Genomic DNA, 123,079 nt, shown 5'->3' on the forward strand with positions numbered 1-123,079 from the left:
TCTCCCCAAACCTGAAGCTGTCAAAAGTTTAAAGGGAGTTTGCTCCTTGGGCCCCAATGCGGGTCCCCTAGGCACTGAGGCTAGTCTCCCAAGGTTTGTTAAAGGACCATGGACCCATCTGGTGCAGCCATTCACTCCATCTCCTCTGGACCAGCCTCTCACTCCAGCCATCCTGGCTTTTAAGAGCCTGCCCATAGTCCCCGTGGCCTCTGCTAGCCAGCCTCTACCTATTCTGAACTCTAAGAGCCAGCCTGTAGTTTCCTCGGCCTCTACGAGCCAGCCCCCTGCAGTTACTCTTGCCTCTGTGAGCCAGCCTGCTGCCCCCTTGGCCTCTACTAGCCAGCCTCTACCTATTCTGACTTCTAAGAGCCAGCCTGTAGCTTCCTTAACTTCTACTACTCAGCCTCCGGTCCTGTTTGCCTCTAACAGCCTGCCTTCTGTCCCTTTGTGCTCTACAAGTCAGCCTCTGACCATCCTTACCTCTCAGAGCCAACCCCTGGTACCTGTGGCCTCTCAGAGCCACCCCTGGGTACCTGTGGCCTCTCAGAACCACCCCCGGGTACCTGTGGCCTCTCAGAGCCACCTCCTGGTGCCTGTGGCTTCACAGAGCCAGCTCCAGAATCTTGCTCAGGCCTGTCAAACTCAGCCACCACCTCTTCAGGCTTCCCAATCCCAGGGTCTGGCCACCCAGGTCTCTCTGCTCCAGCTTCTGCCCACCCAGTCTTTTCAGACCCAACCTGTGGACCCTCAGGTGGCCCAGGCTATCCAGGACTTTCAGGCCATGTATCACACCCAACAGACCTCCCAGAGCAGCTCTTTAGTCCAGAGGATTGGACCAAGCCAGTCTCCATCTGCCCAGGAGTTTCACAAAGAGCCAGTTGCTTTCGAGACCCCACCACCAGCGGGCCAGGAGCTAAGTCAGAACGCCCCTGACACTGCATCCCTGCTCCCTGAGTCCCCAGCTCCAGCTGCTCAAGCCCAGCAGTCAGTGCCCCCCGGCAGGGCGCCCACCCCCGTCCCGGAGAGGAGGAGTTGCTCTCTCTAGCACAGAACCAGACCCCAGCCCTCCGAGTGGCCCTAAGGCCTCCACCAAGTAAGTGACTTTGGAGGAATACCTGCAGTATTCCTTAACTGTTTCCGGGTCCATGTTCTGGTGGTTTCCTCAACCCCCTCTCTTCAAAAACGTTAAGTTACTGGAGGTGAAGTGGCCTCTTCCTTCAGGGATTAGATCATTTGAACTTTGGTAGATTTTTGAAACTTAGTGCTCTGAGTGGATGAGTTGCTGTTAAGGTTTTATGGCTCTCCCAGCCTGATATTTTATTTCGACTTCGTGGGGAGACGGTGTTAATTACCTTCCTTCAGGGCCTCTAAGGTGGGGGGACTCTGCAGTGTTTCTGAAACAAGATGATTTTAGGTGGTACAGGGACACAGCACAAATAGCAGTGAGCCTTCCAGTGGGAAAGTTATTCCCTTTTCAATCTTTCTGATTATATCAAGGAGAATGTCCTTAGTTTGGGGTTAGTGATCTCTAACACCTCTGTAACGCTTTGGTAGGCAACACCTGCACCCCGCTAGGATTTAATACCATTTGTGTTAACAAAGTTATTTCAGTGGGTAACTTCTATTCATGCCCAGTAATACTGGTTTCTCTATTTATTGATACAATTGTGATGGTTCCTTTTTGAAATCCACTTATTTAAGTAAAAAATACTTTACATGAGTCAACGTAAAGGTAAAAATTAATTGTAGAGTGAAACTTGGAAAGATTCTGAGATTTGGAAAACATTTGGTTATTTGTACTAAATCGTATGCGCTTTCTATTAAACCCCAAGACCCTTTATTCTGACCTATTGGATGAATTTTGTGGTTAAGGTTATTGAGGAGGAAGTTCACTTAACTCCCAAACCCTTGTCAATTGGAATGGTAGAAAAGATCATGTGAAGGTCAAAATTGGTGACCCTGCTTCTCAGGGGGTTAAGTGCTGAGTGTCAATATCCTGGTCTTTCTCTCTAATCCTGTTGATAAGTTACTTGGGGGGCAGGGAGGAAGAGTATGGGGGGCAGAGCAATACTTTGAAATTATGTTAATGCTCCTTGTTTAAATGCTACCAACATATTCCAGAAGGTGTTCATCCTTATTTCATATTGGTTGGTTTCATTTCCAGCGTGAGATACAACTGAATATTAGGTGTAAGTCAAACTCTTAATTTCCTTATGATTTTCTCCAATTCGCCTTTAAGAGAATGTGTAACACTCTCTAGGTATATAAACACATGTATATTCTATAGATAATCATAGGGGCAAAGCATTTTAGCTCTTTTGATTTTGTACAACTTGGACACGTGGATTCTAAAATGAAATACATTCAGTGATTTATGTTTATCTCTATAAAAAATTTTTTTAAGAGCAAAACACTGACAAACCATAATAATTCCAGAAGTTAAGGGTTTAGTATTATTGAAAAAGATCATTTTTTCCCATTAATTCTTTCGAGTAATTCATATGATCGAAATAATTCTCCATGTAATTCTTGAAGGAGCACTTACTAAGTGCCAGGAATAATGGTAAACGCATATAAACATGAAAGGATGCAGACCTTGCCATCAGAAAGCTTAGAGACCCTGTTCTCTAAAGAGAAAATTTTCGACAAGGAAGGAGAAGGGGTAGGCTGGTGTCTACCTGATAATTTTTAGTGGAATAATTATTTTTGACAGGAAGAGCCATGCAGTGCCTTTCAAATAATTAATTCACTGACCCGGCATTTACTGAATTTCTAGCAAGTGCCAGGCATTCCATTAGGCATTGGGGATTCAGAGAGAAGGTGCCCCTGCTCTCCAAGTGCTCACTGTTGATCAGGGCAGACAGATCTAGGAATGACTAACACAGTGTGCTGTAACACGAGTCTGCTCACAGTCTTCCAGAATACAGGGTGAAGAATTTTTGAATTGGATCCTAAAGTAGGTGTCTGTTGATTGAGGAAGATGAGAAGAACATTCCATGCATGGGGGAAAATCATCAACAGAAAGGCTCAGAGGTTTAACAGTCAGTCCATGGCTTGCTGGCGACACATTTGGGAAAGGATAATCCGATGCTGGAGTCAAGAGTGCTTGGGGTTGGGTGTGAGGAAGTGGGAAACCTTTGAAGGCTTTTTAAGACGGGTACTTGTGTTCATAATTCTACCTGTGGGCTCTGTTCTGAAGTAATGGCAGGAGGCCAATAATTAGAGAATAATTGCCAAATTCTCTCCCAGTTAGTTCTAAGGGGAAAACAGTCCTCTTAGATGTTAGTAACAGTTTCTAATTAAAGTGTAGGGGACTTCCCTGGTGACGCAGTGGTTAAGAATCTGCCTGCCAATGCAGGGGACACGGGTTCGAGCCCTGGCCCGGGAAGATCCCACATGCCACAGAGCAACTAAGCCCGTGCGCCACAGAGCAACTAAGCCCGTGCGCCACAACTACTGAGCCTGCGCTCTAGAGCCCATGAGCCACAACTACTGAGCCCGTGTGCCACAACTACTGAAGCCTGCATGCCACAACTACTGAAGCCCACACACCTAGAGCCTGTGCTCCACAAGAGAAGCCACCGCAGTGAGAAGCCCGTGCACCGCAACAAAGAGTAAACCCCGCTCGCAAGTAGAGAAAGCCCGCATTAAGCAACGAAGACCCAGCACAGCCATAAATTAATTAATTAATTAATTAAAAAATAAAGTGTAGGCTCCATGGGTATTCATCCTGGAAAACACTGTCAGGTGTTTATTTACTTGTACATAACATTTTTTTGCTACAAAGATTGTTGCCAGGCCCTTTCCCGATTCTTGGATGGCACTACCATAGAAATGATATTGTTTCCACAAGACCCTTAGTCAAGCAGAGCTTTTTATTCAAAGAGGTAGTGTGTACACAAGGGAGAGGGCGGAAAACTACAACAACAACAAGAAAACAAAGCAAAACAAAACTTCCAGCTTCTAGAGTAGAAGGGGCGAGTTGCTTTTATAACAAAAGGGAGGGTTTGTCTCATGGATCACTGATAGTTTCCAGAACTTGTCAAACGTCTTTGATCATCAGCAGGTGGCTCCACGATGGCTATCAGGAATAGGGAGTTGCTTCTGTGAGGGGGAAGAAATGCATGAGAATTTTCTGCAAAAATGCACGGGAACAGATAAGGTTAATCTCTGGGACTCAGACCCCCGGGGCCTTTGTTCTTTAGCCTACAAGGCCTGTTTTGCCCAAGGCCGTTACCCTGGTCCTTTTCTGAAACGGCTGTGCTCTTGTCTTCCTGTCTCAAGATGACGTCAGGTAGAATGACACCATTTCGATGCATTTCTCTGTACTGATGGTAGGATAAGTACCTATCTAAAATAGAGGTTGACAAATTTTTTTCTATAAAGGCCCAGATGGTAAATATTTTAGGCTCTGTGGGCTAAAAGGCAAAATCCAGACTATTACGTGGCTGCTTATATAACAAGAGAGTAACTACTCCCGCCCCACCCCACCCCCTTTTGCTGGGGGGGTGGGCTGTACAGCGGCTTTGACTCCAGTTGCGTGGCTGGAGTCATCCACCTGACCAAGAGCAACTGGCCCGAGGCAGAGGGAGACCAGCCTGGCTGGCCAGGTTCGCAACCAGCACAGTGTATTTCACTCTGCCCCAGTGACATCCAGGTCCGAGGCCGTCATTCTCTCCTCTCAGGGAACCTGGCCGTCTCATCTTTGTCTGCTGGCCTGAGGAGAGCTGATTTGCCCTGTCCCTGACCCCCAGGTTGAGATTCCACTGTTGGGTGCCTGCCATCTGCCGTAATGTTCAGGCCCTGAGGAGACGGCTGGCCAGGCAGGCAGGCACAGGGAGCTCTGGGGAGAGCAGGAGTGGAAACCGACCCCCGGGGTTTGGTCTTGGAGGCTCCCAGCCATAGACCACAGCGATGTAAAAGCGCAGAGTGGGGAGAGGTGCTGCTGGCATCTAGTGGGTGGAGGCCAGAGGGGCTGCCAAACACCCTATAGTGCTCAGGCCAGCCCCTCACAGCACAGAATTATCTCGCCCCAAACATCGTCAGTGTGAGGCTGAGAAACCCTGATCTAGACTAATAAAAATTTGTGCTATAGTTCACTAGGCACTTAAAAAAAAAAACACCTTATTTTGATCCTCAGATGACGCATTACCTCTTAAATAGTAATGGTATCTTCTCCACTAGACCATGAGGATCTCATTCACCTTTGTTTTGTTCAGCTTTGTGTTCCCATTTTGTATAATTCTGAATCAACACACACATATGGGACATTTATTAATAATAATAGCTAACATTTATTGGGTGTTCATAATACACTACCCACTGTGCTAAGTAACTTACAGGCTTTATCTCATTCGTCACAACCATCAGAGATAAGGCACCATTATTATCTCCACTTCAAGGAAGGGAGATTTGATATTGGAAGGTTATGTAATTCTTTCAATGTCACATAAATGGAGGAGCTGGAATTGATGTGTAATTGATGTATAATTTGTTATAAGGTGTCTATTATAAGCTTTCCTTCCAAGCGATAGTTATTAAAGAGCCTTTTTCTTAAGCCTATTAGTCATAACTTGGGCTGTAATACCCCAGATCAGTCTAGGGTTATTTCTCTATTGAAAGCTTTATTTCCAGAGAGAGAATGCAAATCAACAACTCTTTCAGTTTTTGGTTCCTCTCTATGTTTATAAGTCTCATCTCAAATAAAATTGCTTTTTTCTTTCCAGAACTCACCAATGTTCCTACAGATTTAAGTGCAAGTTTATAAAAGCACAAATACTTACCTTAATCTCGATTTGGAAACCTCCATCTGGAGCCCTGGCCTGTCTCAGCCCGGCAGACTTGACCAGCTGCCTCCGCCAAGTCTGTGCTGCAGAGTGGGGAGAATTTTCCAGCCCCAGACAGTAAAGATGTTTATTGCCAGAATTTGAAGCCATAATAAACTATGCTGTTCCAAATGAACTTCATTTTAAAAGAAGTTGGTTTTTAAAATAGACTCCTCTTGTGAAAGCATTCCAGCATTCTAAGCGGAAAATCATGTCTCACATACTCTGGGTGAATGTGTCAGTACAAATCCCACAGAAATGGACATTGAAAATTGCAGCTCCTTGTATTTAAGGATGCTTTGTGACCTCATTAAGCTATCAGAAAGGTTAATACAATCAGGGTATTATAACATGTTACAGTTTATTTGTATGTTCGTTTGATTTAAGCAATATGAGTTTCCCTTCTTCCCAAGGATTTAAAACCTGCTGATTTGATTGCATATTTTAATGATAATCAAATAAAATTCATTTGGGACTGCTCTCCTCTTATGTTCTTTCTTTGTATCAGTGGATTGTTTATGCAAGAATGGTCTAATATAGGGATAGTTTGCTTTTAAAATTTCCAATTATAGGCAAAAGTACATTTTTAGGTGGTACGGTACTTTGGATCAAAACTTCCAAAAATTTAGTTGCTTTTATATTTCTTCCCCTTTTCTGCCCTATGCTTCAGTATTTCTATGTTTATAATTTTAAAAAATTAACTCAAGTTGGAAGACTTAATGCATTGCAGATACTCGGAAAAAAGAATAAGGGAAGGACATTATGCGAAGTGAAATAAGCCAGTTTCAACAAGATATATACTGTATGAGTCCACCTATATGAGATTTCTCATATCAGAGAACCAAATTCAAAGAGACAGAAAGTAGAATGGTGGTTGCCAGAGGATGGGGAGAGTGGGGAACCGGGAGTTGTTTAATGGGTACAGAGTTTCAGATGAAAAGAGTTCTGGAGATTGGCTGTACAACAATGTCAATGTACTTAACACTACTGAACTGTACACTTAAAAATTGTTAAGATGGTAAATTTTATGTGTATTTTACCACAATTTTTAAAAAAGAATAATTGGATTAAACCAGCAATTTATAAACCATATAACATTTATCAATTTATTTTTAAGTAATAATATATGCAACAGTTGAGCTTCTGTATATAAAATGAACCAGGTAAGCACAGTTGTTTTAATAACACAAGAACTATAGTTAGGAACTCAGAGAAAAATCAACTTTAACGTAGTACAGAACAAGGGACCAGGGAAGTGCAAAGGACATTGTTGGGGGGTGTGCCCACACACACGTTTCAGGAACCTACAGAAGAGCCTTTTATCTTGCAGTGGCTAATCAATATTCGTATGGTTGGATTTTATCTTGGGTAAATAGAGGTGGTTCTCAAGAACTGTGATTAGTGAACCTCAGGTGCTACCACAGTGCCAGGAAGCAGATAGTGACCTTGAAAGAAAGATAGAAACAACTTTAATATAAACATATTTAAAATATAAATATTTATAAAGATATAAACAACTTTTTTTTTTTAAACAAGGCTTGTCAACTTAGCCTATTTTTTTTTAATTAATTAATTTATTTATTTTTGGCTGTGTTGGGTCTTCGTTTCTGTGCGAGGGCTTTCTTTAGTTGCGGCAAGTGGGGGCCACTCTTCATCGCAGTGCACGGGCCTCTCACTATCGCGGCCTCTCTTGTTGTGGAGCACAGGCTCCAGACGCGCAGGCTCAGCAATTGTGGCTCACGGGCCTAGTTGCTCCGCGGCACGTGGGATCTTCCCAGACCAGGGCTCGAACCCGTGTCCCCTGCATTGGCAGGCAGATTCTCAACCACTGCGCCACCAGGGAAGCCCCAGAAACATCTTTAAATGCCTTGTCACACCAACAGCAAAGTGCACAGAGTGAGGAGAACAGGAGAGCCTTTTCATTTTTAAAATGTTTGGAAACATGTACAACTTTGATACAGTTTCTGGGTGCTCCAGACACCCATGGCCACTTCATGTAAATCACTGACAATTGCTAGAGCACTCTGAGAGACTATGATATGATCATGATCCAATTGGGTAATTCAACCTAATGAGGGCAACAGACACGTCTTGGGCGAGAGGTGTGTCAATCACGGCGCTCCCTACTCTAAGGTATTCACAAGGAGACAGATCAACAGTTTTTTTTATTCATCCTCCTCCTCCTCTTCTTCATCCTCGTCTTCTTCATCTTCCTCTTCCACCTTTTTCCGGGCAACTTTAGAAGGACCCTTGGCGCCATCAAACTTCCCTTTAGACTTACAGTGTGCGACATCCTTCTCGTATTTCTCCTTCAGCTTCGCTGCCTTGTTGATGTATAGCTGCTTCTCGCTGTCACTAAAGTTATTCCACATCTCGCCTAGCTTCTTTGCCACATCTCCAATAGAGATGCCAGGGTTTGTAGATTTGATCTTGGGGCGGAATTCAGAACAGAACAGGAAAAAATCCAGACGGTGGCCTCTTGGGGGCATTCGGGTCCTTCTTCTTGCCTCCCTTAGCTGGTCTGTAATCCTTCATTTCCCAATCATAGCGCACTTTATCTGCCTTTGCCATTTCATGAAATTTAGACTTCTCTTTCCCAGACATTGTCTTCCACCTCTCAGAGCACTTCTTGGAAAATTCTGCAAAATTGACAGGGACCTCAGGGTTTTTCTTCTTATGGTCCTCTCTGCACGTCTGCACAAAGAAGGCATAAGCAGACATCTTGCCCTTTGGTTTCTTGGGATCACCTTTAGCCATCCTGACTGTATTGTTCGCTAGCCTGGGCAGCTGCAGGGCAGGACGCGCGGCTCAGCGCTCCACAGCCTCGCGCTAGCTGCCTCCACGAGAGCCGCCTCGAAGCACAGAGTCTTAACCACTGGACCGCCAGGGAACTCCCTCTAGTTTTTATTCACATACTGTTCAATACCTTGCTTTTTTCACTTAATGTATATTTTGGAGAGCTTTCCATTTGGGGCGTTAAAGAGCTTTCTAATTCTTTTTTATGAACACAGAGTATTCCATTGAGTGGATGTATCATAATCTTTTTTTTTTTTTTGCGGTGCTGCACGGCTCATAGGGTCTCAGTTCCCCCACCAGGGATCGAACCAAGGCCATGGCAGTGAAAGCACTGAGTCCTAACCACTGGACTGCCAGGGAAGTCCCTATCATAATCAATTTAACTTGTTTCCTTTTTTTAAAAATTCAGTGTTTTCTCTTATTTATTTATTTATGGCCACACCCCAGGGCATGAGGAACTTCCCCAACCAGGGACTGAACTCGTGCCTCCTGCATTGGAGGCACAGTCTTTTTTTTTTGTCTTTTTTTTTGGGGGGGGGATAAATATTTATTTGTTTTTGGCTGCATCGGGTCTTAGTTGCAGTGCACTGGCTTCTCTCTACTTGTGGCTCGCAGGCTCATTAGTTGTGGTGTGTGGGCTCAGTAGTTGAGGTGTGCAGGCTTAGTTGCCCCGCAGAATGTGGGATCTTAGTTCCCTGACCAGGGATTGAACCCATGTCCCCTGCATTGGAAGGTGGATTCTTAACCACTGGACCACCAGGGAAGCCCTGACTTGTTTCCTATTGATGGACATTTTGGTTGTTTCTATTATAATAAATGTTTTTAAGCAATAATAAATTTGGACCTAATAAATAGATATGGACCAATCGGCTGCTAATGATTGACCACTAACTTTAAGAATCCCAAAGGCCATTTAGTCTAGTCCCTCCACCCCAAACAAACAAATAAAAATCATAAGTACCTTGCCTAAGATCTTATAGCTAGTTAGTGGCAGAGGCTAGACTAAAATCTGATAGCCCTGAGTCCTCTTTTCAGCAAATCAGTATAACTATCATTTCATTGCATTGTAAATAGTTTCCTTAAAAAACATATCATCTTAGAGATTTGAATTTGAGCTGAGAAAGGATAATATAACATTTTACTTTCCCCTCACCACCGGAACATTTTAATCTTTTTTAAGAAGTAGTACATGAACATGGTTAACAAAGAAAAAGTGAAATAGTACTAAAGGCTATACAGTGAAAAGTAAGTCTTCCTCCAACCCATGACCCCCCAGTCTTTGATGGCCCTTTCCCAGAAACAATCATTGTTATCAGTGTCTGGAATACTTATCCAGAGAGTCTGTGCAAAACCCAGCATATTTATTTATATGAGTGTGTGTGCATGTGTGTGTGTGTGTGTGTATGTGTGTGTTTTAAGTAAATGGTAGGAAACTACACATCTTGTTCTGTACCTTCCCTTTTTCGGCCCACCCCCCCCCCTTTTTTTTAACATCTTTATTGGAGTATAATTGCTTTAAAATAGTGTGTTAGTTTCTGCTTTATAACAAAGTGAATCAGCTATACATATACATATATCCCCATATCTCCTCCCTCTTGCACCTCCCTCCCACCCTCCCTATCCCACCCCTCTAGGTGGTCACAAAGCACCGAGCTGATCTCCCTGTGCTATGTGGCTGCTTCCCACTAGCTATCTATTTTACATTGGTAGTGTATATATGTCCATGCCACTCTCTCACTTCGTCCCAGCTTACCCTTCCCCCTCCCCATGTTCTCAAGTCCATTCTCTATGTCTGTGTCTTTATTCCTGTCCTACCCGTAGTTTCTTCAGAACCATCTTTTTTTGATTCCATATGTATATGTTAGCATATGGTGTTTGTTTTTCTCTTTCTGACTTACTTCACTCTGTATGACAGTCTCTAGGTCCATCCACCTCACTACAAATAACTCAGTTTAGTTTCTCTTTATGGCTGAGTAGTATTCCATTGTATATATGTGCCACATCTTTTTTACCCATTCATCTGTCGATGGACATTTAGGTTGCTTCCATGTCCTGGCTATTGTAAATAGAGCTGCAGTGAACATTGTGGTACATGACTCTTTTTGAATTATGGTTTTCTCTGGGTATATGCCCAGTAGTGGGATTGCTGGGTTGTATGGTAGTTCTATTTTTAGTTTTTTAAGGAACCTCCATACTGTTCTCCTTAGTGGCTGTATCAATTTACATTCCCACCAACAGTGCAAGATGGTTCCCTTTTCTCCACACCCTCTTCAGCATTTATTGTTTGTAGATTTTTTGATGATGGCCATTCTGACTGGTGTGAGGTGATACTTCATTGTAGTGTTGATTTGCATTTCTCTAATGATTAGTGATGTTGAGCATCCTTTCATGTGTTTGTTAGCAATCTGTATATCTTCTTGGGAGAAATGTCTATTTAGATCTTCTGCCCATATTTGGATTGGGTTGTTGGTTTTTTGATATTGAGCTGCATGAGCTGCTTGTAAATTTTGGAGATTAATCCTTTGTCAGTTGCTTCATTTGCAAATATTTTCTCCCATTCTGAGGGTTGTCTTTTCATCTTGTTTATGTTTTCCTTTGCTGTGCAAAAGCTTTTTAGTTTCATTAGGTCTCATTTGTTTATTTTTGTTTTTATTTCCATTTCTCTAGGAGGTGGGTCAAAAAGGATCTTGCTGTGATTTATGTCATAGAGTGATTGATCTATGTTTTCCTCTAAGAGTTTTATAGTGTCTGGCCTTACATTTAGGTCTTTAATCTATTTTGAGTTTATTTTTGTGTATGGTGTTAAGGAGTGTTCTAATTTCATTCTTTTACATGTAGCTGCCCAGTTTTCCCAGCACCACTTATTGAAGAGGCTGTCTTTTCTCCATTGTATATTCTTGCCTCCTTTATCAAAAATAAGATTGACCATATGTGTGGGTTTATCTCTGGGCTTTCTATCCTGTTCCATTTATCTATATTTCTGTTCTTGTGCCAGTACCATACTGTCTTGATTACTGTAGCTTTGTAGTGTAGTCTGAAGTCCGGGAGCCTGATTCCTCCAGCTGCGTTTTTCTTTCTCAAGATTGCTTTGGCTATTCGGGGTCTTTTGTGTTTCCATACAAATTGTGAAATTATTTGTTCTAGTTCTGTGAAAAATGCCACTGGTAGTTTGATAGGGATTGCACTGAATCTGTAGATTGCTTTGGATAGTATAGTCATTTTCACAATGTTGAGTCTTCCAATCCAAGAACATGGTATATCTCTCCATCTGTTTGTATCATCTTTAATTTCTTTCATCAGTGTCTTATAGTTTTCTGCATACAGGTCTTTTGTCTCCTTAGGTAGGTTTATTCCTAGGTATTTTATTCTTTTTGTTGCAATGGTAAATGGGAGTGTTTCCTTAATTTCTCTTTCAGATTTTTCATCATTAGTGTATAGGAATGCAAGAGATTTCTGTGCATTAATTTTGTATCCTGCTACTTTACCAGATTCATTGATTAGCTCTAGCAGTTTTCTGGTAGCATCTTTAGGATTCTCTATGTATAGTATCATGTCATCTGCAAACAGGGACAGCTTTACTTCTTCTTTTCCAATTTGGATTCCATTTATTTCTTTTTCTTCTCTGATTGTTGTGGCTAAAACTTCCAAAACTATGTTGAATAATAGTGGTGAGAGTGGACAACCTTGTCTTGTTCCTGATCTTAGAGGAAATGGTTTCAGTTTTTCACCATTGAGGACGTTGTAGGCTGTGGGTTTGTCATATATGGCCTGTATTATGTTGAGGTAAGTTCCCTCTGTGCCCACTTTCTGGAGTATTTTTATCATAAATGGGTGTTGAATTTTGTCAGAAGTTTCTTCTGCATCTATTGAGATGATCATATGGTTTTTCTCCTTCAGTTTGTTAATATGGTTTATCACATTGATTGAATTGCATATATTGAAGTTTCCTTGCATTCCTGGGATAAACCCCACTTGATCATGGTGTATAATCCTTTTAATGTGCTGTTGGATTCTGTTTGCTAGTATTTTGTTGAGGATTTTTGCATCTATGTTCATCAGTGATATTGGCCTGTAGTTTTCTTTCCTTGTGACATCTTTGTCTGGTTTTGGTATCAGGGTGATGGTGGCCTCGTAGAATGAGTTTGGGAGTGTTCCTCCCTCTGCTATATTTTGGAAGAGTTTGAGAAGGATAGGTGTTAACTCTTCTCTAAATGTTTGATAAAATTCACCTGTGAAGCCATCTGGTCCTGGGGTTTTATTTGTTGGAAGATTTTTTTTATTTTTTTTATTTTTTATTTTTTTATTTTTGTCTGTGTTGGGTCTTCGTTTCTGTGCGAGGGCTTTCTCTAGTTGTGGCAACCGGGGGTCACTCTTCATCGCGGTGCGCGGGCCTCTCACTATCGCGGCCTCTCTTGTTGCGGAGCACAGGCTCTAGGCGCGAGGGCTTCAGTAGCTGTGGCTCGAAGACTCCAGAGCGCAGGCTCAGTAGTTGTGGCTCACAGGCCTAGCTGCTCCGTGGCACGTGGGATCTTCCCAGACCAGGGCCCGAACCTGTGTCCCCTGCATTAGCAGGCAGATTCTCAACCACTGCGCCACCAGGGAAGCCCTGTTGGAAGATTTTTAATCACAATCTCAATTTCAGTGCTTGTGATTGGTCTGTTTATATTTTCTATTTCTTCCTGGTTCAGTCTCGGAAGGTTGTGCTTTTCTAAGAATGTGTCCATTTCTTCCAGGTTGTCCATTTTATTGGCATATAGTTGCTTGTAGTAATCGCTCATGATTCTTTGTATTTCTGCAGTGTCAGTTGTTACTTCTTCTTTTTCATTTCTAATTCTGTTGATTTGAGTCTTCTCCCTTTTTTTCTTGATGAGTCTGGCTAATAGATTATCAATTTTGTTTATCTTCTCAAAGAACCAGCTTTTAGTTTTATTGATCTTTGCTACTGTTTCCTTCATTTCTTTTTCATTTATTTCTGATCTGATATTTATGATTTCTCTCCTTCTGCTAACTTTGGGGGATTTTTTGTTCTTCTTTCTCTAATTGTTTTAGGTGTAAGGTTGGGTTGTTTATTTGAGATATTTCTTGTTTCTTGAGGTAGGATTGTATTGCTATAAACTTCCCTCTTAGAACTGCTTTTGCTGCCTCCCACTGGTTTTGGGTCGTCGTGTTTTCATTGTCATTTGTCCCCCTCCCCCTTTTAAAGTTTCTCTAAAGTTGTTAATATACAAGTTAAATCTGACTTTACAGGTTTGTAAACTCCTTGATGGCTAAAATCATCTCTCTCTTTTGTTTCTCCCACAGGTCATATAATATACACTGAAGTATTTTGGACTTTTAGTTTTATTCTTCGAATAATTAAGGTCATACTTGACATCATCTTGAAAAAGAATCAGTGTGTGTTCTATTCAACACCATTCTAAGCATTTCATTAAATGTCTCTGGCATAGTCAAAACTCAGTTGTGAGAAGGCTAGAGATAGTGACAGTGAAAAACAAAATAGCATTGTTCAAAGAGTCTTATTTTTACCTTTGGTCTTACCCAAGACTTCTAAAACTGGAGTTACTAAAAAGTGATTAAATTGACTTATTTTTTATTTAGTACATACTAAGTGCCAGATACTACATGAGGCACAAGGATGATTCAGTCTCTGCAGAAGTCATTTCCTTTCTCTCTGTTTTCACTGTTGTACAGCAAGAAATTAAGGGCTGAGTAATCTCTAAGTAGATAATCAAGCCCGAAATAATCAGGCATTGGCTGCAGTTTTTTTTTTTTTTTAGTAAACATGCATGTACATTACTTTATTTATTTATTTATTTATTTATTTATTTATTTATTTATTTATGGCTGTGTTGGGTCTTCGTCTCTGTGCGAGGGCTTTCTCTAGTTGCGGCAGGTGGGGGCCACTCCTCATCGCGTTGCGCGGGCCTCTCACTATCGCGGCCTCTCTTGTTGCGGAGCACAGGCTCCAGACGCGCAGGCTCAGCAATTGTGGCTCACGGGCCCAGTCGCTCCGCGGCATGTGGGATCCTCCCGGACCAGGGCTCGAACCCGTGTCCCCTGCATTGGCAGGCAGATTCTCAACCACTGCGCCACCAGGGAAGCCCCTGCAGTTTTTAAAATAAGTTTAAAAAGCCATAGGAAACAAACTATAAGTAATAAGATGCAAAATATTCAAGGTGTTACTGCTGGGCAATTTATGAATTATTTTCTTCTTTTCTACAATAAATCCATCTCTGCATCTCACAGGTCAGTTTTCACCTGACTGCAACTACATTTCTTACATTTACACGAAAATAAATGGGCAAATACTACTGTCATTTAATTAAAACCCACTCTGTAGTGCTCACTGTGCCATACTCTGTGGTTTGTGCTTTATGCGCTCTAATCTAATCCTTACAATAGCCCTAAAATAGCTCAAAAAATTTTTATCCCCATTTTATAGATAAGGTAACTGAAGTTCTGAGAACATATAGGCAGTTGCCCAAAGTAATAGAGTAAATGACAAATCTGGGGTTTGATTCCTATTCTTTGTGACTCAGCTCTAAAGGGTGAAACTCCATCAGTAAAACCCATGAAACATTTTATTAAAAATATTGTTAATGTGATTATTTAGCTGTCCCCCATGTTCTGTGAGTTAATATACTTCATTAACTTAAATAAGCACGGAAGACTACATGCCTTTTAGTCACCTGCACAAAAATAAGGAAAGAAAACTGCATTTTGACAAGTGCCAAATATCATAAATTGTATCAGAGTATAATTATAGACTGTATGTAGTATAATGCTTCCAATATTACAGTCCCAAAACTAACGTGAATTCCCCACCATGTTAAGATCTCTCATAGCTTGACTCTGCTAGACAAAATGGCAAAAGCGTCATTACTTATGATTAACAAAGTGATGCAGAACTTTTGGAAAAGTCGAAAGGGGCTGTAATTAGGAGATTAACTCATTATTTCTGCAGTAGTCTGTTTTGATCAGCCTGAGAAAGGGTACTTTTCTAGTTCTTGTTTCTGAAAGGAGTGAGCTGAAAGTTTAACCCTGTGAGCTAGGTCAAGGTGTACAGCTCTAGAACCTGATGCTCTTTCTGCGGTACCACTCTTTCTGCTCAACGTGCTTTTATATCACACAGTATGTATTTACCACACTATTTTAATAAATGGGGAATGGATCATACAGCAAAATATAGTTCTAAGGCTTTCTTTATCCTCTGTTATATAAGTAAATTTTTAGTTAAGTGATATAGTGTAACTGAGCAGGACCCTGTGGAACCTTCCCGGGACAGACGACCCCCACCCCCGCAACCCTCATCCTCCACCTGCCTCTTGTTTGTAGAAAAACTTTAGCCTCCTAGGCCTTCCCTCAGTTCCAAAGAATAAATTTAATCAGAGAAATGAGAAAATGCAGAGGAAAATAGGCAAGCAAGACAAAATAATAGTTTAGCTCTTAAACAAAGTCAAGGACATTTAGTACCTCCTCAAGGACTATAGATAATATTCTGAGCCATATCCTTTGAGCTGTTTTGCAGATACTGGCACCCCCACAAGGTAGAAGAAGTTAACTGTATGCTGCCCCCAAGACCCCAGGCCAGTTGGAACCAGAAGGCCTAGCTGACCAAAGATTTATGGCTCAGATAGTGTTCCAACCACAAGTGAGACATGATGGCTACTTTTGTGTGATCAAGACAATCTCTCTGAAGATAGAAGATTGCACCCTCCCCAGAATGTAGCCCTTTCCTCTTTTCCCTGTATAATCGCCAAGCAAAACCTGGGGAGTAGGGATTTGGTTCTTTGGGACATGAGTCCACCTTCTCCCCAGGATTGCTGGCTTCCTCAATAAAGCCATCTTTCCTCTTCACCCAACACTTGCCTCTCGGTACTGGATTCCTGAGCGACGAGCAGGTGAACCTAAGTTCAGTAACATTAGTATGGAGAAAATTTTCCAGTACCATTATCAGATTATATCATGGTGAATTGCTGTTAAATAATATATCACTTCTTCTGAAATTTAACATCCACTTAGCTTAGATTTCTGTACTTTGTGTCTTGCTTTGCAAAAGGCTAATATAGAGTAATTTGAATATAAAGAAGGAAAAGGAATGAGTATTTGCATTACAAAAGGATCCCTGGACAATTATTCATTTATTTCAGTATTCCAATTTTGGCAGTTTTCTCAGTGGATTCTCTTCTTCTCACCCACCACCACCCTCCTCCAAATGACTTACCTCAACCCTGGACTGACTAAAATCCTAAATGATATCCCACTTTCTACTTTTGCCATGGGGTCTTGCACACACTTTTCTTCCTGCCTTCAAAGCACTGTCCCCTCACAGTCTCCTGACCCCTTCACCCTTAGTGATTTTTTTTTTTTTGGCCACGCCACATGCGGGATCTTAGTTCCCCAACGGGGGATTGAATCCGTGCCCCCTGCAGTGGAAGCGTGAAGTCTTAACCACTGGACCATCAGGAAGACCCCCTTAGTGCTTTTTAAATTTCAACTCAATAATCACTTTCTCAAGGAAACTTCCCAGAACTCCCTAAAGATATAAATTATGCACATTATAGAGCCCCACAGCACTATGTATTCTCCTGTAAAGGAATTAATAGATTTGTAAGTGTGATCAATGATACATTTGATCAATGTCTGTTTCTCTCACTAGATGGCAAACTCCATGAGGCAAGGACCATTACTGTTGTTGTTGTTGTTAGCTGACCACATACTTCCAGTGCCTAGCACAGGGCCTGGTACCTAGGTGTTCAATAAATATTTGTTGAATAGATGAATATAGATATTAACCACTATTAGGCTGAAAGTCTGTAGGCAAAGATAAAGTTGAGGTTTGGTTGCTCCTACCAACCAAAGATCAATTAGAAAGACAGATAAAACAAAGTTCTGAAATTATGCCAATAAAACAATAGAAAATATGCTATTGATTCATAACTTAAGTCAGATGCAGTTGCCTTCTAAGGAATTTAGGGAAGAAATTAAGGTACTTTTCTCTGTAGCATCCTTCTGGTAAAAATCTGAAAAACATTCCAAATAGGCATTAAATAGAACGAGGCTCTTGTGCATTACCACCATTTCCCAACAGAATAAAATGGTAATATTTTTTAATATCCTCCAAGAATATTAAAGGCAAAAATGAAAATTTTATGACTGCTTACAATATAATTTTGTATACTGTTTTACCTTTTTTTCTCTAGTTGTTTCTTATATATTTTGTGTCTTCAATTGGACTAAAAGTTCACTAAGGCCCTGCTTTATACCAGTGGTTCTTAATTTTGGCAATATTGTCTCCCAGGGGCATTTGACATGTCTGGAGACTTTTGCTTTTCATAATGGGGAGGAGGGGAATGCTACTATCACCTAGTGGGTGGAGACCAGAGATACTGCTAAACATCCTACAATGTGCAGGAGTCTCCTCCCCTCATAAAAGCATTATCTGGACCAAAATATCAATAGTGCCAAGGTTGAGAAACTTTGCTTTATACTTCTCTGGGAAAAGGAAGGCTCTAAATTAATGGTCTTGGGATATATTTATACTATTATTTAATAATATATTAAGTACATTAATTATATTGTATATAACTATTATAATTAGATAGCAATACAATTTGTATGTATTTTTATTATATATAATTACATATACTGTGTGTAAATATGATACTTTAATTAGTAAACATATATACGTTATTAATTAATATACATTAACTGTATGTATTAAAGATACACAGGGACTTCCCTGGTGGTCCAGTGGCAAAGAATCCACCTTACAATGCAGGGGACGTGGGTTCGATCCCTGGTCAGGGAACTAAGATCCCACATGCTGCAGGGCAACTAAGCCCATGCGCCACAACTACTGAGCTCACGTGCCTTAACTAGAGAGCCCGCTTGCTGCAAACTACAGAGCCCATGTGCCTTGGAGCCCGCACCACAACTAGAGAAGAGAAACCCCACATGCCACAACTAGAGAGTAGCCCACACACTGCATCAAAAGATCTCTCATGCCTCAACAAAGATCCTGCGTGCTGCAACTAAGACCCGACACAGCCAAAATAAATAAAATAAATAAATAAACAATAAAGATATATAGGTGAGATCTTGCATTAAGGAATGGCGTTTTTGTAAAGATAAGTGACTCATAAAATCATTGTTGACTCTTTTTGGAAAGGGGAAAGGGACAAATGGGATATCTATTATTGGCTTTGCTATTTAGAAATTTGTTCATTTGAATCATCCCTGCCATATAGTCATTTGAAAAACATTTCTGGAGCATTAATAGTGACACTTTCATCTACAGCAAAGGTACAATATGACCTCACCTCTCAAGATTGGGTTAGAGGAGGGCGCCTGACTCAAATTTGGCCAGTGAAAAATTATTTTCCGGTACTTTAAGATATCCTGTATCCTTAGAACAAATTCTCCTTTTCCTTTTAAAATAGCTTGAGATAGTTTCTGTTACTTTCAAGCCAAGAGGCTTTAACCAAGAGAACCACTCTAGGGATGACTGTAAAATTCATCTCTAGGGGAAGACTGCTCTTTTGAAAAACAGTTTAATGGGTCTTCTGGGTATAGAAAGTAAAATTTCATTCTGGAGTGAAGAAGCTCAGAACAATTATGAACAACTGTAATGCACAGTAATGTAAAGGGATGACTTCTTTGTGAGCAAGGCTGCATCTTTGCAGGAGCATGCTAATTCTTGTTTGCTTGTTGTTGTTGGAGAAGGAGAGGTCTTTATTATTTATTTATTTTTTATTAGAGTTGGAGACAAAAAGAGATCAGAGTCTGGGAAAGGCAAGATTGGATAAAGGAGGCTTTTCCCTGGCCAGCTGAGTTGGCCCATGGAACAGAGTGAGAAGAGGATCCGCAATGAAGAAACATGACCAAGGAACTCCAATAGTAGATTATGCTATTTAGTTTTAGGATTTTTCTTGCATTGTACTCAGGTTTCACTGAAAAAACATTTTAACTTAGAAGTCTTGTCTTAACTGTGCTTTGTGAGAATAAGGAAGGAGTTGTGCTCAAGCTTCAGGACAAGGTGTTGCTGGCAGTGTGTAGTGGCACAGCCACTTTGGAAAGCTCTTTTTTTCTTTTCTTTATTTTTTACTGAAGTATACTTGATTTACAACGTTGTGTTACTGCTGTACAGCAAAGTGACTCAGTCATATTGATACATATATACATATATATACATTCTTTTTTTAAAGAGTATTTTAAAAAAATATTTATTTATTTATTATTTATTTATTTTGGCTGTGCCGGGTCTTAGTTGCGGCATGCGGGATCTTTAGTTGGGGCATGCGGGCTTCTTTGTTGCAGCATGTGGACTCTTAGATGTGGCATGCATGCAGGATCTAGTTCCCCGACCCGGAGTCAAACCCGGGCCCCCTGCATTGGGAGCGCCGAGTCCTACCCACTGGACCACCAGAGAAGTCCCTATATACGTTCTCTTTCATATTCTTTTCCATTATTATTATTTTAAAATTTATTTATTTTTGGCTGCACTGGGTCTTCGCTGCTGCACGTGGGCTTTCTCTAGTTGCGGCGAGCGGGGGCTACTCTTCGTTGCAGTGCATGGGTTTCTCATTGCGGTGGCTTCTCTTGTTGCAGAGCACCAGCTCTAGGTAAGTGGGCTCAGTAGTTGTGGCTCTGGGGCTCTAGAGCGCAGGCTCAGTAGTTGTGGCACATGGGCTTAGTTGCTCCGCATCATGTGGGATCTTCGCAGACCAGGGCTTGAACCTGTGTCCCCTGCATTGGCAGGCGGATTCTTAACCACTGCGCCACCAGGGAAGCCCTCCATTATGTTTTATCAGAGGATACTGTATACAGTTCCCTGTGCTATAAAGTAGGACCTTGTTGTTTATCCATTCTATATATACCAGTTTGCATCTGCTAATCTCAAACTCCCATGGAAAGCTCTTTGACTGTGTCTTGTATACCCCCCAAGCCAGCAACTCTACCCTAGAAAAATTCTTGCACATATGAATTAAGAGACTATTATAAGAATATTCATAGCAATATACATAACAGTGGGAGGGAGTGCGGAAAGGAAAAAATCTAAATGTTGGCGATAAGAAAATGGATTTATAAATCATGGTATGTTCATATAATGGAACACTACATAGCAGGGAAAACACAATTACATACAACAGGGATGGATTCTAGAAGCATAATGTTGATTGAAAAGAAGCAGCAGCATAATACAGCATGGAAGTAATTTTATCATTGAAAGACAAGTGAAAATAAACAGTATATTGTCTGGGAATATATATGGTAATTGCATAAAGAAAAGTTGAAATGATTTTTTAAAAATCGGGATAGTGATTACCTTGAGAGGAAGTAGGGAGGTGGGATATGGAAGGAGCACACAGGAAGAATCAATAATACAGGTTGTTTCGTAAGTTGGGTGTACATTCACAGGTGTTCACTTTACTATGCTTTATAACTTACATTAATATATATTCTTTTGTACATATCAGACTTTTTAAAAATGAAAGAATAAAGTAATTGTCAAATTGCTTGACAGTACAGAGTTAAACTTCTACTGGCTGAGAGTGCAAAGAATTGTGTTTTTTTTTAAGCTCTGGGGGTGGAGGGGTAAAGATTCCCACTTAAACAGCTGTCTTGAACATCTTTGTGAGCTAGGGCGTAATTTCCTCTGTTTTGGGGACATGAATGATTTCTGCCCAGCATTCCGCAGGAACTCTAAAGCAGTGAGCGAAGAAATGGTGCGACCATATGGAGACAGCAGAAGGACAGTTACATTGTTGCAAAAACAGAACAGTGCTTTATATTCAACAAGTTGCTGTAGCTGGTTTAAGTCCTTTTTATATAGCTCTATACAGTTTCCAAAGGTTGCAACATTTTCCCTTCTTAGAAACTGAGGGGAGGGACACTCCCTCTTTCCCTCTGCCTCCTTCCCACCCACCCTGCCTTGGCACCTGTTGTTCCCTATGCTTGGAAGACCCTTCCCTGCTTTGTTGGTCGGCCGACTCGGTACCTCCTTTAAAATTTTAAGTTTAAGGGCTAATGCCTTTTGGAAACTGTTTTCTCTCACTCTCTCATTTCTCATCCCAGCATCGTCACAGCTCTGAGATTTCTAGGTAACTCTCTTCGTCAAGCCTGCTTCCGGGAGGGTAAGATTAGCTTGGGTGTCTGTGAGGATAGCGCAGTGGGGACGGAGAAGCGGGTTCCTGGGTCAAGCCGACTTGTTCAAACCCCGACCCACCCTATCTCTCTGCGGGTTTGGATTAATCACAGGGCTTCGGGTTCTTCAGTTTGATTGAGGAAGGCTTTGACTCCAAAAAGTTAATACTCGACATACCCAGCCACCGCTTAGCACCTCCCGGTGTCCTCGCCCTTTCTCCGGGAGCCTCAGGGCTGGACTGAATCGTCCTACGAACGTCTCCAATACTAATACTGGAGGCGCCCTCATCGCCGCACCTCGCTGGGCGGAGAAAGTCCTCCAAGCGGAAGGAGGGGCCTGATGCAGGGCGCCGAAGAGACCGCCTTGGCGGCACTCTAGCCCGCCGAGGTCACTCAGCTCTCCCCACGTGGGGTTCTTGATTGGCTGAAGGCCGTCGCTCGCACACTCGTTTTCCGGGATGGAGGCGGTCCTAGAAGGAGCACGACTTCCGGCGTAAGGTGTAGTCGTCGCGTGTGTCTGGTCAGATGGCGGCACCGTTGCTTCACACGCGGTTGCCCGGAGATGCCGCCGCTGCGGCAGCTGCAGTCAAGACGCTGGGCGCGTCGAGGACCGGGTAAGAACCCAGGACGCTTCCTTCTGCGAGTCTGGGACCAAAGCCCAGGACCGGGATTAGGGGAGCGGAGCTGAAGGGTCTGGGACAGAGCTAACGGAGTGGGGTGGGAGCAGAGGGAAGAGGATCACTTCAGGTCCTCAAGAGTGAGTCCATGCCCCTTAGATGGGTAATAAAAGTGGGAGAGGGGATGGAAAAATGAACCTATTCTCTGTTCCATAGTCCCCCCCTTTCTCCCCATTGGGTTCCCTTATAGCATCCCAGGCCTGGGTACTACATTCTGCTCCTTTATTCTTCCCTCCTGCTTCTTCGACTAGCTTTGGAAAGAGGTCCCTGGGTTATCTGGATTATTAGCCAGATGCTGCCACTGACGGAAAATTGCGTCTTACGTTTTGTTTGTTTGTTTGTTTGTTTGAAATTTGTTTTGACACACGTTTGTTTAACAGTGTTTATATCTAGCTCAGCTTTTAAAGCCCCTAACCCCCGTAAAACACTTCGGGGTTTAACTTTGACAGTCCTTAGCAGGATGTTATGTTTTTTCACTAATCTGCTTTGTTTAAAAGAAGCAAACTTGGCGGAACACTTGGCATAATATCATTCATAATATATTTTCTTAAGTACCTACTTTTGGCGTTAAGCATGGGGGACAGTATATCAAAAGAGACAATGTCCCTGCTCTCAACAGACCTTCAGTCTAAGGAGGGAAAGACAGTAGATAAGTAAACGATGATTTCAGATAGCGGTAACTGCTGTGAAGAAATAAAACAGTGTGATGGTAGGGGAGAGGGAGAGGATGGGTACTTTCGATTTCTGATGGGGAAGGTCTCTGACATTTGAGCTTCAACTTAAATGAAGACAAGGGTCCAACCACGTACCCATCTGGAGAGTGAGTGTTTCTGACAGAGGGAATAGTAAGTAAAATGGGAATCTGCTTGGCAGGTTTGAAGAACAGAAAGGACCCTGGCTGCGGTACGGTAAGTGGTTAGAGATGAGGTCAGAGAGGTAGGCAGGGGCCAGATTAATGTAGGACCTTGAAGACGATAAAGAGTAGGAAACCTTTGGAGAATTTAAGCAAGAGAGTAGAGTAGCATGATCTGTCTTAAGTTTTTGAAAGATCATTAGATCACTGAATGAAGAATGGATTGCTGGGGGACTCAAGTGGAAGGAGGGAGGCCCGTTAGGAGGCTATAGCAGTAGTCCCACTGAATGATGTTGGTTCAATAAGTGTTGGCTATTATAGCTTTTATTTTTCCCTGTCATGCACTTAATGGCTTAATAATCTTGGTTCCATAGGCTTTCAGATATGCTTGCATTAGAAAATGATTTCTTCAATTCTCCCCCAAGAAAAACTGTTCGGTTCGGTGGAACTGTGACAGAAGTGTTGCTGAAGTACAGAAAGGTAAGAGATGATAATGTGAAGTTTGGTGGGGTTTTTTCCCAGCTTTATTGAAATATAATTGATATATTGAGGTTTGATTTTTGCTGGTCGGAATACAGTTATAGCTGTCATACTAAAAATCAGTAGACAAATAAAATGGATTTTAGATATCAATATTGAAATCAAATAAATTTAACAACAGCACAGTGCTGTCAGTTCAAAATTAGAGTAGTAACCCCTTTGCTGAGGTTTCACATCTTCAAGTGCTTTATTTACCTAGTGTTTTTTAAAATCTTCAGCAAATAGTAGAATAAAAAACCATTAGCTCGAAGCATTTTCTTTTTTTTTTTAATAAATTTATTTATTTTATTTATTTTTGGCTGTGTCGGGTCTTTGTTGCTGTGCATGGGTTTTCTCTAGTTGCGGCGAGCGGGGGCTACTCTTCGTTGCAGTACGCAGGCTTCTCATTGTGGTGGCTTCTCTTGTTGCGGAGCACGGCTCTAGGTGTGCGGGCTTCAGTAGTTGTGGCACGTGGGCTCTAGAGCGCAGGCTCAGAAGTTGTGGCGCACAACTATGTTGTGGCTTAGTTGCTCCTCTGCATGTGGGATCTTCCCGGACCAGGGATTGAACCTGTGTCCCCTGCATTGACAGGCGGATACCTAACCACTGCGCCACCAGGGAAGTCCCGCATTTTATTTCTTAAGGAGTTACCAAAGCATTGCTTTGGGACAATAAACCAGCTCTATTAATGGGGATTTTTTTTTTTTTTTTTTGGCTTTGTTTTTGTGTTAGTTTAGAAGTGATTCTGCTGTATCTCAGCAATGGTGGGAAAATATGCATTACTGTCTATTTTTATATGTAACCTGCATTTATATCCATATATATGATTGGATAGTATCATGGAATATTGACTATCATATTCAAATGTAAGTACACAAGTATAGCTAAATATGAATGGCCTGTTGTCATTTTCTTTTTTCCAAGCCCCCTAGCTACACTAACATGAGTTTTAAAATTTTTGTAGTCAGGATTTTATAATCTGCAACTGATATGTGTATGTTACAATGTTCTTTTTGTATAAGTTCAAAATCCTGCTGTTGGTCTTTAACTGGAAACCCAAGCAAGGAAAAATTCATTTTTTTTCCCCCCTTCTCATTAAGGGGGAAACAAATGACTTTGAGTTGTTGAAGAACCAGCTGTCAGATCCAGAGATAAAGGTAATTAATTTTGTGTTTGATTATTAGCAAAGTTGTTGCCACTTTGTAGAGACATTGGTTTGCACTTTTGGTCCTATTCCATTCTCTAGAACTTGCTCAATGATCCTTCTTTAATGGTTCTCAACCAGGGGCACTTTTGCCCCCGAGGTGATTTGGTGATGAACTGGAGACAATTTTTTTTTTTTTTTTTTTTCACACACACACACTGTATTTTATTTTTACAAGAGATAAATAGACTGACACCAAGCATTGTACATGGATGACCACAACAAAAGCAACAATGATTGCAATTACCAAACATGAAACACACTCATACTATGTCATAATATTGACATTCAGTCCAGCAATCCGAACTGGAGACATTTTTGATTGCCACAACTGGGAGAAGGGAAGAGTGCTACTGGCATCTAGTGAGTGGATGATAGGGATGCCGCTAAACATCCTACAGTACACGTGGCAGCCCTTCACAACAATGAATGATCTGGCCCCAAATGCCAGTAGTCCTGAGGTTGAGAAACCCTGCTTTAATTTTTCCTTTTTAGAACCTTTCTTCTATGCTGCATGCAACTCTCATGTCTCTCCAGTGCTAAAACAACAAAACAAAACAAAAAAACAACAAAAAATGACTTTTCTTTCAAACTACTACTCTTTCAGTGTTTTTGGAAATGGTACAAGGTATATGCCTGTCATGTAGTAACAACTCAGTAAGTGTTATTTCCCTTTTCTTCCTTTATTGCCCAATTTTGGAAAGAATAGTCTATTACTGTGGGCATTGGTAGTCAGATTGCCTGGCATTAAAATCCCAACTCCATTGTTTCCCAGTGTGTGATATTGGGCATGTTGTTTAACCTCTTTGCCTCTGTTTTCCTCCTTATAAAACCAGAGAAATAAGAGAAGTACTTTAAATGTAGCTGTTTTAAGAGGATCCAATGAGTTAATATACAAGAAGCATTTAGAACAGCCTCTGACTCAGAGGACTTTGTAATTGTTAGTTGTTGTTCCTGTTGACAGTCTGCATTTTCTCATTTCTCATTCATGTTTAAATCCACTGTTAAGTCCACTGCTGTATTTACTATGACAGAAGTTACCAGTGATTTCTTACGTGTTGATTTCAATGGACTTTCTTTTTTTTTTTAAAGCCCCATAGTAATTCCTTGTAGCAGTTTATACAGTTGACTACCCATTTCTTAAAACCTTTCCTTCAGGACTTCCCTGGCGGTCCAGTGGTTAAGACTTAATGCTTCCACTGCGGAGGGTGCAGGTTTCATCCCTGGTTGGGGAACTAAGATCCCGCATGCTGCGTGGCGCGGCCAAAAAATAAAATAAAATGAAAAAACAAAACAAAAAACTCCTTTCCTTCGGTTTCTTTGATCTTCCTGTCTTCTTATCACTTATCTCTAATCATTCTCTTGACAGGTTCTTCTTAAATTTGGCATTGATTGGATTTCCAAACTTAACCCTTTCCTCACTTTACAGATTCTTCCTGTGTGTTTTCCTTATGCCCTCATGGCTTTGAAATTTATCTGTGTCCTGATAACTTCCAGATTTGCATCTATAGCTCAGATTGCTCTTGTGGGCTCCAGACCTGTTTGTTTCTTTCTTCCGTTCTTTTTTTAAAATCTTAAAATTTTAATTTAATTTATTTTTTATCGAAGTATAGTTGAATTACAATGCTGTACAGATGTCTAAACTGCCAGCCCACAGGTGTTAACAAGTGCCCTGAGCTTAGCATTCTCTCTCTCCCAAACCCACTTCTGGAGCTTTCTTCATGTGCTTAAATGATTTATTGCTTATCTCTGTCTCAGCCTAAGTCATCTCTAAAGCACATTCTAAACATGTCATTGCCCTACTTCATGCCCACTGAAGAATAAAGGACCAGCTTCTTAGCATGGTCTGCAACAAATTTTCAGTGTTCAGTCCCACTAGATACTTTATTTCTTAAATTTGCCATTTCTGTTCATCTTCAGGGCTTTGCATGTGCCTTTTTTTTTCTGGCTGTAAGAGGTCCTCTGTATCTACTTTGTTTGCTACCTATTTGAGCATGGGCTCTGGTTACATAGTCTCCCTCCCTTACTGGCTTTGTGACTGAGGGCAAGTTACTGCATTTCAGTGCCTCAGTGTCCCCAGCTATAAAATGGGAACCTATCTCATGGAGCGGTTGTAAGGATTAAACGAGTTAATATATGTAAGTCTTAGAATAATGCCTTGCACATAGTTAGTCTTATATTAGTGTTTACTATTATTATTATTACTGTAATTATAAAACTCCTACTCTTTGAGATCCAACTGCAATATCATCTTCACCAATGAACTTTCTCAGGTTCTGTCTAAGCATATGGTTGTTCATTCAGTCCATACCCTACACTGCCAGCAGATCTTTCTAATTGTAAATTTGGCTTACAAGGACTTCACTGATTTGTCTGGCCCCTCTTTGCTCCCCAGATTTATCTGTTGGCTTGCTTGCTCACGATATAGTCCAGCCATACTGAACTACTTTTGGTTTTCTGAAGACATGCTTTTACCTCTGTAAGGTATAGAGCCCCCAAGAATACTCACTCTGTTTAAAGACAATGGAAGCATCACTTCTTCTTTAAAGCTTTCTTTAAAGACCTGTGCATTCTTCCACAGGTATGAAGAACCACATTCTTTGTGTTCTGCTGTATTTTATATCAGCATGTCTCCTTGGGATTTTGACAGACCAAGAGTCACATCATTTGTGTCCACATTAGTTCAGAGGAGTGTTAAAATAATTTGTTTCTAATAATAGTTCAGTACTAAAGCACCAAAGTCTCTGACTGGTTTACTTTAAAAAGTGGAGCAGTTTAAATGTTGTCCTTATAATTTTGTTGCACTTGTTTTAGTGGAAAAGTGACAGGATAGAGCTAACTTATTTTTATTTGTGTGTAACTTAGCTTGTCTTCTCTGTTTCAGGCCTTGTTATCCTTAATGACTGTGGACATTATGAAGTTACTGTAGTGCAAATGAGTTGCGACTTACTTTATTTTATTGCCAGGTTACTTAGGGTTCATCAGTAAATAGTCAGTGTCATTGAGCTTTGTCACATAGATAATGCATAGGAAGCACTCACTGGTGAACCGGTGGGGAAAAGGTGGGGAGCTCCTTCATGTGGAGCAAGGCATTGTGGGAAAGTGGGCAGAGCGTTGATCTAGGCCGACAGGTTTTTTTTTAACATCTTTATTGGAGTATATTTGCTTTACAATGGTGTGTTAGTTTCTGCTTTGTAACGAAGTGAATCATCTATACATATATCCCTATATCTCCTCCCTCTTGCGTCTCCCTCCCCCCCTCCCTATCTCACTCCTCTAGGTGATCACAAAGCACTGAGCTGATCTCCCTGTGCTATGCGGCTGCTTCCCACTAGCTATCTGTTTTATATTTGATAGTGTATATGTGTCCATGCCACTCTCTCACTTCATCCCAGCTTACCCTTCCCCCTCCCCGTGTCCTCAAGTCCATTCTCTACGTCTGTGTCTTTATTCCTGTAGGCAGTCAGGTTTGAACCTAGTTTTTTACTGGTTTGGTTGGGCAAATTGCTTATTAATCTTTCTTAGGCTCAGTTTCCTCAACTGTAAAATGGGAATAACAGTAATCCATTTGCAGCATTGTTAGGATTCGGAAAAGGTATATATGTACGGTGTTGAGCACCATGCCTGGCACATGGTGTGTTCTCACTAAATGACACTCCCTATAAGTAGTCTATTGCTGTAGGTCCAGCCCTGTCTGCTAATAGTTCATCACTGCAGGTTCAACACTGTCTGTTTGTAGTCTGTTGCTAAAGGTACAACACCATGTGTCTCTTTCCCCTACTGAGTCTTAATCAGCATTAACCATTTTCTTTCAAAAATTAGGGCCTTTTTTTTTTTTCTTTTTTGGCTGTGCTGCCCAGCTTGCGGGATCTTAGTTCCCCAACCAGGGATTGAACCCGCACCCTCAGCAGTGAAAGCCACTGGACCACCAGGAAATTCCCCAAAATTAGGGGCTTTAATTTTTTTTCTTGTGTATGCTGTATATATGCATGAATACAAACAGTATCTTTATTAAATATAACTGATATCTTATTCTCTACATGACTTCTTTTTTGTATTGCTATTTAGGTTTTCCCATGTCACTAAAAGTATTATGAATAGTAATTTTATTGTCTGAAAAATATTTAATGGAGTAGTGGAACCATCATTTATATAGAACACATTTTAATTCATTTAAACCCATTTGAAGGTTGGGTTAAGAAAAAGTTACATTTATTGATGACTCTAGTTAATCAGCTTAGATGAATGTTGTCAACATGCTTGCAGGTCAGCATGAGTATAGAGGAAGTAGAGGTACCTGTTGGTCCTTGTGGTCTTAGAATATTTGAATCTGTTACAATTCTTTAGTTTAAAGAAGTCCCAGGTGTCAACATTTGAGGTGTTCTTACTTTTTTAGGGCAAACAGAAGTGATTAGAATTAAGTATTGCATTTGATTCTTTTTCCTGTATATCAGTTATTATATACTTTAAAAAAAAGGAAAATTTATTGTAACATCTTTTTCCATTTTGATACAAACTAAGAAATTTTCATCCCAACTTTGGCTTAAGTCCAAGTTTGTGACATTTTTTTCCCGCAATTTAAATTTTTTTTTTTTGATGTGGGCCGTGTTTTTTTAAGTCTTTATTGAATTTGTTACAATGTTGCTTCTGTTTTATGTTTTGGTTTTTTGGCCACGAGCCATGTGGGATCTTAGCTCCCTGACTAGGGATGGAACCCACACCCCCTGCATCATAAGGTGAAGTCTTAACTACTGGACCACCAGGGAAGTCCCTAAATATTGTTGATAGATGATCAATGCCAGATAAATATCATTTCTCTGTTATTTGAGAGAATTTGTGATTTTGAAAGTACTTTTCTTTGTTTAACTTAAGGATGACCAGATCATTAACTGGCTACTGGAATTCCGTTCCTCCATCATGTACTTGACAAAAGACTTTGAGCAGCTTATTAATATTCTGTTGGTAAGTTCACCATTTATTTCATCAACTATTATATGTAATTCAGTACTTCGAAAATAGTATATATTGTATCAGTAAAATGTTCCTTTTGTCTTTCTGTCCCTCCCACCTCTAGAGGTTGCAGTGGTTAAATAGAAGTCAGACAGTGGTGGAGGAGTATTTAGCTTTCCTTGGTAATCTTGTATCAGCACAGACTGTCTTCCTTAGACCATGTCTCAGCATGATTGCTTCTCATTTTGTACCTCGTAAGTGGCTGCTCTTTGCTTGCTTTGATTCTTATTTTTTTAAATATCTCTATTAAAAAGTTACCTTCCCACTATATTTTGGAGATTATGCCACCATGGAAGATTCCAGGATGCTTACTGGCAGCAGTTCTGGTACATGTCTGTCCCCTATAATGACCTCTGTGGAAGTGTCTAGATTCATTTGTTGCTATGATTTTTATGGATTGTAATTTGCTTTATTGAGCTTCTGACGAAGTCTTGGAACTCAGGGATTTTTAGCTATTTAAACCTCCTGCCCCCATTGTAAATTTTATTGTATTAAGTTTGGACAATGGAAAAATCGCTTTTTTATGTAGCTGTTGATTGTTTAGATCAATATTAGAAGAATAACATATTTCCTTTTTTCCTCAAAAGCCCGAGTGGTCACTAAGGAAGGTGACATAGATGTTTCGGATTCTGATGACGAAGATGATAGTAAGTATAAAGAGGATTAAAGCAAAGACTGCCTCCTGTGTCTTAGTGAATGCATGCTGAATGCTAAAGTATCCTGGCACCTCCAGGACTTAATCTAATATGTAGACTGCAACAAAAGGCAACCTTGATGGAATCGTTTTGTTATATTTAATGTTAACGTGCAATCAATTGCCCTTAATGGCATTATTTATAGTCTTCATTGATAGTCGGTCATGGAGAAAACTCTTGAAATTATTATTTTGCTGACAAATGATTCAGTTTTGGTTAGCAGGCATTTTTAGACTTAGGTAGATAATTGTTCAGTTTTCAGTTTTATCTTGATGCTCATACTCTCCCTTTTCACCTTGTAGATCTTCCTGCAAATTTTGACACATGTCACAGAGCCTTACAAATAATAGCAAGATATGTCCCATCGTGAGTATACTTTGGTTACTTATTTTGAATTGTGGTGTTTAAGTCTCAAGAAAATTATGATCGGTTAGTAGAAAATTGTAAAATGTTCATAGCATCAAAACTGAAGTTATATGCTGCATATTTTTTGTATCCTGTTGATATCACATCACATTCTACAAAAAATGGCATTTCAGATCTCTATTCATTGCCTTTAACTATTCTTCAAAACTTGTATGCAAATTCTCCCCTCCAGCTTTTTATGGTGGTTGGAATTTTGCTTTTATCTTCGACAGACACGATATCCAAAACTTTCAGTGAGAAACCCCTGCGTTTGTGTCATGCCATATGAATAAAAATTAGTTCTAAGAAAATCTTTTAAGGTGTGTAGGTTTCTTTTAGAGGGGTGAACTTCAAATTCCCCCAGTAAGTTTAGCAAATAAGCTAACTTTAAAAAGTCCAAGTTGATAATTTTTTCTCCTTTTTAAAATAATATATATGTGCAGTGGGAAGTGTTTAGATTTTAAACTGAAGCTGTTCATTAAACTTTTGTGGAAAAAAGGAACCCCCTTTAATTTGCTGTTGATATCAAACTTAATAGAAGCTTATTTTTCCCTGAGTTGTTACAGATTTTCTCTGAAGCCATGCATTTATTTTCAGTTCCAATTGCTTGAAGTAAGAGTTACCGTTTGCCTCCTGTATCTATATTTGCTCTTAGAATGGAAATGTTAACCTTCCAAGAAAGTCCGGTTAACATGGATTGGTTGCATGTTTTTTCTTTTTAAAATAGAACACCATGGTTTCTTATGCCGATACTGGTGGAAAAATTTCCGTTTGTTCGAAAATCAGAGAGAACGTTGGTAAGAAATCTTTTCATGGGGGAAACTAATGGAAAAGTTGTTTTTTGTGATTTAGTTTTAAGTGAGTTTAGGTCTTTTTCTTAAAAGTTGTTTTGTCTGCTGAATTTTAAACTCAAGACTAAGAATTTGACTCAGATTCCTTTCTTAGCAAGCGACTGACTGAGGGTTCTCAGTGCCTTTTCTCTTATTCCTACGTGCAAGTCAAAGGCAGAGTCCATTTCAGAAATATCTAAATAGGCTTAATGCTTACACAGATGGGAATTACTAGAAAATAATAGTTCATTTACTACCAATTATAAACATGCTTTATTTGAACATGAAGGCAGAGCCTTCTATAGATGAAGTCTTAAGTTTTTTGTGTAATATTTAGATCATCTGTGTAACTTTCAATAGTGGTTCCCTTTTAAGCATAGATTATTTTTTCCTAAATGTATTACAGGTATTAAATAAGGAGTTAATAACTTTTGCTGCTATTTGTGATGGTGTGCTTCAAGTGGTGTGTTACAAATTGTATCTCTTATGAACGTAGTTGCAAAAATTCTCAACAAAATACTAGAAAATTGAACCTAACAACATATAAAAGGAATTATGCACCATGATCAAATGAAATTTATCCTAGGAATGCAAGGTTGATTTAATACCCCAAAACCAATTAGTATACTGTATCAGAATAAATGATAAATACCACATGGTCATCTCAATAGATGGAAAAACGCCAAAACCCTTTTATGACAAAAATAGAAGGGAACTAAAAAAAAAAAAAAAAATAGAGGGGAACTTTCTCAACCTGATAAAAGGCATCTATGAAAAATTCACAACTAACTTATATGGAATGTCTATACTAGGCAAATTCATAGAGAAAGAAAGTAGACCAGTGGTTACCTAGGGCTGGGAGGAGGTACATTATTAGAAGATACAAGGTATTTTTTTAGGGTGATGAAAATGTTCTAAAATTGATTATGGTGATGGTTACACAACTCTGTGAATATACTAAAAACTATTGAATTGTACACTTTATAAATAGGTGAATTTTATATGAATTATATCTCAACAAACCTGTTTTAAAAACATTGTAGAAGTATACAAATCACAAACTTAATTTACTGGGGGTAATTAAATTATACTAATATTGTGTGTATAAACAGTGTCGTTTCTATGTTGCTTGATAGTCTTTTCTGTTTGAATAGTTGAAACTAAAGATTGTGTAATTGATGTTTTGCTTGCATAATTATGAAACATTTATTCTCTGTCGAAATGTTCATCTTTTTATGTTTTAGGAATGTTATGTTCATAACTTACTAAGGATTAGTGTGTATTTTCCGACCTTGAGACATGAAATTCTGGAGCTCGTTATTGAAAAGCTGCTCAAGTTGGACGTAAGTATTGGGTAATCTGTTTTTCTCTTTGATTTTTATTTATTAAATAATGTTATAGTATTTGTTATAATCATAATATTTGAAACAGTAGTAGCAACAGTGGAAAAAAATCCACAGTTCCACCTTTGATTCATTTCTTTGAACATTTCTTGAACATTTCTTTGAGTATTGATGTGCTGGTGTTTATAGACAGTCCCATCTCTCATGGTTGGGGAACAAGGCATTAATTAAATAGTCACGTAAATGGAAAAGTACAGTTGTGGTAAATGCTGTGAATGGAACACATGCGTTATGAGCTAGAAAACCTGATGTAGTCAGAAGAAGTTGGGAATGCATACCTAAGGAAGTTATTGGGGGATTCTTTATACTTTTCTTAAAGAGGCTTGCAATAAGCTGCAATGGGAATGAGAAAGTGATGGATTCTGGTGACACGGGGAGGAAAGGTCCTTGAGACTGGATTGGAAGTAGGGGAGTAGAAGGTAAGGGAAAGGAACCCTTCAAAGGTAGCTCCCTGTGGAATGAAAGTTTGGTGTTGCGGTAACAGTAATAAGAAACGTCAGGAGGAAGTTGCAGGATGATGGGTTCCATTTTGGATGGATTGAGGTGCAGGTGGGGAGCTAGATGGAGAATATTCACCAAGCAGTTGTAGCTGCAGGTAGGGGACTGAGAATGAGGCCAACAGGAGAGAGGAAGTGAGATCGGAAATGAGAGGAAAACCAAGAGTCTGGACACCCAGGGAGGATCTGGAGGGAGGAAGGCTTTAGTAGGCAGCATGAGATGTTGCTGACCTTTTTTTTTTTTTTTTTAATATTTTATTTATTTATTTATCATTATTTATTTATTTATTTTTGCCTGCGTCACGTCTTAGTTGGCAGCATGCAGGATCTTTGTTGCGGCATGCGGGATCTTTTGTTGCAACGCGCAGATTTCTCTCTAGTTGTGGTGTGCGGGTTTTCTCTCTCTCGTGGTGTACGGGTGTTCTCTATATAGTTGTGGCGCGTGGTTCCAGAGTGCGTGGGCTCTGTAGTTTGCAGAATGCGGGCTCTCTAGTTGAGGTGCACAGGCTCAGTAGTGTGGCATGCGGGCTTAGTTGCCCCGTGGCATGTGGGATCTTAGTTCCCTGACCAGGGATCGAACCCACGTCCCCTGCATTGGAAGGCGGATTCTTTACCATTGGACCACCAGGGAAGTCCCCTATTGCTGCGCTTTTTAAGGAGGATGAGAAAAGCAAAGTCCTTGGGTTTGGTGTTTAGGAGGTAGTCTGTTGCTGGAGAGAGCATGGATGGATAGGAAGTGGGGCTGCTAGAGACCTGGTGAGGGTTTGTGGTATAAAGAGGGGATGAGGCGGGGTGAGAGACATGTTTCAGGGTTGGGGAGACTTGAGGTTTGTGGACTAAGGAAATAGGAGTTGATGGGAAGGACATTGATTCTGTAGGAGGTCTAGGAAGGGCTGGAGGTTGGGTGGGCTGGCACGTTGCTCACTTGGAGTTAAACCTCTCTGGTCAACTGCATACATATATGCTTATGGAACATTTTAGAGTATATTTAGGAAGAAGGTCATTTATAGACAGTTGAAAAGGCATGATATGAGTGGTATGTTAAATAAGATATCTGAAGGGTTATATAGCCAAATAAATATTCATTAATTCAAAATTGATTGCATTTAATAATTTTCTCCTCAGTTGATTGATGATATGCTTCTTATACACCATGCGTGTGTCTTGTGCATAGTAAGAGTTGGAATAAACGTTGAGTTTGTTGAAGCTACCTTTTTTAGACCAACATAGCACAGTTCATATTAATTTTATGTACATATGTAATACAGGGAGCTTAATTTATAATCTTGTAAATTTCTCCATGACCCAGACCCATTTATAGGTTTGCATTGTGATTGTTTATTGAGTTACAGTGCTATATAGGGTGCTAATATGGACATCTTTAAAGCATGTGTATCAGATGAATTTCAAGTCCCTGAATAATGTAGTTATATTTTAAAAGCTTTTATTCTTTTTTTTTTTCTTTGTTGTAATGTAGGTGAATGCATCCCGGCAGGATATTGAAGATGCTGAGGAAACAGCAACTCAGACTAGTAGTGGAACAGATGCCACAGAAGGGCTCTTTAATATGGTCAGCATTTATTAATGAAATCAGACATACGCAGTTCACAGTCCCAGAGGGTGGGAAGAAACAGCTAATGGCTTCTCACCTTTTTCAAGGCTTTGAATTAAAACAGTAGTTCAGCAAACTTGAAAATGAGTTCTTAAATGAGTAGTTTGCTTTTTTGTTGCTTATTGACTAGTAGAGCTTATTTCCAAGGCTTTGAATTTGGGTTTGGTGAAGTATGTTTCATTTTTATTCTTCTGTTTGTTCTTTGTTTTTGTAAACCACATATTGCTTGTGAAAGAGTGATAAATGGAAAAGCATACCAATGTAACTTCTGTGTTTTACAAATTGTATACCTTAATGCAGTGCTTCTCTACCTGGGGCAGTGTCTTCAGTTGGGTTCACCGGGAGGAGAGCCTGAGATGGGGATTCAGGTGCCCTTGGGACAAAGGGTGTGAGGAAGCTGGAAAAGGCAGGGGAAGGAACTAAGTGAGAGTTCGGTCTCAGTTGGAAAGCAGCTACAGCCTGATCCCCCGCAGAAGCTCTGGAGCATGAGTTGCAGGATAGAGTTAGTCCTGCCTTGAGACCAGAGAGATGGCCTCCTGTGACCTCGTGTCAGTCAGTTCTGATGGGGAGGGAATGGGAGCAGCAAGGGCATTTCTCTGGAGAAGGGGGAGAAGCTGTGAGCTGTCGGCAGCCAATACTCATAGCAGCTTGGGGATGGGTGCCCTGTCCTGGGAAAGGAAACTGGCACCAACAGTGGGTGCCAGGAGCTGGGGGAAATCTGTGATGTTTGCGTGGCCACACTGTAAATGGGTGTCTAAATGAGAATCAGAGGCTGAATCTGTGCTTTCATTTTGAATTCCACGGGTGGTTCTGATTCACACCTCTGGTTGAGAGCCCCTGCCTGGAAAGGTCTTTGTGTATTTTCTTTTATCTTTTAAAGGAAACGATTACCTCAGAATTTTCTCACTAAACTACTTTTACCGAGGCTTTTAATGTTAGTTTTTACTTTACTTTCAAAGGACGAAGATGAAGAAACTGACCATGAAACAAAGGCTGATCCGGGAATGCTTGATCAGATGGTCCATCCTGTAGCTGAACGCCTGGACATCCTGCTGTCTTTACTTTTGTCCTACATTAAGGATGTCTGCTATGTAGATGGTAACAACCTGTAGTAGTCACAGTAACCGCTGCTTTGTTGAACACCTACAATGCACTGTGCTGGGTATTTTTCATACTTTAGTACTGATAGAAATCCTGTCAAAAAATCACTGTTTTGAATATGAGGAAGAGAAGGTTTAGAGAGATTGTTACTTGCCAACATGACATAGCTTGAGAATAGTGGGACCGGGATTCAGGCTTAGTTATGTTTGTCTTCAAAGCCCTTGATGATATTTTCACTGATTACTGTATTGAAAGCTTATATATGGAGCTTGGACAGTTTTAGGCAGACCTCAAGTTCAAGACATTTAAGAAATGGTATAGTAGACGTTGATACATGGTACTTGGTGTTCCGTATTGAATTTAGAGAGTCTAGGTAACTTTGGTTTTGCCAGGTGTTGGTGCTGTAGTGAACAAATTGATATGCTTCTTGTCCTTACAGAATTTTTAGTCTAGAGGCTTTGCCATGCCTCTCAGTTCTATTATTAGGGCTTGAATCTGAATTAATATGTTACTACTTTAACTTTTTTGCTGTTATAAAAATAATACATATTGATTAGAGAAAATTTGGAGAATACAGGAAAGGATTTACAAAGTTTATACAGCCACATTCTTACTATTTGGAGAACCATTATTAGCTTTTTTTTTTTCTTTTCTGTTTGCATGGGTATATGTGTTTTTCTCAGTGGATTTGGGGATCACACTATATGTAGTATTTTATAATCTTCCCTTTTCACCTCTTGTGAAGATTTTCTCATACCATTCACTGTTCTTCTAAAATAGTTATATGGATTTAACTGGTTTCTTATTTTTTTTCTCCCCCTGCTTTTTTTGCCATTATAAATAACAGTACAATGAACATCCTTGTATATATATTGTCAATTATTTGCTTGTGATAAATTTCTAGCAGTAGCATTACTGGATCAGAGGGCTTCTGCTTCTAAATGGCAGTTTTACAGTGTGTGGCGTCACAGTAGTGTGTATGAGATGAGAGCCTGCTTCCTTGCCAGTGCTGGGTTATTGTAATGAAAAAGGAAACTCTGTACAAAATAAAGATGGCATTCCCCCCCACCCCCCCCCGTAGCTTAATAGATGATGTATGTCTTAATGGTATTGTTTGCTTTTTACAAATTTGGTAAATGAAACTGGTAGCTTGAAAATAATGTCTTTATAAAACTGAAATGCCAAATTTTCTTCGTAGGTAAGATTGATAACAACAAAACAAAGGATTTATATCGAGATCTCATAACCATCTTTGACAAACTCCTGTTGCCCACGCATGCCTCTTGCCATGTGCAGTTTTTCATGTTTTACCTCTGTAGCTTTAAATTGGTGAGTATGTCATTCACATTATTGTAGCTTATTTTATTCTTGCCCAGAATTTTCCCTTAAAAAATGGGGGGTGGAGGGAGGTGTGGAAGAGAGACCGTGAGGTATTTCTTTGTCTTGAGCTCATTTTAGTTAGTGCCCCTGATGAAATAACAAGCCCTTTTCAACCCACGGAAGGAGCAGAGGGCATTGCTGCTGCCTGTCAGCTTAAGCTGAGTGCTCTGAAAATGTCATCCTGCATTTGGTCCACTAGGTGGTGCCCTTCCCTTTAATTCAAGCCTTTATTAAAATCTCATAAGGCATACTTAACTGTTTATTTTCTTTATTCTCTTTCAGTTGATCTTAACTAGCCCAAACTAAATTTTTAATCTAGGGTTTTAAAACTTCAGACTTTGTTTTTCTATTTTGAGAACAAAGCAAAACAAAAGAACACAGGACTCTTCTTTGCAACTATTTTGTAGCTTCCTAGAATTGTCCAGGAGAGTATTGGTCATGGATAGGAAGGTTAAACTCAATCTGCCCCAAAGCATGTGTTAGTAGCTTTTGAAAAGAGCTATTTGGGAGAAGTTGGAGGTTGCATCCTTTGTTGAAAAGAGGCGAATTGGTCTGTTTTTTTCCTACAATTAGCATAATTAGTCAAATGCCAACTATACTTTATTTATTTATTTAAAAATATTTATTTATTTATTTTGGCTACACCGGGTCTTCGTTGCAGCATGCAGGATCTTTTAGTTGCGGCATGCGGTCTTTGGGGCATGTGTGCGGGATATAGTTCCCTGACCAGGGATCGAACACGGGCCCCCTGCATTGGGAGCTCAGGGTCTTACCCACTGGACCACCAGGGAAGTCCCACCGACTATACTTTAGTCTCTATTTCTGGTTAAGTTTGATATGTGCAGTCTGAAAGGTACTGCAGAAGGAGTTCCCATGTGAGCGTGGTTAATCACTGGTTTCCAGTTACGGCTTAATATCAGAATCACTTACATAGCTTTATTTATTTATTTTTTTGGCTGCGCCACTTAGCTTTTGGGATCTTAGCTCCCTGACCAGGGATAGAACCCAGGCCCCGGCAGTGAGAGCACCGAATCCTAACTACTGGACCACCAGAGAATTTCTGCTAACAGAGCTTTAAAAATTGGTGGATCCCAAAGCCCTGTCACAAATTTGTAGGGTTCCAAAGCCCTGAATCTGTAGGGTTGATTTTGATGCTCATCTAGTTTTGGGATCCATTGAATTATTTGATGCTGTGGAACACCTTTTGTTTTTAATAGCATTATCTCAAGGTGTTTTAAAAATAAGAACCATGATAACGTATCCATTATTTATCTAGCAGTATAACTGAGATACTAGAACTTTCCCATATTGGTGAGTTAAAAATCTTAGGATTCTGATCGCCAGAATATCTTAAGCATTAAAAAAAGATGAGACCAACACCTTCTCTTTTTATAGGGATTTGCAGAAGCATTTTTGGAACATCTGTGGAAAAAATTGCAGGATCCAAATAATCCTGCTATCATCAGGCAAGCTGCTGCAAATTATATTGGAAGCTTTTTGGCAAGAGCTAAATTTGTTCCTCTTATGTAAGTACCTAATTTTCCAAGTGCTTTTCATATCATGCTTTAGAAAGTATAGTATTGTCTCAAGTCAGAGAAATATCTGCCTTATTTTTTTGGTCTGTCTTTAAAGTGAAAAAATCTGTTCCCCCACTCTATTCAAGATGTTTATATTTCTGAGAGGCAATTTCAGAATAAAATATCTCCTTTTCAAAATGTAAAACCTCACATGAAAAGCTTTTGTAATTTGTTCTGTATGGTTGCACTTGAATATGAAGATCCATTTGTCTTCATGGATGGTGTACAGTGTTGTATACTGTTTTGATTCTTTTTATAGGTTTGTCATTTTTCATTTGCATTCCGAATCAATTGTATCTGTTAAAGCTGAAGAAAAAAATCCTTTTAAAGGTAATAGATCTATTTAGGAGGCCAGCTCTGGGCCTGTTTCTTCTAGTTATCCATGAAGATATCTTTGGACAAGGATGCTATTAAAAACCCTTTCCTGACAGCTAAAAGCTATCTGGCTGTTCTGTCCTAAATTGTTGACCATGGGATTTCATCAGAACCCCTTAGGGAATGGTGAGGTCAACCAGACTGTCTTTCTCTTGTAGGATGTGGGTAAACATGCCCTGCTCTTTGGCCATATTCCCCCAAGAGGGCTGGGAGGCCATCGGAGAAGCCCTTATGAGTTTATAAGGAGAAACTGTTCTCCAGCTCTTGGGACTTCAGCATTCTTAGGGGCCTGCCTGTTGTTCCTAGGAGGTCAATGTGCTTGAGCTTGTAACTGGAAGGCTGTCTTTCCACCTGCCTACCATTTTCTTTCCTTTCTTTGCTTCTCCTCTGTGCCCATGGGTGATAGATACAGAAGCCAATGGACAGACTTTTCTTAGTTTGTAAGGAGAGGCAATTGTGTGTTCTTATGTCATTCTAGTTTTTTATGAAGCAAGTGAAGTTGACTTGAATTTTTCTTTTCTCTAGTACTGTAAAATCATGCCTAGATCTTTTGGTTAAGTGGCTGCACGTATACCTTAATAACCAGGATTCAGGAACAAAGGCATTTTGTGACGTTGCTCTCCACGGACCATTTTATTCAGCCTGCCAAGCTGTGTTCTACACTTTTGTTTTTAGACACAGGCAGCTTTTAAGTGGAAACCTGAAGGAAGGTCAGTGATGTGGGGTTGATGGATATGAACTGGATTTTCCTTTTAAGCCCCACTTCTAAAAAGATGTGGGGTTTAAAAATAGTTGTATGAACTCTAGTAGGACAAGGTTTTATCACAATGTAAGTAAAATCGCTTTTTTTTTGGTATAAATAAATGGTAAGCGTCTTGGTTAAAGAGTATCTCTTTCTTGTAAGCCATTACATTATGCCATTTTTAGTAATTTTTATCAAAATATACATCAAAGAATCTCCTAACAAAAGACACTTAGGCACAAGTTGGTTTGCTTGCCTCTTAGAATAAGTGTGGTGTCTTTAACATAGGAGAGAAGTATATTTATCGGTTCCAAGACACTAGTATCTACCTAATTTTTCCTTCTACCTCCATAGTTTTTTGTAAACAAACAAACAAAAAAACCCCTGAAATACAAACAACTAATGCGCACTTGAAAAACATGCTCAACTTTACTGATAACTTAAGACATGTAAGTCTCTCTTGGTTTTGTTGGCTGTCAGATTGACAGATTGTGTGTGTGTGTGTGTGTGTGTGTGTACATATGGAATTCAAGAAGGAGAAATTCCATATTGTACAATCATTACCTCTAAGGAATGGAGAATCACTGTGTTGCCTCAGCTTCTTAATGATGCCATGATTGTTAGCAGAAATCATCACACAGTCGTTTCCCTCTGTACGCTCAGCATGTGCTGAGGTTGCTTATATCTGAGTTCCAAATTGTCATGTAAGGTTATTGCCCACTGGGAATGTATGTTTACTTCCTGAATATTTAAAAGAATAAACTCTTTTCTTTAGAAAAGTTGGTTTGGTCATAAATACATATGGTTAAGCCTAGTGATATTCTTTGGGCTCTACACTGTGTGACTGTCTACATGGACCTTTAAAGCATTTGTGCAAATACCTTTTTTAAATTTGTTTTTTTTACTGTATAAAATAATAAGTGCTGCTTAGACTGTTGTGTTTGTACCTTTTAAAAAAAAATCTTTTGTTTTTTAATCAAAGGTTTGAGGTACCTTCAAAGTCTAAATTTTGAACGGATAGTGATGAGTCAGCTAAATCCTCTGAAGATTTGCCTGCCCTCGGTAGTTAACTTTTTTGCTGCAATCACAAAGTAAGTGATTTATGCTTTATTTGTGGAAGTTATTTCAAAGTGAATTTATGTTAGTATTAGTATTGTAAAATTCCGTTAAATTTCTGTGAAATTATTTAACACAGTTAATAGCAAAATCATTTAAAAACCAGTAACCCAGTACTTGTGGAAAACACTGCATTGAAGGTATTGTTTTTATACTTTGGTTGCACTGGAAATTGCTACTACTTTTTAATCTAAGGAGGATAATTCAGCAGAAGCTTAGGCACTTTGAAATAAGTAAGGCAGCTAGCAAGCTGAGAGTTACAAACCACAGATATTTATTAGAGTGACTCTCATAATGGTAATAAAAATAGACTGGACATGAGATGAACATCCAACAATAGGAAATTGGTTCATTGAGGGCCTTGTGGCTACAGCTGATGTGCGTAGCATTTATTGTGTGCCCAGCACAGTTCTGATAAGCACTCTGCATAGAACTCACTTAATCCTCATACAATCCTATGACTGTATTATTAATCCCTATTTATAAATGGCGAGATGGGGGGCACAGAGAGATTGAATGACTTGGGTGGAGTCATGGCTAGACTGTGGCAGAGCTAAGGTTTGAATGCCGGCAGGCCGGCTCCTTCGTAAGCATTCAGTGAATTATTTTGCTTCACGTAGAAAGTGAATTGGAGACCTTGGGTATCTTATCATGATATTGAGGGCAGGATCATAGCTTAAAATCTTTAACAGATTGAGCTATTAGAAGATAAGAATAATTTCTGCATCCCTCAGTCCCCTTTAAACACCTTGTTGCTCTCATTCAGCAGGCTTATTTTTCCTTTGCTGGCCATCTAGTTCAAGGTATTCTCTCTCCCTCAGATCTCAAAAATGGTAGTAAAGAATTAAGATAAGAACCCAACAAGCAACAGTGTCCATTGGGTGGACGTTTCCAGCACATCGCGGGAAGATAGGAAGCAGCTGGGAGAGTAGGACGGATGGAGCAAAGCAGAGGCAGCTGCCCGTAGAATATTCATGGGGTGGGAGTAGAGGGCCGCAGCTGAGGAGCAGACTGGTCAGAGAGGCTCTAGACCTGGGGTTGGGATTAGCACGGAGGTTAGTAAGACGTGAGGCGAGAGTGAGAGGTCGAAATAAAGGTCTGTGTCAAGGAATTTATGTATCATTCTGTAGCTACTGCTTCTGCTTACGTAATGGTTATTGAGTTAACCATATTGACTCATATAGCTGTATTTTGATTTTGACTGCTGCGTAATGTTCTCATAATTTTAAAACATCGATTCTTTGTTGGGATTTAAGCTGTCTTCCTTTTTCAGTGTGGGTGCATGGTTGTGTGTGTGTCCTGGTACACAGGCACATACTTCCTGTCACCCAGAAGTGCAGTTGCTGGGTTGTAGGAGGTGCACATCTTCACTTTTACCGGATATTGCGAAGTACTCCAGTGTGGTTTGGCCATTTAACACCAAGAGTCAAATGTGATCCTTGGCTAATGGAACAGAAATGAACATATGGTGCTTAAAATAGCAGTAGTGACCTGAGAGCCTGAGAACAGATACCTGAATGAGTACCGTGGGAGGGAGGGTGGGAGGGGGAGAGTTGGCAAAGGTGAGCTAAATCCTCCTCTCAAAGAAGTGGCCCAGTGAATGATTTTTGAAGTTCCTAAGTCATAACCACCAGGGAGATTGACAACATAATGGTCCTGTTGGGCTTTGTTTTTTTTTAAATTAATTAATTAATTAATTTTTGGCTGCATTGGGTCTTCGTTGCTGCGCACGGGCTTTCTCTAGTTGCGGTGAGCAAGGGCTACTCTTTGTTGCAGTGGGAGGGCTTGTCATTCGGGTGGCTTCTCCTGTTGTGGAGCATGGGCTCTAGGCATGCGGGCTTCAGTAGTTGTGGCTCTCGGGCTCTAGAGCGCAGGCTCAGTAGTTGTGGCGCACAGGCTTAGTTGCTCCGTGGCATGTGGGATCTTCCCGGACCAGGGCTCGAACCCATGTCCCCTGCATTGGTAGGTGGATTCTTAACCACTGCACCACCAGGGAAGTCCTGGTCCTATTGGTTTTTATCGCAAGTTTGTCTGTCCATTTAACTGTTTTCACTCACTATGCCTTTTCTTTTCTTTACCGTTTTCTGAGGTCGTGATTCAGTAAACCCCATGGCTCTCCCTTAGTACCCTCCTTAATTTCTTCAACAGCCAAGTGTCTCCACCAACAACCCATATCCCCTCTCAGTGAATCCTGAATCCCTTTTTCACCAACCCACTAATTCTTACAAACAGTAAAAAATAAGTAAAGACAGCTACATAATTCTGTAAACTGAAAGAATTACCGTGAATGCATTAATTTTTAGTGAGTTGTGCCTAATTAGTAATCTAAGCCCACTCTCATATTCTATAAAGTGATAGCGCATTTTCTTTCTCCTTAGCTAACTTGTAAATAGTAGGCCCAGAGGACTGTACCCTAAAAGCATTACTTTCTACTTTATGTTATTTTTTTTCTTGTAGTTGTTATGTTCAATAAGATCTATATAGTCGGGGTAGTTGTCACACACGAACAGGCGTCTCCATGCAGAGTAATTCCAGCACATTAATGCCTCTGTCTGTGTTGGTTTTATTCCACAGCAAATACCAGCTTGTCTTCTGCTACACCCTCATTGAGAGGAACAACCGCCAGATGCTGCCAGTTATCAGAAACACTGCTGGGGGGGACTCAGTGCAAACCTGCACGAACCCACTTGACACTTTCTTCCCCTTCGATCCTTGTGTACTGAAGAGGTAGGTACACTTAGACAGTCGACCTTTCGATGGTGAATTTAAGTGCAGTGTGTATGTGCCTTTACCAGGATCGGGATTTGGGGCTTCTTTGTGGTGAGTGGCCCTTCTGGCCGTTGATAGGGTCTCGTGGTCTCCTTGCGTGTTTTCCAGGCCCAGCGTGGAGAAGCCTGTTAAAGGCTGCTGAGGGTCGTGGCACACGAGGGCTTGCAGGTCCCTCCCTCAGTGGGAGCCCAGGTTGACACCAGGAGGTTTTTGTTTTTCTTGAAACCTGTTGGTTTAAAAATACAAGAGGCTGGGGATAGAGGTACCTGGATAGGGAGGATGCTGCCTTTTCTTGGCTCATAAATTTCTGCCAAATGACTTGTTCCTTCTTCTAGAGACCACATCCTATACTGTTGCACAGGATAAGCAAATGCCAAGTGATTTATCTGGATGGGTAGTTCTGGAAAACCTCCAGGCCAGTCTTAACTTCAAATGTATATAAGGAAGCAGGAATGTATGTATAAGGAATAATGTATAAGGAAGCCGGATTTCTGCTTCTGACAGTTTGTAACTAACAACACGATTTGGGATTATCTGGTCCCCCAAGTCTTGGTTGACTGAAACCAGATTGGTCTTTTTTCCCAGATTTATTTTTAGTAAATGACTGTAAGAATATTAAAAAGGAATTTCCAGAATAATATTATTTCATCTTCATTTGGACATATTATAACTCACTGTTAATCTTTGCAAAGTTGAGAAGTAATTTCACTTGAAAATGAAAAGTTGAGAAACAGTAGGTGTAATACTCCATCTTCGTGAGTGGATGAACTCTTACAAAGAAGGAGCCCCGTTAGTTACAGAACCTACATAGGATATTTTTGGACACTATTATTATTTGAGCGATAGTTTTTACTTCTTCATTTTGGGTAATGGGTCTTGTGAGAACAGAGTTATATATGTGGTGACCTTTGCTGTAGTATTTAATTTGATTTTGAAACCTGATCTTCTTGACAGGTCAAAGAAATTCATTGATCCTCTTTATCAGGTGTGGGAAGACATGAGTGCAGAAGAGCTTCAGGAGTTTAAGAAACCCATTAAAAAGGTAAATTTGTGATTCAACATACTTTCTGGGAATCTCCTATGTGGAGATTGACAGAGCACAGTCAAATAGTTAATAGCAATGTTACACTTGAAAAATAACTACATTTGTTCTTTCTGCCTTTACAGAATTCCAAGCCCAGGTTATGTTCTTACGAGAATAGTGTTTGTTTTTTAATGAATTGTTCAAACCAGACACTTCACATGCTGACTTTGGGAAGTGAAGGGTAATTAAAAATCAGCCTAACACATTTAGATCTCTACCACTTGATCGTTACCACCAAGTAACAGTCTCAGATTTACTTACTGTTGAAATGTTCTCAGAAGTTAACATTAATTTTGTAGGTTTTCATGAACAGGTGGTGAAGATGCAGGTCTGCAGCATGTCCTCCAGTGCGTGGCCATGGAGCTGAGGCAGCTGTTGCCAAAGGAGAAAATTAGAATCCAATAATAAAAAATGTCACCATTTGTTTCTTTGTGGCGCATTCATTTCTATATTAAAAGTCAGCTTTAATGTGCCTGTCTTCTTTTTCATAAGTAATCATTGGAAAGCTCTTTTTAGTTTTATTCTTTTTTTAAATTTTGCGTTTGAGGAGGATGGTCATTCATTCATTCATTCACATTATGTTAGATTGAGCAAGAATGACATATCATGTTACCTGCCCTCCTTGAGCTTAAAATCTGTTTAAAAAAAAAAATCAGACTTTAAACAAACACTCACAGCATGTGATGAGCCGTCGTGCGGATGGTTCGTAATAAAGAAGTGTGCGTTGGGAAGCTCTCGAAATTAAGATTCTTTTTCTTCACCTTTGTCTTTCCAGAAGTAGCACGTTCCTGAGGAAAGGGATTCTTGAAAGCATTTCAAACTGCCACTTGTGATCTTGTGGATAATCTCTGTTCTTTGTGCAGGAGGTGGTGGAAGATGAAGAAGATGATTTTTTGAAAGGTGAAGTTGGGATTACACCGAGCTCCTTTGATGTGCATTTCCGCAGTCCTTCAAGCAGTGTGGGCTCCCCACCTGTCTTATACCTGCCAGATCAGTCCCCCATGATCACAAGGATTTGTGATTGAGACTGACATTCCTTCTGTTGTGCCCTTCACTACCAAGGTTCATACTGTTTGAGCATCGTGTTGAACTAGAGCGAGTACATGCTTCAGGCATCTCACTTTCAAGTTAGACTTACTCTAATGTCTGAACAGACATGGTTGGGTTATTTGTTTTGTTTTTGTTTTTTCTGTTTTGCTCCTGTACAGACAAAAGGAAAAGACAGAATATCATGTGCAATATTTTATGGTGGAGTTGATGATAAGTGTTGAAAGCTTGGCTCGTTTGTTTAATGTATGCATTTTTTTGTTACAGCTTTTTGACATAATTATTGTGAAATTTCTAATATCACCAACAGCCTATTTTAACAGATTGCATTTTTAACGAGGTTTTTGTCAGAGCCATACTTACAGGACTTTGTTGATATGATATCTTTTCATTGAAAAATCCTCAAGGACACTCTTTGAAGTCTTCAGAATGAGTTTCTTTTGGATACGCTGTTTCCCCTCTGCTGTAACTGTATTTGTGTTCTGGGGTTTCAGTGGGGTGCAGAGAGGATAGCAGGAAAGTGTGGGGAGGTGGCCAGGGCTGGTCCTGGATGCTGCAAGTTGGAGCTGGCACTGAAGGAGATCTCCAGGGACTTCAGAAACCAATAAAAGCCTAGAGGGACGAGAGAGGATTTCGAGAAACAGAATCAGACACATCATACATTTGTGAGTGTAAAAATGGGTTTAAAAGAAAAAAGGAGTTCCGGGTAAATGTAATTCACATTGACTGAAGTGGGGTTGGACTTCTATAAAACACAGCTCACAGTGTTGTACCCTGACACTCCCAGAAGTGCTGTCAGAACTGGAACTACTTATAGTGGAATGTAATATTGGTCATTGAGAATTTCTTTGTCCAAAAGTAGGGGAAGAGAGGGGATTTTAGGTTATTGGTGGAATGGTTTTGCTAGCAACAATAGGTCAGGGTTACAGCTACACTCCCTGTCTACTGGCTGTTCGTACCATGGATTCCAGCTCAGTGAAATCCTCCTCTGGCGAGGCTCTTTTTGTATTTTTATAACTAAACACTGAGAGAGAGGAGTCTAAACAACCTCGCTGTATAATAAATTTGTGCAAGCGCTGCTAGTCATTTTGAAGCTCCTGCATATTTTAGCTTCATTCCTTATTTGTGTGCTTGTTATTTGTGAAAATGGACACTTTTAAATATATTTATTTTTCTGTCACTTTCCTATTCTTTATTTAAAGGCAAGTGATATTTTCTTGATCACAAATATTTTGTAATGAAATAATTTCTCTTTCCTAGGGCTTTGTATGCTCTCATATATTTACATTGATGGCAATGTAGAGTTTGAATTTCAGTCTGAAAATATGTTTTTAGAAAATAGAAATTTTTATTGTTTTAAAAAGTTTTGGGTATTGGTGATTTTCTTTTGGTGACTTGGTGGAAAGTCGTTTGAGAGCCTTTAGGTTCTCTGTTTTTTTAACTGCTGACAAAAAGGTGGGATTTTTGTATAGTGGATAAAATGAGTAATTGAAAATGTGTCCATAGAAATTAACAGTAAGTGGGGTCTTTGTGAGTTGAGAAGTAGTTTTAATGTAGAAGTATTTCAACAAATAAGTCTAAAATTTCAAAGGAGTTTGAGAAAAAAAAATACTGTGAAAATAAAACAATGACGTGGTTAATCTGGAACTTTTGTTCTTATGCCAATAAAGGGAGGTACCCCAGTAAAGAAGCTTCTCATGTAAATGTTCTTTGACTCCTGTGTTTTTTTTATTTTATATTTATTGATCTACTGTATTAAAGCACCGTTTTGCAATAGAAAACTGCAACTGAGACTGTACTTAATTGATACTTTATTAGAGGCAAAAGTATTGCCAGTGTGATTGCAAGTACTCAAAAATAATTGCATACTGGTGATGAGAATGGCTTCCAGGTGCATCTGAAGTGTCTGTGACTTTCCTTGCTCACACCCAACTGGTCCAAGGAAAACAAACACTTCCAAAAATTTACATGCTTTTAAGGAACATCTGTGCAAAAAAAATAGTTGTTTAATCTCCTTGGGAATTATATATGAAAACAGGATTTTCCTATCCCTCTTACTCAAAAGCAGGTTTTCAACTGGGATAGGAGTTCCAGGGTCCATCATTTTGTTTGTCTGCTATGGGCAGGTCTTCTTTAATGAGAAGTGGCTAATTCATACAAGTGTGAAAGGACCAGTGTCATGGGTGTCAGACCTGTCTTCTCTTTCTAATCGGCTGTGTGACCTTGAGCAAGTTACCTAGCCTCTCTCTGAGCTCCACTTTGAAAATAAGTGGAAATTACTAATACCTACTTTATAGTTGTGAGGATTTGATGAAAATGCACGTAAAGTCAGCTGTTTGGTTATCTTGTGAGAAAGTCTAGTTAAGCTGGAAGCACTTTCATGGGAAGGTCTTTTCAAGGCAAAGGTAACTTCCGTTTCACTTGTATTACCTACTTGGTACCAACTTAAACAATCTCAACTGGAGAGGAAGGGCCAGAGGGCCCCACCTGCCAGGCAGTGCTTATTACAGCATCCTATAGACATTCTAATAGGTTTTGCTCTGTGTGAAGTGGGGCCTCTTTTTCGTCTCACCAGTCTTTTGTAAAATTATTTTTGTTAATGTGGAGTTGGATCTATTTGGGTAATATTTCCAAGTTTTAGAATAGCTAAAACTATTCTAAACTCAGCTAAGGTGAGAAGTCTCACGCCAGGGTACCTGTCCTCAGTAGGGTCTGTAAGGTATCTTGCTGATCTTTACTCCCAGGGTTCTTAGCCCACCTGTGAGTGCCTACTGAATGTCAAGCACCAAGTGTTATTAATGATTTCTGAATGTGTGGGGCTAGCAAACTTTAGGCTCCATTTTCCCAGTTTAAGACAGGTTGTGTTTACTATTAAATACAATCCTATGGAGCAGCACGGCAGGTTGGCAAACTCGGAAAACTTGCTCAAGGTCACTATGGGAAGTGGTACAGCCGTGATATGAAACTAGGCAGGCGGCGACCCCAGAGCCCGCACTCAGGCCAGGTTGGCTGAAATGTGAGCCTGGCCCTGAGGGCAAGGGCCCTCGCGATGAGCGCAGCTCTTCCTCCCTCACGCTTTCAGAACTACATTTCCCAGCGCCCATAGCGGAGGCGGGCCGCTCCCTCCTGTTTGGACTACGTTTCCCATGGAGCCATGCGCCCCCTTCCGCCCCCGTAGATTTCCTCAGCCTCTTGGGGCTGCACCGCTTCCGTCGGACTCCACTTCCCGGTGGCACCCGCGGCTGGGCGCGGCGGCGGGGCGGCCCGAGAGAGAGGGAGAGGGCGAGGGCGAAGGCGAGGGTGAGGGCGGGGGCAGGGGCGGCGGGCGGCCCGCGGCTGAGGAGGCCGCCGCCTCCCTGGGCCTGCCGGGGCGGCCGCCTCCGCGATGCCGCTACTCGTGGAGGGGCGGCGAGTGAGGCTGCCGCAGTCCGCTGGGGACCTCGTCCGAGCCCACCCGCTTCTGGAGGTGAGCAGGGCCCGGGCGGGGGGCTTCGAGGCGGGCCCGAGGGAATCCGCAGGCGGTCCAGAGCCCTCCTCACCCCGCCGCCACCACCCGCTCTCCCCGAATCAGGCTCGAAACTTAGCGCAGCGGAGGTGCTATCGGCACATCCGGAGCCCAGGCCGCCGGCAGCAGAGTTTCTGCCCTCGCTTGAGGCATCTGTGGAGCTTTTACCTTCTTTGGACCTTAGAGGGCATCTGCTGAAGCCCCTCTTTTTCGAAGGGACGGAACGGGGGCCCAGAGAGGTTAGGTGACTTGTCCAGGGTCGCCCAGCACCGCGGCTTGAGGACACCCCGGGACCCCCTTTTTCCAGACAGGGCGGTCCCAACCTCCAATCCGGACTTGGCCCGTTTAGGCAAATCTGGGCAGCGCCCTTGCTCGCTCCCTCGCCGGGGATCCCCACCCGTGGTGAGCGCGGCATCGTCCTTGGGTCCTCAGGAAGCAGGAGGTTTTCTGGGGTGGGCAGGGGCATCCTGGCGGGTCGCCTAGTCTTCTAGACCCGGGGCCTGGGGCTCCCGGTTAGTTTCAGTCGGAAGAAAGGGCCCTATTTTCCCCCAGCTGGGCCGTGTTGAGGAACCACACCCTATGGAAGGGTTTTTTGGTTTGTTTCCTGCTTTTGTCCTTAGATGGACCTCTGAACCCTTAGTCCAGGCTTATGCAGAGACTGTTTGGAAAAGGGTTCTTACTGTAAAAAAAAAATCCGAACCCAACCTCCCACTTGCCCCAGATCCAGCTAAGGGGAAATCAACCATTTCATTGATTTAAGAGATTCATGTTGAGCCTCTAATGTACGTTGCCTATGGTGTTTGCCTCTTTCCCCACAATCAGGACATTTACAGGGTGGGGATGGTTTTTAATCACAGGGTGGCTCAAATACCATGACTGTTAATTAAGTGCCATAAAGGGGGAAAAAATGCCCCTTTTCACCCTGCAAAGTGAAGCCGGGGAACCTGATTGAGTCTGTAGGCTTAGGGAAGGTATTTTTGGGTTTTCTTCTGTAACAGTTGCAGGGTGATTTTGTCTGCATGCTTGTTTTGTTTACTTTCCTTTGGTCTCTCCCCCAGAATGTAAGCTTCCTGAAGGCAGACAGTGTGTCTTCGTATCCTCAGAGCCTAGGGCAGGCCCTGTCAGTGAATCTGTGCTTTGTAAATATTTGTTACACAAATGTCTGAGCAGAATGACCCCTGAAAATGACCCAAAAGATGAGGCGGGGGGGTGTTACTGACGGGGAAAAGAGGACAACTCTGTGTGATTCTCAACTTGCATTTCAAGAAAACAATAGTGATATTAACCAACACATACTGGGCACCTAGCAGACACTAGGTTAAGTGTTAAGCACTTTCCTTGTACTGTGTCACTGCCACACCATGAACTGGTGCAGTTGGGAGTACGACTCACCAAGGGAGAAAAAGTGCAGCTGCCTAAAGAATATAGGTGGCACCCTATTTTTATGTCTGCTTGAAATTTTCTATGATAAAAAGTTAGATCAGTGTCCAAGGCAGCCCCCTAAGTGTGGAGACAGGGGGAATGAGATGAGATACCAGGGCGGCTGGCCCCCTAGAAGGGAGGTTTGGCCTCTTTGGGGAGACGTGGCCTAGAAGTGCTGTGTGGTGGGGACCAGTTTGCCTTACAGGAACGGGGAGGCGGGGGTGGGGGCACTTCCATCTCAGCAGCCTAAGGGAAGAGGGGGAGGGCATTCTAGCTGAGCAAGCTGGACTGTGCCCCGTAGCCCCTGGGCGGGAGGGGAAGGGCCCCGAAGGCGGGTGGACTGGCCCGTTTCCCTGGCAGAGAGGGCAGGAGGGGCAGAGTGGAAGATAAGCCGGGAGAGGTAGGTCGTATCTAGGTGGCAGGGGTTTAGATGGATCTTTCAGCTGACGTGCAGTGTGGAGAAATGAAAGGTTTAATTATTTTTTTTAATAACAAGTAGTGTCCCCTTGGTAAGAAAATAGAAATTATAAATCTCAAAAAGAAGAAAAAAGAACCATGCTTCACATTTTGCTATACTTTTTTACATGATAGCATACTGTATATTCTGTTCTATAATGTGTCTTTTTCATGTGACAGTAGGTTGTGAGTATGCAGTAGCAGCACTTACAAGCCTGTCCGTAGCTATGCTTAGCATAGGATAGTAGTAACAACAGCAACAATGATAGCAACGCCGTGGAACTTGCTGAGCATCCCAGCCCTAGGAAGCAGGTACTGCTGCTGTTCCCATTTTACAGATGGGGACTCTGAGGCACAGAGGGTGGAGTCAGTTGCCCAAGATCCCACATCCTGTGAGTGGTGAAGCCTGGATCGCAACCCAGGCGGTCTGCCTTTGCCTCTAGAGCAGCAGTGCTCAATACGTTAGCCACTGGCCGCATGTGGCGATTTACATTTAAGTTAATTAAAATTTAAAAATCAGCTCCTCAGTCAGACTAGCCACGTTTCAAGTGCTCGACAGCCACGTGTGGCCAGTGGCTGCTGTATGAGACAGGGCAGGTACAGATCCTTGCCATCGCTGCAGAAAGCGCCTTTGGGCGGTGCTGTCTAGAGCCTTTGTTCTTAACCAGTCACTGGACGCTCAGGAACTGGTCCTGCGGCCTCTTGAGAAACAGTCCCATGGAATTCCACGTAACTTAGTTCCTGCCTTTAAGCATGCGCAATATTTATGCTCTTTTCCCATTAGGAACATTCACGGAGCTAAATCTTTTTTTTTATTATTATTAATTTATTTATTTATGGCTGTGTTAGGTCTTCATTTCTGTGCGAGGGCTTTCTCTAGTTGTGGCAAGCGGGGGCCACTCTTCATCGCGGTGCGCGGGCCTCTCACTATCGTGGCCTCTCGTTGCGGAGCACAGGCTCCAGACGCGCAGGCTCAGCAATTGCGGCTCACGGGCCCAGCTGCTCCGTGGCATGTGGGATCTTCCCAGACCAGGGCTCGAACCCGTGTCCCCTGCATTGGCAGGCAGACTCTCAACCACTGCGCCACCAGGGAAGCCCCTCACGGAGCTAAATCTTTATAAACCCCTGTAATTATTCCTCAGAAGGGTTTTTTTGAGCAGAAAAGCGGGGTGGGGGACCAGAGGTGGGGAATGGTGACAGCCACCCCCTGCAGACCTGCTGTCAGTTAATCCTCCCACAGCCGAAGGAGTGGCCGTCATCAGCCCCATTTCCCAGAGGAGGGGACGAAGCACCGAAGCTCAGCCTAATGCCCAGGTCACTGGCTCAGGGAGAGGCCCCCCCAGCACCACCATGCTCTGTGTCTTCCCCCGGGCACTATATTGCAGGAATTTAGGTGTAAGGGAAGAAAGGACTGAGATAAGGTAGCGCCCGAGGGGTGGGAAGAAGGCTCAGTTCTGAGGGCTGCGCCTGGTGGCGCTCTCATACTTGCTCTCCCGTTTTCTTCAAATTTCAGTGTCACTCATAAGTAGCTTTCTGGGGACACAGCCACGGCCACTTGTCGTGTCATCTATGCTGCTTTCACGCTGAGGAGCTGAGACCGCACGGTCTGCAACGCCCGGGATACTTACTGACTGGCCCTTCTCTGAAACACGTGTACTGACCCCTGGGTTAAGAGAACGGTGCCTTCCGATAGGGACTGGGAAACGAGGATGAGCCGTAGCAGGGAGAGACTGCGGGAAAAGATATGTTTTTGTGAATCTGAGCGTCCAGCGGATAGAAAAAGTTCAGAAAACGACTGCTTTTATTTCAGAAAGGATGCGAGTTTATAAAGTAGGACTGTGTGTTTTTCCACAGAAGAGAACTTTGGCTAACTTTTTTTCATTTTTTAAAGTGAAAGACCAAAGCAATGTTGCTGTTTTCACTTTCTGGCCATTCTCTCTCCTGATAATTTGTGCTTCTGTTTCTCTGGGAAATAATAGTAGGAGCTGTGTCGATGAGAGACGTTGTGATTTTTGGTCTTGGGCATGCAAGTGATAATTCATTTCTCAGAAATAGCTTTGCTTTTGGGTGGTGACCAATTTGTGAAAATGAGTGGTAAAAATTTGCCTTGACTTCTCCCTCCCCTCCCCAAAAAGAACAAAAAGAGGTAAGTATTAAAGGAATAATAAAAAGGAAATTCTACATTCTCCTTTATCTTATCTTGAATTAAGGTGAGAAATGGTGTGAAAATGAAAAGTGCTTACTGCTATGAGGTGTTGCGAGTTTTTGCACAATTGGCTGCATCTCTTTCTCCCTGACTCGGCCGTCCGATCACACACTGCACTTCACTCAGTCCTTAGTTCCTTTCTTCTTTAAAACATTTTTTTTATTGAAGTATAGTTGATTTACATTGTTGAGTTAATTTCTGCTGTACAGCAAAGTGATTCAGTTATATATATATATATATACTCTTTCATATTCTTTTACGTTATGGTTTATTACAGGATATTGAATATAGTTCCTTGTGCTGTACTGTAGGACCTTGTTGTTTATCCATCCTATATAAAATAGTTTGCATCTGCTAATCCCAACTTAGTTCCTTTCTTAAATGGAGGGGCCGGTCTCACTATAACTGCTGCCTTGCTTCCAATTAATGAAAGCTTATTAAAAGAGAACCCTCTAGAACTCATCAAGCATATCATCATGTTTTTTTACATCTCTTGTATTTTGTTAAGTAAGCAAGTACTAACCTAAATTAGCACCAACCGTGAGGAATGGCCAGAAGCCAGTATAAGACCATAAAAATGTTCCCTGGTCTAGACAGTACACAAGCTCTGTATTTGCACACATGGTTAGGAAATTGCTTATTGAGGAGTTTATTTGTTGCAAGTAAGAAGAAAATTATGAAACATTTTAGTGATGCCTCAATTTGACGTTTTTGAAAAAAAAAAGTTTAATTTAGTTCTCATGCAGGAATTAACCACCTGAGTTTTTTCCCCCCAGGCTTACTAATAAGAATTTATACAAATATTCAATTAGTCAGAATTTTCACACCTAATATTAACCTATCTTTTCATAAATTTGCTTATTTATGAGGGCTCCTTTTTGGTTTTCTACTTTAATAACATAATTACATCATAGGACATTTGGAGAATAGAGTGACAGTTAAATGACTTGTGTTTGCCCTGTTCTAACACAATCATGGTTATATTGGTGAATTTCCTTCCAGTATTTTTCCCTATATGTGGCAACATTTTTAGCATTGTTGTATTAACAGCATATTTGCAGCTTAAATTTTTTTTTTTTTTACTCGAATCTTGCTCTTCAGTTTACATTTCCAAACTCTTTTCCCATAGTCTTCATTTTTCATGACTGTGCAGTTAGCAGTTGTGAGTTGGTTCTGCATAATTTACTTGCCTTTTCTGTGGCTGTCCCCAGCTTTGTGCCATTCTCGATAACACAGGGGTTGAGTGCCTTTTGGGTTATTTCCACAGTACAGATTTCCAGAGGTGGGGATTACTAGATTAGGAGATAGGTAAGGTCTGGATCCCTCCTCCTCTTTAAAGGAAGTGAAGAAGGTCTGATTTCTGAGCCACCCAATCCCCTAGTCCATAGGATCTGATTCTCTTTACAATTGTGAAGAGTGGGGAAAAGAGTTTTGCATCTTATTTCACAGGTACTAGAGTCTTGTTCTGTAGGGTGAAAAAAGAACAGAACTTCCTTGTTTCCTTCACATTGTTCCACATGGTAGTTACTGCTGCTGCCTTTTTATTTTAGCTTTTCTGTCAGATAATACACACACCTCAGACCTCACGAGTGTGTGTTTCCCACGTAGGGCACACTTTGGCTCTCTCCACCTCTCTAGTCACTCAATCCTCACTAATTTCCATCACTATTGTATTTTTTTTTTTTTAATTAAACAGGAAAGAGCCAGACTTCTCAGAGGTCAGTCTGTTCAACAAGTGGGACCCCAGGGCCTTCTGTATGTTCAGCAAAGAGAGCTTGCAGTGACCTCCCCAAAGGATGGTAGGTTAGGAAGCAGTGAATTGGGCGTTATCCCCAAAGGCTATTGGATATTTTATTTTATTTCTTTTTTAAACAGGCTCCATCTCCATTCTGGGTTCTGATGATGCCACCACTTGTCACATTGTGGTCCTGAGGCACACAGGTATGATGAGAGAGATGAAGGAAACCGTTAACTTAAACGGACCCGACACGTGGGACCATGAATTTCTCGATTTGCGTTTCCTGGCTCCGCTTACCTCTTCTCCATCTGCATGGCCCCTCCCTGTGGCCCTGGTCAGATGGGTTGGCTGGGCAGCCCAGACGTCTCTATTTTTCCTTTTACAGGCTGTTCAAAGATGAGGCGGTCCGAATGGACAGGCGTAGACCTGGCCTGCTCCCCGAGTTCTCATCGGGAATAACATGAGTCGTTTCACCCTTGTTCTTCAGGTAATGGGGCTACCTGCTTGACACATTGTGACGGAACTGACACCAAAGCTGAGGTCCCCTTGATCATGAACTCCATAAAATCCTTTTCCGACCACACTCAATGTGGAAGGTGAGCTCCACGCTACTCTGTTTTGTGATATTGGGAACTTGACACCATCGCGTAGAGGAAACAGCTGTGGCAGCTGTTCCAGCAACGTGGCCTGTCACCAGCACCGTGGCCGCCTGGTCCCCCTGGAGCAGACCGTGGCCCAGCGTTGGCCCCTCATCAGTAGTTGCTGAGGGAGTGAATGGGTGGCGGGTACGAGGGGAGGTTTGACTTTGAATCTGTAGTTCTGTTCTCAGTAATGTCCTCTTAGATGTCCGTTTTGTGGATATTGCCTTGTTACACCCCAGCGGTGGAATCTCTTCATTCCTTCAGCAGTTGTTTGTTGAACGTTTCCTGTGAACTAGAACTTGTTATAGGGACATAGCAGTGAATGGAGTAGACAAACCCTGCCCCCGCGGGGCTCATATTCCACAGCAAGGAGATGTCAGCACAACAGGATTTTAACGATGGACAGGGCTCTGAGGAACACAAGGCTGGGGAGGAGCCGGAGATGGCCGGGAGGAAGGGGGTGCAGTTCTCAGCGTCGTGGATTCTGTGCAAGAGCTGACGCCTGCCCTGGGTGTCCACCACAGCGCCCAACCCTCTCACCGGTGACAGAAAGCGTGACCACCTGTTTCACGTGTGCGGCCCCGAGATTCAGCTTCCCAGAGCCACAGGGTTAAACGGGAGGCCCACGGCCGCGGCCTGACTTCTGGCTGGTGCTCACGCCTGTCCTCTCCCCTTTCTCTCTCGTTGGCAGGCCTGGCAGGCATCTCATCTTATTTGAAGTCTAAGGCAGCAGTTCATTTGAATGAACTAGTCTAGTCATATGCAAGTTCTTAGAATCCCAGGGGTTTAAAAGACCAGCGTCTCTGTCCGAGTTTCACTAGTGTAACACAGAGCAGTTTTTAAATTGAACTCTTCTCCTGCCAGGTCTGCGACAGGCTGGGCTAGCCTCACAGCTCTGTGGCTTGTGCAGTCGCCAGACTGCTGGGCCCTCCAGGTTACGTAGCCGGGCTGGGCCATGGGCCCAACTCCGTGATTTTCAGCACACAGTTGTGAGATAGAAGATGTCATGAGGCGACTTGATGCTTTGCCCTGTGCTGCTGATGCAGAAGATTCTGGTTCATTCCTCAGCAGGATTTTGTCTGTCAGTAGAAGGGATGTGAAATACGGCCACACTTTCCTAAGCTCTGGTTGCCAGGTTGTCACAGGCTGAGGACCAGGGGTTAGCAGAGAAGTGTGCATGGGGCACTCAGGGTTAACAAAGTTAGTGTGGTCTTTCCAGCTGTAGGGCTTCCTACGTGGAGCTTTGCTGTGCATGGTGACTCCCTTGGGGAGTAGGCAAGGCTTCCCAAACTTATTTAACCCCAAGAACACTTTTTTCTGTTTCATGAGGCCAGTGTTCAGGGGAACACACTTTGGGAAAAGCTGGTGTTGTAGATAAGCATGTGCTTTAGACACAGACGCAGTTTCCTTCTCCGTGAAACGGAGATGCGAACCCGTCTCTCCACGATGCTGGGCGGTAGAGAAGACGGCGTCTGTGCAGGGATGGTGTCAGTCCCGCCCTTCCCAGTTCTGCACCCCAGATCCTCTTAGGCTGAGACTTTTAAGAGGTTTTGGAAGCATCCCGCTGGGGGCGGGTTGATAGTGTGACATGGTTGTCTTCTTCCAGGGTAGCCTTTTTCACCCTGTGCCTCAAGGTGGCCTCACGTTTGTGTTAAGACACGGCTCCGCTCGGCCCCCAGGCACCCGGGCAGGGTCGCAGTGTGCCGCACCGGTTCTTGTGCGTGTGCTGAGGCGTAAACGGGGCCCAGGAGCCGAGAGCTAAAGTTCACAGCAGACCCAGCACACGCTGTCCCGTGCTGTTCGGCCTCTGACCACCTCCTGTCTCTTCGCCAGGCTGGAAGTGCACCTCGTGGGCGGCTTCAGTGATGACAGGCAGTTGTCACAAAAACTGACGCATCAGCTTCTTAGTAAGTCCACTTTTTTCCTCACATTTGATAAAAATATGTATCTATTTTTGCTTAGATAAAAATCCCAATTAGTACAGGACCTATGAGGGGTGCACCTGCTTGGAGCCACACAAACTGCTCAGCTTGGAATCTTCCATAAAGACTGGATAGCAAGGAGCTAAATGCTCAGAGCTAATGGGATGGGGACAAGATTTTCTTTCAAAATAGCAGGTGATGCATCCCGAAATAGCAAGTGCTGTGAATTGTGTGAAAACAGGAACCACCTTCTGGGCAGAAATGTCCATTTTAATCTGAAGAGAATTAAAACCCTGATAAAAGCCAATTTTCCCTGTTAAATTAGCAAATATTACAAAAAAAAAAAAAAGATGTTCTTTGATTAACCATGAGGCAGCGAGGTGGGTGTATTCCTGCAGCACTGGAACATACTTTGGTGTAACCTGTCAGGAAAGCCATTTGGCATCATGGTCCATCATGGCCCCAGTAATTCCCCTTCTGGGAATGTAGTATAAGAAAATAATCCGAAATGTACACAGAGATTTATGCCCAAAGATGGGCAGTAGAATGTTATTTACAATCGGAAATAATCTAATGTCCATTAGTAGAGGAATAGTTATATAGCCATTAAAAAATAATACTTATGAAGAGGTTTGAATTACATGGGAAAATACATATGTACAAAACAATCAGGATATAAAATTGTCTACATCTGAGCTTAGCTGTGCACGGACAAATATGGCAGGAAATATACTGAATGTTAACTGCTAGGATTATGGGCATTAAAAGCCCATACACTTGTATCTTTAAAAACCCACATATTCTTTACACTCTCCTGTATTTTCCAAATTTTTCATAATGATCAAATTTTTTATGACTGATAATCAGGAAAAAAATAGTTATTTAGGAAAAGGGTAAAAATCTTATGAATGAGTTTGTCCGCCCAACCTCTCAGAATGGAGAGAAGAATGGAAAGCCTTTGTCGAAGTTTCCTTCGAGCTTGAGGCTAGGAGCACATCTGTCCCTTGGCAGGCAGGGTTCTGGGCATCAGCTCACGTGGATCTGACCTCTGATAGAGGCCAGGTTGTGACTGGAAGGCTAGTGGATCCGACTCTCTGTCCCCTTCTTGACTTGTTCAGCATATGCTCTGCTAATTAAAGGAACTTTTTTTTTTTTTTAATTGTGTGTCAAATGCCTGAAATCTTTTGAATACTGCACACAGCTCAGAACTGGCTTATATATTGGCAGATGGATTTTGGGGTTTTTTTGTTGCTTTTGTTTTAATATTTATTTCTTTAGGCTGTGCCGGCTTAGTTGCAGCACTCAGGATCTTCCTTGTGGCATGCGGGATCTTTTTAGTTGCAGCAGCATGTGGTATCTTTTTTTAGTTGCAGCCTGAGGACTTAGTTGCAGCATGCACGTGGGATCTCGTTCCCAGACTAGGGATCGAACCCAGGACCCCTGCATTGGGAGCGAGGAGTCTTACCCACTGGACCACCAGGGAAGTCCCTAAAGGAACTTTTTTGACATCAGTTTTTAAATTCTCATTGTAGGTGAATTTGACAGACAGGAAGATGACATTCACTTGGTGACATTATGTGTGACAGGTAAGTTCTGCCATCTTTCCCAAAGCAAAGCTGTAGATTTCGGGGATGTTTTGCCCTCGCTCTTAAAGCAGGACCCAGCATCCGTGCCTCAGTCGCAGACGGCACTGTTTGTCAATGCTGTGATGCCTTCTGGCTTTTCCCATATCTTCTGGGATGGCCTTCCCCGCCCTCCCCACTCCAAATCCTGCTCAACCTCAGTTGAGATCCTGACGCCCCTTGAGTGCAACTCCTCTGTCCTTCCTTGGGATTCTCAGCGGTCTGCTCTGTACTCCTGGGAAGGAGGAGGGGCCAGATCCCGGAGAGGAGCTGCCGCCACGCGTGTAGGCGGCTGGGAGGCCCGGACTCTGGAGAGGCGTTTGTTCGCTATGACCTTACTGCTCTGGGGCTCAGCGGGGAAACAGGGACACAGTCCCTTTCATGTTCTCATTTCCCCCCTTTTGCAGTGGGGGCTCCTTCTTGGCCTTTATTTATGGAAAATAAAAGCGATTGTTTGGTATTTCTTAAAAATTGATCTTAAAATTTCTTTTTTTTTACGTGTTAGAATTAAATGACCGGGAAGAAAATGAAAACCACTTGCCAGTAATTTATGGCATTGGTAAGTAGCGTGTTGATCGGAGGGTTTATTGGTCTCACACTGACAAGACAAGCTCTGGTTAAAGGCCAATTCCACCAGCTAGTAAGCCCGTTGCTATTGGTGTGTCACAGCCTTAGGTTCAGATCCTGACTTCTCGGTGTATTTGCTGGGCAAGAAGCTTACCTTCTCTAACCTTTATCTACAAAATAGAGAAAACATCCAAATCCTAAGGCTGTGAAAAGAAAAAGGGTAGCAAATATAAAGTGTAGGCATCACCCCCGTTAGGGGAAAGCTGAATGTCAGTGGTCTCTGCTCCCCCAAGAGGCCTCTCTGCTTTTTTCCAGCCAGTGCTCTGGGGGCTGGAGCAGGGCATTTGAATTTGAATCTTCTTATACTTAGGGAACTAATTAAGGTATTGATTGAGAACAAAGATCCAAAGGAAAGTGTGCAACCACCAGGCTGAAGAAAACCCAGAACTTCCCTCCCTCCTGTAACAGCCCCTAGGACTCCCAAGGCTGGAATAGGGTGAGCCCGGCTGTCCCTACAGAGGGCTCCTGCCATACCTGTGACATTTGATTTATTCGGCTGGGTGCTCACTGCTTTATTCCCTTTTATTCCCTATACTTTGTATGTCTGAAATGGTTAGTAAAAACCAACACACAAACACCAGATTTGGCCCCAGTCCCAGGCCATGTTCGCAGCCGTGTTTGGTCACAGGGCTGACCAGGGAGGCTTTGCCACGCGCTGCCTGAAGAGATGGCGCACCTCCTGTGGGGGGGACCCTTGGTTCGGAACCAGGTCTTACCTAGTCCAGCTCAGGCCTCAGCTCTTCTCAGCGAGATGCTTGGCTAAAGGGTTGCATTATCCCTTTCCAGGAAGGGAGACGCTACAGACACTTAAGAGTAACTTTGTTCAGTTTCCACTCTTTTCTCTCTGAGGGAGACTCATCCATATTCTATTACATGTGGTGGTGGAAGTGTGAGACTGTGCCAACCCTTGTGGCTTTTGTCAGTAGGAAGTCACCCTGTTGTCCCTCAACAGCTGTCAACATCAAAACCTCAGAGATCTACAGAGCCTCCTTCCAAGACCGAGGTCCGGAGGAGGAGCTACGTGCCGCACGAGCTTTAACAGGAGGACCAGTGAGTTTGATATCATCTTTATGTTACAGGGTTAAGGAAAAAAGGGGGGCATCAAACTCCAAAGTCTTAAGTTTTATAGACCTTAGAAATGAAAAGTTTATGTCAGTTCTTTAAAGTTGTACATGATCAGGAACCACCACGAACACACCATGTAGAATAATAATGAACGTTTTCAGTTATAAGCTCAAGACCCCAGTTCCCTGCCGTGAAGATGTTGGGGAGGTATGTGAACACCCAGCACCCAGATCCAAAGAGAACGAGCCCCTTTTACTTTGTAAGAACTTTACCAGTGAAGCTGCTGTAAAGAAAGGCAAGCTAAGGGGGAAGAAAAGCCTTCTCCCCTCTGCACCTCAGGATCACACTCTCCTCTGGACCAAGTAACTGAACACCAGTTTGCTGGGATGAATTGATTAACCCCAAGAATAATCGAATCACTTTAAAAGTCTCATTGCCTTAGGAGGCTTTTTAATTAAGTAACACCTTCATTTTAAAAGTTAGAAAAATAAAAACCTAAGACTTACACGTTGTTTGAGGAATGGGAGAAAGAATCCTTTTAAAACGCTTAAAGTGTGAAAAAAATAGAAATCGCATTCAGAGCACCCAAAAGAAATCTCACTTATGAAATGCTGCCACTTTCATTGGAAATGTCTGGATTCAGTGGTCTGTTCTGCCAACCCTTTGACATTGTTAGGGATCCTTTTGCAGCCTCTCAAGTAGCGTAACAGCCTTGATTTAGCTAAGATTCAGGACATATTTCAGTCTCAGTAACCGAAATTGAACATTGCTGGTGAAGCTGAAAACTACCATTGGCACATTTGAGAATTCAGGGAATTGATCATTTGGCAAATTAACATTTTTACAAATTGGTTTTTCCCTTCTTTTGATGGAGCAACGGCATGTGTACTTTTAAGTTTCAAGGTTACTCGGGGTGTGAAATAATGAGGCAGTGTTTCATGTAGCATTGAGGAGTGCGGACTTCAGTCAGACACACCTGGGTCTGGGCCTGGCCCTAACGCTTATGGACGTGTGACCATGGGCAATGGGCCCATCTCTCTGAGCCTTGGGTTTCCAGCCAAAATGGGAAAAATGCCATCTTCCTGCAGGACTGTTGTCAGAACTAAACAAAGTAATGTCTGTTTCCCACAAAGTGCAGTACCAGAGAGGTGGAAAGTATTCAGTAAGTAGCAGCTTCTGTTACTATGAGACAAAAATTGAAAGAAGCTTATCATCCAGACAAATGCCTTAATTTCAAGACTACACTGGAGCTTCCATTAAAGGTAGGGTTTAAGCTGATAACATTCCTTAAATTCTATCCTTGAAATGTTCTTTTTTAGATGATTAGTATTTACGATGCAAAGACAGAACAACTTCGTATAGGACCATATTCCTGGATGCCATTTCCCCATGTGGATTTCTGGTTGCAGCAAGATGATAAGCAAATACTAGAGGTGAGAATTTACAGGTTGGGTAAATCTTAAATCTGTGGACCTTGGTTTCCTCATCTGTAAGGAAAAAAAAAAGGGATTAGACTAGATAACAGCAGCTTTTCCTTCAGTGTTTGGAGGATGCCATTGGCAGACCCTGTTTAGCTGCTGTATCAGTCGGGGGTAAGTGGAGTCCTGGATGGACATCTATGCAGGGGAGCAGTAGGCAACCAACTGCTTTGTTCTCATTAACCCAGGACACCTCGTTTCTTATGTAATTTTACAAATTACATATATAGTGATCTGAGAACAGCCTGATTAATGTTTAAGGAGCACAGAGAGACTCTGACATCTTTATCAAAGTAGGGAACAGAGCAGGGTTCTTCTCTCACGCCCCAAATCTTGTTTGTTTTTCCAGAACCTTTCCACGTCACCTCTGGCTGAGCCCCCCCACTTTGTTAAACATATCAGATCTACCTTGATGTTTTTAAAGAAATACCCTTCTCCAGCTAACATGCTGTTTCCTGGAAATAAGGCTCTACTCTACAAAAAAAATGAAGATGGCTTATGGGAAAAGATCTCTTCTCCAGGAAGCTAAAAATAAATAGGAATTACCAAAGAAAGCAACTTTTTGGCATGACAAAAGACCACTGGTGGAGGTAGGAAAGAATATGAATTTGGAATCTACAGCCATTCAGTCTTAGGTCTCTTTCCTTGCTCCGTGTTTTTCAAATGACTTTAAAATAAAATCTTATTTTGGCAAAGGCATTTGTTTAGGTTTACTTTTTGGTTAGTAATGAGAGGCAGAGGAGAAGCCAGCTTTCGCACTGTGCTATAAGCAGCTATTTCAGATACTTGGGTAAGTAAGTCTAATTCTGCTAAATTAAGTGAATGAGGGAAAAAACTGTCATCTATTTTGTTTAAAAGAACAATATTTAAAATGCAGTAAAGTTCGGTGAGAATTTATACATCTCACAGAGATTTTTTTTTTGACCTCAAACTATTTTAGAAGCATCAAATCCAAAACTGATGTTATATTTTTAGAAACCTTTATTTTTCTGAAATTGTTATCCAAAAGGAAGTTACCATGCCCAATTAATGCTAAGACTTATGAAGTGAACTCAGTGGTAACAATTTCAAGAACCTTTATTGAAACCAGCATTCAAATAGTATCTCAAGGGTGAAATTCTGTTTCAGCAAAACCAATTTAACAATTTCAAATATATATAAAAACATTTAAAAATTAATCTTGTTAAAGGTAATAATTTCCCCTTCCCCCATTTTATCTGCTATACTTCATTGCACCAAATAAACAGGGAAGACTTTAATCATTTGCACCAAAAAAAAAAAAAAAAAGGAAAATTGCATTTTGACAAGTGCCAAATGTCAGAAATCACATCAGATCAGAGTGTAATTATAGGCTTAATGTGGTATAACTAAGGCTTTCAGTACTACAGTCCACAAACCCAATGTGAATCCCCACCATCTTAAGGTCTCCTGTAGCTCGACTTCACTGGACTAAAAGGCACAGGGGCCGTTACCTATGATAAACGAAGTGATGCAGTACTTTTGGAAAAGTAGAAACAGGCAGTAATCAAGGGTTACTTCCAATCATTTCAGCAGTAGTCTGGCGTGATCAGCCTGAGAAAGATTACATTTCTGGTTCTTGTTTGAGTTGGGCCCAAAAGTGTGAGCTGCTAGTGGAACAGAAGCTACAGAAGCTCCCGTGAGAACAGGTCAAAGGTGTACTTAATTTAGAATTTCAACGTAACGAGGTGCTATACAGCATGTTTAATACGAGGCTTTTAAGAGTAGCATCTATTGAGTTTTCAGATATTAAACATAGAAATAAGTACAGTCTGTACTTGTGTGCCAATTTAAAAGCTTTATCAGTATTTAAAAATATACATATATATATATATATATATATAATATGGTCAAGAAGAGTCTTTACAGTTACTCTTAATAGATGAGTCCTTTAATTTGTTTACAAATAGTATATAAAGGGAGAAATGGATTTGTGGCAGAGCTAAGTCAGACAGAAGCACTGTCCAGTCTAACTTGCTTGACGACCCTGCCACAGCTTGAGCGGACACGGTCCTTACTGACGTCTCCGGGGAAGCAGCAATTGGGGGTGGCAGGAGAGGGCTTCTGACACTCTTATTTACAATCCCATTGAAACCCACTCTCCTTCAAGCCAAACGCAATCCAGTTGTATACTGCAACCTGATCAAACTAAACACCAAGCAAAACAGATGGCCAAGAACGCTGTCTGTCTCCTCTGCAGCAGGACAACAGAGAACCCAGAGAGTTCTAAAGAAAGCTGTCTTACCAAAGAGTTATTATGTGCAACCTAGTAACTTCTTACACATGTGTTTAGAAAGATAAGAGCAAGTGTTTCAAGTGGCAGGCACTTGAAATTCTAAGTTTTCTCTGTGAATAAAAAGTGTTTATGGTAACTGGGGGGGAAAAGGTATTACTACAGTTGGGTAGACAGAAACAGTAGTTGTTGGTTGTTCTATCAATACATACCCACAAAATTAGACAAGTCAATTGCCCTCCCAGAAGCCTGGCTTTCAGGCACATTTTTGTGCAAAAATCCCAGTTAAGCACAAATAACAGTAATTTCTCTCATACTAACATGTGGCACAGTTCACATTTTCAGAATAACTTCATCTTCCCTGAAACAACATTCAGTCCAGTCTCCAGGCAAACACTGAATTTTATCTTAAGCTCTCTGGCTCTTCTACCTGTGGACGGTCATCTTCCAGGCGCTGGGCCCTGTCCTGGAGGGCCCCCGTCTGCTCGGCTTCTGGAGGGGTGGGCGCCTCTGGGTGCCGCTCAGGGCTGTTGGCTTCCGAGGCATCTTGCCCACCCGACAGGTGCTCCATCTTCTCTAAGTCCTCGATGTGACTGACTGAGCTGGTCTCGCTCACAGCATCTGAACCTCTTAGGGACCTTTTAAAAGGCTTCTGGCCTGGAAGGAAGATCAATGAACGGCACTGAACACTCGGAAAACGACACCCCTGCAATGGAAGCTGTCTGTGCTCTAAGTGATTGCTTTATTTAATCACAACGGCTTCGGCAGAAACCCCTGGGATCACTGACTCTGAAGCAGGTAAGTGAGGAGGTGAGAAATGAGAGCTGATATGACACTAACGCGCCCCCAGCGCCGAGGACTTTGAGGGAACCTCAGTCAGGAAGAGCTCAGGGGAGCGAGCCCCAGGTTAAGCATGACAGCTGTCCAGACCCTGACTCCCCCGGGGAGTGCTACCCAGGTATTTCCCCAAGGCTTTGAAACGGCTAAAGGGACAGTGACAGCTGTCCTTAAATGACGAGAAATAGGACTTTGGGTTAAAGAATCAAGAAAACAGAGGAATGCAGCTAATACCAAACGGGTAAAGCGTTACATGATGCAAAGGTCTGTTTTACCAGGGGAAATACAACCGGTTTCTTCAGTGTTAATGAACTCAAACACGGAGACGTGACGTACCTGGAAGTCTCTGTTTAGTGCGAGCGCCTGAGGGGGTCTGAGGCGGTGTTACTCCCGAGCCTTGTACTTTGTACACGTAAGTGTGTTCCGTGGACTCCAGGGAGCCTGCAGAAAGGGGGGGCGGGGAGGTGTGGGGGGAGGTCCTGGCGCAGGCGCCCTGGGGGAGGCCCTGGGCCTCCTGACACGCGCCGGGAAGCGACAAAGCCATCTCGCAGCTGTGCCCACGAGTGAGTCCCGGCCCTGCTGGGGTGTTTCAGCCTCGTCTCCCCACGTGTCCTGTGTACGTGTGAAAACAACCAGACAGCAGTGTGGCCCAAGTGTGCCTGGGGAGCCAGGCCCCGATGGGAAATGTCCTTTAGCAACAAGGAATGGATGCCTCTTTGCTAAAGGCTTGGCGGGTTCAGTGTCAGGTTATCCCTTGCTGTCATATGACAACGTAGTCATCCTTTCCTGGGGAAGGGGCCCCAGGTTCAGGGAATTATTCCACTGGTAGAACAGGAAAGGAGGGGCCTGCAGCTCAGTATCATCTTCCCCAAATCCCAGCAACTGGGAATACTTGCTGGTTGCCTGGTTTGAAATAAAATGGCTCAGTGCTACAGACTATAATCTTTCACTTGCCCCTGGCAAGAGCAGCTCTCTGCTGGGGCAAAACACTAATGAGGACTGCACAGAATGTTAACACTGAACCCAAACGTCCAGGACACACTGTCTGGAGGACTGAACAGCCGAGCGAACGCGTTCCTGCTGAGGCCAAGAGGAGTCGGCTATGGGCAACGGGCATCTGCTTTCATACTGTTTCAGCTGTCGGGGCAGGAGAGGAAAGATGGCAGAGTCCCAGGGGCAGACACGTCTCGCCTCCTCTCACAAGAGTCCCGGCCCAGTGCTCGGTGTAAAGCCTGGGGCACGGACAAGGCTCCTCAGCACGAGCGTGGGATCCCAGGGCATCATCTGGCAAAACTCTCCAGATGAAAGAGAGTCCTACCTGCCGTTAGGTTAAAAGTTCTTCCCTTTTGTGAAGCCTGTACTGGAGAAAACCAATTCAGCACGGATCCTACCACGGGGATCTGCCGTAACACCCCCTGCAAAACATAACCGTTGCTCAAGGCCATCCTGTGGAGGCTGGCGCCCAGCCTGAGGCCAGCGGGGGAGCCCACCCTGGGGCCTCACCTCTTCCAGAAGTCGCTCCTCATTTGCCTTCTGCAGTTGAACCTGAGCTTCCTGAATTCCTTTCCGAACCACTTCTGTCATGTTTTCCAGAAGCTGTGTTAAGACCAAGAAAGGCATTATTTGTCTAAGCTTCTTGCTGAAGGCCTAGAACTATTAACATAGCGCTGGGGACATTTTTCAAAAGTATATTAGTAAATGGCACTTTAAAATGTCAGTGTAAAAATAAAACAGAATGTCAAATAGAAGAGGTAAAATGTTAAAGGAGGCCTAGGCAGACGTACCTTGGTGACCAGCCTCATTTTCCAGGGAACAGCAATAACTGTCCCTGTGATCTGAATGTCGTATCAATAGAAAACAGACATGACTCTCAACATTCATGGAGACAGAGGCAGAAGTAATATAGGCGGGTTTGGAAGAAACTTCAAGAAGTCCACCCAAGAATGAATAAGCTTGGCTCCTAGGCTTCATTTCAAACTCCCTTCTCTTCCACACCCCTACTACCAAAAGTGAATCACATGACACAGGTTTCTGCCTCCTCTCAGACCAGTCTGGCTTTGGTCCCTTTTCTCTCCTTTTGAGTAATTTCTAGTGACTCACATATCTGGTGTGGAGAGCGTCCTGTAAGTCTGACAGCCTGGTCCTCCGTGCCAACTGGCCAAGAGAAGCAGGTCTATTACTGGCGGAAAGTTCTGTTATCAGAAGCACCATCCCATCCAGCCTCAGGACCAGCTCCAATCAGGAACTCTTCCCTGGCCTTGTCGGGCAGAGGTGAACACATCTTCCTGAATGCACAGCCTCCCCTAACTTCTGTCCACAGCATTTACTACCTCAGTTGCTCACATGCGTCTCTTCCCCGCTCTGGCTTGTGAGTTCACTGAGGGCAGTGACCGCATCACATCACCGGCATCCCTGATGCCTGCACAATGCCTGGCTCACAGGAAGCCTTTAAAAACTTGGGTAAAGAATGAATGAACAGACACTGCCAAGGGTAGCTTCTTCGTTTGTGACTCCAGCTAATTGCCCAGGGAAAACCCAGAAAGGAATGAGACACTGATTAGTCTTACAGACCCTGGAGTTTTCCTCGATTTCTCGGGCTGTGACTGCAATGGTCTCCACTAGTTCAGAAACATCTATGTCGTCACTCGCCATGCCAATGTAAATACAGCTCTTCATGCTTTTATACTCAGGGCCTGCGGGCAGAAACAACAGACCGACTTGGTTCCCACGTCCTCAGACACGGGCCACTCCCTGTACAGCAGCGCGAGCAGGCACAGAGGAGCCTCCCCGAGGGGGTGAGGACATGGATCTAATGAGGAGATGGGACCCAGAGAGGCTGCAGAAGGGGCAGAGGGCTCTCTCACCCTGGGAAGATCTAAATAGCTAAGAGAGGCCACTTCCCTTCAAACCAGTTAAAAAACAGCTGTCAAAGTTCACAGTTGACTTTAGAAGGAATAATTACCCATTTTAAATGTAAGGTCAGATTCCAGTTCATTTAACTTTTTCAGGAGTCCAGCATGGATTTTTTCCCCTTCTGGATCCGATTTCAAACTGCTTTTATCATCATTAGCGTGTTCATACCTATAAATGATATCACATAACAGTACTTCAGGAATCTACAAGATCAAGTGTCTCTTCAGACACAGGATAACAGGTGGAATAGAAGCTACTGGAAGTTACCAAGGGTGTGGAATGAGACAAAGGGCAAAGGAGCCACTCAGAGGGTCTCAAGATCAAACCTTTCCAGAAAGTCCCAAGGGAAGCCCAAGTCTCCAGGGGCATGAAATGTAGAAGGAGGGGCAAGGCTGGGAAGTCCCATCACTTGTAAGAGGAACAGGAGGCTTCCCTGATCCAGAGAGGGGACGAAGGGGCCACAGGAGGGACACACACTGAACCAGAGGAACTGGGAACTGGCTTCTCCTCAGTGAGTTGTAGTTCTCTGTACGCACGTCAGTGGTGCACCCAACGTACTTCTCCTAGTTAACTTTCAAGCTGGCACAGAAAGAACACAGCAACTCCTATTTCACTCAGTGCGCGCTGGGCCGCCTGCCCGCTGTGCTCTTGTAAATGCCCAGCACATCTAGATGAACTTTCATCAGACATGAACACTGTCACGCCACGTAGTCATCTTAGATTTCTAAGCTGGTTCACAAAATGACCCACCCACGGTCTTTACATCGTACCTGACAACCCCTATTCCAGGCCAGTTTGGGTCATCAACGTATAAGAGACCTGCTGTTGCCGTCACCTCCTGCTTGAACTCCTCTCGCAGCTGCAGCGTACAGGTCAGGACTGGGAGCTTGCTCTGGATGCAGGCTGCGAGCTGATCCACATCCTCTCCCCGAGTTCCTAAAACTGAACACGTGCACAGAATGTGAGGGAAACGCTTAAAGAATGGCTGGAAATGAGGGGGCAGTGCTCCCACTTCTACTGTCAGAAAGCAGCTCTAGGTACAGCACATTAGCTGAGCTGAGGAGTTAAAAAAAAAAAAAAAAAGCCACTAAACCCAGATATGGAAGAATCAGGTGTTGAAAATTCATATAGCTGGCTGCCCCAGGTGTAGACACATTTTTTCCTTACACCGAAGAATTAGCCTCTCCGATTTAATACACAAGGAAACCCTACCATAGAAATCAGATTCTTCTCACAGAAAGACTCTGCTTAAGTCAGGTTATAAACATCATAGCACAGGTTAGAAACAAGGAGGCGACCACACAGTTCTCGCTCTACGTTCACATGGAGAGAAAGAGAGGGGTTTCTGGGGGCAAGGGTGGGGGGCAGAAGGGCAGGGTGATGATGGCGACAGTACCAAGTACTTCTGCAGGTCAGAGCCTGAGAGGGCTCAGGGTTCAGGGATCCAAGAGTCTTGGCAACATCACGGCGCCCTCACTTCTGCTGATTCCAACGCTTATGTGATCTAAGCCTCAACGTAGGTGGCCTGGGGTATCCACAGCTAGCTTTTCCAGTTTCAGAGGCTAAGCCTCTGGGGCTAGGCCCCCTGCATAGCAGGAGCAGAGACTCCTAGAAGGCCTGGAGGCCACTGGCTATCTTCACGATGGCTCTTCTGTGCAGGGCAGTTGCCTGCACTTCACCACTTTTATGTTTTTGAGAAAATATCTTTCCAAAAATGTTGAAAACACCTCATGAAAAACCATCAAACATTTTCTGAAAATGTTTAAATCATCTCAGAAAAAAGCACAATCAGATTTTTAAGGCACCTCTTTTCAGATTATTTTTAAGTGCCTACTATAAAATACACCAACCACTACCCAAGCCATTTCATATTCACAATCTCACAGTTTAATCTTCACGTCACCACTATGAGGGGGTGGGGAACAGCTCTGGAGATAAGAAACTTGCTCCAGGTCCTACAGGTATGAAATGGCCGAGGGGGGAAACAAGAATCCCCAGGACTTTGTCATAAAAGTCCACGTGCTTTCAGCTCTGTAGTTCTCTAAAATGTCTACAACAGTGGTTCTCGACCTTCACTGGCCTACTGTGCCCAGGCTCCACTCCAAGTAAACCCAGTCAGTCAACCAGAATCTCTGCAGGTGGGGCCCAGGCGCTGGGAGTTTTCAGAGCTCCACAGGGATTCTGAAGTCAGTCTGGGCTGAGAACCACTGAACAGAGGGTCACAGGACATCAAAACACAGGAATTCAACTGACTTCAGAGGTCTCTCTTTCTCAGAAGTTACCCCAGAAAGTTAATCTACCTAAACTCAGCCCAAAGGAAAAGGAAAAGCCTCTCCAGGGAGAGAAGAGAATATCACAGCCTGGACTTTGACAGACACAGCATTGGTGCTCCCAGAACAGCGAGGGTGACCCACGAAGACTGGTTACCTGCCGCAGTAGTCAGGGGGCTGAACCGCACGCACGTGCCCTCCACCTCCAGATCCACGACCGTGAGGCCACTCGCGGGCACCAGCTGCTTCAGCTGTTCTCCCAGCTGCAGGGAAAGGGGCAGAATGCACACACTCCCGCAAGGAGGGAATCCAGAGTCTCTGGACCTGCCCTCGTCCGCTCAGCCCAGACCCAAGAGGCTACTGGAGGCTAGTTCCCTTTCACCTTTAATTTTCTTTGAATACTTACGGCACCTTGTTTTTAAAAACCGTAAATTTTACATTTTTTCTTACTAAAAAATATAAGTTCACTATAGAAAGATCTAGGCAATACAGGTAAAGTAAAAAAAAAGAAAATTTACCCACAATACACCACTGAGAGACACCCACTGTTGACATGTGGCATAACCATCCCCCACCCCCTGGATCTTCGGGGTGTATATGTGTGTGTGTGTGTCTTCTGTTGTCATAAAACATGACATTCCACATGCTGTGTAGTAATCTGCATTTTTTCACATAATTTACAATGACCGTTTCCCCTCTGCCATAAACATGCAGCTATGTGGTTTATATTGGCAGTTCTGAATGTCACTGTGTGGATGTACCATAATTTATCCACCAAAACCCCTAGGTTGGGCATGTCCAATGTTTTTTGTTTCGTTTTGTGTCTTTTTAGGTCGAGCCATGCAGCTTGCAGGACCTTAGTTCCCCGACCACGGATCTAACCCTCGCCCCCTGCAGTGGAAGCGCGGAGTCCTAACCACTGGGGGCTTGTCCAATGTTTTGCTAGGACTGGTACTGCTCTGGTGAACATCTTTACATTGTTTAGAATATTCTTTACACTCAAATCCAGGAGGTATGATTTCAGTGTCAAAAAGCAGCCAAAGCATAATGCTCTTTATCCATGTCGCCAGACTGCCAGAGGCGTGCAAGGGTCTGGCTCATGTGCTTCTGGTATCACCAGAGCTCCAAAGTGGCTGCACCGCAGGCCACGTTTTGCATGTTGTTGTTCAGCCTTACACAGCAGCAGGGAAACAGTCCCGTGAGGAACCGGCGGGAACAGTGTTGACAGGACCTGCTGGAAGTCGTGCAGCATGTGGGGCTGTGGTCTGCTTCAGAGGCCCAGGCGAAGCCCGGCGCCGTCACAAGAGGCTCCCCTGTGGGTTTCTGATTTCCCAGACAGGACCATGTGGTTATCCCAACCATCCAGGACGCAGAAGAAGAAAGGGCACGTGACAGCCGTTCTTACCAGCGGTTCAGTGCGTCGCAGGAGTGCCTCTCCTGGCTGACTGCTGACGGGGCCATGTTGGGCGGCTGGGGATGGCATTAAGTCCTGGATCTGACACACACCACAGAGAATTCGCCTCCCAGAAACACAGCTAATTACAAAACACCCCTCCAACCCCATTTCACTTAGCTCCCAACGTTAACCTGAGAGAAATGTCCTCAACCGGAAAATCAATGTATATCTCACCATGAATGACAAAATGGCACATACTACGACGGAGTACATACAGCCGTAAGAAGTAAGGAAAGTCTGTCACATGCTCAACATAATGTACCCTGAAGGTGTTATGCTAAATGAAATAAGCTAGTCACAAAAAGACAAACACTGTGTGATTCCACTAACATGAGGTAAAGTTGTCTAATTCAGAGAGACAGAGGGTAGAATGGTGGGTGCCAGGGGCTGGGGGAACGGGGAATGGGAGCTAGTGTTTAATGGGTATGAAGTTTGTTTTGCAAGACAAAAAATTTCTGGAGAGCTGTTGTCCAACGATGTGAATATATATATATTTTTTTTTTTTTAATACTCTTTTTTTTTTTAATACTCTTTTTTTTTTTTAAGAGATTTGCTTTTTTTTTTTTTTTTTTTTTTAACTTTGGATTTATTTATTTATTTATGGCTGTGTTGGGTCTTATTTCTGTGCGAGGGTTTTCTCTAGTTGCGGCCAAGTGGGGCCACTCTTCAATCACGGTGCGCGGGCATCTCATTATCGCGGCCTCTCTTTGTTGGGAGCACAGGCTCCAGATGCGCAGGCTCAGTAATTGTGACTCACGGGCCTAGTTGCTCCGCGGCATGTGGGATCTTCCAGACCAGGGCTCGAACCCATGTCCCCGCATTAGCAGGCAGACTCTCAACCACTGCGCCACCAGGGAAGCCCGATTGTGAATATATTTAACACTACTGAACTGTACACTTTTTAAATGGTAAGGTGGTAAATTTATGGGGTTTTTTAACCACAATTAAAATTTTTAAAAATATATATGTTACAGAGGGTTTAAGCTTTCACTTTTTTTTCTCATGAAAAATACAACATTGAATATATTCTCACAAAAAGAATTCTTAATTCATTTAAAAAGTTTTCTTTCAAGGAATTTGAGGAAAAATCAAGCAGTAAAATTATAAGTTACCAACCAGTCTACCAGCACTGAGCACCGTGCAGGGAAATCAGAGACCCAGGAGCACACCAGGCCTCAGAACACAACTGGCCTCCCTTTTGTTAAATGGTCAAGGTGCCTGCTTGTGCCAGGCACTGTGCTGGGCACGGGGTTATGATTGAGGCAGACAAGGTTTTTGTCAGGGTGGTGCTTACCTTCTATTGAAGAAATAGCATAAGGAAATGAAGGATATCACCATACATTGTTTTAGTGGCCTTGAAAGAAGGCAGGAGCTCTGATATAATGTGAGGGAGTCACCTTGGACAGGACAGGCAGGGAGGGCCTCCATGAGGAGGCGGACGCTGCGGAGACCTGAATGGTGAGGAGGAGCCAGAAGAGCGGGGGGGGGGACAGCAGTGCAGCGGTCCTGCTCTGGGAAACGGTGGAGTGTTCTAGAGACTCAGGGAAGACCAGTCTGACTGAAGAACAGTGAGCAAGAAGAGGAAGTCGGAGGGGAAGGCAAGGGCTAGGACCCGCAGGCCTTCCATCTGGAACGGAAGATACGCAGGCTTCTGGGCAGGGAGGTGACAGGATGGGGAGAGCGGACGGGAATGGAGCGTGTGGAATGTGTGGAAGTGAGAGGTCAGGTGAGAGGGGACCGTGGCCGTCAGGTGAAAGATAACAGAGCCCTGGACTGGGTAGGGGGGCACTTGGGACATTTGTTAAAGATAGAGATTCCTAGATCCAGCTTACTGAGTCAAATACTCAGGAAGGAGGGCCCCCAACTCTATTTTCAAGGGACTCTCTCTCATTCATTCCAGCACTAGTCCAGGGACTGGTGTTTGGAAAACACTGGTTTAATCATAGGAAACTGTCAGGAAAATGCTAAGGCAAATAGGTCTGGAGTTCTTGTGAACATTATTAAATTTTTTTTGAAATGATGATAAGATTCTAGCAATCAAAATATTTTGGATTATTTAGTTAAACTTGAAGTGGTTTAAAATTCAAAGCCCTTAAACACAGATAGAAAAATAACCCCCTTTTTAAAATCACCTACCTGAGCCTGGTAACTCCTGGAAAAATCTGAACACCACCACTGGCGAACTGAGCTCATCCTCCACCTAAAAATGGAATCTGATTATTACCAAGTAACAGTAAATTTCAAACACCTACAAAATCAATCAGTGAGCTTGAAAAACAGGCTACAGACATTGGCACTTAAACACATAAAGGGAATTCCCTGGTGGTCCAGTGGTTAGGACTCGGTGCTTCCACTGCCTGGGCCTGGGTTCAATCCCTGGTCGGGGAACTAACTTCCTGCAAGCCGAAACACACACACACACACACACACACACACACACACACCACCACCACCACCACCACCACCACCACCACCAAAAAACCACATAAAAAAGTTCAAAGGTTAATTTCATTTGCTAGAGAAACAAAAATCAAGGGTTTAGTAAAATTCTTAGACATAATTATAAGCCAGTCCCGAGAATACATGGCTGAATTATAACATCTGACACTGGTACCTTGAAAATGAAAAGTGGGAGGAAATTTTAATAATTATGGATAAACACGGGTCTAACGTGAAAGATCAAAAAAGGCAAGGAAAAAGTGGCACTAGAATCACTGTCGAGCGTCTGAGCTTTCAAGAATCCAGAAGTGACGCCACCTCAAGCAGGACTGACTGGAGCTTTTTCTACTCACCCTCTACTCACCCTGTAAAACTCTCTGAGCAGGATCCAAGTCCTGCTGGCAAAGTGGATAACCACAGTCTAGAACTGAAGCTACGTTTTTCTAAATCATTGAAGCGGTACTTATATTCGGGACAGGCATCAGACAACTATCTTCACTAACAGATTTCATAACAGATGAAGACGTCCACTGCATTAAGATTGCACAGCACTAGGTTCATGTTCTCCACTGAATGAATGTACAGTGAGCCGTCAGCTTTCCCGTGGGGTCAGGACACAAAGGGAGTGGCAATGCCCTTGACAGACTGTGGTATTTGAAATGGGGGGAGGTGGGACAAGGGAGAGGAAGATCTCTAAAGCATTTAACAATTCCAGTACTACAATTCTTCATCTTGAAACCATTTCCCAAGGCTCTGCCAGTGATGGCTCACTCGTAGGGCCACAACAGGAGTGTGCTAACTGCAGAGACAGGAAGTAGCTGCGCAAGATCTTCTCTACTAAGCTTTTCAAAGGAACAGTGGATGTGATTCAGATCAAGCAAGAGGTACATTCGAATCTGACAATTATTTATTGAGCCAATTCCTGTGCTTTCATAGGTACTATCTCCTTTAACTTTCACATAAACAAATAAATCTATTAATACCTTTAAAGTTAGAGGGGTTTAATATTTATATAGAACAAAGTAAGCCCAATAAGTAAAGAGGAACGAAGTGACAAAATTCTACACCCATTCCCCTATTCTCAGTTAGGATAAGGCAGAATGACTTGAGTGCCAAGACTGCTATAGTCTTTTGTTTCTTATTTCTTTGAGCTCAGTGGTCTCAAATGTCAGCCTGCATAAGAAATCCTGTACAGGGTTATATACATAGAATTCTGGTTCCGGCAACATGGTAGACCAAGCTAATACTTAAGTCATCAATTCTAAATACCTGAAATGCTTGATTAAATGTCACCAATAACCAAAAGAAGTTCAAACCATTGCTAGGCTCACAAAAAAAGGTGAATCCAGAAAGAAGAGAAAACAGAAAGAATAGTGTAAGCTGAGCTGCAGGGGCTGGGGGGTGGGGGGGAGCACGGATGGGGCCTGGAACTTTGCTTTAATGTCTAAGGTCATGGGTTTGAAGCCCATGTGAGGGATGGTGCTGAGTTTACATAAAGCCAGGACCCTTGAAAAACACTCTTCATGAAAAGAGAGAAAAACTCCACCCACTGATCAGTAAGAAAGCTTAACTCTGCCTGATACTCTGTAGAGAGAGAAAAAATTCTCTCATGAGAAATCAAAATGTCAGGTGTGTTCTGCACCTGGGTGTGATGTCCTCTGTAGTGTAAGACTCCTAAAGCTGTGAAACCAACATAAATAAATGGACCTAGGCCAGTCACAGAAGAAAAAAAAAATTTAGCTCATAACAGAAAAATTACAACACACACAGGGAGCAAGAGTCAGCAGACACAGCTGAGAGGAGAATCTGTGGCCCCAAGAACCGAGACACTGAAACAACCATCGGACAGACGTCGATCACTGTGTTTAACAGAAACGAAGGACCAGAAATCTTTTTTTTTTTTAAGAAGATGCTTATAAAGCAGAGAATAACTTGAAAAAGAACTAATGAGAATATCCTGAAATGAAAAAGAGGTCACTGAAAGTACAAACGCAGTGAATAGGTTAAACAGCAGATTAGATGCAGCTCCGGAGCAAATTACTGAACTCCAAGACAGATCTGAAGGGCTACACTAGAAGGCAGCAAAGAGATGGAGGTATCCAAGAGACTGATGGAAGGTGGGATGACAAGGTTCAATATGCAGCCCACTGGGGTTCCAGAAGGTACGACTAGAGAAAGAGGTCATAGCTGAAAAAATGAATTTTACAGGATTAAGAAAAAGAATCCTCAGGTTCAATTAGCACAAGTACCAAGCAAGATTAAAAAAAAAAATCCTTACTTAGATATATCATGGTGAAAGTGGCAGTACACTAAGGACCAAGAAAATCTTAAAAGCCAGCAGAGACGTAAACACGAAACCGTGTTAACTGCCCCCCAGAGGCATTTTGGAATTTTCAGGCGTAAGGGTGACAATATTAGAGTTTCCCCTCACATGCTGACTTTAGAATCTACTCCATGTGCTGGATAAGAATCCTGTGAAACAACAGCCTTATCAGAATGCAGTTGCAGAGGAGACTGAATTGGGCACTGATAAAGTGGGGCACAAGCACCACCCCGGGCCCTGGAAAAGGCCTTGGTGCTGGAGGTGGTGAGCTCGGGCAGTGGGCTTGTGCTTCTGGGATGGGAGAGGCTCCTGAAGGGCCGTCCAGATGGGAAGGAAGAAGGCCATGGATGCCTGGAGAAGGGAGTGGCTGAGCAGCAGAGAAGCTCTTCTGTGATAACCTGGGGTCAAGTCCTGGCTTTGCCACATACTAGTTCTGGGACTCTGGACACACGACTCATCTGAGCCACAGAAATGGAGATAACGCCACTCTACCCCAGAGACTTATTGTGAGGATTCCGGAGTCAGTACCTATGAAAGCACTAGACAAATACTGTGGTGAGGAGCAAAAGACACTTAATAATTACTTCTATTTTATGGTGCCTGACAGTCTTCATTTTGCTTTCCCACGCATTATGTGATATACCCCTCATAACGAGCCTGAGGCAGGAGGAATTCACTCTCCTGTAACTGACCGCGGAGGGATGGTGCACTGACTAAGGTCGCAGGCTTTGAGTGTGCATCCAGCTCTACCACTGCCTCGCTGGGCAGCCTGGGCACGCACTCAACCTATCTGTGCCTTACCTTCCTCACTAGTAAAAAGGGAATAACCACTGCGTCCAACTCACAGATTCTATGTATTTATTCACACTCGCATGCCTACTGTACGCCAAGTATCATACTTGGCACAGGACATAAAACCATGAAAAAACAGACAAAAGTCCTTGCCTTTACAAGGCTTCTACAGGGGAAAAACAGACAACAAACAAATACAGACCACGATTCCAGGTAGTAATAAGTTCAATGAAGGAAAAAACCCAGAGCCCAGAGAGTGATGGAAGGTGGTGGATGTTATTCTAGGTAGGGTCGGGGCTCAGGGAAGGCCTCTCTGAAGAGGTGATATTTGAACTGAGATCTGATGGATAAGAAATCAGTAATGAGAAGAATTAGGGGGAACAGTATTTTCAGGTACAGGGAACAGCACGTACAAAGGAGACTTGTGAGGGTTAAATGAAATAGGCATGAAAGGGACTTAGTACCACGTATGCTACACAGCAAGCATTTCACAAACAGCAGCTGTGATGATGATGATGATGATGATGATGGATTACCGACAGGCCACGATGCCTCATGGTGTCTGCCAGTTTCTGTACCCCCTACGGAGCAGAGCAGCCACTGCAAGGAGGGAGGGCGCAGGGTTATGCCCGGGCCACATGTGGCCTTACAGAGGCGCTCCGAACCAGCTGGAGATCAGTTAGCACCATCTGCTCCTCCCTGCTTGGAGGAGAATGAGGAAGGAGAGGACATGAAGAGGAGCCCCAGAGGGCTCAGCAAGGGTGGGACAGGAAGTACACAGGCCCAGCACTGCCTTCACCCCACCAGCACACTCATTCTAGTCCATAATTTAGGTCTCTCTGTTTGCAGTCAAGGGCGTCCAACCAACATACCTTCACCGACAGCTGAGCTCACAGGCTTAGGAGGTTAACAGAATGAGTCAGTGTCACAGGGCCCCAGTGGTACTGCTGAAATTGGAACCCAAGTCTCCTGACTTACATTCATCCCTCTGCTTCTCCGGAGGGGCCACTGTCCTCTTCCAAGCTAGGACTTGAGTCACCTCAGGTCAGCTGAGTAGCTCCAAGCTCCTACTCAGAAGGCAATGTGAGCAGCCCCCATTCACGCACTTAAACCGAACTGTGTACTAAAGTGGAAATAAACTGCACTCACCTGAACCCCAAATAAACTCAAACATTCGTTTTAAACTTAACTGTATCCTGCAGAATTGTCAAAGAAACACCAGTGACCCTGTTTAAATTAGAATCTGATCTACATTTTTTCTGAAATCCTAAAATACAATGAAGCAAAACATGAAAACATTCAAACCTGAACTGATACTTGGTTATCAGACCCCCTACATCCTCATCTACTTGTCTAGTTACCAGCCTTAGGGCACAATCTCTGACAGATGGTGGCATCTTTCAGGAAGACACCAGGGCAAGAAGAGCAGGGCCACCCCCTTTTCTCTGCCTTATTCCCCTTCATGCAAATGCCAACTCTGGGGTCAAAGGGTTTCAGAAAGAGTAGCCCAAAGCACTCACAGACAAAATGATTTTTCATTTCAGGAAGATGGGTGTTCTAAAAATCCTTGGGCAGGTGAAATCAATGGTGCTTATTACATCTTTATGCAACGCTAAATTTTAACAGAATAAAAACTGCAAATGGATTATATGAAAAGCACTGTATGGGTTCAAACAGTATAAGGGGCAAATTTCTAGGCTTCTGCTAACTGCAGAATTAGGTCATCAGTACATGCATGACTCTCTCCCAAAGAATGTGGTTTTACTGGAGCTGCCACAATTCCATGGACATGCATCAAATCTGGAGAAAATCATTCTAAGTCACTGAAGTTAAGAGTTATTTACTTCAAAAAACAGATCAAATTATGTACTATACCAAGATTTTGATGTGGTTCACTTTCTTCAAACTTTCTTGCAATCGCTGACTCTGCAAATGACAAAAAAACAGCTTATGTAATTTCATATTAAGAAGCGGTTTTTATGAGGGTCTTTGCAGGTCTGCAAACAAGGATCTCAGGCAGATAAAGCCATCTGCAACTTGATGATTTCTAATTTCGGCTGCCAATTTTTGCATTTAAATATCTGCAAATATTCCCCAATATTTCAGTTACAAGTTACATTTAGTGGTTCCAGAAAAGCTTTTTCTAATGAGACATATGTGAATTTGTCATATTAGCAATATAGGTCATTCAATCACTACTGAGTGCAAGGCAACAAAAGCAAAATTAAACAAGCAGACTATGTCAGACTAAAAAGCTTCTGCACAGCAAAGGAAATAATCAACAAAATGAAAAGGGAACCTATGGAATGGGAGAAAATATTTGCAAATCATTTATTTGATAAGGGGTTAATATCCAAAATATACAAACAACTCATACAATTCAACAGCAAAAAACCAAACAATCCAATTAAAAATGGGCAGAAGATCTGAACAGACATTTTTCCAGACATACAGATGGACAACAGGCACACGTAAAGATGCTCAACTTCGCTAATCATTAGGGAAATGCACATCAAAAGCACAATGAGATATCACCTCACACCTGTTAGAATGGCTGTCATCAAAAGACAAGAAATGACAAGTGTTCACAAGAATGTGGAGAAAAAGGAATGCTTGTGAACTGGTGGTGGGAATGTAAATTGGTGCAGCCACTGTGGAAAACATATGGAGCTTCCGCAAAAAATTAAAAATAGAACCACCATATGATCCAGCAAGTCCACGTGGGTTATCTGAACTGAAGAACATGAAAACGCTAATTCGACAAGATATGTTCACTGCAGCATTATTTATGATCACCAAGATACATACGGAAACAACTTAAGTGTCCATCAAAGGATGAATGGATAAAGGAGATGGGATACACACACACACACACACACACACACACAGACAAACACACACACAATAGAAAATAATCAGCCATAAAAAAGAATGAAATCTTGTCATTTGCAACAACATGGGTAGACCTTAAGGGCATTATGCTAAGTGAAATAATTCAGACAAAGACAAATACCATATGATCTCACTTACATGTGAAATCTAAAACAAAACAAAACAAAGCTCATAGCTACAGAGAAGACTGGTGGTTGCTAGAGGCGGGGGCTGGGGGTGGGTGGGTGAAAGGGATCAAAAGGTACAAACTGCAGTTATTAAAAATGAGTCATGGGCTTCCCTGGTGGCGCAGTGGTTGAGAATCTGCCTACCAATGCAGGGGACACAGGTTCGAGCCCTGGTCTGGGAAGATCCCACATGCCGCGGAGCAGCTAGGCCCGTGAGCCACAATTACTGAGCCTGCGCATCTGGAGCCTGTGCTCCGCAACAGGAGAGGCCGTGATAGTGAGAGGCCCGCGCACCGCGATGAAGAGTGGCCCCCGCTTGCCACAACTAGAGAAAGCCCTCGCACAGAAACGAAGACCCAACACAGCCATACATACATACATACATACATACATAAAAAGAATGTAAGCAGACAAGAATATCATTAAAAAAATTTTAAAAAATAAAAATAAAAAAAAAAAATGAGTCATGGGGAATATAGTCAATAATACTGTAGTAACTTTTTTTTTTGGCCACAGCTTGCTGCTTGCAGGATCTTAGTTCCCCGACCAGGGATTGAAACCGGGCCCCAGCAGTAGAAGCATGAAGTCCTAACCACTGGACTACCAGGGAATTCCCAATACTGTAGTAACTTTAATACTGTATTGCATGTTTGAAAGTTGCTAAGAGAATAAATCTTAAAGGTCTTTATCACAAGAAAAGAAAATTTTTTGTAACTATGTGTGGTGATGGATGTTAACTAGATGTATTGTGGTGATCGTTTCACAATGCATACAAATATCAGATCATTATGATGTGCTCCTGAAACGAATATAATGTTATATATCAATTATATCTCAAAAACAAAAAACAAAAAACAAAATACCAGGGACTTCCCTGGCGGTCCAGTGGTTAAGACTCTGTGCTTCCAATGCAAGGGGTGTGGGTTCAATCCCTGGTCGGGGAACTAAGATTCCACATGCCACATGGCGTGGCCAAGAAAATATTAAAAAACAAAAACAAAAACAGAAAAAAAACAAAACCAAACTACCGAGTGCAAATGTGCGTGAGGCACAGTACCGATATTGGGAGGAAGAGCAAAGGTAAATGAGAGTGCACAGCACCGTTAAGAGCTGGTCAGAAGCACAGGGTCTGGAATAACCACATCTGGGTTCAAAGCCTGGCTCTGCCCCTTACCACCTGTGGGACTGTGGGTAAATTACTTATCTGCCACTTACTAGCTATGACCTTGGACAAGTTTTTCAGCCTCTCTGTGCTTCCGTTCCCTCAACTACATAGTGGGGTGACAGTATCTATCCTCCACGAGTTGATACATGTTAGGTGTCTAGAACATGGCATGCGTTACATAAGTGATGACGACTGTCATCATCGTTAATATCTCAATCCCAGCTCTCTCATCGCTAATGTGGGGACAAAATAATATATACTGCATGGCCTGGGGGTCATTAATTCAACAGATGTTTGAGTGTTGGACACAGGAAAACCCCTCATGAAAACTAATTCTTAATATGTTATCAGTGGACTTTACATTCTGGGGAAGCTGTAGGGACCAAATGAGAGCCTGCATCCACGGTGCTGCACAGCACCTGGCACTGAGTAAATGCTCAGGAACTGCTTCTCACGAAGATGAAGATGAGAAGGAGGAAGAAAAGAAGGAGGACACTGATTTTTGCTCTCAGGGAACATGTGACCTGGTGCGGACTACAAGGCAGGACTGGACACAGGCGACCACACCTGCTAAGCCTCCATGCGGTTTTCACATGTGCATTTAGCAGCGGTGAGTCAGCAGCAGAGTCAAGTGCTCAGGAGGGTTTGAGATCCGCCACAGCGTTTGCTGGCAGGAAGATGCCAGAGCTGCAGTGACCTCAAGGGTTTGGTGGCTGACTGTCATCATTATTTTCCTGCGCCCCATAAACCAAAGGGATTTGAAAAACTGTCCCTGGGGTGCCCAAACCTTCCCCAAACTGACTTAGTTACCATGGTGATGAAGGCTTCTCCTTCCAAAGGACCAAACCTCAAGATGTGAGCCAACAGCCCAGTGAGAAAATGTTTTTAAAAATGTGGTGCTTCTGTAAACATAATGAACATAAATCTTAATATTACTTAATGTAAAAATGAAACTACTTCATTTAGAATGTTTCTATTTCATTAGAAACTAATGTTAAAATGAACTAGCCTAATATTATAAACCAAAGGACTCCTGCTACAGTAATATGAAAATACTAATTTTTCTTAAGTATAAAAATGACACGAGGAAGTGTCAATTCCAAGAATATATTTAAAACAAAGATTTATTTTTAAAACTATCTGCATACCTTACTATATGACTAGGTGCTGCTATGAGAGCTTTACATGTACGAACTAAGTCCTCATAACAATCTTCCATTACATCATCACCCCTATTCTACAGGTGAGAAATTGGAGGTACAGAAAGGTGACATCATGCTTTAGACTTAGGTAGAACTCAGCTCTCAAACTGTGTAAATATGGCATTTTTTTTGCTTTCTAAACTACAACATAATTATATATTTTTCACAATTAGAACACCTCAAACAGAGAATTAAAATTGTCCCTAGAGCCTTGCAATTTGGGAGCCCAAGCCAGCGTGTGTTAAAAATATCCATGCCATCCTTACTCCCCCCAACCATCACAATCCTTTACCCTCAAGAGTCGGTCAGTCAAGTGGAACATTTATCCCGGCTTCTGCATTCTTCTCCACTCCTTCGCTGTCACCTTGTGACTTCTTTTCTCCCCCATGCTGTCACCGGCATTCATTTTAATCTGATTTCATTTGGACACAAAAGCTGGGACAGCCCCAGCAGTCTCTCCCATAACTTTGAACAAGAAACCTATATATGCAGGGAAATTAGTCTGCTTGCTTATGAGATGGGAAATCCAGACAACAAGGTATTGGGGGGAGGGTAAATCAATGAAGCATTTTTCTGTCTCTGTTTTTGCCATGGAGTATCTGTGACTCATTGGAACTTCAGGTTTCTACTCACCAGCTGACAGGCATGCTTAATCCTCTCCACAATCCCATCAAGTCCCAAGTATTGTAAAGACAACCACAGTGGCAGGGCACGGAGCTTGTCTGTTGGCTTATTTGATGTAAGACCGGCAACTAAAGTCTAAAAAAGCCAATATGGGTTTATTAATCAAAGCCAATGAAATCACATAGCAGAACTAACTAGTTACCATTTACTATGCACTTAGTTTGTGTCAGATGCTATGCAGGCACTTGGCTTGCATTATTCATTTGATCATCAAACAACTCCATGAGGTAAGTATTCTAGGCAACTTAGCTCAGAGACCTTGCTTTGTCTAAGGGTTCATGGCTAAGATGTGGCAAAGCCAGGATGAGAATCCAAATGGGTTCATCCCAGAGCTGGAGCTCTTAGCCATTCAAGAGGCAGCCCCTCCCAAGGCTGTTCTGAGTATCCTCAAACACCTAGCCATTATCACCTGAGCAAGGTATTAACTGTTTAAGAAGAATCAATGAAAGCTTATTGTGCATGTGCCTATCACTAACTGATCCACTAACAAGAACCACCACTATGCTTTTAAAAGCTATATCATGTTACAACCTTTTAGACAATGTGGATCAAGAACCTTAAAATACTCTTACTCATTATTAATTCCACTTCTGGGAACCCAGTCTAAGGAATAATTTGAAACACAGAATGATGCTCATTATTTTAGTAACAAAAATTTGAAAACAGCCTAAAAGTTCACAAATGGAGAATGATTAAATAACTGTGGTACTCAAGTGATGGAATATTACACAGTGATAAAAAGTTTTTCATACACATGGGGTAGTATGGGGAGACTAAATAGAAAAATATATATGGTATAGCTTCATTTATGTTAAAAACATTTTTTTCAAAAATAAAAAGTCACAGAGGTAACATTAAGGAAAATGTTCACTTTTTCCTTTTTCTGTATTTTGCCCCCAGACCCAGTGATTATTAGCCACTCCCCACTCCCTCCCAGGGAGAGTAAGCTTACCAAGGCAGGATCGTCGTGCTTATAAAGCGTCACAGCAGGAACTGCTGGCAAACCCAGCCATGGGCCTGGAGTTAACGTCATGCTGTCACATTTGGTTGCAGCCTACCACAGAGAGAACAACTTCTTGTTAGACTATCAGGATACACTAAACCCAACATCTTTCTCCATTCATAAAAACTGTGAAAAGCCATCAGGGATTAAGTGATGTTAAATTCCTTCTTAAAAACACAGTATTCAGTAAATCAACAACATACCAGCACTGATGAGGAGACATAACCTAGAGCCAATGTTGCCAGATTCACACTGGAAGAAAAAACACAGACCTAAGAACTAATTATTTACTGCTGCTTATTCACTAAGTACATATTTTAAATTTAAAAAAATTTTTTAAAAAGGGCTGTGCTGTTCCACGCTGACATTTACATGTCTTTCAGCTGTGTTGGTAGCTTTTATAACAGCAACATAAAGTGTGGTACATATACAACTTTCAGGAAAACCTGGAAAATGCATTTTAATCAAAATGTATTTCAGGGGGTGACTTCTACTTATTTAGTGTAATGGGAGTCTTATTTTATATTATTTTATATCTTTGGTAGATACCAGTATTATTTCCCAGTCATCATTCTTTCCCAGAGGGACAATATTAAAAAGCAACGCACCGTGTACGTGTATGATGTCCTGGAAATGGACTACCTGGGCTGCCCTGCATCCTCTCCCCTCTCTTCTCGTAGCAGCACTCCAACGGCCTTCTGGGAAGCCACCCCAATCTCCTCTATGAGACCACAGCTTCACAAATCACCTAAACTATTAAGAGTGTTACACTTCCCTGGCCACAGCAATCGGCTCAGCATGAGACTCCTGCTGAGACCTCTGACCCTCTGCACACACCTGGAAAGGCGGCTGGAGTTGCTGCAGCTACTCTGCACCAGAACAGGAAAGGCTATCTACAGACGGAGCCACCACCATGGAGGAACTTCAGCCAAGTGACCTGGCTGACGTGGTGCCTAAGGCCAATCCTAACACTGGGCTTCTTAGCTATGGGAGCCAATAAAACCTCTTCTTGCTTAAGCCAATTTGGGTAATTTTGTAATGTGCAAGCCAAAGAGCCCTTAGTGATATATGTGACGACAAAGTGAGCGCCTCCTGGGCACTCTGCCAGCCCACCATGCAGCCAAACTCCCCTCCACTCACCCTTTCACGTGGAGCCATATGCCGTACTGCTCACAGAGCTCTTTCAAACGCCCAATCTTATCTGTGTGCCCTACTGCTGCAGTTCCTAGGATAAAACACACAAGAAAGGAGACTAAAAGAAACAAATATTTTTTTGAGTCTTTGCAGCATGATAAAAGCTTCTATATACATTATCTCCCTATGAGAGAAGTAACATTGTATCTCTGTTTTATTGAGATTTTCTTGGTGGACTGGCTTAAAATCAACTTTTGCAAGCTGGGTATTCAAGTTTTGAAGAGTGTGTATTGTTCACTATATGTATCTATAAAATCAAACTTGTTAACTGTGTTATTTAAATCCTCTATATACTTATTTTCTATTTACTTGATCTGTTGTTTCATGAGAAATATATTCAAGTCTCCCACCAAGATTGTGGTTTTGTCAGTTTATACTTGTATTCTATCAACTTTTCCTTTATATATTTCAAAGTTATATTCATAAGCATTCATACCTGTCATATCTCTGAGTAGATGCCATGAATTATTATTAATATGAAGTCTATTTTATCTCACAGCAACCTTGCTACAGTACTTTTGTTTCGCTAGCATTTGCCCAAGATATCCCTTTTCCACACTTACTTTTTGTCACTTTCTGGGTTATTTTTATTTAGGTGTGCTCTCTATAAAAAATACATAGATGAATTTGTTTTGTTTGTTTTAACCCAATTTGAGAGGTCCTTTGTGTTTGTTTTGTTTTTTGTTTTTTGATTTTTGCTGCACTGCACGGCTTGTGGGATCTCAGTTCCCTAACCAGGAATTGAACCCGGGCCACGGCAGTGAAAGCGCCGAACCCTAACCACTAGACCACCAGGGAATTCCCGAGAGGTACTTTGTTTTAATGTAGAAAGCATTCTGAAGTCAGCTTAAACATATTACACACTTTAACCCATTCCCTCGGTGATCTGTTTACACTGCAGGCTTTGCTGGGCAGATCCTCCTCACAGAGCCTTTAGTAAAATGCAGAGTCACACATTCTCCCAACTGTCCTAAATTTCCAGTTAGCAGAACCCACCTAACAAGATTCCAAACGCTCACCAACGGCTTCAACAAACACAACTAATACAAGTGCTTCTTTTGCAGTGGTTATGCCAGGAAAAGGGCTGACAACTCCACTCCTCCCCCCACCCAAATCTGTCTCAAATTAAAAAAAAAAATCTAAAATGACACATTTAGTTTAGTCGAAACAAGATCAAAGGCCAACGCATGGGTTGTGTCACATGAGCCATCAAAACATAAAGCACTGTGCCGTGTTTAAGTGACTGGACCACATTCAGATTCTCTTCATGTTTTGGCAACGTCTGCTTGCTAACCACTGGGATGTGCGCTCTGGTGACGGCAATGCAGTCACACTGGTAAACCACTCAATCACACGTAAACTGCAGCCTCTCCCATCTATTAAGTGATTGATAGTAGACTGGTTATGTTTCTTTTTAAACATACAATATACTAAGTCAGGCGGGAAGTGGTAGTTTTTCTGCTGGCAACAACGTGGATATGTGTTTTTTCTGTTTATTATTATTTTTTAAAATAATTAGCTTTACTGATTGAAGTATAATTTACATACAATAGAATCCACTCATTTAAGGCTATGGTTCAATGAATTTTGACAAATACAGTGTGCAACCACCATCACCCCAGAAGTTCCCTCATCCCCCCTGAAGTTTCACCCTTCTCTCTACTCCTCACTGGCCCCAGACAACTGTGATCTGTTTTCTGTCACTGTAGTTTTATCCTTCTAGAATCTCATATAAATGGATCATACACTATGTAACTTCTTTCATGTTTGGATTTTGGCACTTAGAATGCTTCTGAAATTCATCTGTGTTGACATGCGTGATCAGTAGTTATTTCCATTTATTGCTTAGTATCCCATGATATGTTTATACTACAATTTGTTTATCCATTCATCAAGGGAAGGGCATCTGGGTTGTTTTCAGTTAGGAATATTGCATCCCTAACTGAAGGGATAGTTCCAGTTACTCTGCATCCTCACCAGTGTTTGGCATTGTATTTTTTTATGTTCTCCATTCTAACAGATATATAGTAGTAGCTCACTGTGGTTTTATTTTGCATTTCTCTAAGCATCTTTTCAAGTGCTTATACGTTCATATATTTTCTTTGGCAAAGTGTCTACTCAAATCTCTTGTTCACTTTAAAAACTGTACTGTTTACCTCCGTAATATTGAATTGTAAAACTTCCTTATATATTTTGGATATAGTCTTTTGTCAGAAAAATGTTTTGCAAATATTTTCTCCCAGTCTGTTATTTGCCTTTCCACTTTCTTAAGAGAGTCTTTTGGATAGCAAAAGCTTCTTTTTCTTTTCTTAATTGAAGTATAGTTGATTTACAATGTTGTGTTAGTTTCAGGTATACAGCAAAGTTATTCTTTTTCAGATTCTTTTCCATTACAGGTTATTACAAGATACTGAATATAGTTCCCTGGACAGCAAAAGCTTTTAATTTTTTTTTTTTAATTTATTTATTTTGGCTACATTGGGTCTTCATTGCTGCACACGGGCTTTCTCTAGTTGTGGCAAGTGGAGCTACTCTTTGTTGCAGTGCATGGGCTTCTCATTGCAGTGGCTTCTCTTGTTTTGGAGCACGGGCTCTAGGCGCATGGGCTTCAGTAGTTGCGGCACGTGGGCTCAGTAGTTGTGGCACATGGGCTTAGTTGCTCCGCAGCATGTGGGATCTTCCCGGACCAGGGCTCAAACCCGTGTCTCCCGCACTGGCAGGCAGACTCTCAACCACTGTGCCACCAGGGAAGCCCAAAAGCTTTTAATTTTTGATAAAGTCCAATTTATGGTTCTGCCTTTTGTGTCCTAAGAAATCTCTGTCCTAAGCCAAGGTCATAAAGATCTTCTATATTTTCTCCTAGAAGCTTTATTGCTTTGGCACTTATGTTTAGACCTATGAACTATTTATAATTAACATCTGCATACAGAATGAGGTAAGGGTTGAGATTCAATTTTTTTCCATATAGATATCCAATTGATTCAAGACCACTGGTGGAAAAGACTATCCTTTTTCTCTTAAATTATCTTGGCATCTTTGTAAAAAAAACCAAGTGACCATATTTCTATGAGTGAGTCTGTTCTCTTCAGTTAATCTCACACTCTCTTATTTGTAGCTGTACAGTAAGTCTAAAAGTCAGATAGGATAAGTCTTCCAGTGTTGTTCTTTTTCACAATTATTTTGGCTCTTCTTAGATCCTTTTATGTCCATATAAATTTTAGAATCAGCTCATCAATTTCTATAAGAAATTGGAAGTCTGCTGAGATTTTGATAAGGACTGAATTGAATCTATAGATTAATTTGGGGAGATTTGACTTAATAATATTGCGTCTTTCAACCCATGCACATGGCATATTGTTCCATTTATTTGGGTCTTCTTGAATTTCTCTCAGCAACATTCTGTAGTTTTCAGTGTACATATCTTGCATTATTTTGTTAAATTTATCCATAAAGGTTTTTTTCTTGATGCTATTATGAATGGCATTTAAATTTCAATTTCAGTTGTTCATTGCAACCTTGATAGATCTGCTTATTAGTTCCAATGGCTGTTCTTTGTGGTTTCCTTAGGACTTTCTACCTATACAATCATGCCATCTGCAAATAAAGACAGTTTATTCTTCCTTTCCAATCTGTATGTCATTTAATTATTTTTCTTGCCTTACTCCACTGTCCAGAGCTTCAAGTACAATGCTGAATACAATCTGGTAAGCACAGCAGAAAGTGGTAGTTGACCTGCTGTCTCAAAGGTGGACATTTAAATGTGACATTTAAAAATTTAATTTAGGGCTTCCCTGGTGGCACAGTGGTTAAGAATCCACCTGCCAATGCAGGGAACACGGGTTCGAGCCCTGGGCCAGGAAGATCCCATATGCCGCGGAGCAACTAAGCCCGTGTGCCACAACTACCGAGCCTGCGCTCTAGAGCCCGCGAGCCACAACTACTGAACCCACGTGCTACAACTACTGAAGCCCGTGCGCCTAGAGCCCGGGCTCTGCAACAAGAGAAGCCACCGCAATGAGAAGCCCATGCATGCAACGAAGAATAGCCCCTGTTCGCTGCAACTAGAGAAAAACCCAAGTGCAGCAACGAAGACCCAACACAGCCAAAAAAAAAAAAAAAATTCAATTTAGAAAGGAAGCACATGAAGGAATAGAGAAGCACAACCTAAATGAAAAAGTATATACACACAAACAAGAACTCCCAAAACAAACCAACAATTAAGGGAATCTAATGAGCTAAAACTTTAGTATTGTAATTCTCACCACAGTGCTGATACTGACTTCCTTAAACATGTGGCACACAAACATTCATAAGACTTGATCTCTTTTAGGCTAACTACCTAGCCTCTTTCTTGTATGTCCAAAATGGAAGATTCAGGTTCATGATACCTACCAGCATTTGCAACAAGCAACAGGGGCAGTTTTCCTCGTTCTATGTCATCTTTAATCAGTTTCTCCAGGAAGGCAACGTCCTGGGATTGAAAGACAAACCACAAAAACATGAGACAACCAGCATAAAAGCGTATACACTGAAAAATTATAACTTCTAAAAGAAGCAGATGACTCTCAAAATTTATCAAAGCAATTCTTCTCTTGACAATTTTCCTTTTTTCTCCGATCACAGTTGTGAAAATAAAATCGTTTTCCTTGAAGACTAACTAGAAAAATCAGTTAAATGAGATTAAAGTTAGAAACTGCATATACAGAACCAACATTTCTCTAGTTTTAAACATCTACAATAAAAAAAAAATGTTCTCTCAACCCCCCCTCCCAAAAAACAACCAAACATGTATCTTCGATATTACTCATTGATGTATCTGAACCAGAAAATCTAACTACCTTGAAAAAGAAATGCAGAACCCTAAAACCTATCCCTTTTGCTTCTGACTTCAGTATGGAAAGGCATATCACTTGCATGTCTAAAAATAAGCAGAATCCAATGCCAAGGATTACAATAATCAAAATCTGCCCATTCATAAATCCAGGCAACAGTGATAACCATTTGAAAGAATGAGCTTTAGAAGGAATTTCTGAGGCTTAACTGGACTCCATGTTTCTACGTAAAACAGGTGATACAGTGATTACAAGATTCCTTAAGAGCCAGGTACTCCTCACCTTTATGCCAGCCAGCCTTCCTGGACATTCAAACCTGGCGGCATGTATTATGCAATGGGAAGATCTAAGCAATCCATGAATAAGCTAATAATTATCTGGAGGCCAGCAAACAGAACTGCAGTTTAAAGGAAGGTACGGTTTCAAAACACAATTCTTTATTATTTTATAAACCTAAAGAACTCACCATCTGATGCTGGGATCCAAACATAGTGTTACAGGGCACACGACACAAGCAGGGGAAGGGCAAGCCAAGCTGCAGGAAGAAACATGCAATTTAACAAGAAAGATCTTTGTCACCATTCCCTTATGTCCCCAAAAGATTGTGGCTCTAAGTCACAATTATTCTTTTTAAACATTCTCTCTCCTTAGGAACTCTTAATATGAGCATTTGGGGGGATAATTTAGAATCCTTCCTCCAAGGATTAGTGGTAAATAACACCGGCTAAAGGCATTCAAAGTACAATATCTTATTTAAGGGTCCACCCATTCCTAAAAAGCAATAGATATGGACTAGCAGATGTACATATCTTGAGAGAAATGAAGTCAGCATTATGGAGACAGTAATTGTCAAATAAATTTTATATTCCTCATTTTTAGCTTCCAAATCCTTAAGGAGTTTATGTTTTAGGAATTTTTTTAACATTTGCAGCATATTGCTCTGTATAACTAAGACTTGGAAGCATTTAAAGACCAAAAATTTAATGAGCACTTTATTCACACTTTTTCCCCTTAAAGAATTTTTCTTTTAAATTATGAAAGTGAAAGCCAAGTAAAACACACAATAAAAAATTACAGAAATTAAAAGTGAAAATACCCCCCCATAAACCACCAATCTGCTACTGTTAACAGGTTAGTATAGAACCTTGCAGATAATTGCTAGGCAAAAATATATACATTTATATAAATATATTTTTCTAGGTATAAAAAACATATGCATATAAGCATGTACACACTTTTTAAAACATGAACATGACTCTTCTGCCATCTACCTTTCCCACTTAACAGAACACTCTCACACATCTTTTGCAGACTGGACTGCTGTTCCAAGACAGCTTTGGGTCCATAAGAGCCTGGCCTATAGTAGATACTCAATAAGTAATTTGTTTCATGTTTCTACAGAGATATTGTAAAACTCCTTATTTTGTACTCCCTCAAGAAGAGGACATAATTTCTTGCCACCAATGACCACAGCTCAGAATCAACTTAAGCCCTGAGTTTCCCCTATGTATCTCCCTGGACTCCTCCATCTTACAAAAGACAACCCCTCCAATCCTATGGGTTTTGCTTTAAAACATTCTTGGCCAAGAGGCTTAACAAGTTCTTGACTGAAGGTAGCCCCGTAATCAGGCTACCATGAACTTTAAAAAATGGTAATGCTCTTTGATCTAATAATTCTAGACTGGCTCTGAAAATCCATCTGAGGAATACAACCCAAAGTATAGAAAAGCTTCGGGCTTCCCTGGTGGCGCAGTGGTTAAGAATCTGCCTGCTAATGCAGGGGACACGGGTTCGAGCCCTGGTCTGGGAAGATCCCACATGCCGTGGAGCAACTGGGCCCGTGAGCCACAATTACTGAGCCTGCGCGTCTGGAGCCTGTGCTTTGCAACAAGAGAGGTCGCGATAGTGAGAGGCCCGCGCACCGCGATGAAGAGTGGCCCCCGCTTGCCACAACTAGAGAAAGCCCTAGCACAGAAACGAAGACCCAACACAGCCATAAATAAATTAATTAATTAATTTAAAAAAAAACCCACAAAGTATAGAAAAGCTTCATGCAAAAAGATGTCCATAACAGCATTATACAAACAGCACTTCCTCAAAATGGTCATAAAAAGCAAAAGAATGCAAACACTCTAATTGCCCAAAAGGGAAACAGTTAAAATACTATACACTCACTTGAAGGAATATTATGAAGACATTAAAAACCTACTTTACTTTGGAGAATTGGTAAAACATGTTATGAACCTGTTATAACAGTAAGTGAAAAAAGCCAGATATAGCTATGTAAAAACACACATACACTCTGATTAAGCCAAGTCTGAAAAGAAATAAAGTAAAATGTTGACTGTGGTTGCCTTTGGGCAACTAAAAAAAAATACATATATATATATATCTAAATTTATTAATACACATTTATACATAATAATGACAAAACAAGCATATAAGAAAATCACCTTTCTTTTCACTTGAAAAAAACAGCAGCTAAAGAAAAACTTCCAGGACAGAACAAAACATCGTTTCTTTAAAATATCCACCTTATGCCACATTACCTGATTACAGAGGTACTGGCCCAGGCCAGGCCTAGCAGCAGCACTTAGATATATAACAGGCGTCTTGTTATATAACACATTGAACCCATCCACCACAAAGTCTTCATAACGGGAATGAATGGCAAGCCTACAGATCTTTGCAAGTCCTTCTCTTTCTTCTTCGTGGAAATAAGCACAGCCATTTTCATACCTGTTAAGAGACACCCATATGTCAGTATGTTCTTATCTCTGATTTTATATCCCAGTCTTATAACCATGGAAGTAATTCTTTTCTCAACCCGGAAACTATTACCCAGATCAGTGAAAGGAGATAGGAATCACCCTCATCTCAGAGGGCTGACACCTCACTGCAGCTGGAGGTTATAAAGAACAGCGGCAATGACCCCTCATCCACACCCAGCTCCAGAAAGAGCAGAAACTATGAAAACCAGTAGAGAATAGGAATCCCTCAGATATAAAAAGGCTGAAGATCATGGACTGGCTTACTTTACAGGAAAGCCAGCACTGGATAATGCAGGCATGGTTCTTAGTAGTTTCAGCCCTAAAACATCCAAAGTTAAGTAAAACTGTCAAAAATGCTAGTCAGGCTAACTTTTGCTTTCACTAATATCTGCCTGGGACATTTTATTCTTCTCAATCTCCAAAAAGAAGGACAGAGAGATTTTCAGTTACAGGTGCTAGATTTTTATTAGAACAGAAGAAAATTTCTCCTTTGCCATACAGTTAGGCAAACTCATACTCTCGCCAGGTCAAGCTCTTTCCCAGCATCTGAAAACAAGTCTCCCAAGTTAAATGTTCCAACGTTAGGTAAACATTCCTTTTCCATAAACGTAATAGCATAAATAAACACAAAATACCATTGGTCCCATTTCTTCTACTGACTCCTTAATCTGCTAGAATTCCTTAATAATGCCAATATTATCACAGTATAAGGCAAATTTCAATTTCATAACACATACTCATCTTCCTTATGACAGCATTTCCTTTCTACTAAAGCACAGCTAATACTTTGATTAAAAATACTTGAGGGGCTTCCCTGGTGGCACAGTGGTTGAGAATCTGCCTGCCAATGCAGGGGACACGGGTTCGAGCCCTGGTCTGGGAGGATCCCACATGCCGCGGAGCAACTAGGCCCGTGAGCCACAACTACTGAGCCTGCGCGTCTGGAGCCTGTGCTCCGCAACAGGAGAGGCCGCGACAGTGAGAGGCCCGCGCACCGCGATGAGGAGTGGCCCCGCTCGCCACAACTAGAGAAAGCCCTCGCACAGAAATGAAGACCCAACACAGCCATAAATAAAGAAATAAATAAAATTAAAAAAAAAAAATACTTGAATCTATTTCACTGCTGTACCTTCTATCAACGTGTGCCAATTAGGAATCTTAAGAACAAGTAACTGTGGACATTATCCAACATGTATGTGCTCATGTTCTCAGCTCTTTACATATATTAATTCATTAGTTCATTTAATCCTCACAACAATGTCATCAAATAGATATTAAGGCTATCCCCATTTCATAGATAAGGAAACTGAGGCATGGAGTGGTTAAGCAACGCTTCCAAGAGGAAAGGGAAGAGGCAGAGCTGAACCCAGGTAGCATAGCTCCAGAAAAGAGATCTCTCACAGTCTACACCCAACGCTTAAATGTCTTTACCAGAAACTAAAAACTTATTACCTGAAAATTCTGCATAGCCATAAGGTAGTGTCTGAAAGTATCCTAGTTGTCAGTTTTCTCAGCTTCTCTTTGTCCAGAGTTGAAATGTAAGCTCCCAGACTGTGCCCCAACAAAGCTATATGACCTTGTTCTCCAATATTCTGGATTCTGTTAATCAAAATTTATTAGATTAAAAAAAAAGTATTAGTCAAAGCATAAATAAATAAAACGTAGAGACACATTATTCCACAGAAATTTCTGTCAGACTTGAAATGCATTTAATGGCCTAGAAGGCAGACACTGAGATACATTTAGAAAATTCAATGCATAAGGTATTAATAGTTTGGGGGAAAATTATTTTTTTTAAATTCAAGTCCTAGGAGATAAATATCTGTTTTATTGAATACCAACTAAATTCACAAACTGTTTTTGAATAATTTTCTCCAAAAAAGTTTTTTAAATTAAATACCAGTTGAAGAACTATGGAGAGTAGAGCTGAGATAAAATGTGCAGAAAATTTAAGAATCAATAGACGAAGATCAATTCCCTGCATTAAATAGCTATTTATAACAATACAGCACATTCAAGGGGAACTAGGTATTGTTTTACATATTATTAAAGTGGATGGACTAATTTCCCTTATAAAGAATAAATGTAAAAAGAAAAAAAAAATTGACAGGATACTGGGCAAAGGAGACAGTTCATAGAATAGGAAATATAAATGGGTCTTAAAACATACAAAAAGACACTTAATCTGGTTCATAAGAAAAATGCAAACTAAAACTATGCTGAAATATCATTTCTCACCTATCAGACTGGCAACGATCCTTAAGTCTGCTAATACTCTTTCAGGCAAAGGTGTGGGGAAAGACGTACTCTCACACATTATGGGTGGGAATGTGAACTGGCACAATTCCACGAGGGGAAGTTTGGCAATATCTGCCAAATTTACAAATGCACAAACTTATCTGGCCCAGCAATCCCACTTCTAGGACTTTAATCTACAGAAACACTTCTTCTATGAGAAATGACACATGTACAGAGCTACTGGCTGTAGGAATGTTTGTAAGAGTAAAACATGAAAAGTAGACTAGTTAAATAAAATATGGCTCATCCATTCAGAGTAACACTAAACAGCTCTTAAAGGAGAAAGCTCCTTGTATACTGCTATGCCAGGAACTCCAAGACATAAATGAAAAAGGCAAGGCACAGAACAACGTGCATAGTATTTAGGTACTGGAGGGGGTGAGCACAGACATTTTGCTTGGGTGTACATACACATGAAGTATCTCTGACAAATACACAAGAAACTGGCAACTTATCTCTAGGAAGGAGAACAAGGTAGGGAGGCAGAGGTAAGAAGGAAAATTGCCTTTGTATATACACCCTTTCTATATTTTGAAATTTGAACTGGAAGAATGAATTACTTACTCCAAAAAAATTAAATTTAAAACTATTAAAGAGAAAATGAAACTAAATAAATTGCTTGATAGATGCATAAACAGAAATAAAATAAACAGATGATTCACAGACAACATGGCCTGCCACCAATGAATTCAGCTGCAGCACTTCTCAGCAATCAGAGGCGGAAGCACAGGAGCAGAAGCAATCAGAAACAGAAAAGCACACAGCAGCTATTCTCCGGCCCCTGTGCCAGCCCCTCCCTAAGACACAAGACCATAAAAACGACAAGATTTTAGTAAATGACTTCCTTTTACAAAATATATTATCTAAAATATGTCAATGTCTCTCTGAAGAAACTGAACATCATTTGAATATCACATGTAACTAGGAATTAAATATAGCTTATTACTGCAGAAACTTGTGAGAATGCAATCATTATCAAAATCAAGAACACATATACTTTGAAACAGAAGCTGCCAACTGTTCTCCATTACCGGGTACTCTGTGGCTCCTCGTCTTCATCTCCGTGCATCAGGTTCTGAACTAACTGGAGGATGCTCACCATGTCTTGTCCACTGCGGAACAGAAAAACAGCTGACAAACAGGGGGAAACTGCACACGTCCCTCACCAGTCTCTCACTATTTTCTCTCGTCTAAACTAGCTTGACATGTTTTCTTTTTTAACTGAGCAGCTACGAAAGAAATAATGTGTTTTGAGATACAGTATACATCATTTTTTAAACAAACCTCAAATTATCAACTGAATTCTGAAAATAACCTTACTTGTGATTAAATCTTCTTCCTAAATATTAATTTGATTTTTAAAAATTTCACCAGCTTTAGCAATATTTCTCTACCTGTTCATTTGAATCTTGGAGACTATTTAATAAGCATGTAATAAGGGCCGAAGTAGTCTTTATAAGCTGTTGGAAGGTCACAAAAGCAGCAAGAATATTCCAATGTCACTGGTGTATCTAGCTTCCCTCCACGTGGGAGTCTTGTCTGTTTGTTCTAACAGAGCTAAACATGAAATGCCAGCATGATTTATTATTACCTCTTCCCCAAGCTGGGGAAACTGCAGATTCGCTTGGAGTGTAAACACTTACTTCTATCCAAGATATGTTTTTAAACGCTCATCACATGAGGAGGCGGAAACTTAGGAGAAGAATGTGAAAGGTGAAGTTCTAAGCAATGGCAAGGCGATTTGTAAAACATGTGATGTCAAAATACTATCACTCTATTAATGAGAATGTGACTAATAAAAAGTTCTCTCTTTCAGGCTTCCCTGGTGGCACAGTGGTTCAGAATACGCCTGCCAATGCAGAGGACACGGGTTCGAGCCCTGGTCCAGGAAGATCCCACATGCCGCGGAGCAACTAAGCCCGTGCGCCACAACTACTGAGGCTGTGCTCTAGAGCCCGTGAGCCACAGCTACTGAAGCCTGTGCGCCTAGAGCCCATGCTCTGCAACAAGAGAAGCCACCGCAATGAGAAGCCTGCGCACCGCAACGAAGAGTAGCCCCTGCTCACTGCAACTAGAGAAAGCCCATGTGCAGCAATGAAGACCCAACGCAGCCAAAAAAAAAATCAGTATCTGGGTGTGTTAGATGTGACATTTATTGGCATACTGGGATCCTTCCTCTATACTATTCTTTTGCAACATACTTATTGTACATATTTATATTCAGGTCAAAGGACAACTTAAGAGGGTTGTACTATTTACCTACGTACAGTTTCCTGGTTATAAAAAAAATAATAAGTTTGTCTGAGGGAAACTGGGCCGGGACTTTAACTCCAGATTGAGTGCTAACATCCTGTGAAAATGTTAGTTGGATAACTACTTATTTTTCTGACCTCTTCCCTGCTAGCTCAAGTCACAAACACTTGACAGATTTGCTTTAGTTGCCAAAAAATAAACCACTCTGCTAATAAATTAGAGTTGACGTTTTCCTTTCATTTACTATATAATAAAGTGATAAATCTTATCAAGTTAAAATAACTCTCACAATAAAGCTCAGTCTACCAAATAGATTACTGGTTTCAAGGATGAACCAAGTGTGATAGTTGAGTTATAATTATGAGTTTGCATATCACTTTTGAGTTAAGAGGTTGTGTTAAACTCTGAACAGGAAAGGGGGAGAAACAGTAGGTTTAGCGTTATCACCAACCAACCAATGGCATTTCAGTTTTCTGATGTTACACTGCATATAACTCTCAATTTGCTTTGTGCTTATTAAAACTAAAATTGTAAGTCAGTGATGGTAAAATCTTGGTTTAAAGAAAGTGTACACTGTAAGTAAAGGTACTTATCTTCATTGCCACCTACCTGCCTTGCAGTGGCCCTGGAATATCCCCTGATAGGAGCTTCTTTCCATTTTCCTCCTCTGTTCTTCTAATTTAAAGGAAATAAAAAACTGTTAACCTTGTAACATTTGAGCAGGAACATGTGATAATGTTGCTCACAACCTCTTAGTAACTGATGTGAGATTTGAAACACACACCTCGCCTTCTCATCCCAGCCCCCAGGCTGGGGTAGGGTTTAGTTTCAGGAAAATAATATTAAAAGTATAATAATACTTCAACCCATTTCTTGGTTAGTTGATGCTGTATATGACCTGAATATACAGTAAGAAGTATTTATAGATTCAAGTCAATATATTAAATAAATGAAACTCTTAATAGGCAGAACTGAAAATTTTAAGTCCTGCCCCTTAATTTCAAAATCCTTTCATTACAAAGCACCTTATACCCAAGACAAATACCAGTTTTAAAGTCAGCTGAAGCTAAGTGTGACGTTCTGAAACCAAGAGGTGTCTTTAACAGAAGGAAACAAGTGCCGCCAGTTTCACAGCAGGTTGAACACATTTAATGGGGTCACTTCTGTTCCACAGGCTCACCTCTGACTGTCCTCTAGCATCTTCATGGCCTCCTTCAAGTTTTTTCCCATTTCAGCTAGTGTAGGGTCTGCTATCTGAGAAACAAATTTTCAAAAGGTTAAACTTTAACAACCCTCTATTACTTCTGCAACATAATTCATCCAGAAAAACTAAATGCAAGTCCATTTTCTTCTGGATTTATTATAAAATACCTGGATTATTAAAGAACATGTTTGATTTTAAAATTCCAACAGTACAAAGGTATAACATAAAAAAGTCCCACTCCCCAGGGGAGGCCACTTTTAAGTTTGACATGTATCTCTCCAAAGTTTCACTTTGCTCATATGCACCTCTCCAAATTGCTTTTTTCTACTTTATAGTGAATATGGTTCCATGTCAGCAGGTCCACTTCATTCTTCTTAGTGGTTACACCTTTTTGCATCTGATGGATGTATTATAATTTATTGAACCAGTCCTGAATTAATTGACCCTTAGGTTATTCCAGTTTTTCACTATTAGAAGCAAGGTCCAGAAAAGTATGTATAGTATACTATTCATTTTACTGTTGTAGTAGGCTGAAAAATAGCCCCCCAAAAGATATTCACATCCTAATCCCTGGAATTTGTGAACGTTACCTTATGTGACAAAGTCCTTGCAGAAGTGATTAAGGATCTTGAGATGGCACGATTACCCTGAATCATCCAGGAGAGCCCTAAATTCAATCACATGTATCCACATGAGAGAATTGGAGGGAGACCACACAGAGAGAGAAGACTATGTGAAGACAGAGCAGAGAGAGAGATTTGAAGATGTTGGCCTTGAAACTGGAGTGATGGAGCCACCAAACAGGGAAGGATGGCTGGCAAGCAACATCAGCTGGAACAAGAAAGGAAGGGACACTCCCCGTGAGCCTCTGGAGGGAGCGCAGCCCTGCAAGCCCTTGATTTCAGCCCCGCGACAGTGATTTCAAACTTCTGGCCTCCAGGACTGAGAGAGAATGTATTTCTGTTGTTCTAAGCCACCCAGTTTGTGCTCATTTGTTACAGCAGCCCCAGGAAACTAATACGCTCAAAGATCTGCAAGTGCTTCTAAAAACTCTGGGACACTTACACAAGCTAGTAATAGTGATTGCCTCCAAAGAATGGCTACAGGGGTCAGAGGGAGTCTTTTTCGTTCATATCCTTTTGTTCCTTTTGGATTTTAGTACCACGTGTACATCTACCTCCCATTCAAAACATAAACAAAACAAATTTTAAAAAATTCTTGCAGAATTGAAACACTCATTTTCCTTTCTTTCTTCTTGCATCTCCGTAAAAATTTTGAGAGACAATCTTGTTGCCTTGAATCTCTATATAGTATGAATTGGGTTATAAACAATCACAGAAGCTCTCTTTTGTCTCCCCTTACTCTTCAAATACACTTCAAGTGTATTTATCTGCTTTTCTCTTCATATTGTCTCTTGTACCTCGTAATAGTTTATACAATGTAGATGTGCAGTGAGTGTATATTACCTTTAGTACTGTGTTACCTCCTCAAAATTGTTTTTTTTTTAAGAAATTCTACTGTTTATCAATGTAAGTATCAGAAAATATTAATTCTAGAAGGGACCTTAGGGTTCTAGTCCAGGGATTTCCCACCTGTGTTCTTCTCAGCCTTAAGACTCCTGGAAAGAACTTTGAGGAGAAAGGGTTGGGTAGCCAGTAGGAGCTGCTACCTCTCTGCTCCGCCTTAAGGAGATCAGCTGTTTTTAACAATAGGGTTTTGAGTAAAGTTTCACTTGTAAAAAGTTTCATTAAAAAGAAGAAAAAAAAGTATAAGCATGAAAACCTCTGATTCTGGTATAACATTTTAGAGGAGAGGAAACTAAGACTTAGAGAGGTACACTGACTTGCCTAGGCTCATGGAACTAATAAATGACAGAGAGGTGCCAGAACCCTGGCTTCCTGATTTGTTTCTGTCTCTTTCTATTACATCACACTGATTCTAGAAGAGATTAGAAAATAATCACATAGCCACATCCGATCTGATTTTTACACTAGAGAAAAAAAAAATTAAAAAACCCAGGTGTTTCCAATAAAAATCACGATTTAAATGTAAGCACCAGATGGGTTAGAGAGTAATCTAAAAGGGTCTCCCTGCTCTCCGTTAACAATTCAGGGTAGGATGAGGAACAGATAATGGTCAAGAGAACTGCTCTTGCTCCTCAGTCTGCTGGTCATGGTCCTTACCACCCTCATCTCCTGTGACACATCAATCCCTGATCATCTGGCCAAATGAAAAGATAAACAGTTTGCTTGATCAATTACACCTCCATGTTTCATGCTTATAACATCTGCCCCATCTGAAATGTCCCTGTACCTTTTATCCACCTCTACCTACCTATTAAATCACAATTCACTACTTCCAAGAAACCCCTATGGATAAAACCATTTTTACATGTTCACATCCCCCCTAATGATATCGATACCATTTCTTCCTAAACCAAAAATCTGGACTCACTGCCTGACAAATGATTGTATTTATGGGGACAACAGGACGGAAGGCTTGTAACTGGGGCCATTCTAATATGTAACTGCCATTCATCCTCACGATTCTTTACATCCTTTACTGTGAATTGTTTTATAGATGATCTTTCCAGTATAGGTATTCTCCCCAATTAGATTATACGCTTTTTGAAAGAAGCCATTCAGACTCCTACTAATTTTGACTTCTCTTATAGGACCAAGAATCTAAAGTCAGCTTGATTCTTGGGTTGTCATATTACCTCTGAAACCCCTTAGGAAGGCATGGCATATTGGATATCAACATACTGGCTCTAAGTTCAACACGGCTAACTTCTCCTGTAAGATTGAACAGATTTTTCAGTTAAGAATAGACGAAATAGATTCACAGAAAGATAGACAAGATGAAAAGGCAGAGGGCTATATGCCAGATGAAGGAACAAGATAAAACCCCAGAAAAACAATGAAATGAAGTGGACATAGGCAACCTTCCAGAAAAAGAATTCAGAATAATGATAGTGAAGATGATCCAGGACCTCGGAATAAGAATGGAGGCAAAGATCGAGAAGATGCAAGAAATGTTTAACAAAGACCTAGAAGAATTAAAGAACAAACAAACAGAGATGAACAATACAATAACTGAGAATGGAGGCAAAGATCGAGAAGATGCAAGAAATGTTTAACAAAGACCTAGAAGAATTAAAGAACAAACAAACAGAGATGAACAATACAATAACTGAAATGAAAACTACACTAGAAGGAATCAATAGCAGAATAACAGAGGCAGAAGAACGGATAAGTGACCTGGAAGACAGAATGGTGGAATTCACTGCTGCGGAACAGACTAAAGAAAAAAGAATGAAAAGAAATGAAGACAGCCTAAGAGACCTCTGGGACAACATTAAACGCAACAACATTCGCATTATAGGGGTCCGAGAAGGAGAAGAGAGAGGGAAAGGACCAGAGAAAATATTTGAAGAGATCATAGTCAAAAACTTCCCTAACATGGGAAAGGAAATAGCCACCCAAGTCCAGGAAGCGCAGAGAGTCCCATACAGGATAAACCCAAGGAGAAACACGCCGAGACACATAGTAATCAAATTGGCAAAAATTAAAGACAAAGTAAAATTATTGAAAGCAGCAAGGGAAAAACGACAAATAACATACAAGGGAACTCCCATAAGGTTAACAGCTGATTTCTCAGCAGAAACTCTACAAGCCAGAAGGGAGTGGCATGATATACTTAAAGTGATGAAAGGGAAGAACCTACAACCAAGATTACTCTACCCAGCAAGGATCTCATTCAGATTCCATGGAGAAATCAAAAGCTTTACAGACAAGCAAAAGCTGACAGAATTCAGCACCACCCAACCAGCTCTACAACAAATGCTAAAGGAACTTCTCTAAGTGGGAAACACAAGAGAAGAAAAGGACCTACAAAAACAAACCCAAAACAATTAAGAAAATGGTCACAGGAACATACATATCGATAATTACCTTAAACGTGAAAGGATTAAATGCTCCAACCAAAAAACACAGGCTTGCTGAATGGATACAAAAACAAGACCCATATATATGCTGTCTACAAGAGACCCACTTCAGACCTAGGGACACATACAGACTGAAAGTGAGGGGATGGAAAAAGATATTCCATGCAAATGGAAATCAAAAGGAAGCTGCAGTAGCAATACTCATATCAGATAAAATAGACTTTAAAATAAAGAATGTTACAAGAGACAAGGAAGGACACTACATAATGATCAAGGGATCAATCCAAGAAGAAGATATAACAATTATAAATATATATGCACCCAACATAGGAGCACCTCAATACGTAAGGCAACTGCTAACAGCTATAAAAGAGGAAATCAACAGTAACACAATAATAGTGGGGGACTTTAACACCTCACTTACACCAATGGACAGATCATCCAAAATGAAAATAAATAAGGAAACACAAGCTTTAAATGAAACAATAGACCAGATAGATTTAATTGATATTTATAGGATATTCCATCCAAAAACAGCAGATTACACTTTCTTCTCAAGTGCGCAAGGAACATTCTCCAGGATAGATCACATCTTGGGTCACAAATCAAGCCTCAGTAAATTTAAGAAAATTGAAATCATATCAAGCATCTTTTCTGACTACAACGCTATGAGATTAGAAATGAATCACAGGGAAAAAAACGTAAAAAACACAAACACATGGAGGCTAAACAATACGTTACTAAATAACCAAGAGATCACTGAAGAAATCAAAGAGGAAATCAAAAAATACCTAGAGACAAATGACAATGAAAACACGATGATTCAAAACCTATGGGATGCAGCAAAAGCAGTTCTAAGAGGGAAGTTTATAGCTATACAAGCCTACCTAAAGAAACAAGAAAAATCTCAAGTAAACAATCTAACCTTACACCTAAAGGAACTAGAGAAAGAAGAACAAACAAAACCCAAAGTTAGAAGGAAAGAAATCATAAAGATCAGAGCAGAAATAAATGAAATAGAAACAAAGAAAACAATAGCAAAGATCAATAAAACTAAAAGCTGGTTCTTTGAGAAGATAAACAAAATTGATAAGCCATTAGCCAGACTCATCAAGAAAAAGAGGGAGAGGACTCAAATCAATAAAATTAGAAATGAAAAAGGAGAAGTTACAACAGACACCGCAGAAATACAAAGCATCCTAAGAGACTACTAGAAGCAACTCTATGCCAATAAAATGCACCATCTGGAAGAAATGGACAAATTCTTAGAAAGGTATAACCTTCCAAGACTGAACCAGAAGAAACAAAATATGAACAGACCAATCACAAGTAACGAAATTGAAACTGTGATTAAAAATCTTCCAACAAACAAAAGTCCAGGACCAGTTGGCTTCACAGGTGAATTCTATCAAACATTTAGAGAAGAGCTAACACCCATCCTTCTCAAACTTCCAAAAAATTGCAGAGGAAGGAACACTCCCAAACTCATTCTATGAGGTCACCATCACCCTGATACCAAAACCACACAAAGATACTACAAAAAAAGAAAATTACAGACCAATATCACTGATGAACATAGATGCAAAAATCCTCAACAAAATACTAGCAAACAGAATCCAACACCACATTAAACATATCATACACCACGATCAAGTGGGATTTATCCCAGGGATGCAAGGATTCTTCAATATATGCAAATCAATCAATGTGATACACCATATTAACAAATTGAAGAACAAAAACCATATGATCATCTCAATAGATGCAGAAAAAGCTTTTGACAAAATTCAACACCCATTTCTGATAAAAACTCTCCAGAAAGTGGGCATAGAGGGAACCTACCTCAACATAAGAAAGGCCATATACGACAAACCCACAGCAAACATCATTCTCAACGGTGAAAAACTGAAAGCATTTCCTCTAAGATCAGGAACAAGACAAGGATGTCCACTCTCACCACTATTATTCAACATAGTTTTGGAAGTCCTAGCCACGGCAATCAGAGAAGAAAAAGAAATAAAAGGAATACAAATTGGAAAAGAAGAAGTAAAACTGTTACTGTTTGCAGATGACACGATACTACACATAGAGAATCCTAAAAATGCCACCAGAAAACTACTAGAGCTAATCAATGAATTTGGTAAAGTTGCAGGAAAGAAAATTAATGCACAGAAATCTCTTTCATTCCTATATACTAATGGTGAAAAATTTGAAAGAGAAATTAAGGAAACACTCCCATTTACCATTGCAACAAAAAGAATAAAATACCTAGGAATAAACCTCCCTAGGGAGACAAAAGACCTGTATGCAGAAAACTATAAGACACTGATGAAAGAAATTAAAGATGATACCAACAGATGGAGAGATATACCACGTTCTTGGATTGGAAGAATCAATATTGTGAAAATGACTATACTACCCAAAGCAATCTACAGATTCAATGCAATCCCTATCAAACTACCAATGGCATTTTTTACAGAACTAGAACAAAAAATCTTAAAATTTGTATGGAGACACAAAAGACCCTGAATAGCCAAAGCAGTCTTGAGGAAAAAAAACGGAGCTGGAGGAATCAGACTCCCTGAGCTACAGTAATCAAGACAATATGGTACTGGCACAAAAACAGAAACACAGATCAGTGGAACAAGATAGAAAGCCCAGAGATAAACCCACGCACCTATGGTCAACTAATCTATGACAAAGGAGGCAAAGATATACAATGGAGAAAAGACAGCATCTTCAATAAGTGGTGCTGGGAAAACTGGACAGCTACATGTAAAAGAATGAAATTAGAACACTCCCTAACACCATACACAAAAATAAACTCAAAATGGATTAGAGACATAAATGTAAGACCGGACACTATAAAACTCTTAGAGGAAAACATAGGAAGAACACTCTTTGACATAAATCACAGCAAGATCTTTTTTGATCCACCTCCTAGAGTAATGGAAATAAAAACAAAAATAAACAAATGGAACCTAATGAAACTTCAAAGCCTTTGCACAGCAAAGGAAACTATAAACAAGACGAAAAGACAATCCTCAGAATGGGAGAAAATATTTGCAAACGAATCAACGGACAAAGGATTAATCTCCAAAATATATAAACAGCTCACTCAGCTCAATATTAAAGAAACAAACAACCCAATCCAAAAATGGGCAGAAGACCTAAATAGACATTTCTCCAAAGAAGACATACAGATGGCCAAGAAGCACATGAAAAGATGCTCAACATCACTAATTATTAGAGAAATGCAAATCAAAACTACAATGAGGTATCACCTCACACCAGTTAGAATGGGCATCATCAGAAAATCTACAAACAACAAATGCTGAAGAGGGTGTGGAGAAAAGGGAACCCTCTTGCACTGTTGGTGGGAATGTAAATTGATACAGCCACTATGGAGAACAGCATGGAGGTTCCTTAAAAAACTAAAAATAGATTTACCATATGATCCAGCAATCCCACTACTGGGCGTATACCCAGAGAAAACGATAATTCAAAAAGACACATGCACCCCAATGTTCATTGCAGCACTATTTACAATAGCCAGGTCATGGAAGCAACCTAAATGCCCATCGACAGACGAATGGATAAAGAAGTTGTGGTACATATATACAATGGAATATTACTCAGCCATAAAAAGGAACGAAATTGAGTCATTTCTTGAGATGTGGATGGATCTAGAGACTGTCATACAGAGTGAAGTCAGAAAGAGAAAAACAAATATCGTATATTAACGCATGTATGTGGAACCTAGAAAAATGGTACAGATGAGCCGGTTTGCAGGGCAGAAGTTGAGACACAGATGTAGAGAACAGACATATGGACACCAAGGGGGGAAAACTGCGGTGGGATGGGGATGGTGGTGTGCTGAATTGGGCGATTGGGACTGACATGTATACACTGATGTGTATAAAATTGATGACTAATAAGAACCTGCAGTATAAAAAAAAAAAAGAATAGACAAAATAGTTGCCTTAGTTTAGAAGCCACTTCATATGACAATACTTATACTTATTTTTAAACACCAGAATCACATGTGATGACAAGATGTTTACACTGAGAGAGGCAAGAGGGAAGTGCAGCGTCACATTTCTCCATCCGAGTCTCTCGAGAGAGAGCAAGCACACACTCATTGAATGGAAAGGCTGACATTTAAATTGTTCTTGCTCCTACTCTCTTGTAGGGAGTGAAGTGGGGACGGTGGGGAGTGGGTAGCGGGTGGGTAGGGAAAATAGCACTTTTAGTTAAATTTGAATCAATTAAATGTGAATATGACGTAGACCCTCATGTGCTTGTGTTAACGGGATAATCCAAAGTATAAATGTTATCCAGTTGCAAGATATTAGGCCTTAAGTCAAGAAATGCTCTAAGAAAAATATTTATAAATTGGTTCCTTAAACCATGCCTCCATAAGCTTCTACTAAGGGCAGCAACTACTTTCTTATTCACATTTCATATCCTCAGTACCTGTTACAGTGCCAGAGTACTTGTGTGATAAATGTTAATAAATAACAGCAGGGCAACAGCCAGACACAAACCAAAATGAGTGAAGAATTAAGTTGAATAAAGATGTCCATTATTCGGTATTTAGAAGGAGGCTGTTTTACAATATTGAGGGAAGAAAAAAAAATAGTATTCTATGCCAGGTTCCCAGAAGAATGTCATATTTTTTCAACCCTTAGCATCTAACACAGGCACAGAAAAAGGGCTCAATAAGATATGTGATCCTTAATAATTACTAACACTTACTGAGTTGCTTGCTATATTCAAGCATCATCTAATTAACACCTTTACATGCATTACTTCCTGGTTAACCCAAAGGCACAGAGTTAGTATGCTTTGGAGCCAGAATTTAAAACAAGGTCTGTACTACTCTAGAACCAGTGCTCTTGACCACTAGGCAATACTGCTCCTCAATTTCATCAAAAAAGTAAACAAAGCAACTCACACTTTGAAAAAGCTCTTGTCTCAAGAACCATAATTAGAGCTAAGTAAGGTCTCATTTTAAGGATAATCCTTGGAACTTCCCTGGTGGCGCAGTGGTTAAGAATCCGCCTGCCCACGCAGGGGACACGGGTTCGAGCCCTGGTCCGGGAAGATCCCACATGCCGTGGAGCAACTAAGTCCATGCACCACAACTACTGAACCTGCGCTCTAGAGCCTGCGAGCCACAACTACTGAGCCCGCGTGCCACAGCTACTGAAGCCCACGTGTGTGCCTAGAGCCCATGCTCCACAACAAGAAAAGCCACCGCGATGAGAAGCCTGCGCACCGCAACAAAGAGTAGCCCCCGCTCGCCACAACTAGAGAAAGTCTATGCAGCAACGAAGACCCAACGCAGCCAAAAATAAAATAACTTAATTAATTAAAAAACAAATAAAGATAATCCTTGCTTGATTGATGTTTTCACCTAGATAAAGTTAGTATATCAGAAGACTCTCCCTATAGGTAAAATTTCTATTCTGCAACAGCCCCAACCATAAACTTATCACCCAAACCCAGGGCATTTTTAAGAGTGCAAGGCAATACTATTAATAATTAAGTCAGGACAACAGGTACAAACTGGGACAGTCCTGGGCAAACCAGGATGTACAGTTAACCTAGCATTTACTACAATGTTTACTTCATATCTTAAACCAGTATTCCACCTAGCGAAGGCCATGCAAATGTTTGCAGTGGTGGCTGTTTATGAGTTATAAGGTAAAATGAAAGACGACATATAATTTGAAAGGAGTGCACCGCAGTGCAAGTACTGCCCACGGCACTTGTCCCAATGCTCAAGATCACACAGTATTGCTACAAGAGACTTCTTTTCCTACCTATAAATATACCTGAGTACCTTTTCCCTCATTCAAATCTTTTTTCTTTTAATTTTTATTTTTGGCTGCGTTGGGTCTTCATTGAGGTGCGCAGGCTTCTCATTGCGGTGGCTTCTCTTGTTGCGGAGCGGACTCCTAACCACTGCACCACCAGGGAAGTCCCCCTCATTTAAATCTTGAGTACAGTGACCTGATTAAAAATCTGGGGCCTAGGGGACTTCCCTGGTGGTGCAGTGGTTAAGAATCTGCCTGCCAATGCAGGGGACACGGGTTCGAGCCCTGGTCCGGGAAGATCCCACATGCCACGGAGCAACTGAGCCCGTGTGCCACAACTACTGAGCCTGCACTCTAGAGCCTGTGAGCCACAACTACTGAGCCCACGTGCCACAACTACTGAAGCCTGTGCACCTATGGAGTGTGTATATCCACAGGTTCACTTTCTAATTACAAAACTACCACATGTTCACTACTGAAGATTCAGAAACCATTATTAGACTGTTAGTCATTAGATTGCAAATTTGTAAATTATATTTCAGCTATGTCGATTCTGTGTAATGAAGTGGATTCAGTATTTTTGCTTCAATTACGTCTAACATAGATGCATGGCGTGGCTTAAAGCAAGTTCAAAACTCCTAAGGAGAACCATTCAATTGTTCATATGATAACTGTCACAGAACTAGACAGCTCATTTTGTAAAACAAGCCCCGCCATTCATCCTTTTATAAGCATCTTTTCAACAATCATTTTTATACTAGTTGATTTCCATCACTTTCAGTCAGTGTGGGATATTAAATATTAAATATTAAAATATCCTGCCACTATCAGAAGAAGAAATAGTATATACGTAATGTTAAAATATCATTAAAATTCTCACAATTTAAATGTTGGAGGAAAAAAGTTGAAAGTCAAATGCAAAATAAAATAGTAAAGGAGGTCAGGAAGTAATTCTCTATTTTTCAAGCTAGTAGGAAATTATAAATTTATTTGGAATAAGGCAACATGGGTTAATGAAAAAAATCACTTATTTTTGCTTTTGGCTAGAATTATATCAACTTAGTTATGAGGTAACACTGGTACTATTCTTACCCGTATTATTCGGAACACACTATATTTATCATTTTATTCTACTTCATTAAAAAAAAAAACTGCTGGTCATGACCTGCTAAATTGATTTGACATCTCATATATAGGATGTAACCTGCAGTTTGGGGGGGGAAAACCCACACTATTTTAATGGATGTTATTGAAAATTAACATCCAGTTATTAGTAATGGAATAAACAATCATTTGTTAATAAAGTTTATTAACTGAGAAGTTGTTTATAATAACCTTTCAAAAGTGGAAACTACAGCAGAAGAATAATAAAATCTTAGGGCCTAAGATTTGGGAACTACTGCTCTCCAGTCACTTAAAATTTTCTCAGCTTTCAAATGCTTAATCAAGCTCTTGTATACATTTTCTTAAGTTAAACCAGCCTACCAAAGTGTGACCAAAAACTATATGATTTACTTTCACATGAATTAGGGAAAAAATAATACCTTAAACCCTGAATTCATAAACATTACTGTTTAGCACAAATCTAAGTTTAAAAAAAAAGGGCTGTAGTGACAGAAAGCAGATCTGGGATCCACTTGCAAAGGGGCACAAGGGAACTTTTTAGGGAGATGGAAATGTTCCATATCTTGATTATGCTGGTGGTTATATGACTATACACAACTGCCAAAACTCAAACTGTATAATTAAAGTGCATATTTTTATTGTATATAAATTGTTCCTCAATTTTAAAGAAGGAGGTCGAATTGATTTAGTCGACTGAAAAGAAATATTAAGCAAATAACAGTACAAGTGGTAACTGCTGTGACAAAATTCACAAAGATGGTATATGAATAACTGCTATTTGAAAAACGCAGAGCTAAACATTTAAAAAGAAGCAACGTCCAGAAAAGGGGAAGTTTAAATAGTAATTTTAAAATATATAAATCACAACATTCATTAATAATAGAAGTATACAATACCATGTTTCAATAAACTTTTTTCAGGGGAGGAATGTTCATTTTGGGGGGTTCTAGGACTATTGACAGAAGAAAAACTAAAGCATGTGAGAATACCAGCTGATCGTACCAGATAGAAGGGCTTGATGTTAACAAATGCTAGTTTCCAACATTTGCATTAGACTTACAAAAAAAAAATCACTACACAGAAATTACCACAACACTATAAATCAACTATACTTCAATAAAAAACAAATCACTACCTTTCTTCAATTGATCAACGTGATCAGATAAAGCTCTGAATTGATGTTTCTAACATTTCACCTACTCTTTTGCCTTCCACAGCTTTCTAAGCAAGGTTAATCCTGGATAGTGATAAGCATGCAAGTATCAACTCTCCAAAAACCATATATTTTCCTCCCAGGTGAAAACGCAAAGAATGCCTGCTGTCTAGCACTAAACAAGTGCCCCAAATACTACACATCTCAGAGAAGCAATAAGAACAGCAGCAGCTGCTTCAGGAACACAGCTGTTCCTTACGGGTCAACAACGAGAGAAAATGTAGGGATTCTCCAAGGTAATAATAGCACCTTGCAAACCTGACTTACTCACTGGAGCCTCAATTTCTACATCTGTAAATACTTTTGTGTAGTTCCAACAGAAAAGTATTTAATTAAGAACAAGGCACTTTCGTCTATGTTTGTCTTTTAAGAATTGGATACTCTTGGAAAATCTTATTTTTAACTATGCTTGAGTGTGGACTTTACGCTTGAGTGTGTGAGAACATGAAGACATACTGTACTTATTGGTTCATTAAGCATAATATTTTAGTTGAAAAGGGATTTGCAAATATTGCATGAGGTGTCAGTATTTAAACTTACAAATCCCTCATGAAAAGAGGCAAAAAACAACATATAGGGAAAAAAAGGGGCAAAAATATACAAAAGAGCGGGGAAAATCTGGTAGCAATAAGGAGGCAGCAAAGTTAGTAACACCAGATCAAACCTGGCATCAGTAGAAGTACACAGGGACTTCCCTGGTGGCACAGTGGTTAAGAATCCGCCTGCCAATGCAGGGGACACGGGTTCGAGCCCTGGTCCTGGAAAATCCCACATGCTGCGGAGCAACTAAGCCTGTGTGCCACAACTACTGAGCCTGCGTGCCACAACTACTGAAGCCCTCGCGCCTAGGGACGGTGCTCCACAACAAGAGAAGTCACCGCAATGAGAAGTCCATGCACCGCAACAAAGAATAGCCCCTCCTCACCACAACTAGAGAAAGCCTGCGTGCAGCAATGAAGACCCAACACAGCCAAAAATAAATAAATAAATAAAACAGTTAAAAAAAAAAAATTGAAGTACACAGAAGGAAAAAAGGGGCATTCAATTTACTTGCCTTAAGATACATGATGGGAAGGCCAGAGATCAAAGTCTAAATTTCAAAAAATGTATTCCAAGAGAATCAATTCACTTAGACATTTTATTTTATTTTTTATTTTTTAAATTTTTATTGGAGTATAGTTGATTTACAATGTTGTATTAGTTTCAGGTGTACAGCAAAGTGAATCAGCTATACATATACATATATCCACTCTTTTTAAAATTCTTTTCCCATATAGGCCATTACAGAGTACTGAGTAGAGTTCCCTGTGCCATACAGTAAAGTCCTTATTAGTTATCTATTTTACATATAGTTCATTCAGACATTTTATTATGAGTGTTTGCCGATAACTATACGGATGGAAAAATACCACAACAGGCAAGCTCTATTTCTAAGAAGTTTACTAGTTTATCTGGAATCACATACTTATTCTGGAACAAAAAGAAAATTGCTTAAAGCAAAACATGCTATAGTCACTGGAAAAAATAAGTCACTAAGATATGCTTCTTAAAGAAGGTGTTTCCTAGGATTTGTTGGGGGATCAATTCAGAAAGATAAAGATATCCATTACCCTTATCAATATCATTATTTTCAAAACTGAATTGGAATTATGCAGGTTTAATGTTGCCAACCTTATCTTAAAAATAATAATTCTAAGGAAAGGAACCCATCAATTCCTTCCTTCTATGTATCTTCAGACCTTTACTGTTGTAAAACTGTAAACTGTGTGAAACTGCCAACATCCAGATATTTCTAGGGGACAAAAACAGCGATTTCATATGACTGCACCCAATACAATGTCCAGTCTAATAAGTAATTCAGTCTCACTAGGCTCCTGAAAATCTCATTGTAGCAAGATGTTCAATGTCCCTGAGTTCCACCTTCAAATTGAAGGCTTTACTTTGCTGTTTGTTTTTCTGCGCATAGGAAAAAGATCTCAGAAAGGTTTACTTTGCCCTCAGTCATTTGAAACTCAGAATGCCTTTTCCACAGGCACTAGGGGAAAAAAAAGTGGACAGGGCCCCAGGCTGGGCCTCAAGGACTAACTAACCTTAAGGCAGCTAAACACTTAGCATTTGCCACAAAAAACAAAAACTACTGCAATAGTAACAGAAATTAAATAAACAAAATATTAAACTCAAAATAGTTTTATGGCCCTTGACTATTGTTTGGAGAGAATGGATTTAATTTAAGCTAGATAAATTAAATTTCTGAAAGGAATTTTTAAACATTTTCAAAGTGACTGGAGGCATATTTTCTATATCTAACTTTAAAAGGTAAAATGGCTTCCTTTCTCTTATGTTCTACCAGCAATAACATTAGGCACAAACATATTATAAAGTAAAAATCTACATTATATTTACATTTAAAACAAACCTAGAAAAGCCATGATTCTGAACTAAATATTCTACCTAAAGAATCTCTTCCACATACTCTTTCCTGGTCACTCACTCGATGCCCTTTGTTTCTTAATTCCTGGGATTCTTTTTACCCTTCTTTGCTATACAAGGCTTTGCCTAAACTTGTATGCCCCTTACTATAATGTAACCTCTCCCAGGGATCATGTCTTATTCACCTTGTGTCTCTCTCAGCACTCAGCACTGGGCTTTGACCATAGTTGGCCAGCAATAAAAAATTTAAGTAAAAACAGGTTTCTGCTTCGGGTGAAAACAGATGACTTTAAGCTCAAGCAACTGCTATCTATAATTATAACTTATAATTCTAGATAAGGTGGAACACACAGGACTGGGGACCACCAACAGCTCTGCTAACTACAGCTGAAATTTTGAATAAATCGAGAACCACCAACGCCATAAATTTTTAGGATCAGGAACTTTGTACTTCATTTTCCCTGACACCCAGCATTTGATAATCATTTACTGCCTTAGGCACCATGCACCTGTATGCAAAACCCTCAATCATGATGATATAGAGATCAACTTTAAATGAATGGTAACATTATAGGCTATCATATCCTCACGGAAGTCCTTCTATTCTAGGTAAGAGAGGGATCTACAAAGGCTTATCACAGAAACTGGTCATTTCAAGCTTGGCTAGTAGGGGTTCTTTTCATGAGCTTTTTAAGTAAAGAGCAGGAACAGAAATTCTGGTCGTCCTTATCAGTAATGATCGGCAATGTTCCATCCACGCAGCTCCTACTGCTCCTTATGAACAGTAAGGTGGTAACAGAATTTTCCAAAATCAGGTCCAAGGGGGTAGGGGGGGACTTAGCTCAGGATGAGTACAACAGTAAAAAATGGGTTTGGTTGTAATTATTTAGGTCAGAAACAGGGTCGAGGTTGCCTCTTTTAGAGACAAGAATTAGATATACGGACCAATAAATAAATTGGCCCCGCTCTAAAGCACTATCCAATAGAACTTTCTGTGGTGAACATTTCTATTATCTGTGCTGCCCCAGTACCGCAGCCACAAACTACATTGTGACTGTTGAACGCTTGAAATGTGGCTAATGTGACTGAGGAAATGAATTTTAAATTTATTTAATTTTAATTAATTACATTTAAATTTAAATAGCCAAATGTGGCTGGTGGGGCTTCCATGGTGGCGCACTGGTTTAGAATCCGCCTGCCAATGCAGGGGACACAGGCTCGAGCCCTGGTCCGGGAAGATCCCACATGCCGAAGAGCAATTAAGCCTGTGCGCCACAACTACTAAGCCCATGCACCACAACTACTGAAGCCTGCGCACCTAGAGCCTGTGCTCTGCAACGAGAAGCCCGCACACCGCAACGAAGAGTAGCCCTGCTGGCCGCAACTAGAGAAAGACTGCACGCAGCAACAAAGACCCAACGCCGCCAAAAATAATAAATAAATTAAATAAATCTTTTTTAAAAATGTGGCTGGTGGACAGTGCAGCTCTAGATTCTCTAAGTCAGTGGTTCTCAACCAGAGGGGATCCTCTCACCCCCAGGGGACAACTGCCTCAACTGGGAGGTGTTTTTGGTTGTCACGCTGGGGGGAGGGGATGCTACTGGCATCTAGTGGGTGGGGGCCAGGGACGGTGCTAAACATTCTACAGTGCACAGGACAGCCTCCTACAATAGAGAATTATCCAGCCCAATGTCAGTGGTGCCAAGGTTGAGACATCTGCTCTAAGTTTACTCAAGGTTGGAATTAAAAGTGCAAAACAAACTGCTATACACCTTGTCTAAACATAATACCCAGGAAGAATGAGATTTTTCCAAGCAGCAGGAAAAGATCTGGGCTGTTCTACAAGTTTAAAGTAGCAGGTTTTTACTAACAGGTGTTATGTAGGTGTGTTGAATACCTTATTAAGATCTTCAGCATCAGCGTTATTACTTCCTGTGGCATTTTTAAACTTGGATATTAACATAAGTAAACACTGTGAGATTTGTTCCTTACGAGTTGGATGCACAGTATTGGGGGGGCTGAGGCGCCTTACTCTTCTAGTTTGAATTCCTTGTCCCTATAATTAACCTATCTCTAGTTTCTCTGGATGTCACTAATTTCGAATACAAAAAGAAAACATATATTGTGAAAGAAAAGCAAATCAAGGCAAGAAAATGGCTCTGTCATCGCAGGTGTGCATGTCTACATATTACTTAAAGAAAAAGCAAGGGTACAAAATTATATTTGGAGCAAAGGAAATGTACTGAGTGATTCTATTAAACAATGATAGCACACTACATTTTAGAGTGAGAGAGATTACTTGAAATTTTAGAGGATGGGTATCAAATAACATTGTGGTTTCTGTAGCCAGTCTGAATTATGCAAGGATTAGTTTAAATGGGATCCTTCATAACTGCTCAAATAGTTCTTAAATTTATACTAGCAATGTAGAATTTAACCCAGCAGTCTATTCCTCAAAGAAACCAGAATAATGGACACAATTCAATGTTTTACTTTGATTCAAACTATTTTTCACGACACAAAATTTTCAACATTCATATTACAGCAATGCTTTTTCTTTTCTGCCCACTTAGCACCAAGAGAAATTGTTCATTACAAGTAAAGCCCTGTATTCCTTCAGGGAATATAAAAATAAGACACAGTACTAGTTCTGAAAAACTTACATTCAGAATTTACACACTGGCCTAAGGCAGAGACTTCCAGCCCACACATTCTGAATTCCTGAAAGATCCCTGCAATTTTTGCGAATGTGCCAGGCTTAAGCACGCTGGAGTTTCAGTACCTCTTCAGATCTTCATTTGAAGAGTTTAAGATCTTTTATCATCAATTAACATTTAGGGAGCAACCACTGTAATCTAGTAATCAAATACCAGAAAAGTAATATTTGAAGGATTCCAACCCATTCTGTTTTGCAGATCTGCCTATAACGAACTACTTTTGGAGGAAAGAACACTCCAGTTCTTTAGGTTTCTAAGTGAAATGCCACAAAGCCCCTCCCATCTTCTTTATGAAACTGGAAAGGAAACAACACTGAAGGGACATTTTTAGCATCATTTTGTATTCAATCACTGGCGTTTGTATTCAACTACTGGTCCACACACGGTGTAGACGAGGGGTTCTCAGCCTCAGCACTACTGATAATTCTCTGGTACAGGGTCTGTCTTGTGCAATGTTGGATGTTAGCAGCATCCCTGGCCTCTACCCACTAGGTACCAGCAGCCCCTTCCTAACGCCTGATGGTGACAATCAAAAGTGTATCCAAACGTTGGCCAAATATCCCCTGGGGAACAAAACAGCCTGGTGGTTGAGAATCACTGATTTAGACTGAAACTCAAAGTACCACAAGGTAGACACTGTGCTCATCAGAAGCCTGGGAAGACTTTATTCCTAGACAGAAAAACATGTAACATTCACCACAGAGGCGGTGTAAGAAAAACATATTATCTTTGTCCTTTCTTGATTCCTTCCACCCAATATATGAGAAACAACGGAGGCGTAGGCTATACCACTGTGTGCATATGAAGACATCTGGCTCAACTTGTACAATTACTCCCTTCAACTCTCCAGTGACAAGTGAACAAATCCACAGCAGCTGCTGCACTGAAAAAATGAGAAAATATGTTACTTCTGCCAGTTCAAAATTAAAATAAAGCAGTCTTGAAACACTAGCACTGCTCCTGAATTCCACATATATGAAAAACCGGGTCTGGACAAGCGGACTCCCAAGCTTGAAAAGAAAGAAGGACTTTGAGGGAGGGCAGAAAGTCAGGGTCTGAAGGTAGGTATCCGTGAAGAAATCCAAGCACTGGTTCTCGTTTACTAGCCCTAAATCCGGGACAATTAGAATCCATTTCACATGCCAGAGCGGTCAGCCAGGTACATCACGCTGCTGTTCCCCCAAGAGGAAACCAGAGTAAAACGCTTCTACCAGTGGATTTCCGACTGACCTCAGGGTCTCCCCTCGCCACGGAAAGGGGGAGCCAGAAAGTTGTGGAGCAGCAGCATCCCCAAAGACGAAATTCACAATCTGCAGAAGCCCCGCCCCTTTCTGGACCTCAGGGGTCTTTCAAACTACTGCATCAAAATCACGTGGGGACCTCGTTAAACCCACAGATCCCGGTCCCGCCCCCCGAGGCTCCGACCCGAGGGCTGAAAATCTGGATTTTTACCAAGGGCCCCAGGTGATTCCTAGGCTCGCTGAAGATGGCAAATTACTGCTTGCACCTCTCCCTTCCTAACTTGGAGACCACAGACGACCTACAGGTTTCCAGTTGGCTCCGAAACAACTGGAGCTTCATTCCAGGCGCTTCTGCGGCCGCAAGTTGTTAGCTCCGTCATCCGAGAGGGTGAGCCGAGCTCTCGCAGGCCCCAAGGTCGGCCCCGCGGCCCCCGACTGGGTTCCGGGTCGTTCGCGGCCCCGGGCAGAACCCGGCGCAGCCTCTCCCGGCCTACGGAGACCCCAGAGACCACCGGCCCCGTGACATGACCAGGCCCCAGCCTCGAGCGACGGGCCGGACGCCCTCGCGACCAGGCCTCCTCAGGTGGGCCCGTTAGCCCCCGGCCCCCTCCCCGGTCACAATGGCAGCTCGCGACCGGGAAACAGGCGCCCCGCAGGCGGGGGCCTCGGGCCGCCGCTCCGCGTCCACCCCCGGTACGGACCTTCTCCAGGGGCGCGTCCATGGCTGAGGCGGCCGGTAGAGCCCGATGGAGGCCCGGCGATCCCGGGCACTACTTCCGCCTCCCGCGCCCCGCCGCCGTTTCCACGCTGGCAGCGCTGACGTCCCGCTCGCCCGCGGCCGGCGGGGCGGAGATGAGAAAGAACTTCCTGGCGGCGCCGCGGGGAGGGGAAAGCGGGTCTCGGGGAGGCGGGGGAGGCGGGGCCCACGGTGTGGGCGGGGCCCTCCAGGCTTCCGTACCGGGCCGTCACTCTGGCCAGCCCAAATGTTCCCAGGTGAGAGGGGGAGAATGGATGGTGGAGCCGTTCCAAACTCTCTTCAGAAGCCTGTCCGGGAGTCAGAGTAGAAGTATAATAATTACAAGGCATCACTCATGTAGCAAAATGCTGGAGATACTAGTAACGCACCTGTGCTTCCGGGCCTAGTGTTCCAAGTTCCCCCCGCTATCGACATTCCTCAGGAATGGAACAGGCCATTCACCACGGAGAGGCGGGGCGAGCGTGCGCCCCCGCGCACGCGCAGCTTCGGTGGTTTCCTAGGTGCTCAGGGCTTCGCGGGTTTCAGGTATTGGACTCTGACCAGTGACCGCTACTCTGAAAAGGCGCTGATCAGAGCGGAGGTATTTGTCTCAGACCTTACCGCAGAATTCTAGACGGAAACGACTTTGAGACAACTGGCTCAGCCTCTTTCTTCGTGTCAGGCCACAATTATGACTTGTTAGGTAATAATAATAGATCAGTTGCTGCTATTCCATTTTATGGTACAACAGCCCTGTGATGTAGAGATCATTATTATCTCCATTTCACAGTGCCAATCTAGGTAGGATCCAAGCACCCTGACCCCAGCGTCTGTACACTACACATACTGCCTCTATAACCGCTTCCACCCCTCCTGTATAATCATAAGGTATTTCCAGGGAATAAGAGAGGACATAAATTTCCTTATTCTTACCTCTAAATGAGGAAAACTGAAATGAACTAGTCTATCACGGTTACAGTCCGTAAAACAATTCACCACTGGAACACCGATGACGTTACAACCGCAAAACCATATCTCTTCTCTCCTGTTTTGGGCGCCTCTCTTCCAAAATCTGTGTAAATGACTGGGTTACATTTTCAGTGTAGTAATTATATTATTTGAGGTCTCTAAACTGTATTAGATAAATTGCCCAGTTATCTTAATAAAATTATTTTCAACCAAAAGAAGCTTTGTGTACAGTGGGAACTATTCAGATCCTCCACAGAGCTCTGCAAACAGAAAAGGATGATAGATTTATGTCTTCCAAGATGTAAAAGTGGAATGTACCTCTTTGAGCTAAATAAGTCACCTTTTCCAACGTGTTATTATCAAGCATTTAGAAAAGTTGAGTTATACCATGAACACCCATATGCCTATCCTACAATGAACATCTACCTGTATTTGCTTTACAAATATGATATTTACATAAGTATCCATCTATCTATCCATCAATACATCTTATGTTTTGATACGTTCCAAAGTTGCAGGCATCAGTACGTTTCACCCCTTAACACCTCAGCCTGGGTATCATTAAAAACTCCTGATTTTTAAAGACACCTCCAAGTATCTGGATTATATTAAAAAGTAGATTCTACAAAACAAATACTAGAGAGATGAAACTTACATTTTCTATTTTAAAAGTAGACTTTAAAAGCCAACATGAAGAAAGTGGGAATAATTGGTTCATTCAATATTTATCCAAATGTTTATCGACTGCCATCTTGGCCAGTTAGGGGCTAGAAATACAAGATCTTGCCCTTAAGAAAATGCTGTTTAGGGCAGAGGTTTTTACTTTGGGACCCAGGGGGAAGTCTGTGAAACTCCTGAAACTATGCTCTAAATTTTGCATGAGTGCATTTTTCTGGGAGCATTGCATAGCTTTCAAGATCAAGTTGGGCACACACACACACACACACACACACACACATACACACACACTCCTGTCAAAAGAAATTAAAACCACTTGCCTTGTAGATAGACAGATATGTAAGCTGATAAATTATAATGTGGCATTCTATGGGCTAGAACAGAGAGATGAGGAAAATATTGTAGGAAGCCAGAACATGAAACCACTCATTGTGGGGACAATTTGGCTTATATGTTCTGATATAGACCTTTCCTGATTAACAGGCAAAAAGCAAACCAAATAAAGGAAGTTTGTGGTTATTTTTCCTTTGGGGTCCATTCACATGATTTTTGTTGTATCCTGAATAATATTTACATACCCATATTGTAGATGTTGTTTTTAAGTCTTTAAGTTTTAGAATCAACCAAATTTCACATACAGAAGATATAGTTATTATTCACCATGGTTATGTAAAAATAATAAATTACCAAAAAGTGGGCAGGAAGAGGCGAGGTGAAGAGGAACGTAAGGGGGATCACTAATGTCCTCAACTTCATCCCAGGAAGTAAGTAGATACTCTCTAAAAGGGCTAAATCAAGGACTTCCCTGGTGGCGCAGTGGTTAAGAATCCACCTGCCAATGCAGGGGACATGGGTTCGAGCCCTGGTCCGCGAAGATCCCACATGCTGCGGAGCAACTAAGCCCATGCACCACAACTACTGAGCCCACATGCCACAACTACTGAAGCCCGTGCACCTAGAGCCCGTGCTCCGCAACAAGAGAAGCTACCACAATGAGAAGCCCACACACCACAAGGAAGAGTAGCCCCGACTCGCCGCAAATAGAGAAAGCCTGCGCGCAGGGACGAAGACCCAACGCGGGCATAAATAAATAAATAAACAAAAGCATTTAAAACAGTAAATAAAAGGGCTAAATCAAGATTCAAAGTTTTAACTACAATATTTAAAGACATAAATGAAACCTCGGAAGAAATAAAATTAACAAAAATCAGGAGTTGGAGAAGACAGGAAAGCTGATGCAAATGGCAATAAATTTCTCATTTTTATAGTAAGGAGTCAATAGATTCTTTCTGAATTAAGAAACAGGTATAAGGATATTTTTTTACAAAGTAGAAGGTAAAGGCTTTGGAGGAATGGGACTAGGAGTTTGGAGATGAAAGAAAAGAAATGGCAATATTCCATTTTATATTCTTCTGCACTATTTGAATTTTTATCATTTGCATGCATTTTCTCTTATGAATTAAAAAAATTTAAATTGCCTGTAAAAAATAGATTTCAATCATTTTTTAATATTTTAAAAATTTGAGAGAGAAGTCTGCAGTCCCTAAAGGCGACTTGAGGTGGCAACCCTGAGACAATTTGTATCCTACCTTACTTCATTAGTTACACCAAGTTCACTAACAATTTTTTTTTAATCTTTCTATTGTTAAAGTATAGAAAACAACTTAAAAGAAATGAATTGTCATTGACTAACACCCTATAATCACTAACACCCTATAATCACCATCCTCCCCATGAAAGGAACCTTCTCAGATACTCCATAAGCCCCAAAACAATCCCAGTCCCCTCCCAAGAAAAAATAACCACTTTCCCACATTTATAGTAATCATGCACTTACGTTTTCTTTGTAGTTTTATCACCCAAAGATGCATCCCTAAACACTACAACTTAGCTTCATCTTTAAAAACAAAA

At 41.5% G+C, this 123,079-nt stretch overlaps 3 protein-coding genes and 1 pseudogene across 10 annotated transcripts; 2 read left to right on the top strand and 2 right to left on the bottom strand.

Annotated features, from left to right (window-relative positions):
• Positions 1 to 7,910: 7,910 nt before the first annotated feature.
• LOC118881522 lies at positions 7,911 to 8,587 on the bottom strand (annotated as a pseudogene).
• A 13,668-nt stretch (positions 8,588 to 22,255) lies between these two features.
• RRN3 (RRN3 homolog, RNA polymerase I transcription factor) lies at positions 22,256 to 48,367 on the top strand. Of its 4 annotated transcripts, none has more exons than XM_036826411.1 (18): positions 22,256 to 22,381; positions 23,672 to 23,777; positions 24,917 to 24,973; positions 29,893 to 29,982; positions 30,095 to 30,224; positions 30,618 to 30,677; positions 31,028 to 31,091; positions 31,858 to 31,927; positions 33,205 to 33,303; positions 35,338 to 35,430; positions 36,432 to 36,570; positions 37,772 to 37,902; positions 39,349 to 39,479; positions 40,431 to 40,615; positions 41,630 to 41,738; positions 44,338 to 44,490; positions 45,487 to 45,574; positions 46,480 to 48,367. In XM_036826411.1, the coding sequence occupies exons 1-18, from the start codon at positions 22,293 to 22,295 to the stop codon at positions 46,639 to 46,641; spliced, it is 1,956 nt and encodes a 651-aa protein (XP_036682306.1). In that variant the 5' UTR covers positions 22,256 to 22,292; the 3' UTR covers positions 46,642 to 48,367. The 4 variants fall into 4 exon arrangements, with proteins under 4 accessions (XP_036682306.1, XP_036682307.1, XP_036682309.1 ...); XM_036826412.1 differs by having other exon boundaries at positions 23,723 to 23,777; XM_036826414.1 differs by lacking the exon at positions 46,480 to 48,367 and adding an exon at positions 45,930 to 46,452.
• A 1,585-nt stretch (positions 48,368 to 49,952) lies between these two features.
• Positions 49,953 to 64,044, top strand: NTAN1 (N-terminal asparagine amidase). 5 transcript variants are annotated; one of them, XM_036827647.1, is made up of 10 exons: positions 49,954 to 50,129; positions 55,949 to 56,051; positions 56,128 to 56,193; positions 56,478 to 56,586; positions 58,465 to 58,538; positions 60,086 to 60,139; positions 60,681 to 60,734; positions 61,755 to 61,852; positions 63,187 to 63,300; positions 63,695 to 64,044. In XM_036827647.1, exons 1-10 carry the CDS (start codon positions 50,049 to 50,051, stop codon positions 63,872 to 63,874), a joined length of 933 nt encoding a protein of 310 aa, XP_036683542.1. In that variant the 5' UTR covers positions 49,954 to 50,048; the 3' UTR covers positions 63,875 to 64,044. The 5 variants fall into 5 exon arrangements, with proteins under 5 accessions (XP_036683543.1, XP_036683542.1, XP_036683544.1 ...); XM_036827648.1 differs by lacking the exon at positions 60,681 to 60,734 and having other exon boundaries at positions 49,953 to 50,129; XM_036827649.1 differs by lacking the exon at positions 56,128 to 56,193.
• Positions 64,045 to 64,308: 264 nt separating this feature from the next.
• Positions 64,309 to 100,930, bottom strand: PDXDC1 (pyridoxal dependent decarboxylase domain containing 1). Its single transcript, XM_036827646.1, is given in 24 exon segments — positions 64,309 to 66,253; positions 66,770 to 66,874; positions 67,752 to 67,848; positions 67,937 to 68,029; positions 69,005 to 69,126; positions 69,396 to 69,514; positions 70,117 to 70,288; positions 71,774 to 71,880; positions 73,022 to 73,086; positions 73,089 to 73,111; positions 75,209 to 75,272; positions 80,502 to 80,552; positions 84,686 to 84,811; positions 85,689 to 85,790; positions 85,943 to 85,991; positions 86,880 to 86,964; positions 91,326 to 91,404; positions 92,232 to 92,300; positions 94,315 to 94,504; positions 95,989 to 96,135; positions 97,866 to 97,946; positions 99,697 to 99,762; positions 100,268 to 100,341; positions 100,882 to 100,930. Coding segments are annotated over 23 exon segments (2,316 nt in total). The 5' UTR covers positions 100,318 to 100,341; positions 100,882 to 100,930; the 3' UTR covers positions 64,309 to 65,999.
• Between the last annotated feature and the right edge of the window lie 22,149 nt (positions 100,931 to 123,079).

The sequence above is a fragment of the Balaenoptera musculus genome, chromosome 15, assembly GCF_009873245.2.
Source record: "Balaenoptera musculus isolate JJ_BM4_2016_0621 chromosome 15, mBalMus1.pri.v3, whole genome shotgun sequence".
NCBI classification, from domain to species: domain Eukaryota; kingdom Metazoa; phylum Chordata; class Mammalia; order Artiodactyla; family Balaenopteridae; genus Balaenoptera; species Balaenoptera musculus.

What these genes read in the sequence shown, in the direction of transcription:
- RRN3 (XM_036826411.1), top strand. Translation starts at nt 22,293, where the DNA reads ATGGCGGCACCGTTGCTTCACACGCGGTTGCCCGGAGATGCCGCCGCT. An exon ending in TGTTGCTGAAGTACAGAAAG is followed by an intron (nt 23,778 to 24,916) that starts GTAAGAGATGAT and finishes CTTCTCATTAAG; the next exon opens with GGGGAAACAAATGACTTTGA. An exon ending in TGCTTCTCATTTTGTACCTC is followed by an intron (nt 30,225 to 30,617) that starts GTAAGTGGCTGC and finishes TTTCCTCAAAAG; the next exon opens with CCCGAGTGGTCACTAAGGAA.
- NTAN1 (XM_036827647.1), top strand. Translation starts at nt 50,049, where the DNA reads ATGCCGCTACTCGTGGAGGGGCGGCGAGTGAGGCTGCCGCAGTCCGCT. An exon ending in GACCACACTCAATGTGGAAG is followed by an intron (nt 56,587 to 58,464) that starts GTGAGCTCCACG and finishes TCTCTTCGCCAG; the next exon opens with GCTGGAAGTGCACCTCGTGG. An exon ending in ACTGACGCATCAGCTTCTTA is followed by an intron (nt 58,539 to 60,085) that starts GTAAGTCCACTT and finishes TTCTCATTGTAG; the next exon opens with GTGAATTTGACAGACAGGAA.